The sequence below is a fragment of the Zingiber officinale genome, chromosome 1B, assembly GCF_018446385.1.
Source record: "Zingiber officinale cultivar Zhangliang chromosome 1B, Zo_v1.1, whole genome shotgun sequence".
Classification (NCBI taxonomy): domain Eukaryota; kingdom Viridiplantae; phylum Streptophyta; class Magnoliopsida; order Zingiberales; family Zingiberaceae; genus Zingiber; species Zingiber officinale.
The window spans coordinates 171,366,072-171,507,580 of record NC_055986.1 but is presented as its reverse complement, the minus strand read 5'-3'; the positions used below and the strand labels follow the sequence as shown (position 1 = coordinate 171,507,580).

Sequence of the window (141,509 nt, the reverse complement as noted above, 5' to 3'; positions counted from 1 at the left end):
AGACCACATACTAAGAATCATTGGTCATTCCTCTTATGAATGAGTGTAACTAATCTTTTAACTTAAGACCTTCATTTATTCTATGTGTGGAGTTATGTATTTTGACGCCATTAAAAATAGTCTTTAATCGGATTATGATTAATATGGTAGTTGAGTGTATAGCAAAACGTAGAAAGAAGTCAATAGAGGATTAATTCATCGCTTTCTTGGATTAGGAGTTGACATCCTGACTGCTTGATAGAGATATTAACTCTTCACAATGATAATTAATGAAGAATTCGAATAGTATCATCATGAAGGTTATAAATGAGGAATTTATGGAGGCTATAACTCTTCGTATTCCTAATCAATAGAGATCATAAATGAAGAATTAATTGAGACCTTAACTCTTCATATTCCTCGAAGACTATAAGTAGTTATCTTTGGAAATATTCAAGTGATGAATTTTTTCTCTCCAATTCTCCCTCGTTAACTTCTTCTTCACTTTCTTCCATTGGAAGAGATCGATAGTACTTCCAAGCATTTGTCAATCCAAGAGGCTAGCACCTAACGGATTGTGTCAAGTTCATGATCTAGTGCGCGTGGATACTTGTAGAGGAGTCACACGTGAGACTCTTATTTGTCTGTGATATCATTTAAGCTTATCGAAGACTCAAGGTATGTTTTTATGTTATTTTGTATAAAATTATATGTATCATGAAAAGATTCATGATTCAGTATATGTCTTCCGCTGTGCTCCAAACCCAACACTTGTTACCGCTGCACCTTCAATAAAAATATCTTCATCCTCTGAATTGTGAGGCTTTGCCTTATCAACTTCATATCGTAAAAGTAGAGAGCTTAGTCCACTATAAATCTGTCTGTCCACTAGAGTTCATTGTACAGTCCACTATAATTCTGCAAGTGTCTACAACTAAAAGTTTTTTAGTCCATTTTGTATCATCCATAAATTCCAACTTCCTTCCCAATATCAGTCATTTACTGCGTTGCTTTTTTAGGCTATATCATGTCATCGCTAATTAACCAATAGTCGACTGTCTAGAGGCTTATGGTCCCGCTCTCCACATACTCCAATTAGATATATATAGAGGTAAATACTTTGCGCGGATCCTCCAATTATATATGTAGTCACTTTTCCTTAATTTATTAGGTTGTCACTTTTTGACTTTGTGATCCTTTATTGATTCATGGTCACTTGGAATTAAGTAAGGGGGTGTTTAGTTCTCTCTTAGGAATCAGAATGGGAATGAGTATCATAGTATTATGAAATGTGAATGAGTATGAGCTTGAGTATCATTCTTAAAAATGATGTTTGGTTAGTTAAATATTTTCATTCGGAATGAACCTAAATTTCTTTTTTTATCCTTACAGGAAAATAAGAGAAAAAATTAGATGGGAGAAAAAGTTGAATGTGAGAGAAATATATGATGAGAGAAAATGATGAGAGAGAAAGTGTGATTAGAGAAAATAAAGAGAGAGAGTGTGATGAGAGAAAATGAAGAGAAAGAAAGTGTGATGAGAGAAAATGAGGAGAGAGAGTATGCTAAGAGAGATTGAGGAGAGAGAAAGTATGATGAAAAAATAAGGAGAAAGTGTGTAATGGGAGAGGAAGTGTGATGGAAAAGAATGAAGAGAGAGAAAATAAAGAGAGAGAGTGTATGATGGGAGAGAATATAGAGAGAAAATGGTAGAGAATGTTTGATGAAAGAGAATGGGAAGAGAGAAAGTATGTTGAGAGAGAAAGTGTGATGATAAAATAAGGAGAGAGAAAATATGACGAGAGAGAACAAGGAGAGAGAGTGTGAAATTAAAAAAAATGAATAAATATACTAAGAGTATTTTTGTCTAAAACTTAATATATTAGATTATTAAAATAGAATAAATATATTTTGTATGATTTATGTATGATAAAAAAAAAAGAGTTTTAGTTGAACAAACCGTAGAAAAAAATTAATCATCATGATCTAATGGATCCTGAGCCTCCTGTGAATCAAAATAAAATAGAACTGGTAGTGGAGGCATATTAGTTATTGTTGGGACAATTTCCCTAGGTCAAGTTTGACCAGTTTGACGGAGCTTGAGTTGAGTAAAGCTTGAGTCGGGATTTGAGTTTTGATGTTTGACAATATAAGGAGATTGCTGGAGCAATCGTCCGGTTATGGAGATGGTCAAAGGGTTGACCAGGTTGATGAGAATACAAGTCAAGTAAGACAAAGTTGACAGGAGACTTGACTGGGAAAGTCCTAACTAGATGATATACATTTAGAAAGTCCTAGTGAGTTGCATCATTGTGAATGAACTAACCCAAAATGTTAATTGGGTTAATGGTTTGGTTTTAGATTTAACTCCCCATCCGAATAACCCATCCGAAACCGAATAAGGAATTAATATATATATATATTTAAATTTTTTTAGTATAATCTTTGGAATGTGTAACTTTTTTTTTATATTGAATGAAACTATTTTATCAAATTTGGAGCTTATTTATTTATAAATGTAAATTATTAAGAGTTTATTTATTTGAAGAAGATTGAAAATTTGAAATGAAAAGAAAATTGGATTAATTGGTACCGAACCGAATAACCCGAATTAGTTTCGGGTAATTCAGTTTGATTTATAACTAATTCGGTTTGATTCTTGGTTGGATTCAGAAAATTATAAAATCTGAATAATCCGAATCGAATAATCCAAATAATTCGAACCAAATCAAATGAACACCCCTAACCATGTCTATACTAAAAAAGTAGATTCGTTACCGTAAAAGTCCCCTAGTGCCACCTCCATGAATTTGAAAGGAAGTAAATACAAATATATAGGTGTTAGGAGCATGATAAGATAAATTTCAAGTCGTCAATTCTTAAAAATTAATCTTTGTTATTCCTTGGACGACGCATCATGCCTATACTAAGATTATATTGCTCGGGGGCGAGACTTGCCTTAGAGGCGCAAAGCAAGGTCAATGAGGCCAACCTTGCAAACCATTTCTGAGACAGGCAAAACTTTAACTAATCTAGTAGTCGATTCCATATATAAGTAGATGTGATGTCTTCAGTTTCTGGTTCAAAATCTGATTAATGCTTCGCTTAATTCGCTGTGGTAATTGCAATAATTTGGGTCCAGCTGTACCATGTATGAACATATACACGAATATGCACAATTTATATAAGGTGCCAACTTTTTTATTTCGTGATTTAATGTTTTTATTTAATCATGCATGAAATAACCTTTCATCGCCATCTGTAGGCTGTAGCCTGGTGCCTTGGTCTTCTAATGTAGTTGGATGTACTTCGGAAGCTTTAGTTTTTTTTTTTTTTGTTTTTTCAAATTTTATTTTATTATTATGTATTAGCAAGCTACCGTCATGTTATAACATGTAGCAATTACAACCATAACTATATAATATATTGAATTAAATTAAATTATTTTTTAAAAAATAAATTAATAAAAATGATTAAATATAGAATATTATTATCTCAAAAACATCATTGCTAATTTGTTTAAAATTATTCAAAACATAACTACTGTATAATTGTACATTAATTATAAATAACTTGAACGGTTATAAGTTAAGAATATTAAATTAAAAAAAATAAATTAGTTGATAACAATATTACAATGTAATATTATTTCATGTGCACTATGTTAAAAATATTTTAATTCAAATAATATTGAAAATAAACATATTTTTAAAATGGATATATATATATATATATATATATATATCGGCCCTTTTAATTCAATCACGTGTACTTCATGTGAATTTGTAGAAAAGAGTCGTTTATATTTATCACCAAATCACTTGTTGAAAAGGCAAGTGCTACAGAATTATTGACGGATGACTTATATCTTAATGAAGATCAATGCGAAGAACGTTATAAAATAAAATTTTATTAAGATTTTTTCTAACAGAATTTTATTACAATTTTTCATAACAAAATTTTAGTACGATTTTATCAGACATGAGATTTAGGTACTATTTATAGGGATTATTATAAATTTTTTGTATAATGAGAATCATTGAATGTGATTCTCTTATATAAAGAAAATTTGAATAAGCATCGACCGTTTTTGTGGAATAGGCACGCCGCCGAACCATGTTAACTCTTCTTCTTCTTCTTCCTCATATTTGCTCTTTCTTGTATTTCTCTATCTCATTGCTTCATACAATCTCTTTCTCTCTTCCTTTTCTTTCGTGTTAGAGGTTGAGAGGTGTTGCCCTCCTCTTTGCGCAACAATTGGTATAAGAGCGAGGTGTTGGAGGATTTCTTCAATATGTTGGGAATGTCTTCTATGAAGTTTGATATGGTGAAATTTGACAAACCCGAAAACTTCATATTACAGCAGAGAAGAGTCAAGAGCTTGTCGGTGCAACAAAGCATGGTGAAGACGCTAGGAGAAAGAAAATCGGAAAGCATAGAGAGATCGAATTGGGAAGAACTTCAGGCGAAGGCAGTGACAACAATCAGACTTTATCTTACGGATGATGCGATGTACCATGTCATGGATAAGGAGTCGCCGGTGGTAGTTTGGCAAAGGCTGGAAAGTCAGTACATGTCAAATTCATTGACAAACAAACTTTATATTAAATAGAAATTATTTGGGCTAAAAATGATAGAGGAAACCGATCTAAGCTAGCATATCAATATATTCAACCAAATTATGAGTAATCTGAAGCAGGTTGATATGAAGATCGAAGACGAAGATAAGATGCTGATATTGCTAAAATTTCTACCTTCATCTCCTATATACAAGAATTTGATTAGCACTTTAATGTGGGATAGAGAAACTCTTAAATTGGAGGAGATCACAGGTACGTTGCTAGATTTTCATTAAAGGAAGAAAACAAGCGATAAAAATTTTCAGAGAGGACTTGTGGTGAATAGTAATCAAGAGGGTTGTAGGAGCAAAACTCGGTATGGATCGAGCAGCAATGACAAGACTTGTTCTAAGTTAAGAAGGAAGAAGATGATCACTTGCTACAAGTGTGAAGGTAAAGGTCATACGAAGAGAGAGTGTTCATAGATAAATAAACATGTTATAGAGAATAAAGTTAGTTCGGTAAAATCTACAAACATAGTTGAAGAAAAAAATTCAGAGAGCGATGATGAAAATATACTATCAGTTATGTCGAGTTTGAAGCAGTTGACGGATGCATGGATCGTAGACTCCGCGCATTCATATCGCATGATTCTAAACAAAAAGTGGTTTGACACCTATAGGACAGTAGATTCTAATTCAGTGTTGATGGGAAACGATGCATCTTACATAATCATCGATATAGGGAATATTAAAATTAAAATGTTAAATGATGTGATCAGAACTTTATATGATGTCAGACACATACTAAACCTAAGGAAGAATTTGATCTCACTAGAAATACTGAATGGTATTGGTTGTAATTACAAATTAGTGAGCGGGATGATAAAGGTCGGCAAGGGAGTTTTGACGGTAATGAAAGGATAAGAGTTAGCAAAGAAAATCTATAAGTTAATAGGGACTACAATTATAGGTACAGTCACCTCGGAAGATTCTGAATCAGACAGTACAATCTTGTGGCATATGCGGCTCGGACATATGGGTGAACATAGAATGTTGGAACTTCACAAGAAAGATTTGGTAAATGGCGTCAAGACATGCAAGCTTGAATTCTGCAAATTCTGTATTATTGGGAAACAAAACAAAGTGCAATTCAAGATGGCAACGCATAAGACGGAAGGATTCTGGACTATATACATGTGAATCTCTGGGGACCGACCAATGTAGCATCACAAGGATGACACTTGTATTTTGTAAGTTTTACTAATGATTATTCATAAAAGGTCTGGGTATAATTTATGCATCACAAGTTGAAAATTTTTGTAAAGTTTAAACTGTGGAAAACTAAAGTAAAGAACCATACCAGAAGGAGTATCAAATACCTTTGAGTACACGAATTCAAATTTTCAAAAATTTTGTAAGCAACATGAGATAAGGAGACATTTCTCAATTCCCAAGACATCTCAGTACAATGGTATGGCGGAAAGATTGAACAGGACAATCATTGAGAAGGTAAGAAGTATATGAAAGATCAACATCTTGTCCTTGATGTACTTGATTTTTGGTAGTGAAGTACTAGTTAGAGTTTTGCCTTTGTGTGATGATCTAGATTGCTTACCCTCTTGACATGCGTCATACATCTTGTCCTTGATGTACTTGATTTTTGGTAGTCCCTTCACTAGCTCCATCTTGGCTATTTTGGTTATGCTCTTCATGTTGATATGTCCAAGTCTTCTATGTCATAGTCATCCCTTCTCTTCTTTTGATATAAACACTTAATAGAGAGGTTAGAAGCATATGAAAGATCAACATAGTAAAGATTTATTTTTCTATATCATTCTAGCACAATATTTTCAAGACTCTTATGCTTAACTAAGTACTTATCGGAGTGAAACTCTATATTATATCCAGTATCACATAATTGACTAACACTAAGCAAATTAAACTCCATATTCCAGACCAATAGGGCTTTATGAATAATGATTATAGGTGATACCTCAATTGTACCTTTACCTATAATCTTGAACTTCTTACTATTCCCAAATGATATTGTTCCTTTCTTTATATAATTTATTGTGGAGAACTTACTCACATCATCGGTTATATGTCTTAAGCAACCGCTATCCACAATCCACATACTAGCATTCTTCTTCTTTTCTACCTAAACAACATAGAATACACAACTCTTTGGTATCTATGCACTTGATTTGAAAGTGTCATGCAAATATTTCTTAGGGGCCCAAGCTTATTTTACTTTTCCTATAAGATTCTTCTTAACTTTATTTCTAAATGTATCATATCTAGTACCATTGATTAGAGACATGTAGGTAACTTCCTTTTCATTAGGCCTATAGCTTATTCCGGCTTTGTTATCAATGACCCCTTTGGTATCTAATGATCATATCTAGGTATTTTGATCCATTTGTGATTTTTTTTCTAAACATGCACTTAGTTCAATCACTTCATTTTTCCAATTTTTCATTTTCTAGAGCATATTTGACTCACTAGATATACATACATTATTTCTAATAGACTTAAGTTCTCCCTTCAAAGTCTTAACTCTAGATTGTGATTTAACCAAAGCATTCTTGAGATGAGCAATAGTTTTATAAAGAAGTTCTACTTTGGGAGATTCTTTTACCTCATCGTCACTTGATGATGATTCATTACTCGATTGCTCTTCATTTGATGACTCATCTTCACTCGAGACTTCCTTTTGACTTGATGCTTCTTTGCAATCTTCAAAGGTCATAAATGTCATGTGTCGGGTGACATGACATAACTCATCCTCATCAGATGAATCAATTCTTGGAGTGTCCCATATAGATTGAGCCACCATGGCCTCCTTCTTCTCCTTTTCTTCTTTCTTTTTCAATTCCAGACAATTTGGCTTGATGTGCCCTTTCTTGTTGCACCTCTAACAAATGACATTAATATTAAAACTTCAACTTTGACTACTTTTACCTTTTGAAGATTGAAACATCTTCTTCACATCCTAGTGAATCTTCTGTATCTTCCCATCATCTTCTTAACATAATGAACTACTTCACTAGTTGACATTTCTTCATCGTTATCCGATTATTCTTGCTTAGATTCGGATGATGAGGATTCCTTCTTCTTTACTTTCTTTCTTCTTCTACTTCTTTTCTACAATGAGGGCTACGTTGTTCTCTTTTGAAGACACATTAGCTTATTCATGAAGTTCAAATTCGCAAAATAGTTTATCAAGCTTAACTAAAGATATCTCTAGAAACCTTATATCAATCAACAATTGATGCCCATAAGATTGTTCTAGGAAATGATTGAAGAACGTACCTTACTAGATCCTGGTTGTCAATTTTCTCATCTATTACATGAAGCTCATTTACTATCTCCTTGAATCTACTGTACATTTGACTCACAGTCTCATTTGTCTTATTGAACGTTTGAAGTTAACTCACCAAAAGATCCCTCTTGGCTCTTCTTGATTCACTTGATCCTTCATTCAACTCAATGGACTTCTTCCAAAGCATTTAGCGGAGTTGAATGGCCTTACTTTGTTTAGTTGCTCCTTAGATAATCTACATTGTAAGGTTGTTGTGACTTTTGCATTTGCTTGAGTCTTCTTCATTATTTCCTTTGTCCAATCCTTGGTTGGTAGAAGTGCTCCAAATTCATCCTTTGGTTTTTCGAACTCATTTACAACGAACGCTAAACCAATTTTCAATGTCATTCATTAGGTAATATTATTGGATCGAAAGCTCTAGAGGGGGGTGAATAGTGCTCATGACTTTCACTCGTTTCATATTCGAAAATTGTTTGAGAGTTTAAGCAGCGGAAATAAAACAATAGAAGAATAATCACACAGAACGACCCAAGGATTTACTTGGTTCAGAGCCTAGGGCGACTCCTACTCCAAGGCTCACGATCGTTGAACGCTTACTGTGGACAACAACTATATCGCGCAAAATGTTTACAAATGTTTATTACAATAAGTGCAATAATAAAACTTTATACCGACGACAATAATCGGAATCTCAGAGCTTCGGGTTGTCGGGGACTCGCAGCAGCACTTCTGGGCGTATTTTGGAGCAGCACGTTGATGTAAGATCACGTTTTTACTTGTTATTGAAGGAGCTGTTCGAAGTCCTCTTTTATACAGTGCTGGAGGTGCCTCTAATACCACCCAAGGCGCCTCCGAGTCCATCGCGTGGATCATTGCTGAACTCGCCGCACCTTATCGGCTTGAAGGCGCCTCCATGGCCGTCCAAGGCACCTCCAATCCTTGGTCCAAGGCGCCTTCAGTCCCAATGAAGGCGCCTCCAGCTCCTCTGGACAGCTGACTTCGGCTTGCACCCGAGACACCTACAAGCTCCATGGAGACGCCTCGTACACTGTTCATCCGAGATATAAGTTGCTTCTTTGTTTCTGCAAGACACGTTAGTCCCAAAACAATAACATACCCTGCAAGACAAAGTTAGAACAGATATAAATATGATAAATCAAGTAATTGACAGCCATCGGACTGTCCGAGTCTGACTTCAGATTTCCGACCGGAAACCCTAGGTCGACCCGACGCCTACTGTTCCCTCTATAGGGAACGCGCCCTCACCTACTAGTTACCTGATGCTAGTCCGGTCCTCCAGACCGACTGGACTTTCTGCCTAGGGTTACCGCCCCCTAGGACCTAGGGTTACCACCCCCTAGGGTTTTTCTCCACGTAGGGTTACCATCCCCTATGACCTAAGGTTGTCGCCCCTTAGGGTTTTCCTCCACCTAGGGTTATCACCCCCTAGGACCTAAGGTGGGTTTTCCTCCACCTAGGGTTACCACACCCTAGGACCTAAGGTTGCCGCCCCTTAGGGTTTTCCTCCACCTAGGGTTATCACCCCCTAGGACCTAAGGTTACCATCCCTTAGGATTTTCCACTAGCCTAACCGCAGTTAGAACTTTTCTGAAACCTCATTCAAGCATGTTAAAAAACAAGTAATTTTAACTTTGAATCCCTTTGCCATTATCAAAACTTGGGTTCGATCATCGGATTCTTCCCGCACCAACAAATATTTCATTCTACCTTTTCAATATATAAAATTGTTTCCGTCGAAGAATGGTGGTCTAGCAGTGCTATAACCCTCTTGAAGTGCCATCTTGATGCTTCGGTTGACGATAAGTTCTTTCGAGACTAATAAAACGTTAATACCACTTGTTGAGACCTTTGCGTCTGACTAAAGGGGTGAATAGCTTTTCTTAACTTCTACCTTCTTGAGATAACTAATCCAAGGCACACACACACACACACATAATCAAGTTTCACTATGATCTTCTCCTTCTCAAATCAAGAATGAAGGTGGAGAAACCTTTTATACGATAATCTCTTCTTCTTACAAGATGAAAGATGAGCTTAGGAATAAGAGATTGAGAGTTTGGAGGCTTGAAAATCACTTGGAGATCTTAACAGTATTTTTGCATCAGATCCCTTTCTCTCCAAGCCTCAAGCCTTTTATATTCTAGGCTAAAATCTTGATTACCAGTCTACTGATAAAAGCATCAGTCGACTGTTAGCAAGTAACGACTACTATGTTATGCGCATTTTGTGAGGATTCTCTGTGCCATCAGCCCAACGACTGTATTCCAATCGACTGATACTTGTGTCAGTCGACTAGTAGCCGGCCACAACTCTTTGTTTGTTTTGATATCGGGTATCAATCGACTGATATCTCTTAATACAGGACTTCAAACATGCTCTTTCATAGTTGAACCAAATCCTTAGCCTAGACTTATACCTTCAAGCATCTTCCATCGGCCTCACGCCCTTAGGATTCTTCCAAGCCCATGGCTCCTCATTCTTGCGCTTGCCTTCAAGTGCTTCCTTCGGCTTTGTCATGCTAAGTCTTCTTTTTCCAAGAGGCCGCACCTCCGGGACTTATCTGCCAAGAGTCATGCTCTGAGACTTTATCTGCCAAGATTATCTTCTTGGACTTTCCTTTGTACTTGCTTACTCAATATTTATGTTAGATCACCAACTTTTCCTAACTTAAACTTATTTGATCAAACATCAAAAGTAAATAATGGTTGGAGCAAGATTGCACCAACATACTGTTGGCATTCTCTGGTAGAATGAGTGTCTGACCGGTGAAAATCACAATAAGGCTCTCATATGAATTCTCGACTGAGCCCTCTAGTTAGGTTACTTTCTATTGTTTACACAATCCTTTCTTTTACATACTCCCTGTTTAATAAAGGTGGAGGAGGTGCCCATCGGTCCACCTGTACGGGTGTAGAGGCCGAACCTGACACCTCTTTTATCCTGACAAATTGGGCTTCTTCCACTTGAACATATTGATATCCCTTACTTGCAACCCATCGAAGTTGACCGGAGGTTTTTTCACTAGGGATCTAAAGAAATCCACATCGATCAACCCCTGTGAGAAGACATTGACTTGAACCTTTAGGGTATCCAAAGGTGCATCCATGGCTACCCCATTGAATCGTTACAAATAATCTTTTAAGAATTCTTTAGGTTTTTGTCGAAGGGCAAATATGTCATGAGAAGTCTTCTCATACTTTCGGCTTGTAGCAAAGTGCCTCAAGAACAACGTCTTGAACCTCTTGAAGGTCCGTATAGTGGATGCGGGAAGACAATTAACCATCTTTGTGCCGAGTCTGATAGAGTTGTCAAGAAAATTAAACATTTAACTCCATTCGTATACTGATTCAATAAGGCTATATTCTCGAATATACATAAGTGGTCTTAAGGATCCGTGGCCCCATTATACTCCCTAATCTGTAAGGCCCGGAAATGCCTTGGCAATTCATCTTTGAGGACTTCTGAGGAAAAAGAAGGACCCATGGAATCTAGGGCTTTATTCAGTAAGTGTAATTTTTTTCTTTTAGGAGGCTTCGATGGGGAATTTCCCAGGAAGACCCCCAAGGATTCCTTCTTCCTGGTCAAGATTTTGACCGGAGCTTGGAATGCGACTTTAGGGGTTTCCCCTAATTGGTTCGACCTTTGTTGTTGTGTAGGTGCTACCTTAAGAGGTTGAGACAGCTATTCATTAGGGAGCAGAGGACATGGGGGGCATCGATGGTTAAGTTGTCCCTTGTAGTACCGCCTGGATTGTGCTCGCCACAAGTTTGTTGAATTCTTCTATAGACATGGTGATAATATTTGACTTCTCGCTAGCCTCAGTACTAGATCTTCTAGTGGCATCCATCTCAATACATCTCAATGCAGTTCTTTAACTTAGAGTTCGTTCCTACGGACAATGTCAATTTGATCCTGGTTGAGGTCGCGGATAATACCTTTTCCTTGTTGTACCTCCTAATAGGAATATATCCTTCTTATCACGTCTCCATATTTTCCGCGGACGTTACCACATTCCCCATAATAAGTGGCCATTATTGACCATTAACTCCAAAATAACTCCCCGCGTTCTCTTGCTGCTCTGACAATAATCCAAGTGGGGTTAACAATTCCCCTTCTGTAATAGCTCACCTAAGTAGTCGATGGGAGTCGGGAGTCACACTTAGCCGGGAGTTGTAGCCATGTGTTAAAATTTTTCCTTGTTACCTTGATTGCTCTCCTGACATATTTATTTATTGACTTCACTTATCACGTATCACCTTAGCAGGTATCATTGTCTAAGACAAAGCATGCCTCCGGGGCTATAATGCAGCGGTAAAGACGTTCAATTGTTTACCAAGCACTTACTGTTCAATTCTCAACTATAACATATTTATAGAGTTTTTTTTTCCTTCAAATGAGACTTGCAACTAAGGGATGCTGGGTTTTTGAGGTGTCCAGTACTTCCTGATGTATCTTAATGACAAGCTTATTAAGTCATTATCCGACTTATTAATCACTGTGTAAGATAAAACTTGCAGTAGTGTATAAGAACTTAGATATGTATATCCATATTAATTTAAATCTAAATAAAGTTAAATCAATAATTCTTAATTAATAAATAAAAAACTATAACGGCTTAAATAATCATATTGTATGGGGGCAAATACAGTTCATCTGAAATCAACTTCACTTTTTTAAAAAAAAAAAAAAAAAAAGAAACAAATGACATAAGAAAAAATAGTTTATCATAATTATTTTATTTTATCATGGATAGAAAATCAGAAGGAATATTTATGGATGATTAAATCTAAAAAAATAAGAAGGATGGGAGATATACTATATATGTTTATTGTATTTAAATAAATTCAATCCAATAATATTTATTTCTTTTGTTGAATTTTTTTTTCTATTTAAAGCAATAATAATAATTAGCCATCGTGAACACATTTAAATAGGGGTGAGTATTCGGTTAAAACCGAACCAAACCGAATCGAACCGATTTTTTTTTAACAAACCGAATCGAACCGATTTTCAATAAAAACCAAACCAAACCGAATTTTTAATAAAACCGAACAAACCGAATAAATTGATTTTTTCTAAAAATTTGGATTGGCTTAATAAAAATTTGGTTCGGTCTAAAATTTATAGTCTAAAAAATCGATTTAGTTCAAAAATTCGATCTATTCGATTTAACCGAATAAAAAAATTCAAAACCAAATCCGAACCGAATTAACCGATTTTTTAGAAATAAAAAACTGAATTTTCGAATAAATCGAACCGAATTTTTAAATTCGATCGGTTTATTCGGTTTAACCGAACTTTTACTCACCCTAGATTTAAACTATATGCATTCAAAGTTCATAGGATTTATATATGTTATATAATTAATTGTATATATTTATATCCATATTAAATTATATGATCTATATCCTTATTAAGCTATGTATATCTATATCCATATTAAGTTATATCTATATCCTTATTAAGCTATATATATTTATATCCATATTAACTAATTGTCTATAAATACATAAGCTAATTAATAAGGTCTTACCTTGACATGGTTAAAGTGGTTTTCTCCTACCATATGTGCTTCAGTAGTTGGAGAATAAGACCCTTCAAGATGTTTTTCTTTTAAGTTCGAGAACAATAGATATGAAAGAATTAATGAAATGAAGAAGTTACGCGGTGGACATGGTCGAGACTAATATATAAATAATTAAATAGTTGCAACAATCTTCAATATAAATAACAGAAATTCAAGATTGTGTATCATTTATTAAACATTCATGATTCACGATAGTAAATTTGTTCAAACATATAGAGAATGTTGCATCAACATTTCTAATGAACTCTAGAAATTGTAGAAATAACCAACAAAACAAAAGGTAAACTAACGTGCTGTGCAAATTACAAATATGTAAGTGCACAGAACAACATAGTAAGATTAATGCACTTGAAGAAAACTCACAAAAAGAATAAGTTGCACAAGGTGAAGAAGTTATGCGGTGGACATGGTCGAGACTAATATATAAATAATTAAATCGTTGCAGCAATCTTCAATATAAATAACAGAAATTCAACATCGGGAGTTTTTGCATCTCTCAAATACTTTTTTTATAAGATAGATTGTGTATCATTTATTAAACAATCATGATTCACGATAGTAAATTTGTTCAAACATATAGAGAATGTTGCATCAACATTTCTAATGAACTCTAGGAAATGTAGAAATAACCAACAAAACAAAAGGTAAACTAACGTGCTGTGCAAATTACAAATATGTAAGTGCACAGAACAACATAGTAAGATTAATGCACTTGAAGAAAACTCACAAAAAGAATAAGTTGCACAAGGTGAAGAAGTTACGCGGTGGACATGGTCGAGACTAATATATAAATAATTAAATAGCTGCAACAATCTTCAATATAAATAACATAAATTCAACATCAAGAGTTTTTGCATCTCTCAGATACTTTTTTTATAAGATAGATTGTGTATCATTTATTAAACAATCATGATTCACGATAGTAAATTTGTTCAAACATATAGAGAATGTTGCATCAACATTTCTAATGAACTCTAGGAAATGTAGAAATAACCAACAAAACAAAAGGTAAATTAACGTGTTGTGCAAATTACAAATATGTAAGTGCACAGAACAACATAGTAAGATTAATGCACTTGAAGAAAACTCACAAAAAGAATAAGTTGCACAAGGTGAAGAAGTTACGCGGTGGACATGGTCGAGACTAATATATAAATAATTAAATAGTTGCAACAATCTTCAATATAAATAACAGAAATTCAACATCAGGAGTTTTTGCATCTCTCAGATACTTTTTTTATAAGATAGATTGTGTATCATTTATTAAACAATCATGATTCACGATAGTAAATTTGTTCAAACATATAGAGAATGTTGCATCAACATTTCTAATGAACTCTAGGAAATGTAGAAATAACCAACAAAACAAACGGTAAACTAACGTGCTGTGCAAATTACAAATATGTAAGTGCACAGAACAACATAGTAAGATTAATGCACTTGAAGAAAACTCACAAAAAGAATAAGTTGCACAAGGTCCAATCTTACGGTTCGACTCCGTAGCCTTTTGTGATAAGCATGCTACCATTTATCATCTCAGATGACCCATGGGATCTTTCTTGAGACGGGAATGAGTTTATGTAAAGAGAGGATGGAGAAAGAGATATTAATCAATAAGTTTAATGAGATTGATATGTAACAAATAATTGATGTATACAATCATATTTGTTAAAATTATAATCTAATATAATTTTTTATTTTTTAAAAAAAATTAAAATAAATATTATTATAAAATACTTATAATTATATTTAAAAATAAATATCTTTAATAAAATGTCATAATATTTATATATATTTTAATAATGATCCAGTATTTTAAATATCCTTCCATATTTAAAAAAATAAACAACAAAAATCAACAAATACCGAATCAACTAGGATTTTAAAACACCATCAGCATAGTAATATAAACTTATAAGACCATCTACATCAATTTCTTTATCAAAAATACATAATTTAGGGTAAAAAAATTACTTTATTAAATTTGAATATCCACTTTTCAACACATCATATATCAGCTTCCCTATTTCTTTTCTCTCCTCTATAATATTTAGGGAATGAAATTCATTCCCTAAATTTAGAGAAATATTGTTCATAAATACATAATTTAGGGAATCGATAGGGTAGCCGATGTAAAAAATTTTTAGCTACCCTATCCAAAATTTAAGGTAAAATTTTTGAATGGGGTATCTGATGTGGATGCTATAACAATCAATGTCAAAATTTTTAAAAGCAATTTGTCTGAAGGAATACGAACTTAAGCTGAATGAAGACTAAATTCTTGGTTTGATAGTTAGGGTGTGTTTAATTTAAATTATTTTGTATAATTTTAGTTATGTGATTATTAAATAATCACATAATCAAGGATATGGGGAATAAAACATAACCAAATGTCTTAACTATGGAGAATAAAATATAACCGAATGTTGTTTGATTCAACATAGGTAATACAATAAAAATTTGTTTGTTTGAAGATTTTAATGAATAACTTAATTTAATATTTTACTATATTAGTCTTAGTTATTCGGAAATCATCGATTAACTAAATCAAATAGGATTTTTGTTGATAATCTTAGATGGATAAATAAAATTATCAAGGATAACTTCCAACTAAGCATACCCTTAAAATTATGTTTCACGGAGCTTCAAATTTGACAAACATTACCGACAAGTTGAAATCTAATATTTGATTAACAAATCAAATGACATCATGGCATATGTTGACCACTTAAAAGTTTATCACAGAACCAACTTAATGCAGGAACATAATAAAGGTTTTAAATTTTCAACTCCACATTGTACTTAAATACCATTTCTGTTCATCACTTACAGAGAAGCATTACTAATGCTGCAGTTGATCATCTTACCCTAAGAATCGTGCTTTTAATTTTATCGGGGAGAGAGTCTGCACAGATGTACTATTGATAGAGAACTTTTTGGCATTTATAAATTTGACAGAATTATTTGGCATTTCTTGTAGGTCCCCCTCTTGAAATGATTTTTTCTGTTATGAAATTCCCACCGTCGTGGGTTTGAATTAAAAAAATAAATAAAAATTAAACTCTAAATCCTAAAATCTAAAACTTAAACTCTAAATCCTAAATCATAAAATTTTAAACCCTAAATCCTAAAATCTAAAACCTAAAATCTTAAATCCTAAACCCTAAATCATCCTAGAAGAGGGACATGTGATGATTTCTAGAATATATATCCTACGTGGGTGAAATCGCATTCAATCCATTTGATATTAATTTCTGACTATGATGAAGAGGGCAACTATCTGTTGGAAGGAAACACATTAAGGTTACTTGTAAAGAATGTTTTCCCGCCTGATAGCAGGGTGCCAAGGTAATTCCTGTATGTAGGATCGGTGCGGTTTTGAGAGGGTGAGTGAATCATATGGTTTTAAAAAATCTATCTTTTTCGATTTTGAAAACGAGTATGCAGTGGAATAAAATAAATCAAAATCGAAAAACATAAGTACACGAGAAGTTATTTAATTCGGAGGCTGAAACTACCGGAAAAGGGAATAAAATATTATAATAATAAATTGAGAACAAGTATAACAATTATTCCTTTATGCAATAATTGAACACTTAATTAAAAGTTTGAACATTTAATTTAAGTTAAAGTTATAATTTAAGTTTTAATTTAGTATTAATTTAAAGTTTAAATTCTAATTCTAATTTTAATTTAAGTTTTAATTTTAATTTAAATTTTAATATTAAATTTCAAATTTAATTTAAATTTTAATATTAAATTTCAATTTTAATATTAAATTTCAATTTTAATTTTAATTTATCATATCTTTATAAAACTATTTGCTTATTTTTTTGCTAATTCATTTTTATGAATATAAAAGTATACATTAAAAATAGTTTATGCCCATCATCGTGGAAGACATCAATCAATCAGGTCGGAACACTTTTTCAAATAAAAAATTAATCTAATCTAATTTTGAAATTAAACTCTTGAAGTTAAAATTCAAAAATGCATACACGAAGTAGTATTTAGCACATGGAGGTGTTATTAAGGTTTGAAGTATTCTCACACTATTTACAATCATTATTCACTATGCTATTAAGCTAGAATAATATTCTTTTACTTAGTTCCACTTGTTGATGCCCAAGTAAAATAGTGGATGTAATGACATCGATTGTCGTAACTAGGGTGACACAAGCTGGGAAGAAGGTATCTTGGGTCATGAGCAAACCAACAGTCAGCTCCATATCGACATTGCCTAGTCATCATGTTGAGTTAGCAAAGCTCTGTCAAACCGCGAACATGGTGGATGCGCCATTACTCCCTTTCCTCTGTCTATGCCTTCGCCACTATCTTCGGAGCTTGAAATAATCGGAAGAGAAAATAAAATATTATAATAATAAATTGAGGACAAATATAACAATTTACATATTCCTTTATGCAATAATTGAACACTTAATTAAAAGTTTCATTACCGAACATTTAATTTAAGTTAAAGTTATAATTTAAGTTTTAATTTAGTATTAATTTAAAGTTTAAATTCTAATTTAAATTTTAATTTAAGTTTTAATTTTAATTTCAATATAAAATTTTAATTTTAATTTTAATTTAACTACTTATCACATTTAAAGCAAATTAACAAATACAAATCATATCTTTATAAAACTATCTGCTTATTTTTTTGCTAATTCATTTTTATGAATATAAAAGTATATATATGAATGGACAGTTTACATATTAAAAATAGTCTATACCCATCATCGTGGAAGACATCGATCGATTAGGTCGAAACACTTTTTTCAAATAAAAAATTAACCTAATCCAATTTTAAAGTTGAACTCTTGAAGTTGAAATTCAAAAACTTGCATACTCAATGAAATTACATACATGAAGTAGTATTTAGCACATGGAGGTGCTATTAAGGTTTGAAGTATTCTTACACTACTTACAATAATTATTTATTATGCTATTAAGCTAGAATAATATTCTTCTACTTAGTTCCACTGGTTGATGCCCCAATAAAATAGTGGATGTAATGGTGCCGATCGATTGTCATAACTAGGGTGAAGCAAGCAGGGAAGAAGGTATCTTTGGTCATGAGCAAACCTGCTGTCAGCTCCATATCAGTATTGCCTAGTCATCATGTTAAAATGACAAAGCTTTGTCAGCCGTGAACCTGATGGATGCGTCATTACTCCCTTTCCTTTGTCTATACCTAAACCACTCTCTTCGAAGTCTGAAACCACCGAAAGAGAGAATAAAATATTATAATAATAAATTGAGGACAAGTATAACAATTTGCACATTCCTTTATGCAATAATTGAACACTTAATTAAAAGTTTCATTACCGAACATTTATTTTAAGTTAAAATTTTAATTTAGTATTAATTTAAATTTAAATTTCAATATTAAATTTAAGTTTTAATTTTAATTTAACAGCTTATCACACTTGAAGCAAATTAACAAATACAAATCATATCTTTATAAAACTATTTGCTTAATTTTTTGCTAATTCATTTTTATGAATATAAAAGTATAGATATGAATGGACAGTTCACAAATTAAAAATAGTCTATACCATCGATCCGGTCAGAACACTTTTTTCAAATAAAAAATTAATTTAATCCAATTTGGAAACTGAACTTTTGAAGTTGAAATTCAAAAACTTGCATACTCAATGAAATTGAATACATGAAGTAGTATTTAGCACATGGAGGTGTTATTAAGGTTTGAAGTATTCTCACACTACTTACCATCATTATCATTATGCTATTAAGCTAAAATAATATTCTTCTACTTAGTTCCACTGGTTGATGCCCCAGTAAAATAGTGGATGTAATGACATCGATTGTCGTAACTAGGGTGACATAAGCTGGAAAGAAGGTATCTTTGGTCATGAGCAAACCAGCAGTCAACTCCATATCGGCATTACCTAGTAACCATGTTAAATTAGCTAAGCTCTGTCAGCCGCGAACCTGGTGGATGCACCATTACTCCCTTTCCTTTGTCTATGCCTTCGCCACTCTCTTTGGAGCCCGAAACCACCAGAAGAGAGAATAAAATATTATAATAATAAATTGAGGACAAGTATAACAATTTACACATTCCTTTATACAATAATTGAACACTTAATTAAAAGTTTCATTACCGAACATTTATTTTAAGTTAAAGTTATAATTTAAGTTTTAATTTAGTATTAATTTAGTATTAATTTAAAGTTTAAATTCTAATTTAAATCTTAATTTAAGTTTTAATTTTAATTTCAATATAAAATTTAAGTTTTAATTTTATTTTAACGGCTTATCATACTAAAGCAAATTAACAAATACAAATCATATCTTTATAAAACTATCTGTTTATTTTTTTGCTATTACATTTTACGAATATAAAAGTATAGATATGAATGTACAGTTCACACATTAAAAATAGTCTATGCCCATCATTGTGGAAGACATCGATCAATCAGGTCAGAACACTTTTTTCAAATAAAAAATTAATCTAATCCAATTTTGAAATTGAACTATTGAAGTTGAAATTCAAAAACGTGCAAACTCAATGAAATTGCATACATGAAATAGTATTTAACATTTGGAGGTACTATTAAAGTTTGAAGTATTCTCACACTACTTACAATCATTATTCATTATGCTATTAAGCTGGAATAATATTCTTTTACTTAGTTCCACTGGTTGATGCCTCAGTAAAATAGTAGATGTAATGACATCGATTGTCGTAACTAGGGTGAAGCAAGCGGGGAAGAAGGTATCTTGGGTCATGAGCAAACCTACAGTCAGCTCCATATCGGCATTGCCCAGTCATCATGTTAAAATGGCAAAGCTTTGTTAGCTGTGAACCTGGTGGATGCGCCATTACTCCCTTCCCTCTGTCTATGCCTTCGCCACTCTCTTCGAAGCCCGAAACAACCGAAAGAGGGAATAAAATATTATAATAATAAATTGAGGACAATAATAACAATTAATTTAAGTTAAAGTTAGAATTTAAGTTTTAATTTAGTATTAATTTAAAGTTTAAATTTTAATTTAAGTTTTAATTTTAATTTATATTTCAATATTAAATTTATGTTTTAATTTTAATTTAATAGCTTATCACACTTAAAGTAAATTAACAAATACAAATCATATCTTTATAAAACTATTTGTTTATTTTTTTACCAATTCATTTTTATGAATATAAAAGTATAAATATGAATGGACAGTTCAAACGTTAAAAATAGTCTATGCTCATTATCGTGGAACATCGATTAAGTCGGAATACTTTTTTTCAAATAAAAAATTAATCTAATCTAATTTTGAAATTGAACAGTTGATGTTGAAATTCAAAAACTTGCATACTTAATGAAATTGCATAGATGAAGTAGTATTTAGTACATGGAGGTGATATTAAGGTTTGAAGTATTGTCATATTACTTACCATCATTATTCATTATGCTATTAAGTTGGAATAATATTTACTTAGTTCCACTGGTTGATGGCCTAGTAAAATAGTGAATGTAATGGCATTGATTATCGTAACTAGGGTGACGCAAGCGGGGAAGAAAGTAGCTTGGGTCATGAGCAAACTTGCAGTCTGCTCCATATCAGTATTGCCCAGTTATCATGTTAAAATGGCAAATTTTATTAGCCGCGAACATGATGAATGTGACATTACTCCCTTTTCTCTGTCTGTATCTTTGCCACTCTTGTCTCTGCCGCCACCATCACGGTTTACTACCGCTAGTTTTCTGCTGTGAACTTATTAAATAATTGAATAAACTCATTTTAAAAGAATGATCAATACTCATGCTCACTGAGGTATAGGTGGTCTAAATGGGGAAATGACGGGAATTGAGATTGATTTCCGCGGGCCATTATGCCGCCACGCTCTCCTTCGTCGCCACTGCCACGGTTTACATAGGAGTACAGATGGGCAGGTGCTGCTGTGAAAGTATGTGTTAGATATATCTATATGAAAGAATAACGATTAAGATGAGGGGAATCATTTACGTGATCTATCATTCCGCCGTGCTCTCCTCCGTCGCCACTGCCACGGTTCGCATTAAATTGGAAGATGACAGGTGCTGCTGTGACACCTGCTGTGAAAGTATGTATTAGATATACCTTTCTTAAAGAATAACGATTAAGATGACGGGAATCATTTACGTGATCCATCATTCTGCCACACTCTCCTCTACCACCTCTTTCCTCAGATGACCCCTGTTTCTGGGATCCACCAGTCCGCCATGCTCTCTTCTGCTGCCTCAGCCACAGTTTAGGGGTTGCTGTGATGCTGATGCATAGGCGTCCAGATCCAGATTGGAAGATGACGGAGTTTGACTTCTGTGATCCATCATCTTCAGCAACTCAAGACGCATGATTAGCCTTGAGTTGTCAATGTCGACCTCAACTTTCTTAATTCTAAGTTTTTGTAGCTCATCCATGCAATTATCATAAGCTTCCAGCAGTTGAATGTAGTTGGAATCAGCTACTTCAATGGCAATCTGAGAAGGGATTGGGAGAAGGAGGGGCAAAAGACCAAGAGAAAAAAACAAATCGAAATTCGATCTACATCCTCCAAAAAGATGCGACCGAAAAAATAATAATAACAATAAGAGAACGAAACTTGAAATTATAAAAAACTTCGGCAATTTATCAAAGGACGCATGTAGAATTCTAAATTTATCAAAAGACATACGTTACTTTAATATTTACCAAAGAACGTACTTTTTTAAGTGCATTTCATATTTAACTCTCCTGACAATTTGACTTTTTCTACCTTTTTTCTTTTTTCCACTATTTTTCTCTCTTTTTTTTTGTATCAGTATGCATAACATATGAATAACATTAGTCAATTTTTAATAACATTTTAATACATTTCAAGAATAAAAAATAAACAATGAATAACATATTTGAACTCCTTGCAATTTCAGAAATTCACTGGAACTAAAATGAGTGTAATCGGAACTCTCTAGGTCAATCAGTGAGTTTCGGTCAAAACTCATTGATGGATCTATAAAGCTCCGATCACACCATTTCAGTTTCTATGGACTTCTAAAATTGCAAGGATTTCAAATACGATGTCCATTATTTATTTTAGTTTTTCATAAATGTTAACATGCAAAATGAAAGAATCGTCAAAAACAATATGGAGGTTTGCAGCTTATTGCATCATCACCATGTGTCACTAACCATAAGCTTTATGATGAAAGACTCACTTAATAATATTGCTTTGTAGACCCTAATGTTATTGTCATGTAAAATTTAAATGATGTCGCTCTATAGAACTAAACATTATTGCTCGATAGGCCTTCAACATTATTGCTTTTCCATACTATTGCCTGGCAAACCTCCATATGATTGCTTTGAAGGAACTTAACATTATTTTTCGGTAGACCTTCAACTTTTTTGCTCTTTCATACTATTGACTTGCAAACCTCCATACGATCGCTCAATGGGAACTTAACATTATTGTTCGATTGACTTTCAGCATTATTGCCCTTCCATACTGTTTCCCTACGAACCTCCATACGATTACTTGGCGGAAACTTAACATTATTGTTCAGCGGACCTTCAGAATTATTACTCCATATTATTGTCTTGTGAACCTCTATACGATTGCTCTACAGGACTTTAGTTGTTTTGCCCATCAATATTTATTCAGCACACAAGGTATAGGTCATCTATATTGTCAGGATAATCTTACTATATTACTCAGAGTAAGCTCATATATCATAGATGTCTTTCCTTCAAGTCAGACTAAACAGTAAAGTCAAATAAAGTCTGATTAAATATATGTGTTTAAAAATAATATTATTCAGAAAAAATTATGATCTTGTCTGAATGCGTGAAGTTGGAAAGTCGGGGAGATGACAGTTTCGCTGACCGGATGAAGACCTCGGTCCTTTCTGCAAAATAAAACCAAACTAGGGAAGGGGTCCCTGATATTGACCTTCTAACGCTCAAGTTAGAAGCAGGAGAAAAAAGTGAGAGTACTAGGGACAGAAGTGAATATTGTCTTTATTCATACCTGACATACTCTTTTATACCTTTCTTAGTGACCCTCCATCTTTTCCAGTTTTAATGATATTAATTACCGATAAAAAGTATATTTGTCATAACTTCTTCTCATTTAATGGTAGATGAAGTGTTCTATTTTGTTTTCCCTTTTCCTTATTAATTATGTCTTTTCCTTTTTTATTATTTTATCGGATCATTATGTGTACTTATACCAACGCCATACCTCGAGTCGGATAGCTAGCTCGTTCGATTCAAGCTATTGGCTCGCTCAGCTTGCTCTTCTGTCGACCGAGTTGACTAGCTACTGGTTTACTCAGATGACCGATCGGACAATGATCCCTCTGATCGACCGATGAGCGGCTTCCTGCTCGGGTGTGGCTGAACCTTACTTAAGTCCTGATGCTGACCGTCTTAACTTTGATTTATATCGTAACTATTGACTCATGTCAGGTAAACTCCTTCTTATCATAGTATCAAAAATTGATTACCATCTAATGTCCTAGTCAGACAGAAAGGAATGTTCTGATTAAATATGTATTTAAAGATAATATTGTATTTAATTATTTATTAATATATCTTTTTTTTTACTAAAATAAAAGGAGATATGTTCTATATAAAAAATGGACGACCGTTTATATTTTTAATAAAAAGCTTTTTAATTATAATATAAAAAGGAGCGGTCGTTGACGATCTATCGTATGGCTCAAAGTGCCCATCAGGGTTTTCACGAATCATGAGTTCTTGTCGAGATTCGTGTCACTTCTCTAATTGCGCTATTTATTTCACGTGTAACTCATGCGCCAGCCTCGATTTTAAATCATTTCCTTCCGAGCTACGACTCGGAGTTGAGCCGAGTGGAGCCGAAACGAGCCGAGCGGAGACGTGGGAACTGGGCCGTCCGTTGATGGAAGAGCACGTGAGTAGGGCGTGTGGCGGGGAAAACAACGCGGAAAGGCCCGAAACCTTTATCTAATTTCTTTGTGGCCTTTTTATTTAATACAAATTTTAATAATTTTGTAATAAGATGATTAAAAGCCTGCTCGATTGACGTGCTAAATATCTATGGAAAATCTAAGAATGAACGGCGGTGATTTCTGATGCGACGAAAACTGATCTAAATCCTTTTGAAATATTTTTGATCGAAAATATAAATATAAATATAAATATAAATATAAATATATAAAATATAAAAGAAAAAATCATCATAATTTTTTTTTATCTAAAAATACTCTTTATTTTAAGGCTCCCGTAAAGTTTACCCTAATTTGAATCAACGAGAAATGGAGAAGACGATCGAGGTCCGAAGCCTCGATGGACGATCGGTCACTATCTCCATCTCCTGTGACCGCTCCATCGTCGACCTGAAGGCTAAGCTTATGGATTCATTCCTCCCAGCGAAGAACTCTCCTCATTTCCACCTTTTCTTCAAGGCAAGAACTTATTTCCGCTCTGCCCGGCCATCATATATTCTCTTGAACGTTTATTCGTAGTTCGAACTGTCGCTTGGGACAGTTCGAGTTTAGCCCTCATGTCTATTTTTCAACTAGAAAATCTGCACTATTAGATTGCATTTTCTTTTCCTCCGGAATTGATGCATTTGTTAATAAAAAAAAATGTTTTTAAGGGTTCAAAGTTGAGCTTAGATAGTCGTGTGGGGAGCCATTCCATTGAACACGGTGAATTCATGGTTCTCATTCCTTATATAAAGAAATCTCAGCAAAGCGCGGTGGAATATGGTCAATCAGGGAGTAGAACGCCAAATGTCTCCACTGATAGAGTAGCAGTATCTGCAGCCGACTCTACTTGGCACGATATCATGAACGATCTTTCTTCTTTTTCAGCCATGCAAGCTGAGATAACAAAAACTGATAACAGACACTCAAAGCGATTATATTGTGAGGAAGGGGGGACTTCATTGGGTGAAAGCCGCAGAAAGACTTACTCGGATAGAGCATGCAAGAGAAAATTGGATGACAATCATGCCCTTCACGAAGTGCTATGCTCTGATGCCCAAAATATATCCGACAAACAAGTCAGCAGCATAATTCGTGGTGTTTTAGAGTCGGTGAATTGTTTGTCCAAGGCTAATTCAAGCGGTTGCTTGTTGTTTGAAGAATATTATAAATCCACTGGTGTTGTACAGAGTTGTGTTTGCCCTTCTTGGCTGAAGAGAGTATTGAAAATTTTTATGTTTGTAAATATTATGTATGCTTTTGTTCAAAGGCAAAAGAAATGCTTCACTTGGGAGTGCATTGACAAAGCACTTATGCAATCAAATATATTTGGTCTGGAAAATGCTTGCATGACAGATGTTAAAAGCCTTCCACTTCTTTGTCCAAAGGTAATTACTGCAAATTACACTTTAAAAAAAAAATCTTGGTGGAATTTATGCATTCTTATACTCATGTTAAATGATCGTTAGAATGTGATGAAAGACAAGACCGTGTTTCAAAGCTAAAATTTTGGTATCATGTGCCTGATGTTCACATGCAGCTACTTTTTAATACTCAGTAACACTCACCATTCTAAAATTAAATGCATGTTGTACATGTGAAGGAATAATAATTACACAAAATCATAAACTGTGGCATCTCTATTTATCTAAAAAGGAGTTATGCATCTGTTTACTGGACAACTAATCCAATGTTCACTGGTTAGCAATGTGTTGTCCCCACGGTGTAGCCGAGTTGGTACTTGGGTGGCAGAGTTGCTTCATTGGGCAAGGGTCAATTTTTGCTCGCTTCATTCCCCGTAGGATTAAATGCTCTCCCACCTAGGAGGTCGCTTGGTATGTGATTTACCTTCCTTCGTCTCGATATGGGGCCAGCGATGAGGGGTGCTCAGGCTGACCAAAATAACCTTTTTGTTTCAATGGTTGGCAATGTGTTCAAATGCTTTAAGTATTTTTCTAAATAATTAATTCCCTCCATTTACTTAACTAGTTGGCTTCTGCTTTCCTAATAGATTACACCTGTTAGTCATGGAGAAGAGGACTGATTCAATACAATAGTTCATCCACTAAACTAGATTTTTTAATTTATCTACATTCCATATTGAGTTATTATTATATAATATTTAATAAAATATTCTACAATAACATTTCTATGTTCTTGCTTAGATGTTGAGTAAACATACCTAAATCATTATGTAATTATGCCTAGATGATAATATCTCTTTGTGAAGATGAAAGATTTCTGGACAAATTGGACACTGCCACTCTGATATGTATCTCCGCCAATGGTCAACATGCAGTAAGAAATACAGGCAGGATCATCGTGTTCTCACTCTTTCCTTTCTATTTGTGTTTCTTTTTACTAAATTGTAGCAAGTTTCATTTTTTAGATATATTTGCAGCAAACAAAAAAGCCCCAATTTCATCAATTGTTCGTGCATTTGGTCGAAGGAGTGTTATCTTCATGTCAGAGTTATGGAAAGCTATTAAATGTTGCATGGTATGCCAGTTTCATTTATCTATGATGCCTTTTATGCTATGAGTGTTGTTCTAGATTGATTTATTGGAAGCTATGGTATGCATTGTTGTATTTGAAGTTAAAAATTATAATCGCTTGTGATTCATCATATGGCTTCTTGCAAAGTATTGGAATTGAAAGAGTATTAGAGCTGAACAAATCATGGTTCCAATTTCCTATGGCACACTTACTTCTCTTATAAGAGATAAAGTTCTAATTTATCCATGTCTTACTTTACCTCTAACTAATTTCAATCTCTCTGCAAACTGATGAAGTTAATGAAGCTGATATATTAATTTTTGATATGTCAACGTTTGTCAAAATTGATGGTTAGCTTAACTTTGTTTGATTGCATGATACATGGAGTTATATTGTATACAATAGTGGATCTTAACCAGTACCGGTGATGTTTATTGTCATCAAACAATTAACCAGGTTGGTTTCTGCTCTGTTAATCAGAAGAAAATTTGTTGGGACTTTTTTTAACCATCATTTATGTTAGACAACTTTATTACTTAGACTTTGAACTTTTGGAAAAAAACTCCTTTTGGTTCAATCATGGACTGTTTTAGATGGAATACAGGAGATAAAACTGGCAAGTGGCATGTCACTGCTGTTGCCTCTAGAGGAAAGCGTTTTGATGCAGGATGTAATTGCTGCTGTTGTTTCAGAAGGAAGTGGATCTGTGACACTCAGGAAAATGTCATCATTGTGTCGTGTAGGTTTCTTACCATTTTATAAATATCACTTGTTTATGAAATTCCAAATCATTACTCTTGAGATTTACTCAATACTGCTACTTTCTTTTCTTGTCTTATCATGCTTTTTTTTTTGAGGACCATTATTCTATAATTGACAGAGTAGGCAACTCCTGGAACCTGCTGAGATGGTTGAACATCTCAGAAAAGGCATTGGTAAACAAGGACAGGTTTGATCCAGCAGACACATCATTTGTCCATATTGTTTGCAAAATAACATTGTGAAAAATTCAATGTTTAACCTTTTGTTTCACCAGCTTGTACATGTGGAATTTATAGATGCCAAAGAAGCTGTCTATGCCAAATTCCATACTGATCTATCAGAAGCACTAACATCGACACTCAAAGGGTTTGGAATAACCATGTTATACAGCCATCAGGTGCACATATTATTTTGTGTTTAACCTATGGAACCATATCTTTTGGTTCTTTTGACCATTTTGGTTCTTTTGACCATTTTTTTAGTTATTCAGGTTGAATCTCTACTTGCTTCCCTGTCAGGGAAGAATGTTGTAGTGGCCACATCTACTTCCAGTGGGAAATCTCTTTGCTACAATATTCCTGTTCTTGAAGCACTATCAAAGAATACAATGTCATGTGCACTATATATGTTCCCCACAAAGGTTTTACCCTAATGCTTATTGATTTCTTTTTTGCTTGATGCCACTTCTTTCGTTATTTCACAAGCCTTCCAAAGACGATGTCAAGCTTAGTTGGTTAATGCCATCTAATTTCATTGAAGTTGTGGTAACCTTTTTAGGCATTAGCTCAAGACCAGTTGAGAACTCTACTGAAAATGATAGATGGCTTGAATATAGGGCTAAATGTTGGTATTTATGATGGTGACACATCCCAAGAAAATCGTAAGCTGATAAGAGATGATGCTAGACTGGTAAGTGGGCATAAGGCTCGTCTTGCTGTATTTACCTATTATTCTGTCATTTAGTAGAGGCTTGACTATAATATCACTTTGCAGTTGATTACAAATCCAGATATGTTACACATGTCTATCTTGCCATTTCATGGGCAATTTAAGCGAATTTTATCAAATCTCAGGTATCTGAAGACTTCATCTGTTTCTTTTGATCAACTGCTTTTCATTTGCATGAATGTTTTATGTCACTACACTTTGGCTTTATGGTTCTTGTGATCTTGTTAGAGATTTTTTTTGTGTGTAACTATGATACCTTTTTGTTTAATCATTTTTGGCTTGTTAGGTATGTTGTGATTGATGAAACTCATACATATAAAGGAGCATTTGGTTGTCATACTGCTTTCATACTTAGGAGACTGCAGAGAATATGTTCTCATGGTACATAACATTAAAATTGGTTCAACCGTATAAGCTTTATTCATGATTATCTATCCTTACAGATGCTTCCTGACTTTTCACAGTATATGGTAGTGATCCGTCCTTCATATTTTGCACTGCAACCTCAGCAAATCCACGTGAGCATGCCATGGTAGCTACTAGTAACTAAAGAGTGTATTTTTTTAACCTTAATTACTCTATATTCATTTTTTTAAAATTTTTATTAACTTGATACTCATGAATATAGAAGATGCATTCACTATTCATTGTCTTTTTTTTTTCAGAGACTCAGAAGATACATTCACTATAATGATTGCCGTTTCTATGTTTTATATATATTTTATTTATGGCTCTTCAAATTTCAGCAATACTTGTTAAGTTAGAAATGTGAAAACCTTATTCCAAATTATGCCTTTTGCTTATTTTAATTTTGAAATTTTGGAGATGATGTTTGGATGCTAGCTAACTTTCTATGACCATCAACAACAAAAATCTGGCATCCAATTGCTGAGTCTTTATTCAAACATTTTGTTCCTTTGATTTAACAATGTTGGTGATGGCAACAATGTTTCTTTACTAATTATATAAGAAAATTTTATGTTCTGTATCAGGAGCTTGGCAACTTGCAGACACTAGAGCTGGTTCAAAATGATGGAAGTCCTCGCAGTCCAAAATATTTCATTTTATGGAACCCTCCATTATATTTGGTGAGCCTGCTTGTTTCATTGTTTTTAGCTTAAGACAAATAATCAGAAATGAAGCAATTAGCTCTGCTTCCTGAGAGTATGATATCATTTGATACTAAACAATTATGATGATGTAGTAATGTATTATTTCCTTATGATTAGGAACAAAAGGCATTCAGAGGCATGAAAAATAATAACCCTATGATGCCTGATAGAAAATCAAGACGTTCAAGGTATAACTACACTCTTATTTGTCTGCATATCTAAATTTCCTTTGTTCTATGGTGACTTTAAGATTTTACCTGTGTATGTTACAGTAGACAGCTTGAAAAATTACATTGCTAATATTTCTTTTTAAAAGCTCCAATCCAACTAAAATTGAAAAATAAAAAATTAAGCAAGCCTAGTAAGAACCCATTCACCTATAAGGATTCATGTAACTTGGGAAATAAATTGACTACAACTTGAAGATATAAAATCCTACCAACTAAAGTAGAAAAATAACTCAACCAAATTAAAATATACCAAGCTTTTGACACCTAGCATAGAACAATTACCAAAATCAACTAAAATTAAAATAATTCCTAATTTGCATCAATTTCTCATACAGGTACCTGAATATCTAAGATATGCCTTATTCCATATGTTCTATTCAAGTTGCTCACCCTTTTTAATTATTACATTTCTAGCCCAATTCTAGAGGTCTCTTATCTCCTGGCAGAAATGGTTCAACATGGACTTCGCTGCATTGCCTTTTGCAAGACTCGGAAATTATGTGAATTAACTCTCTGTTACACGTAAGTCATTTCCTTCATAGGTAATCTGCAATTGTATAATGATTAATGTGAATTTTGCCTTGATGGCCTCACTTTCTTTTTTTTTAGAAATTCCCACCTGTTGATCTGTACCTACTTTTGTTACTTGCACAGGCGTGAGATACTTAATTCAACTGCAAATGATCTGGTGAAAGCCATATGTGTTTATCGTGCTGGATATTCTCCGCAGGTATCTTATCCATTTCCTATATTACCATACCTTTGTGGAAAGGCGAGTTATAGTCTTATATCAAGCCTTCAAGAGGATCAATGATGTTGTCCTTTATTGTTTTTCTTTGTTTAACTCTGGAGAAGTTTTCTTTGTTTGTATAATCTTTCAAACTGTAAGCACTTTGTTTAGGGATATGCCCATTCCGAGTAGTCCTTATAGGTGTTTCTGCATGTAATTTTGAATTTTCTTGGGATTTGCATTCAGTTTTACATTTTACTGCAGTTCCTCTGATGCACATCATGATAGTTTAGGAAACTTCTTCTGGTGTCTGAATGTTTTGAATTTGATGTTGTTTTAACCTTTTCATTTTGGATATTGAAGGGTTAACTGATCTAGTAGGAATATATGTGACTGACCTTGTTATTGTCATTCAAGATGTATGATTGCAATACATACTTCATCTAGTTGTTGACTGTCTAGATATATTTATCAAAATCAAGAAAAGCTAAAGAAAGATACTCCTATCCAACTTGTGAGTTGAAACTTGAAAGAACAAATAATGTCACTGAAAATAAAGGTATTATAGTTGCAGAGGAAGTTTACAGGCACCATAATGCTAGTGAGATGATCCACTGGTTACATGAGGACGTTATCTCACTAAGTTCAAGAAAAAGTGTTGCTGTTTGATGATAGTTGAACAACAAAGATTATTATTTCTGGGTTTTGCAGGAGAGAAGGAGAATCGAGGCTGATATTTCTGAGGGCAGGATTCTGGGTGTTGCAGCAACCAATGCACTTGAGGTTGGAATCGATATAGGCCATATTGATGCTACCATACATCTTGGTTTTCCTGGTACTGTTGCAAGGTATAAATGCCCCATTTATTGGATGTAATTATGTATACTGCTTTTGTTCACGGATAGTAATCCATTATATATTTTTGTAGCTTATGGCAGCAAGCTGGGAGGTCTGGAAGAAGATCAAGACCATCACTAGCCGTATATGTTGCATTTGAAGGACCTTTGGATCAATATTTCATGAAATTCCCTAATAAGCTCTTTGGAAGGCCAATGGAGCTGTGCCAAGTCGACGCCCATAACCAGAAAGTATTAGTCTGTTTTTTTTGTTCTCTCTGATTTTCTTTTTCGTGTAAAACTTACCTATATTAGTTGTGTGAACTGCGTTTCTTTAGGTACTAGAGCAGCACATTGCTTGTGCTGCTTTTGAACTTCCTTTATGTTTGCAGTATGATGAAAAATATTTTGGTTCTGGTCTCAACTCTGCAATCATTTCCCTAAGGAACAAAGGGTATTTGTGTAATGATGCATATGATGTTTCTTCTCCAAACTCATGGAACTATATCGGACCTGATGTAAACTATGTTTCTTCTCCAAACTCATGTAATTATTTGCTTTAGCACTTGACATTTAATCTCCATTATCCAGGGTATGCCATCACGTGCTGTTACTATAAGGGCAGTTGAAACTATCAAATACAAAGTGGTGGAGTGTTTAAGCAATGAAGTGCTTGAAGAAATTGAAGAAAGCAAGGCCTTCTTCCAGGTAGTTGTTGCTCAATGTAAAGTTTGAGAACTGTTTGTTGAGTATTTATCCTGTTTTTCTTGTAGAGTACTGTATTCGGAACCTTAGGAAGTGGTTTTGATTTTTGACATTTGTCATATCAGTTCTGCAGGGACTACTGGTTATTTTTCTGTGTTAATAAAGTACCAAAGGATCCATCTTGTATTGATCAGTAACTTTTAGTCCTTTTCATGTGACTTTGATTGCATGGGAGTGGGGACACAAACTACTCATGTCTTGAATGACTCAACAAAATTTTTCAGTAATAGACTGCTTCATCTGTTACAGCCCAGATTTTTTGGTTCTTAATTGCTGGATTTTTGTGGTGATATGGATGTCTGGTTTGGACATCAAGTTCATTGGCTTATATAATTGCCTGTATGTTCTTATTGTGTTGAAAGAGGAGATTTCAAAGGAGGTAAAGAGCTTGAGATGAGAGGTGGAGTTTCTTAGTCCCACATTGCCAAGTTAGTCTTCTTAGGCATGCTCGAATATCCTGAGGTCCTCTACTTGGATTAACATTTTGAGTTGGATTGAGCTCCACCCTCTTGAACTTTAACATGGTACATTCAATGACTCTAGGGCCTATGGGCATATTGAAAGAACACTTTAAAAGAGATAAACAGGAGGGGATGAAAGGAGACCTCTTGAATTTTTCACACATACAAACTATATTCTTCTATTCGGAGCGTAGCTTCATTTTCTTATGCTAGCTAGAGATTTGATGTTAAATGTTAAATCAATCAATTTATAATATGATAACAGTTGCCCCTACCATCATTTGCATGTTGGATAATAAAAGGAACACACAGTATCCAAGATTGCTGGATCTCTACCTTCATGATTTGTCCTTTTGTGGCCCAAACTCTTTATTGATGGTTATTTTTCAATCTAGATATACGATGGTGCTGTTTACATGCATCAAGGTGATACATATCTCGTTAATTATTTGGATCTATCAACAAAAGTTGCCTTCTGTCAAAGGGCTGATTTGAAATACTACACCAAGACCAGAGATTACACAGATGTGCATGTGGCTGGAGGTGAACTTGTAAGCTGCTCTTTTGATTTCAAGTATTCTCTGCTCTTTTTATTACTTCAAGCCTTGAATATTTCCCCTTCTATTGCAATGCAATTATATTTTCAAAATTTTGCAACTCAAACTGTTAAACTTTTATTTGCTCATACCAATTATACCATGTGCAAGCATGTGGAATAAATATTGGTATTTGAGTGAGGAAATATATTCTCTCTGATCCATGCCAACTCATAGAACAATAGGTGCATCATAATAATGATTCTAGATGTATTTTTCTTTCATAGGCCTATCTGCCAGTAAAGGCATCCTGTTATGTAAAGACTACTGCCCAAACACGTCCTTGCACAGTTACCACTAAATGGTTTGGTTTTTATCGCATATGGCGATCAAATAACCAGATTTTCGATAAAGATGAGCTTAGTCTACCAGAATTTTCATTTGAATCAGAGGTTTGTTTTTGATGCTTTCATTGTCTCTTTCACTCATTTAATCTCTTTAATATTCTTATGGTTCATATATTCCCAATCAAAGCAGGCAGTTTGGATATGTGTTTCTCAATCAATAAAGTCTTCTTTGGAGAAACAACAACTCCCATTCCGGCCAGGCTTGCACGCAGCCTCCCATGCTCTTCTTAATGTGGTGCCCTTGTAAGTTTTTTATATTCATGGTCCTATTTATTGCTGCAGAAATTTCTGCTTTCTGCCTGCCTATGTGATGATTATTGTTCCTGGCCAAGTCATTTGAATCAGTAATCTTCCTTGTTGTCTAACTGTCGTTATGGTTATGAATCACCAATTTTTATTTGAGGCATACTTTAATTAATTAAATGATTGTCAATCTATCTTCTAGGTATATCATGTGCAATGCGACCGACTTGGCTACAGAATGTGTTAACCCTCATGAAAAGAGAGCTTTTTCTGAAAGATTATTGCTGTATGATCGACATCCTGGCGGTATTGGTATCACAAAAAAGGTAGTGTCTCTAATTTTGTAACTTCAACTGGGATTGCCTGTGCAGACTTAAATGTGCTTGTGTTTCTCTGCATTCAAGATCTCTCTTTTCAGGTTTATAGAATTGGCAATCTCATATACGTTTATAGAAAATCATAAATGCATGCATACCCTTTCAGGTTCAGTTGCTTTTTAGGGAACTCCTTACAGCAGCATTGGAACTAGTCTCAACTTGCAATTGCCTGTCTAGTTCTGGTTGTCCGAATTGTATTCAGGTCAGCACAGTATTTGTGCATTAATTAAGTCCCCTTTCATATCAAAAGATGATTTATTTGCCAAGACGAGATGTTTCAGGCACTTTCCTGTAGTGAATACAATGAAGTTCTACACAAGGATGCTGCAATTTTGATTCTTAAGGTACCTACTTTGAGATTACACTTAAATTTGTCATGCAGAGGGATTAAACGATGTTCACATGCAGAGTGTCATTCAAGCTGAAATGTCTTACTTTGAAGGGAGAGAAGATTCTTCTAACAACTTCACTGCCGTTTAGTTGAGTCTCCACTACTCTTGTTGCAATCGCTACAATGCATGATGAGAGCAAAACTAGCAGGAATTTGCACGACACAGCGCTTCAAATAAGTGCCTTCTGCAGCAACTGCTTGCTCAATCAAATCATCATCGAATGACATCAAAAGAGCCAACTGATCTTGTCAAGGACTTCTCAGTCCTTCGACAACATGGCGTCTTTAGGATGAGCAAAAGCTTCAAGATGCTTCTTCGCCTGTGTTACTTTACTCGAGACTCTAGTGTTCAGAACTTGTATATTGTACTATCTTGGATTTCAATCAAAAGATTTTTGCACTAAAAATAAATGTCTGCCTTGGCTGATTGTCTTGCGGGTCATTCCTAATCACAATTGTTTGAGCCATTAAACTAATTCATCATTACTATTTTAAATTTTAATTTCAGTTATATCTAAAGTTTAGTTATAGCTGTTAGGACTGAGCAATTGATTAATAACCAAATCTATTAAATTCATATTGAATATTTTTTTTAACAAACAGAATCAATTGAATCAAATCGATCAAAAATTGATTAATTTGGTTTAAAATTGAAATAACTAAATTTTTAGATAATCTAGTTGATTGATCAACTATTCTCCGTGTTTGAATCTCGGTAAAATTGAGGTAAATATCTTTCTTATGTGTTAGTCACTATTCCAAAGGTTAGTAGTCGTCCGTAATTTACCTACTCTGTGTTGATCTTGGGACGAATTGACGGGGATGCTGAGGACGAGCGTATTCGCCTTTTGCCAGCATGAGTCATAAATTAGAAATTTTAAACTTCAGTTCAAGCATATCAGTCAATTGTTATGGTATTTATAAATTAGATAAGTACGTTTAACCTCAATATGACACCTAATGCTATGCAGGCAGGACATTAGTTACTCATGGTTATATGAGCGCGGATCTTTTGGTCCGTAAAACACAGATCAAAGGATGGGCTACTATCCATCATTGGTGGAGAGTGATGATTCCCACTTATTTTACACGTGGAGCCATCACTCTCCATCAATAATAAAAAGTGATTCATTTTCTAATCCGCGTGACGTTGGACGATAGTTTACTTTGAAAATATTTCACAACGGCTTTCTAAAATCCGAAAAAAGTGCCCTTCGAAAAATATCGCAGAAAGATATCTCTTTATAATGTATCGGTTGATTTGGTTCATGTATGGCGCAATGTAATTTCCAATGATCAACCTATTCCACCGACGAGACTCGAAAGTCTTTTGTCAGTTTGACCAATTCCAACTCGCCTTCCTTTCTTTGTCTGTGACTGTGAATGAAACTTCTCAGCCTCTCCCTTTCATTTCACCGGTTGACTTGACCCATAAATCCTATAAACTGACATCTCATCCCACTGTTCTCCGAAAGAGACTTCGACAGCGTCATGGATTCAGTGATCTCCAAGAAAATCCTCCTCCCTGTTTCCGTCCTCTTCCTTTTCCTCTCCTGCCACGTCTACTTCCCTTCCATCGATAGGAAGGCCTTGTTCTTCTTCTGCAACGTGATCTTGCTCTTCATCACGACACACAGCATTGTGGAAGTCGATGAAACAACAAAGACCCATGCAAGTCCCAATTACAGCAAGATCGAAGTCATCGAAATCGAACCATGTCTTGTCGAGGAGACTGCTGCTGCCGCAACGACTGCAGCAGAATGCTCCATAAATCGAACTGAACCAGAGCAAGTGGTTCAGTTGGAAAAACCAGAATCCGGTGACGCTGGGTCACCCTGTGATGCCTCAGTAGAAGACGGAGAGGACGACGACGAAAGCATGAGACTCAAGATTAGTGACCACGAGGGAGAAGTGGAGGAGGACCAGCAGAGAGATGAGCTGCAGGAAAAGATTGAGGCGTTTATAGAGAAAGTGAAGAGACAGAGGAGGATGGAAGTTCTTCAACACAATGTGAAGGAGGTTTTCACGAGATCAGAATGAAAGTGGAAAATATGTTCAATAGTTTTCTGTTGTGTTCTCTTTTTCAGAGACTACTAAATTTTGAATGAGAAAAAGATGATAGCGATGGTGTTAGGCTGTGAATGTTTCTCAATCTAATGCTCTATAATTTTCCATAAAAGGGGAGACTGATCATTTATTAATGGTTGAAAGTTCATTTTTCAAATGCTGATCTGGATAGCGATGTGATCCTTCAGTTATTTTATTTTTCTTATAGCTATTTTTTTGTAGTTTAAACATCTTTTGAATTCATGATCATTTTGTTTTTTTTTTTGGACTTCATGAATTGAACTAGGGGGCTGATGAGACTGCAATATAATAGTAGGAGATTTTTCTAGGATTGCCTTCTTTATCTAAAAATAAATAAATGATAAAAGAAGATAATAAACTTGTGGGTTGATGACTATAACATCTCTACTTGTAACTCTGAGATAAGAGTAGGTTATGTTTAACTAGGTATTAACATAATCTAGATGGAGTTTTGAAGTCAAAGTCAATAGACAGTCGATTGAAGTTCTCTTTCAAGCTACTTGTTTATAATGTTTGGAACGATCGCTAGAGGTGAATAGCAATTTTCAAAGATGGAGAAACCTCTTATAAGAACTTGTTCTTATAAGCAACATGGACCAAATATAAAGATAAAGATGAAAATGAATACAATGTAAATATATCATTTACACAAGAGATCTTTGCTTTACTCGTTGAGTCGTCGTTTATTAATTTTGGATTGTTCCTTGAATGTCTAGAATGCAACAACACTAGCCCTCAACCCTTTCAAGAAGTGGCTATTGAAATCTTTAGTCATGGTTGGAATATGCATATCAATCAACTGATTGAGCACCACCAATTGACTGTCGATTGTTCTATTGTAATTTAAATGTTGATATGCTCTGTCAATCCAATTGACTTCATCCAACTCAGTATTAGTCTACAAATAACTCCCATCAATTGATTGATGATACTACAAACCCCTCAAACTCGAATTCATGATTTAGAGTTCATCAATACTCTCATTTGTCTAGTGTTTGGTAAACTCCAATTTATTAGGACTTCTTTTGTCTATCATTCAGTCAACTTTGACATGGTAGGATTTTATCGGGACCGGATCCTCTGATTCCCTTATCCTGATCCGCTCTTGGACCGGGATAAGGAAATTGGTGGAGGACAATGCCCCCTCATCTGTTAACAGGTGAGGGGCCATTGCCCTCCACCATTGTAAATGCTAGACCAATTCATGGTCCAGCCTTTACGGACACACCTATGGGTTCCATATTGCGAGTCAATCCTACTCCACTAGTACTTTGGGTATCCGTCCCGACTTCACCACTATCAAACATCTTGTTCTCCTATTTGGATTTATTATCTCATGTCTCATCATCGTCAAACATCTTATCCTCCTTACTTGTTTGGACTTCCCTTCTCATGCCTAACATAATATTAATCACTTTGATTTATTTGACGTGTTCAACCATGATTTCACCAACATATAACCAATAACATATAAGTGAGTTGCTCCACAGGATTTGCCTTGATTCAAAAGGTATTGTTGTTCTAGACTTTAGACTTAGGTTTTAGATCTGATATCAATTGAAAAATATTTCATTTGTTGAAACACTTCCAAACAATGAAAATAAAAAAATTTTCTATTGTACTAAGCTAAAGACAGAAAGGAAGAAAGCAAGTGAATGCGATAATTCCACATCTTCAAATCAACCCTTCTTAGGTATTGTCTCAATAAATAAGTAAATTTTTTAGTAACTGTTAATATAATTCTGAGAAGCAAAGGAAAATTCCAAGTTAAGAGTTAATAAGAAAAAAATCTCTTAGAGACTTTTTTTTTTTTTTTTTATATATTTTAAGGATTAAAAAAAGGATTTGTAAATAAAAATGCTAATGCCACAACCAGTCTTACAACAAATTTTATACTTTTGCAGGACTAATTCACATGTAATTGGAAAATCTCATTTTTGAGGTGATTGGAAGATTTTTCTGTCAATCGCAGTTCTAAGCGACTGCAATATAGCTTCGTTTGAGAGTTTAGATTTAAAGCCTTTCTTTTACCCAAAATTATAGATGTGGGATTAAAATTCTTTATGCTATGCTGACTTTTTTGGAAAATAGTTTACTCTGAAAATATTCCACAATAGCTTTCTAAAGTCCAAAAGTGCCCTTCGAAAAATATCGCAGAAAGATGTCTCCTTTTAATGTATCGGTTGATTTGGTTCATATAGGTTGCAATGTAATTTCCAATGATTAACTTATTCACTTCTCGATCACCAACTTTTTAAAGATCCCACAAGCTTCGCCAACAAGACTCCGAAATCCCACCGGTTGACTTGACCCGCCAAGCCTATAAACTGACAGCTCATCCCACTCTTCTCCGAAAGAGACTTCGACAGCGTCATGGATTCGGTAATCTCCAAGAAAATCCTCCTCCCTGTTTCCGTCCTCTTACTTTTCCTCTCCTGCCACGTCTACTTCCCTTCCATCGATAGGAAGGCCTTGTTCTTCTTCTGCAACGTGATCTTGCTCTTCATCACGACACACAGCATTGTGGAAGTCGATGAAACAGCAAAGACCCATGCAAGTCCCAATTACAGCAAGATCGAAGTCATCGAAATCGAACCATGTCATGTCGAAGAGACTGCAGCTGTCGCAACGACTGCAGCAGAATGCTCCATCAATCGAACTGAACCAGAGCAAGTGGTTCAGTTGGAAAAACCAGAATCCGATGACGCTGGGTCACCCTATGATGCCTCAGTAGAAGACGGAGAGGACGATGATGAAAGCATGATATTTAAGATAAGTGAAGTAGAGGAGGACCAGCAGAGAGATGGGCTGCATGAAAAGATTGAGGCGTTTATAGAGGAAGTGAAGAGACAGAGGAGAATGGAAGTTCTTCAACACAATGTGAAGGAGGTTTTCATGAGATAAGAATGAAAGCGGAAAACATGTTCAATAGTTTTCTGTTGCCTTCTCTTTTTCAGAGCTAAATAAATTTTGAATGAGAAAAAGATGATAGCGATAATGCTCTATAATTTTCCATAAAAGGGGAGACTAGCCAACCAAAGAATGCCCAACCTCTATTAAATCCAATTCTAAAGATTGACGAGCTAATTATGGCAGATAATTCCCTAGTCAGAATATAGATATTTTCAAGACTGACTAACCTAATTGCAGAAGACTCTGATAACCAAATACAAGTCCTCAGATGTTAGATTTTGGTTTTCTAAGAACATCTAAAGCAAAGAAAAACCCACAGGAGCACCAAATTAGTATGCTGCAGAAGTAAGATAGAGATTTGTTTTTCACCAAATAGGCACTTCACAAAGAAACATAGAATGGAAACCACCCACCAAGGTGCTACGAAATACAACAGATTTTAGCTTCTACTATTCTCTATTTAAGTAGAGAGCATGTTGCCTAGGTTTAAAGGTTGAGTTGAATCCTATACTTGAGCCAAGATAGTCAAACTCATTCCTGAAAATAGTTGAGATCGTAAAAGGTGGATCTTGGTGGGTGTATAATCAGAAGTGGAGTGGCTTGAGTGCACTACCTGTTGCAAAGGGGAAACGGAAAACAAATTTCACTTTAGATCCACTTTAGATCACAACAAGGGTTGAGTATGGTATCTTCTGCAACCAATAACAGTTCCATAAATAGATGGCAAGGGATCACACACACCTACTGTCCGGCGTCCTCAGAAAACCTGGCATCAAATGGGGCGGAGGCATGGGGATGTGCTGCGGCGGAGGCGGCGGCGCCCGAGCCATGCTGGAGCTCAATAACGAGCCATCGGACGGCCTTGCTCATCTGCTCGAGTCGGACGGCGCTAATCGGTGGGATCCCGGGGGCGGCGCCGAGGCTCCCGGGCTTGGAAGGAGCGGCTCCCGTGGCCTCGTCTACGAGGCACTCGGATCCGATCCGCTGCTTCATTGACTCGACGAACTCCTCCGCCTGGTCACAGGCGACGCGGAATAGCTCCCACCGCTGTTTGAAGGCCTCGAGGGCGGCGTCGGTAGCTGGGGTTTTCTGGCCCGAGGATTGGTCCTTCGCCTCCAACACGGAGGCAGCGGCTGCGACGAACTCGTCGTAGGCGGCGCTGAGCTCCTCCACGGTTTTCTCCATCGGCTTCGGAGGAGGGGTCAAATGTCACCGTGGGGGGCGGCGCAAAAGAGGGGAGATCGAGCAGCCACGGATCTCAAAGCATTTAATAGCTGGCGAAAAATATCATCGCAATATTATGTCTTGTGCATGATTATAAATCTAATCATATTTTTAATGCTAGTTTTTAATTAGAATTTATTTTTTATATTATATATCATTAATTAATGTGTTTTTCTGTTTTGTCGTCAATTAATCTCTTAGAAGGTGTTTGGCTGAGCTTATAAGCTCTCTAAAATAGCTTATAAGATATTTTGGAGTTTATAAGCTCTTCAAATTTGTTTGGTAAATTTTTTTTCAAACAGCTTATAAGTTGTCAAAATAAGCTGTTTTAGAGCTTATAAGCTGTTTTTAAAAAAGTATGAAAGACCCTACTTTTTTAAAAAAGATCTTATTTTAATAATTTGTTTCTCTAAAATATCCTTATATAATTTCATAAATCCCCATCTTATCCTCCATAAATTTTTATAAGCCTAATATTTTTTAATCTCCTCCGACTTTTCTTCCAACATTGTGTCATCTTCTCCGCCAACGCTTCTTTCTAATTTTCTCTCCCCCGGTGCAGAAATTCACCCAAAATTCTCTATTAATAAAAATTTCAAAACCCTTTATTAATAGTATTATACATTTTTTGATATTTTATTAATAAAAAGATCTTATAATACCAAACACATCAATATCTTTAAGTTGATTGTAATAAGTTCACCCAAACACTTTAACAACTTATTTTTAAAATAAGACCTAACAACTTATAAGCTCCTAAAACAACTTATAAGTTGTACGAACTTATAAGCTGTTTTTAATAAGTTTAGCCAAACACTCTTTTAGTAGAATTTTAACTGGGTGTATAAATATTAAGGATCGCAAATAAGATAAATATTTAATTTAATTTTAATAAAAATTATTTTATACAATTTAAAAAAAATAGAAATAAGAGGGCGAAAAATAACTTTTTTTTTCTTCTGGAGAATAATTTAGAATTGAGATTTTTTAGGCAAATGCCTTTTGAAAAAAAGGCATGAATGAAAATCATTCCCATTAATAAATGAGCATTTTTTTATTCGTTCTGACGAAGAGGACATTCTCGTAAATACGCCAGTTTTTGTTGCCCTCGCACGTGGTCGTTTTCCCGCCGAAACCTCGCCTCTCTGAAGCTTGCCCTACTCTCGCAATCGCATCGCCAATTGAGAACAAGCGACCTCTCTTTTCCTCACCTCTCTCCCACACTCTCGCCGACTCGTCCCTGTTTGATTCCAGTTCCGTTTCGAGCATCGATCAGGGGAACGAACGCGACAACGATTTCGGTCCCCTTCTCCTGGTTTCTCGGAGTTGCCATTGGATTTGTATGATCGCTAACATTGGATTTGTTCTTCATTTTTGTGGATTCTATGAGTCCGTTTAATGAATTAAAAGTTCATTTTGGAGTAGATAATATCTTAGGAAGAGCGAAATGGAGGGGGAGATGGAAAATAGGATCAAGGAGGAGACCGCCGATTCTCCAAAATCTGTATTGGAAGAGGAGGTCTGTTTTTTTTTCTTTCTCTCACGCCTCCATTTTTTTTAGTGAAGATACGGTTCCTTGTTATTTTCCTGTTCATTTACGTGTCCCATCTCTACGAATGTTAGGGTTTTTGGTGGTTTGTCTAGTAGTTTGTTCTATCATTGTAACGAAGATCTTTTTGGCACATTTGAGAACTTTTTAATTTTCTGTGATTTTTTTATTTAATTATTTCAAATTTATTTCGCTTGTGGCAGGGGATTTGTAACGTTAAAAGTGAGCTAGCTGTCAGTGAAGAGAATGAAACCCCCCAGATCAATGTTGAAGACGATACTTGTCTGCCGCTAGAGCTTGAGGCCAAGAATGGGGATACTTTTCTTATTACCGAAACCATGGAAAAGGAGGAGAATTTACTACGTGCTAGGATAAAGGAAGAAAACTTGGAGCAGGAAGTGGCAGAGAATGCTTGGGGCTCCGAGCTGCGTTTTAGCAAGTTGGATGAACTGCTAACACAGACTCAGCTTTACTCACAGTTTCTTCTTGAGAAGATGGATGCCATCACATTTGTAATGCCTACCTTGCGATTTGTGTTGATGTTTACTTCCAATGGCCCACTGACTGTTCAACTTGTTGTCTTGATTAGCAGAATAATTCTGAGAACACTCCTGAAGTAGAAAATGAGGCCAAAGGGACGAAAGGAAATCGTGCACGAAAGAGGAAGGCAACCACTCATTACAATAATGTGAGCTAAATTTACATATGTTCTGTTCATTTTTTCTTTTAATTGATATTTAATTTAAATATTAATACATGATTGCTTGTAGGGATGACACTGACGATAAACCTTTAGAGTGAATCTTTCTATCTCAAGATCCTCTAATGATGAACTTTCATAAACTATATGACATTTTTGACAAAACTTTTGTTCTTTCAATCTTTCTGGTCTGATTTCATCTGTTCATTTTCATGCCTTACTTTTTATGTACTTAAATTTATTCCTAGCACTATTTTTTTTTTGTTTTCCAGAGTTATGCTTTAGCACATCTATGCCTTTTGGTTTACCTAATTTAGTTAGCAAACTTTTGCTGGATAGAATATTTCATACACTTCTTAAACATGTAGTCTCTGAGCCTGTTCCTCTGCATAAATAGATTTTATTCATGGAGGTAATATTGATTTATAATGAAATCACAGAAAACATCATCCTAGTTTGTGGAACCAGCTTTTTATCTAGAATGATTCATAAATATACCACTACTTCCACACATGTTTTCCTTTTTTTTTTTTTGGAAAGAAGATGCTTTTCTATTTATCTTCATATTTCATGCTGTTTGTCTATGTGATTCATTGCTGTTTAATCTATTTTCTAAGTTATATTCTATTTTGTTTATGCTGATTGTCAGAGAAAAGCCAAAACTGCAGTTCGAGCTATGCTAACAAGATCCCAGGAAGCTGTTACTCCTGAAGATACCAGCCTCACAGATGAGCAGAGGGCTGAGAAAGAGCAAGCTGAGCTTGTTCCCCTGGTGACTGGGGGAAAACTGAAGCATTATCAAATTAAGGGCGTTAAGTGGTTAATCTCATTGTGGCAAAATGGTCTAAATGGAATACTAGCTGATCAAATGGGTCTTGGTAAAACCATTCAGACCATTGGCTTTCTTTCTCACCTTAAAGGAAAAGGTTTGGATGGACCATATATGGTCATTGCTCCTCTTTCTACTCTTTCAAATTGGGTGAATGAGGTCTCTAGGTAAGACTACTTTTCTCTTCTCTATAATATTTCTGTCTCTCAGCTAAATTTACATGTCAGGTTTGTTCCTTCCATGACTGCTATCATATATCATGGATCAAAGAAAGAAAGGATGGATATAAGAAGAAAACAGATGCCCAAAGATATTGGCCCTAAGTTCCCTCTGATAATTACTTCATATGAGATTGCACTATTTGATGCAAAGATTTTAGCTAAATATAATTGGAAATATGTTGTTGTGGATGAGGTGAATTGAGAATAAAAATTCATTCTCTTTCATAATTTGATTTATTTATGTTCTTATGAACTTAATAATTCAATGCCTTCTTTCTTTCTTTATTTTTTTACAGGGACATCGGTTAAAGAACAATAAGTGCCTCTTGTTGCGAGAATTGAGGCGATTGCCAATGGAAAATAAGCTTCTTCTGACAGGGACACCTCTGCAGAATAATTTGGCTGAACTATGGTCATTATTAAACTTCATCCTACCTGATATTTTTTCATCCCACAAGGAGTTTGAGTCATGGTAAGAATGCATTTTTAATTGTGTTATTGCTAAAAAAATGGATTGACAGTGCAGGATACTATGTACACCAAGTTGCTATAAATATGGCTTGACTTGCATCACAATTTTAAAAATTTATGCATAATAAATTTGTTAAATAATTTATATGGATAGATCAACAAGGAGCTATAGATTATTAGCGGTTTTCTGCTAGGTGCATTCTACATTTCAGGGCATTTTATTCTATTTCATTGTCTTATGTTTCTTTCAATTTTTAGTAAATTCTTACTAATTTTCAGCTAATTTATTTGAATCCTTAGATTTTTAAAATTTCTCCAATCTTTATAAGATATCCTATTTCTAGGGAAATATCAGATTGATCTCTGCTGATACCAACCCAACTTGTACAATTCTTAGTTAGTGATTTTGTCAACTATGTGCTAATGAGTTCAGTAAGCTCTCTTATTTAAGTGGATTGTTAAAAGTCATGTGAGAGTGATTATAATCTTAAGCATCATTAGTTGTTTGAAGAAGACTACATGAGTGATGGCATAACCAACTTTTGCTCTCACATGCTCAGATCAAAGATGATTGTTAGTTATGAATTGTGCCTTTGGTTTTAGCAAGAATATAATTGTGATATCTTGCTTTAGTTCCATGGGAAGTTGTGGGCTAAGAAAGGGAATTCACATATTCTTACTTGAGTTAGCTACTAATAACTTTGGCTCAAGCATAAGTTCATCTAATATGCAGTTACATCATTAGAGCTATGGAGAACTTCCATACATAAAGTTGTCATCTACCCTGCTCATACATGTCAGATAAAGACTCAGACACTGGCACAGAAAATCAACAAACGACACTGCGATCAGTAATTAGATGAAAAAATTTAGAAACAAATGTATCTGATATTTGGATCCACACTAATTATGTAACTGCATAATCATTTATGTTTTATTATCACATTAATATAATACTAGATATTCCTTCTCAAAAGTCCAGATACATGTCTTTTCTATGAAACTAAAAAGGAAAAATATCATCACTTATTGCTTTTATTTTTACATGGTAAAAATAATTAGTAAATTGAGCACATAAGGGAGACATTTACCTCAGCTTTGCCGAGATTCGAATCCCAGACCTCATGGTGGCAACACCTCATGCGCTAGCTACTAGACTGTTCCGAGGGGACCCTTGTACATTTCATTATGATCAATCATGCAATGGTTGGTGCTGTACATGTACTGTTGCTATGCTTGAAGCACTAAAAGTAATTAGTGCAAGAAGAGTATAGATCTAGAATTTGTCTATCACATTTTCATCATCTGCTGCAAATTTTCTTCAAAAATTTGATGTCCCTAAGCTTCTATTGGTTATATAGCTAGTGTTATTCTAAGATAAATTTTGTTACAAATTAAAGTTTTGTGTCATACATGTCTCCCACAAAGTTGTCTATAGCTTTGAATATTCCTAAAATTTTGACCTGTCATCCTATTGGAGGTTTGATTTTTCTGGGAAGGGCAATAGTGAGAGCCAGTCAGAAGAAACCGAAGAAAAGAGGAAGGTTCAGGTAAATTGTTAGTTGCTTTAGATATTCTTTATTTATCTTCTGCAGTTACTTCTAATCAGCTTTTATGCTTTTAGGTGATCACTAAGCTCCACAGCATACTACGCCCTTTCCTCTTGCGAAGAATGAAAGAAGATGTAGAGCAGATGCTTCCCCGCAAGAAGGAGATAATCTTGTATGCCAACATGACTGAACATCAAAAGAAAATCCAAGGTCACTTAGTGAATAAAACTATTGAAGAGTTTTTGGAAAAGGAATCAGAGAATGGTAAGTTTATTTCACATATCAAGTTTGTTAGTTTCACTTAATGGAACTGAAGTGGAAGCATTGAATAGATACATATAGAGGTCATGGAGATATTACCTTTTGTTCCTTGCTTCACTCTTTTAGTTTGGTTTCCTTATGAAGTCCAAATGTACATTACAGTGATTTGGAGGTCTGGAATGAAAGGAAAACTGAACAATTTACTTGTTCAACTAAGGAAGAATTGCAACCACCCAGATATTTTGGAATCTCCATTTGATGGGTCTTGTAAGTATTATAAACTCTTGTTTTATTTGTGGCAATTGCTGATTGAGTAATTATCTTTTTCTGCCTTGCTGATTAGATTTCTATCCACCGGTTGAGAAACTATTAGAACAGTGTGGAAAATTCCAGTTGTTCGACAGATTATTGGCTTTGCTACTTGCTCAGAAGCACAAAGTATGCTTGGCTGCATTTCATTTCTTGCTGGTTCTTGCCTGCATGTTTCTCCTCTTTAACTAAATGGAGATGGATGTTGCTTCTAGGTTCTTATTTTTTCTCAGTGGACAAAAGTTTTGGACATCATTGAATATTACTTAGGTGAGAAAGGGCTTGAGGTTTGCAGAATTGATGGCCATGTTAAACTGGATGAAAGGAGAATTATGGTGAGTATCATTCTGCTACATGACATAATCTCTAGTATCTTACATATTCCTTTAAATTCTTAACATGGGAGTTTTCTTTCTGATCATCTTTGTTCTAGGAAAGATTCTGTACAGTTTTAAGTTTTAAAAATTACTTGGTTCTTTGATCGTCAGCATCTATTTTATTCTTATAGATGAGAAGTAAATATATATATCATCAAAATGCACATCCATACAAAAGTGATCTTGGAATCCCTTATGTCATATCTGACGAAGTGTCAGATCTGGAAGGGGAGCCATGATCGTGTACATGTACCAACTCGTGTACCATCTATCATTGTCTCCTCTGCACATGCTGGCCGTAAGCTCATCCTTAGTATTAGGGACTAAAGCTGAGGTATCATCTAGCACTTCTTGCAATCTCTGTCCATGCTGCTCATGTGCCCGTATCATCAGTGTCCGCACTGTCCTTGTGTCCTCTGCAAGTAGGCGCCCCGCACCTCTTCCATGTCTCTCGCATCTTCAATGTGTCCGTGAGTCTCCAGTGACTCCACACCATCTCGATCCATCTCCTCTCATGTCATGGGCTAAGGCCCATGAAGTCACTTTGAGCAAGTGACCAGCTATCAATAGATCTAGCGTGCCTTTACCGCGAGCCGTTTGTTGCGGGCTAGATAAGTCTTTATGGTGGACCTATGCACCTTCCTGGGCTTTTTGGCAAAGCCCCAGCCATAAACGAATTTAATGTTGCCCTTTCCGTAAGTTGTTTACTGCGGACTAGATAGGCCTTTATGGTGGACCTATTCATCCTCTTGGGCTTTTTGACAAAGCCCCCGTCATAAACGGATTTGACATGTCTTTACTGTTAGTCGTTTGCTATGGACTAGATAGATCTTTATAAGGTGGATCTATTTACCCATACATCACCCTCATTCCCTACATGCTCTTCCACATACAGTGCTCATGCTCTGCTACACGACTCCACCTGCTATGGTCTATATCTCCCTCATCCTATAAGGCGACCCACATGTAGTCCTCATGCCCTACCGCATGACTCCATTTGCTGTGGTCTCACTTCTTTCCTCCCCTCATCTCACACTCAGACCGTGGTATCATCTGTAGCTCTATCCATGGCATTCGTGTGCTCTTGTAGTGCCCAACATCTCATCAGCATCCTGCTCTTAGTCGTCAATGTATCCCTCTAGTCAGTTGCTAGAGGGTGTCTCTATATCTTGGCCATCCGCTAGTAGGTGTATCTGAATAGTGATATCAGCCGCCATTGTGGTGTCGTGAAGTGCCGATACTTGTGGTTCTCAATGTGTGGTCTCGGTCATTGTTAGTTCCTTATCATGTACTTTTTTATAATTCTATTTTATTCTTATAGCTTTAGACACATTTGGGAGATATAATTAGCTCAAGGACATATTGATACAAAAATAGAAAATATGATATGTATTTGAGGATTTCCTCCAAAATGCTACTAGTGTAAGTATTCCGTGTTGGTTTTGATGTGGTCAACTAAGTCAAGTTAGGTCCTGTGTGTTTGATCTTTGTGTTAAGTGTGTAGGAGTTTAGGATCACAAGAAGTCGAGCGGAAGACGTAACGGATGAGAATGATGGCACGAGAATTGAGTCGACGGGCTCGGTGTATCCGAGGGATGAGAAACTATGGAAGAGTATACCGGTGGAGCAAGAAGGATGCACGCGACGTTTCCAAGAGACGAGAAGTCGGAGCGGAAGATTGCTCAAGGAGAAGGTCAAAATTGGATTCGGTGAGCTCAACTATGGAAGGCCGGAGCATCACCCAAGTGACCGGAGACGAAGCTAGCGACTCGAGACGATGCTAGCAACCGGAGAATGCGCTGGATGATCAGTATGAAGCTGATTGATTCGGACGCTCAGACCACCATGGTGCTCAAAGGACGCCTAGTCACAGTCGATCACTCTTTAGGTCTACGTCAGCAATGGTTCATGCGTTTGGAGATGGTCTAGGCGCTCGGACATGAAAAAACTCTATTTTCTAGCCATTGCGTGAAGATAAAGTTTGCCTCGCTGACTCGCAAGCTTTTCGAGCCGGCTCGAAAAATATTTGATTCGTATTTGAATTTATCAAATTCGAGCCGAACTCGAACATGTTCAAACTTTTTTTCGAGCTGAACTCGAGTCCAAATTATATTGTTCGATAGTCGTGAGCCTTAATATTTTATTAATATAAGTTAAATATATATTAAATAAATAAATTTCGAGCCTTTCGAGTATTAATTTTTGAGCAATAATTTGAATAGTTCGTGAACATGTTCGAATCTTTCGAACCGAACTCGAACCCGAGCTCTAATTTGAACCGAACTTGAACAAAAAATCTTGAATTTTTCGAGCTTCGAATCAAGCTTGACTTGAATATACCTATTTCGAGTCTTAGATTTTTTAGCATATTCGGCTTGATTCGATTCGTTTACATCCCTAGTCCGGGTGTCGGGACCGTGTCACGTCAGCAAACGGTTACTTCGACTAGTGAGCCTATAAAAGGAGGCCTGGTGCTCGACATTCCATACAACACTTTCTGTATTCGAAATTCTTATTCTGTTCTAAAATTTTTGTGTTGTCAACGTCTTGTACGAGGCTTCTCCGCCTCGAACTTGTGTCGAAGGCGTCTTCTAGTTGAGCTACATTTGCCTTGGATTAGCAACCTCCCTAGTTGCAAACCAAGTAAATCCTTTTGTCTCGTATTTCTTTTATGCATTTTTGTTTCTTTTATTAAAGTGTTTGTCTTAATAAAAATCATAAGTTTCAAAAAGGGTATACTTGTCTTTTCAGTGCAATTCACTCTCCTCTTCGGCTGCATGAGACTTACTATTGGTATCAGAACAAGGACGCTTCAGAATGACTAATCGCCGATCGAAGCACACAAAAAATGGCTGGACCAAGCATCTACTCACCTAACTTCGAGGGAGAGTTCGCGACTTGAAAAAAGAAGATGGAGGTATTCTTTAAAACTGATTTCGAATTATTATTAATAATGAAATATGATTTTGTAGTACCTAAGGATGATTAGCAAGGAGCCGAAAAAGAAGAATATCAGTGGACTAAGGAGAAAGTCGATTTCGTGGCAAATAACAAGGTAGAATTCCATCTGCTGAGCGGTTTACCTTCACAAGAAGTTAACCGGATCGGAGTCTATGAGTTAGGCAAAGAGCTCTAGGAGAAATTCTTAGAACTGTATGAAGGGACCTCGGATGCGAAACTCGTAAGACGGGACCTGCTCCGGAACTAAATCAGCAACTTTCGGATTGAAGAAGGTGAAACAGTTGCACATCTACACTCGAGGATCAAAGAACTGATCACTAGACTCACGAATTTTGGAAAAAGGTAATAAATCGAGATTCGTTAAGATATACTTTAAATGCATTTTCGAGAACATTCGAGTGGACTTTGATAGCCAACTTGTTCTACATCTCTAAGGATCTCGAGGTGAGTAATTTAGAAAATTTGTTTTCTATGTTGGAACTTAACGAATCTAGATGTGCAGGCTTAAAGAATAAAGAAGAAAAGACGGCTCATAACCTAGCACTGAAGGCTAATTAGAAAAGCGAACCAGATTCAAACATGTCATTTGACAAAGACGAAGTCGTGTTTATAGTAAGAAAATTTAGTAAACTCCTTAAAACTAACAAATTTAACAAGTCGCAACTAAGAAATATTCACGAAGCAAACGAAAGGTGTGATGTTATAATTGCCAAGAAGGGCATATAAAGGATCATTGCTCAAAACTAAAGGACAAGGAAAAGAATAAAAGACTGATTCAGACAAAGCACAAAAATATAAAGGCGACATGAGACGAAATGTCATCATCAGAATTGGAAATTGAAGGCTATGTCGAACTTGCACTGATGGCAAGTCGCCAAGAAGACGACGAAGCGAGCTCATCCGAAATGAGCATCGAGAGTATCGACGAAAGGGGAGTCACTTCATAAGGAAGTATCAATACAGGAGGAGCATCGGATAATAAGATCGACAAGGTAAGTCAGGTATTGTCTCTATTTTCTGATAAATTATTTAAATTTATAAAAATGCTTTCTAAAAATTCCTGTCAGTTAGAAATTGAAAATAAAAAATTTAAAAAGAAAAATGTAGAATTAAAAAATAACATTAGCAAAATCTTGTTGATTAGAAGATTTCAACAAGTTAAAAATTGAAAATGAAAAGTTAAGGGATCAAATAGAAAAATTTGAAAAGAATCAGTTATGCACATATGTTCAAAATTCTAAGAACTATCCCCGGGCTAAATTGGTATTTCAAATATTATAAGGGCTAAATTTAAAAAAAAAGAAGAAAATGTAGGAACCTATTTTGTGTTTTAAAATCATGCTTATGTTAAATCTTCATACATGTGTTAATTTTAATTAAAATGAATATTTTATTTGTATGCTTAAAATTGTCTAATTTTTTATTTAAAATTGTTTTGTATCATTTCTTTTCGAAATTAATTAGATCTTAATTTTTTTGTGAAAAAATATTTTATTACTTATTTATAGGAAAAGTTTTGAAATTTTTTGACTGTTAAATAATTTTTTATGAATTTTTTACCAAAATATTAATTTTTAATATTCAAAATTTTTAAAAAGTCCATCTTTAAAAGTTTAAATTTTTTTAAAGATATAATTTCTGTTTTGCATACTGAGAAAATGTTCCAAATATTTTTGAGCTCAAAATTTATTTATTAAGCATTTTTTTTACAAATACATCTCTCTGTATAAAATAATTTATTACTGCTTATATTAATTTTGTTTATTCGTGAAAATTTTATCATTGTTTTGGATAAGTATGTTTAATCGTTATAAAATTTTTCAGAATTTTTCAACGATTAAAAATAATTTTAAAATTATTTCTTCTAAAACTGATTTTTAAATCATTAAAATTCAATTTTTTGAAAAATAATTCCCAAAATTTTTTCTAAGTGTCAGTTATTATTTGTGTAATCCTTAGAATTTGCCCCCCTACTTTTAATGTAATCAAAGGGGGAGAATTATAGATTAAGTCTAGGGGGAGGTACATTTTACTTTGCATATCAAGTGTTTTAATTTTGCATATTTATTAATTGCATAGCATGATTATTAATTGTAATTATTTTATTGTTTTTTTTTTGTTTTTTAACCCTAACTTAACTTGGGTTGAATACATCAAAAAAGGAGAGATTGTACCTCGTGTTACTTTTGATGTCGTCAATCAAGTCAAGTTCGGTCCTTTGTATTTGATCCTTGTGTCTAAGTGTGCAGGAACTTAGGATCACAAGAAGTCAAGCGGAAGATGCAATGGACGAGAAGGGTGGCACGTGAATCGAGTTGACGGGCTCGGTGCATCCGGGGGACGAGAAGCTGCGAAAAGTACGTCAGTGGAGCGAGAAGGACGTGCTCGGATGAGAAGTCGGACCAGAAGGTTGCTCGAGGAGGTCGGAGTTGTATTTAGATAAGCTCAACTCTGGAAGGTCGGAGCATCACCCAAGCTATCGAAAACAAAGTCAGTGACCGGAGAAGGCGCTAGATGGTCAACATGAAGCTGATTGATCCGGGCGCTCAGACAAGATGGTCCGGGCGCCCGGAACACCAGTGTACCCAAAGGGTGCCTAGTCGTAGTGGATCACTCTTCAGGTCCACGTCAGCAACGGTTTGGGTGGCCGACAATGGTCCAAGTGCTCGGACATGAGAAAATTTTATTTTCCAGCCAAATCGTGGAGATAGAGTTTGCCTGGATGGGTGCCCGGACCACGCCACGTCAGCAAATGATCATTTCGACCAGTGAGCCTATAAAAGGAAGCCTGGTGCTTGACATTACATACAACACTTTCTGTATTCGAAGTTGTTATTCTGTTCTCAAGTTTCTGAGCCTTTAATGTCATGTACGAGGCTTCTTCGCCTCTGACTTGTGTCGAAGGAGTTTTCTAGTTAAGCTACATTTGCCTTTAATTACCAACCTCTCCTGTTGCAAACCAAGTAAATCCTTTTGTCTCGTACTTCTTTATGCATTTTAGTTTCTTTTATTAAAGTATTTATCCTAATCAAATCGTAAGTTTCGAGAAGGGTATATTTATTTTTTCAAAATAATTCACCATCCTTTTGCCAGCTGAACGGGACCTACAACTAACGTGGTGTTTATATCTTTTTTTTAAAAAACTTTTTATTTCAATGTCTATTAAGTTTCCTGTGTGTGGCTCATTATCAAAACCATCAAGCCTCTGTTATTATTAAGGGAATCAAATCCCTAAAACTTGTGTATATAATTCTTTTAGATTTATAGCTTGGGTCTTCTTGGTTTCGGTTAGTATTGTAAAATTAGTCATCTTAACTAGTTGACCCAACATATATAGTTCCACATCGATAACATTCTGAGTTTTCTATCTCCAGTGGCAGTTGAAAAGTAAGTAAATTAAGGTAGTGTTAGGACAAAACATAAACAGGCATCAATTTAAGTTGTATATTATTCATTAAATGTTATTTCTTGAGATGAGTATTTTCATATGCTACGGTTTGTGTTATTAACAATTTTGATTATGGTGCTTTGATTATTCTGTTTTTGTTCATCGTGTTTCATTACATATAGATCCTTGATTGTATTCTTATTCTCGTCTTTTCAATCACAGATAGAGACTTTCAATAACGAGAACAGCAATATGAGTATTTTTCTTCTCAGCACACGAGCTGGAGGATTGGGCATAAACTTAACTGCTGCTGATACTTGTATCTTATACGATAGTGATTGGGTAACTTGCTTATTCTCTAATTTTTCCATTATAGTTTCTACAATGTTGATTATTGACTTTGGTTAACTGACTTTGCATGGAACCCAGAATCCTCAAATGGATCTGCAGGCTATGGATAGATGTCATAGGATTGGACAAACACGACCTGTGCATGTTTATAGGTTGGCAACATCTCATTCTGTAGAGGTAGGAAAAGCATGAACCATCATCCTTCTCCTGTATATCCTACATAAGATAGCTTATATTTTTGTGCTTGCAGGGTCGGATTATCAAGAAGGCTTTTGGAAAGTTGAAGTTAGAGCATGTAGTTATTTCTCAAGGACAATTTCAGCAAGAGAGGATCAAACCTAATACATTAGAGGTATAGCTTATTCTATTATTGTTCTAGTCTTTGATCAGTGGATCCACTTTGGTATTACAATGTCCCAATGCAATTGAGTAATTGTGGCTTGTTGCCTTTGTTTGCACTAGAACTTTACTTGGACCTGCAACTCTTCATGAAATTCCTTAGTATCACACTGAGAGCTATTGAGTTTGCAGTTCCATTTCCATGCAGCAGAATATTCTAAAAGTTTAGAATGCTAACTGCTTTCTAGATTTACACAACTAATGAAAAACTATTTTGCTTAGTGACTCAAGAACCTTAAAAGCTGACTGTTTAGTCTGTTTGCACTAATCTAGTTCACCATATGTTTAGGAATCAGAACTACTGGCACTGCTTCGAGATGAAGAAGATCCTGAAGATAAGCTGGTTCAAACTGACATCAGCGACGATGATCTATTGAGAGTCATGGATCGCAGCGATTTAGTAGATCCAAAGGATGCCAATGGGGCATCTGGTACCCCTCTTCCTCTCAGAGGACCTGGTTGGGAGGTGGTATTAACTGCCAAAAGTGGAGGTGTGTTGTCGGCACTCGGGAGCTGATTGCCAATTGGAGTGTGGTTACATCTGTTTTTTGTTTGGCTGTCAACCTTCAAACTTTGTCCAGCCAATTCTGAGCCTTTCCGTTGGGATGCATCGTTCTCTAGTAGAGATGTGTTCGTGCGTTGCAATTTTGGCAGTCAAAGTGGCATGTGCAACACCCATCGATATTTATGTAGTGCGCATTACTCCTGTGCTTACGAGCCTCCACTGGCTGACTTGCATGTTTCATAAAAACGGAAACTTACGTCTGAGTTCCACGTCAGTGTCTCTTATGAATTGGTGCTGTCGTCAATTCTGATTTAAGATGTGGTCTTTGAAGATGGTGATTTAATTTTGAAGGTGTGGTCTTTGGATTTAAATGCACTCATTTTAGTGGAGCTTGAATTTGACCTTGAAATATTCAACATTATCATTTTCATTTAAATTTATTCTTAATTTAAAGGAAATTAAAATTAAAGAGCTAATTCGCTATATTACTAAATGTCAGAACTTAACAAGGATAAACATTATATTTATTCAACTAATACTTATTAAATCAGTCAATTGAACTTGCAATGAGATGCAAATCAATACAAGTTCACAATGTTAAGAGGGTTGACAGTCGGCTATAACAAAATTCACTAGTCCATAAGATTGGTACAAAACCAATAATCTCCCAAGAAAAGTGGAGTGAGACTTGAATTCATATTCAATTAATATCATTACATTTTAATAGTTTTAAGATTTATCTATCATTTCCCTCTAATTTTATGATTTATAGAATCATCAAATATGTACTTAACAACATGGAGCAAAAGCTATAAATATATTTAGTCCCTTTAAGTGGTTAGTTGTATCATGCCATTGCGATTTGAAATTGATAGCGTAAGAGGAATTAAGGGTGATTTTCCAATTGCTGGAAACAATTCATAATGAAATGATCGTCCTATTATCCTATTGCAGCTGAATTTATTAACCATGAATCAGATACAAAATTTCATTTATATACTTTGTATACGTGAGTACTCCATTTAGCCAGTCTGAGATTATCATGTTATCACTTTGCATCATGAAAAAAAAAAACTACATTACCAAGTGATGCTTGAGTATATACTTTGCAGTGCTTCCATTATCATTAGCAAGAAGAAGGCCAAGTATCTGTACGCAAGAGAAACAACATGAAAGATATGTATATTGCACAGCTCAGTTGACTATGTTAAACTCTATACAATGCATGTGCAAAAAAACAAAACCTGCATTGCATGTCGATGAAGTTGAATTGTATGCAGAGGAACAAGCCCGTCCCTGAATTGGGCAAATACATTCAATGAACCATTTGCAACCATATGAAAGAGAAGTTGAAGTGGAGTGGCTTGAGTGCACTACCTGTTGCAAAGGGGAAACGGAAAACAAATTTCACTTTAGATTCACTTTAGATCACAACAGGGGTTGAGTATGGTATCTTCTGCAACCAATAACAGTTCCATAAATAGATGACAAGGGATCACACACACCTATTGTCCGGCGTCCTCAGAAAACCTGGCATCAAATGGGGCGGAGGCATGGGGATGTGCTGCGGCGGAGGCGGCGGCGCCCGAGCCATGCTGGAGCTCAATAACGAGCCATCGGACAGCCTTGCTCTTCTGCTCGAGTCGGACGGCGCTAATCGGTGGGATCCCAGGGGTCAGAGGAGCAAGATGTGGGCAGGCACACGAACAAGCAATGGCATAGTGCGAATGCCCTTTAGTCCCACATCGGGTGCTTCTACGGCCAATGGGATGGAGGTGCTTTATAAATATGCGTCTAGGTTATAGAGTCGTCTTTAACCCGTCCTGTCAGGGTTGAGGATCGACTGGTCTATGATCGTTTAGAGACGGCCGGTCGTGCCGACGCCACGATAGCGAACACTAATCTCAAAGGCGAACGGGGCGCATCCTACTTATGGTGTTACTTCGTTCGTCAATTTTTGGATGGGCTGCCTTTCGTAGGCGCCCTTTAATGATTCAAAATATAAATATCTTAGTCAGTTTTTGTTTCATAGTGCAGGTTCATTATTGTTTTGATTTAAAATATTGTATTAATCATTTATTTAAATTATAAATTGAAGGTTGATAATTTATCATTATAAAACCGTGAGCTTGATTAATCATTTATTTAAATTATAAATTGAAAGGTTGTTCATTTATCTTTATTAATTTAATTAAATTAATTTTTGTTAAGTTTTAGACAGGCCATCTACCATATGGGCCATGTAATTTAAAAATAAATAAATGTTTTAATCAATTCCTTTTTTTGAAACGCTGTGTCATTATTTGTTCTTATTCAAAATATTGCTGAACGATTTTGCGTCGTCAAATTTGGCGTCTCGAAAAAAAAGTAAAAATTTAATTGATTGGTTGATAAATTTGTCTTAATTAATTTAAATTAATTATTTTTTATTTTCAATTGTGTTCATTATTTGTAGGACTGATGAAGCAGAGTTAAGTTTTGGAGTAAGTTTGTTTGAAGTTTTAGAGTGTTTAACTTTGTGTGATAATATAGATTGTGTTCAATTCATTTACAATTCTAAGTACTAGTCTCAAGATATATATTGAAAAGTTTAATTCATTTACAATCCTAATTATTTGATTAATCATCCTTTTATTGGTGCAGTCTTTATCTATTTGGATTATTATTTTAATAAATTTTGAGGTTAATTTTTAATAGTGTAAAATGTAGTGAATGCCCCTCTTGATTTGCCCCATTCTTTCTATTGTTATATCTAATTCAAAATATTGTTGTAAATAGATGTGATTTAGTATTGATGAGTTTATATATATATATATATATAATTTATATTTATATTTTAAATATAATTCATAATTTCCTATATTTTAGCTTGTATATCAATAAAATATATTTAATTCATTATTCTTTTTGTTTTTTAGTTTTTTACACCGCGTTTTAATGTCATCCTCCATAGTTTTTTTTATTAAGGCATGCATAGTCATTATTCTAAAAATTAGTCATTTGTGATTTAGTTATAGGTGACATTCTTTCGAAAAAAACAGACTATTACGTTTAGGAAGTAAGGAAGCATTTGTGTGAAAAATACTACTATAATAACCATATTTTGTGTTACCGACACCTAAAATTATTATTAAAATAAATTAAAAAATAATCACTTTTAACATAATTATTTATATTTAAATAAATTTAATATTAATATTTTTTTTATTCTTCCTCAGTTGATATATAATTATTATAATTTCATATCACCAAATTAAATTATTTATTAGTTGTTTAAACAAATACTTCTTTTTCTATTGCATGTTTGCCTATTATCTAAATCATGCAAAGGGACTTTAAAAATGGTCAAATCAGGTTCCTCATACCCATTTTGTCCCTTTACATATTTCCGAATGCATTGCTACATTAAGACATTTTTTTTAATGTTCAAAAAATTACTGTTATTAATATCTTATATAAAATTATAGTTGAGGACATGAATATAATAAGAGAATTGAATATAGATAGGATTTAGTTTTATTTCATTTTGAGTTTTTTAGATTTATCAATTGATATTGACTTAAATCGAAATCTGATTAATTTAAATAAATTATTGTTCTCAATATATTGTGTCAAATTGAAGTTTGAGGTCGTAGACATAATTAGGAGAAATAGATGAATATATAGGACTTAGTTTCATTTCATTTTGAATTCTTTATATTCATTAGTCGATTTTAAATGAAATGAAATGGATGAAGTTTTGAATGAAATGGAACAAAATTTTATGTGTTTATCTAATTATTCTAAGTATATCTATGCTCTCAAATTTTAATTTAATACAATACATTCATAGTAGCCAATTAATTTTTTTAAAATTAATCAATTATTATATTGTAGTAATCCATTCAGCAAGGAAGTCGGAAGAAGACCTTCTAACAAAAAGGCTATGATCAACTCTTAATTTTGGGATGAAGGTAGTGTAGGATACTTAAGGGTGCAAGAGGGAGGTGAAACACACTGTTTTTTTTTCTAAATAAAAATATATATTTTAAAAGTACCTTGTTAAATATGCAATGAAAAAATCATTATTGATTTTAATTAATCTAATTTACAACAATGAATTTAAGTAGTAATATTTAAGTACTAGGCGACAGTATATTTAAATAGTTCTATAACTGTTAGGTTAGAAATGAGTAGCAAAAAAACCAACTATATTTTTTCCTTTTTGATTTGCTATAGCTGTTGATTTCTTGATTGATATAATGTCTCATTCGAAGCCTTTTATATAGGTGTTCTTTTGGGGCAGGGATCCTCTGGTCCCGGATCCTCGGATCAATCCTGGTCCCTTATTTCTTCATTGGTTGGATGAGTTGGATCCCACCTGTTTAACAGGTGAGGTCCAGTCCACCTGTTCTAGCCAAAAAATCACTTATATGATTTAGCCTTGTTCTGGACCAGAGGATCTAACCTTGTTCTTTTGCGGATGCTTGGATATTCTTTTGCGGTTACCTACATATAGATAAGATGGATAATTCTAATGAATTCTATGTTACCTACATTTAGTTATTCGATTGATTGAATCTATATTGCAGTCGCTTAGAACTGAGATTGACCGAAAAATCTTTCAATCACCCCAAAAATGAGAATTTCCAATTACATGTGAATTAGTCTGCAAATGTATAAAATTTGTTGCGAGCGAACAACAATGCCTTTTGAATCAAGGCAAATTCTATCGAGCAACTCACTTATATGTCGGTATAATCAACGTTGAGTCAAGGTTAATTAAGATTGAGTTGGATTTGAATTTCAATGTTGGATCAATATATTTGATGGTGAACGAGACATCAAATAGGTCATGATTGACCGAACACTTGATAGTTGAAAATCTAATACGGAATTAGCAAAAGTAAAGTCCAAGAAGGTTATTATTGACCAGACACTTAATAACGATGAAAATTATAATATATTAAAGAGGATCAAATGTTTGATAATGATGAAGTCATGATAGGTCAAAATTAATCGTATGTTAGGCATGAGAAGCGAAGTCCAAACAAGTCAAGGAGGATCGGATGGTTGACGATGATGAATCCTAATAGGGAACGTGAGACATGAGATAATAAATCCAAATAGGTCAGGAGAATAAGATGTTTGGTAATGATGAAATCCTACCATGTCAAAATTGACTGAATGATAGGCAAAAAAAAAAAAAAAAAAAAAAAGTCCTAATAGGTTGGAGTTTACCTGACATTTTGCTCCTTTTTCCGGTTCTTGCAAAATTCAAATCCCTCAAATCAACAGACACCCGCCTCAGGGGGATTAGGTTCGTTGCCGCCCAACATCGTACACTAGCCCACCTTTTACGATCTCAACTGTTTTCAGGAATGAGTTTGACTATCTTGGCTCAAGTATAGGATTCAACTCAACCTTTAAACCTAGGCAACATGCTCTCTACTTAAATAGAGAACAGTAGAAGCTAAAATCTGTTGTATTTCGTAGCACCTTGGTGGGTGGTTTCCCTTCTATGTTTCTTTGTGAAGTGCCTATTTGGTGAAAAACAAATCTCTATCTTACTTCTGCAGCATACTGATTTGGTGCTCTTGTGGGTTTTTCTTTGCTTTAGATGTTCTTAGAAAACCAAAATCTAACATCTCTGACTTGTATTTGGTTATCAGTCTCTTCTGCAATTAGGTTAGTCAGTCTTGAAAATATCTATATTCTGACTAGGGAATTATCTGCCATAATTACCTCAAACCAGTGATCATTCAGTTAGCTCGTCAATCTTTAGAATTGGATCTAATAGAGGTTGGACATTCTTTGGTTGGCTAGTCTCCCCTTTTATGGAAAATTATAGAGCATTATCGCTATCATCTTTTTCTCATTCAAAATTTATTTAGCTCTGAAAAAGAGAAGGCAACAGAAAATTATTGAACCTGTTTTCCGAGTCTTGTTGGCGAAGCTTGTGGGATCTTTAAAAAGTTGGTGGATCGAGAAGTGAATAAGTTAATCATTGGAAATTACATTGCAACCTACATGAACCAAATCAACCGAAACATTAAAAGGAGACATCTTTCTGCGATATTTTTCGAAGGGCACTTTTGGACTTTAGAAAGTTATTATGAAATATTTTCAAAAGTAAACTATTTTCCAACAATGTGCATAAAGAATTTTAATCCCACATCTATAATTTTGAGTAAAAATAAAGGCTTTAAATCTAAACTCTCAAACAAAATTATATTATATAAAATAATAGAACAATGATATATTCAAGGAAAAGTTCAAAGATAGACATATAAAGTCTATTATTTTATTTTTTTGTGGATTTCATCACTTTATGTGCCTATTCTTGAATTTTTCTTTGATTTTTTTTCTTTAAACATTTCATTTTTTCAAAATAATAGTAAAAACATCCTATGTCTTTTTTAAATTATTGTCTTAAAATAGACCGGTTAAATTGAATGATCATCACTATTATATTTGAATTGGACAATAACCTATACTGAATCATCACTACTATTATATTTGAATGATTTAATATATGTTAGATTTGTTTGATTTTGATGACAAGATTTGATCGATTTGTCTAAAAAAAAAATCGGTATAATACTATGAGTCACGTTGAGACCCATGATCAAAATCACATTACAATATTTCAAACTTTTGTTCTTTCATATTGAGACTCAGAACAAAAGTCTCAATAAAGGAAATTTACTCATTTTAGTGGAGCTTGAATTTGACCTTAAAATATTCAACATTATCATTTTCAATTAAATTTATTCTTAATTTAAAGGAAATTAAAATTAAAGAGCTAATTCGCTATATTACTAAATGTCAGAACTTAGCAAGGATAAACATTATATAAATTAAATTAGTAGTCAACTAATACTATTAAATCAGTCATGTGAACTTGCAATGAGATGCAAATCAATACAAATTCAATGTTAAGAGGGTTGACAGTCGGCTATAACAAAATTCACTAGTCCATAAAATTGGTACAAAACCAATAATCTCCCAAGAAAAATGGAGTGAGACTTGAATTCATATTAAATAAATATCATTACATTTTAATAGTTTTAAGATTTATCTATCATTTCCCTCTAATTTTATGATTTATAAAATCATCAAATATGTACTTTACAACTTTAAAGTTTTAGATCGAATGAGCATCATTACATCTACAGTTGCGTCTTTAATTATTTTTTTAAAAAAAATATATTTGAAATACACTTCTATATATATATAAGTTAATTTTTGAGGGGCCCAGAACGCGTCTCGAAATGAACTTTCTACCGGGGACCACACATCATTGTTCCTCTAACCAACCTTTACCCACGGGGAATATGCTGATATCCTTCCAATAACGTTGCTGGTGTACCAGTCGGTGGCGATCGGCAAGTCGAAATGGCTTTCGTATTTTTCGTCCTCGAGTCGTCCCTGCTCCTTCGAGTGAGACTCACTCCATAAGCCGACTCCCAGATTAATAAATTCGTTGGTCCGAAATCTGGATTACTTATTTTTGGAAAATTAACCAATAAATTTAGTTTATCTCAAACTGGCCCTCAATGCAAGCAAGTGTTCGTAAATTATTGCTGTCCGTATTCAAGCCGCCGGTAATTTTAATTGCATCATAATAATAATACTACTGTTATTCAATTGTATAAACTAAGATTTGTAAGTTGATTATAAAAATTATGAAGATGGAGGCTTCTTGTATAATATTTCTGCCGGCCAGGATCACTCATCACCTTCCGTGACCGTGGGGGCCTCCCTGCTCACAAGAAAGTGGTTGCTTACAGCTTTTGCTTACCGCCAGGTGGGGGAGACGCGGGGCCCGCCCGCGTCCTCTCTCAGCCACGAACAGGGAGGGCCCTACCCGGCCATATTCCTTTTGCTGAGCTGTCCAGCCCTTTCCTTTGCATAGAAACAAATCGCCTGTGGGCCCGTTTTAATCGGGATTAAAGAGCGATTCCGTATCTTTTTCTCTTTTCGTTTTCTTTCCTTTTCTAAGGGTGCACTCGCACTTGCTCTGAGTAGCGTAAAGTGTAAACCAGCCAAGTGACGAGAGGAAGGGGGCGCTTAATAAAGAAGTGAGAGGGGAGTAGGGCTGACGATGACCTTTCCCGGACAGCAAAGGGCGGAGACGGAGTCGGTGGCAGCGGCTTGCGGGGATGCGTTACTGGCGCCGCCTCAGAAGGTCTCGCGGCGGGTGCTGCTCCGGGTGGCATCGGTGGCGTGCGGCGTGCAGTTCGGATGGGCGCTCCAGCTTTCGCTTCTCACTCCCTACGTGCAGGAATTGGGGATCCCCCACCAGTTCGCAAGTCTCGTGTGGCTCTGCGGCCCTCTCTCCGGCCTCCTGGTGCAGCCCTTCGTCGGCCACATGAGCGATCGTTGCGCTAGCTCGCTTGGCCGCCGCCGGCCCTTTATAATCGGCGGAGCCTTTTCCATTGCTTTATCTGTGCTCTTGATCGGCTACTCCGCAGATATCGGCCGCATTCTCGGCGATACTGGCGGAGGGGAGACGAAGTACGGGGCGATCGCCGTGTATCTAGTTGGGTTTTGGCTGCTCGACGTGGGGAATAACACTACACAGGGCCCGTGCAGGGCTCTTCTTGCAGATCTCACAGGTTCATCAATGTTTATCCCTCTCGTTTGATCCTTCTTTAGTTTACTAATTTTTTTTTTCTTTCAACTTTTTCGAAGGTGGCTTTCCGATTCCCGGAAATCCTCCTTTGTGACCTTGGTTGTCCGTACGCCCTAATTTCGCCTAGATTAAGACTAAGTAAAAATGTCGACTGACTTCCGTGGTTGCTATTGACATATCCTTCAGAAAGCAGTTCTAGTTTGGAAGCAGAGAAAATTTTCTTGATTTGGTGCAACCTCAAGAGCCGCTCGTGGATGGCTGTAGCAGACACTGAAGTGGGTGCTTTAGTCTGTTGGATTGTGATTCGTAAGATATAGGAATAGCCATGTTAAGGACCGCTTATATACCTCCTTCGATCCCTTTTGTTCCTTTTCCCTCCTCCCAAGTTCCGAGAAACATAACATAACAGAATTCTAAGTTCTTGTAAAACTTCAACTCGATTTTTTAGTTTTTAAAATTACTATTTTGTCAAAATAAACTACAAGATTGTAGCACAACCATGATTATATAGTCAAGCATATAAGTTAGCTTTGTGCATGGTTGATTATAGTAGGATTGATGTATTGGTTGTTGGGAGTTGAACAGCCTCATACACGACAAGAAATAAGAATCTATTTTAACTCGAACATGGAGCAGCAAAGCATAAGATAGAGAACAAAATAAAAGACAATAAGATGACAATATTTTTATATGGGTTGACATGATTGCCGATATCAATGACACAACAATAGAAATCTCATTAGGTATCACCAATCTTAAATGCTGCACCCACCCACATCACATTGATGCATACATAAGAGAAGGTCACATACATAAATGCATGCATAAATGAGATTGTGTCCAAGAGTGCACATGACGATTGGGAAAGGGAACATGTCTCCAATTTGATGTGTGACTGGAAGGACCGGTTAGCACTATCACTAGTGAGTCATGTTGACCAAATCTGGAACATCAGTTGGGTTGAAACAACAAGGAGATAGGTTATGAAAACCATAGCCATGCTAGGGTGTATTGGTCTTGCTTCATGTTATTTTCTACAAATCCCATGATGGCTGTTGGCTCTATAATCATGGTTAGGGAACTACCCCCTCACCCCATTGGGTCAGCGTGGCTCTTACAGGCCTTAGAGCAAGATCACTGAGGACCCCTGAAATATTAGCTGATCGTTTGTGTTATTTAGTCTTGTATCCTTCAGTGAGCAAGCCTAAAATTAAAATTCATATTTAATTCAATTAACTACTGACCCACGATCAAATGAACTTTGCCCTTTGAACTGCTCATGAGTGTTTGTCATGTTTGCTTCCCAACCACTTTTTCACTATCTAATTTTAGTTAGTCCATAATTCTCTAACTGTTGTACCATGGTCCAACCACTGCTATGATGCAGTAGTTGAGATAACCTCTAATGAAGAAATTGGTTACAAAGTCCAAATTGCACAGTAGCATCATTTATGCAATTAACTACCTATGTCTGATCCTTTGGCAAAGAAAAATATGAATCCATAAAGCTCAATAAGCTAATTAATCTCAAACTTTTCATGTTGTTCCTGCAATTTCAGGGAAAGATCATAGGCGAACTCGTGTAGCTAATGCTTACTTTTCTCTCTTCATGGCACTGGGCAACATACTTGGCTTTGCTACTGGTTCTTTTAGTCATTGGTATAGCATACTTCCCTTCAACGTCACTTCAGCATGCAGCATAAGTTGTGCCAACCTCAAATCTGCTTTTCTTCTCGATGTTGTTCTTCTTTTGATCACTACTTGTATTAGCGTGTCATCAGCCAAGGAAATTCCTCTTTCTTCTGCTAACAGAGTTACGACTTCTGTTGGAGATTCATTAGTGCAGTCAGATAATGGACATGAGGCTTTTCTATGGGAGTTAATTGGCTCTTGCAGGTATCTTACGCTGCCTATTTGGATGGTTCTCATTGCAACTGCACTTACTTGGATAGGTTGGTTTCCCTTCACCCTTTTTGATACTGATTGGATGGGTCGGGAGATTTACAAGGGAAACCCAGATGAAGGGCAAATGTATCAAACTGGAGTGAGAATGGGGGCTACTGGCCTCATGTTAAATTCTATCGTTCTAGGTTTTACTTCAGTGGTTTTGGAAAAGCTCTGCAGGAAATTTGGTGCTGGCTTAATTTGGGGAATTTCCAACATTGTCATGTTCTTTTGTTTTCTTGGAATCCTTATATTATCTTCTCTGGCAAAGAATACTGATTACCCACCAAATGGACTTCCTCCGGGTGGTTTTGTTATTGCTTCACTTGTTATTTTTACAATCCTCGGGGCACCTTTGGCTGTAAGTCATTTTTGTGACTGTTCTTGGTGTCAGTGGAATTCCATTGCTACTTGTTTAACTATTATTTTGCAGGTCACCTACACTATTCCTTATGCAATGATTTCTGCACGTATAGAGCCTTTGGGGCTTGGCCAGGGTGGATGACTCATCACTTCTTTCTCATGCAGTTTTCTTGTTATGTAATTGTTTGGCATTAACACCTTTTATTGCTATAGGGTTGTCGATGGGCATCTTGAATCTGGCAATTGTTGTACCTCAGGTAGACATTTCCATCTGCATTCTTCTTTTATTCATGGAATAATGATTAAATTATGATTGTTGTTGTAAACTTGCAGTTTTTACTGTGTGATATTCTCTCATCCTTCATTTTATTTAGAATTTAAGGAAATCAAGACATACAGTTATTTGACTTTAATAAGAGATGCAAAACATTTATAGAGGATAATCAATTAGGTGATAACATAAATTGGCTCTTCACGTGCTTCATCATGGTGGCGTTGTGATCCATGAGGAATATATTGGAAATTTTTCTTTCTGTTAGGGGGTTGTCCTAGTGGCCCATAAAATGAATATGCTTCATCAAGGGTTTCAAAATTCTATTGCTATCTTTAAATCTGACATCAAGAGTCGGATTGAGCTCCCTCTTGGATTTTAATAACCTCATCCTGAAAAGCTCAATTATTTGTTTTTAAGAAAATCTACAAGTAATTGATTATTTTGGTTGATCTTAGTTGAAAATTGTTATATCAACAAGATAATGGGTAAAACTAGAAGTATATCTTCTTATGCTCATCTCTTATCACTTTTATTAATACAATACTTTTTTTGAAAGGCAAGAAATTAATTAATTAATGTACCACAATTTTTACACCTTGTTTTAAATGTAGGTGACTTTTAAAAAATTTCATATGTAGCACAACGTACTTTAAAGACACTTTTTTTTCTTTAAATAAAACATTTAAATTTCTATCAACAGACAATTAAAACAATGACATGGCACTGATATGATATTAGAACAGGTCATCATGCATATCAAAAATCAAATATGGCTATTTAAAAGTGGATTTGTTTGGTAATGCTATGAGAATTTTTTATGTTTCCCGGATCCTATATTGATGTGTGCAATTTGTTGACATCACTTCATTTTAACCATTAGAAGATGGAAACTCAGCGTTCTGTATTTAGAAAATAGTACATTGTAGTAGATATGAAAATTTTTAAAGGTTGTGATTATATTTTGGAACAAAGTGTAAATATTGTGCTAGATTAATTAATTAATCATATATCAAAATTTATTTTTATGTTTGATGTGTACTTACAAATTGTCCTATATCAGATGGTTGTGTCTGTGGGAAGTGGGCCTTTGGATCAGTTATTTGGAGGCAGCAATTCACCAGCTTTTGCTGTAGGAGCAATTGCAGCTTTTGCTAGTGGACTTGTGGCAATTGTTGGTCTACCTCCTCGATCCATCACTACTCGTACCACTACTCTTCGAAGAGTTCAGAGATAAGTATTTCTATTTTTAACAGCTCCATCTAAATTGCAAAGTGATAGCTGCTGCACACAGAATTTACCTGCATATATGCTGTTTCTCCAACTTAATGTGATCTTTTCTAGTTTTCTATTTAAAGTTGTTTATTGCAGTTAACTCGTTTGAAAGAACAGAAACTAAAAGTAAGATGATTAATTATTGGATAGAGAAACTAATAAAAAAATTTCTTGCTTAAAAGCAATTTAAATGACCTAAGTGTTACCAATAGTCTCGGGTAGAGATCAAAGGAAGAAATCCATATCGTCAACCTTCATTCATGTCAAATGTATGTTGCGCTAAGTTACATTCTCATCCCCAAGGAATTAGTCCATGTGAAATATATATTATGTAGTGCTGTTTCAGGTTCAAACACTGAATGTCTTATAACGCTAGTCTTGTTTTCTGAATCCAGAAATATATGTTTTGTTCTTACTATTCATGAAAAGGCTTATGTTAATAATGAGTCCATATATTTTTATGGTCAAAAAAGAGGACTGAGAAGGTTAGATAACAAGACAATTAGGTCACATCACAAGAAATGGTGCACTTGGTCCTACTTCGAGTTTAAGATGAACCCATTCTGTCCAAAATTACCTTTTCTTTTCCATGTTTTGTCCTGAGATTTTTAGCAATTGAAGTCATCTGGAAAAATCTATGGTAAAATCAAGAATGATGGATTTTACACCAAACTAAATGTTCCAGTATGCTCAACCATACATCCAAAAAATCCTTTCTAAAATCAAATATCCATCTGCTGGATTTTGCATGCATGATTGCATGTGATTTCTTCAAGTAATGATCTTTATTCCCAACAAGATAAGACTAGTGTTTTCTTTGATCTGGTCATTTGATTCGTTTGCTTTGTTTTCGTTGATTATGACAACTGATAAACGTTTGGTAATTTACAGGAATGTGAACACATGATTGGCGTTTCTGTGATTTATTGTTCTTCATTGTCTCATTTATATAGAGATGGCAAGGCACTTCGTGGAAGCCCTGTTGTATCTGGAGATTGTTACATATCATTCAAGAACATCGAAGTTGGTGATTTGGTCAATTTTGGTCAGATGTGATGACCTCCAGCCCCAGATTGTTGTTAATTTCCCTTATGCAATAAGAAGCATTATATGCTAGTAAATTTTCGTGCAAATTGCTTGTATCCAATAATTATTTTCTGGTTCAAATAAAAAAGGAATTCCTTTTTATTCTTTATCCATCTTATTCTAAATTACGTGTTCTTGTTTTGTTATATGAATAGTTCAGCTTGCTGCAAGTTCTCAGCAGCTTGGCGTGTGGAAAATAACACTCTAATCACTCAGTCTGTTTGTTTGAAACTTGTCTTGCCTAATTATATTAAGCCAGTGCTTTTTAGCTTCGCGGATAATCCAGTGTCTCCCAATGCTTAGTTTCTGAGTGAATTGAGTCTGATCTGATTCAACCCAGTTTCTTAATTATAGATTGATTCTGTACTATTTTGGCAGTTGGTTTCTGTGTTTTGAAAAAAGTGATCTACTGCCTATTGAGCATTAAATCTAGCTGTCAATAGTCTCATCATCAAGTTAACATGCATGACGACAGAAGCTAGGTCATGACCAGAAAACATCCATCTGCTTGAAGTTGCTCATCAAAATGGCTGGAGGTGATCCGAAGTGGGTTGAGAGAGGAGGGTTAATTCCCTGGCTGGTTCTGCTCGTGGGAAGTAAGCTAATTCTAATTGTTAAAGGCAAAACATATCATATTTACACTGCTCTAGCCTGTTATCACAATTAGCTAAGGCTAATCATAAATGGTTCATTAACAAGGAAAAAAAAAGAAACATGGTTTGATTTTTTTCTTGAATAGGAAAAACTCCCTATATGTCCCAGCTGCCATCAGCTCCAAATGATATCTACTGAGAACAACATTGAGCCAATCGATGGAGTTATTGAGTAATTTTTAAAAGGCCAGATTGTCCCATGCACCAATATTATTTGACCAATATCACAAACTCTGCTTGGTCTTGCATCGAGAATACTAACAAGAATGATCTCCACTTCTTGGAAATTAAATTAACCGAGCATTGCAAGGGACTCGAACAATTGAGTGGCCAATGCCCTTTTTCTGTCTTTAAATCAAGATCCCACTACAGAACAGGTGGTGACAATACTGAGGAAATTCTGAAGCATTGAGACTCAGATATACTGATCCACAATTTGAGAATGCCGGAAGCATATAACTTATTCGCCTTCCAACTTCATTGAAGGGGAGAAGACCACCATGGTGTTAAGCAGGACACAATGTGTGCCCGATGAAGGCGGCTAGAAACTATGAAAATGACATGAAATCCAAGAGGACAATAGTAATTCTGCAAGCAAAAATCCAGTAGCAATTATATTTGAGACTCTTTTGGATCAAGGAATATAGGTTTCTTCATCGAAAGGATCTACTTGATTAGAAGGATTCCTAGAGTGTTGGTGATTGAATCTTCGTCTATGACTCTTCTCCTTTTTCCTTTTTCTCTTTGCCTTAGCCTGTGCTTTTGCCTTCTCTTCAAGGTCTCTCACCCCTCGTCTCTTATACATTTTGAAAGTAATGTGCATTTCCTCAGCCATTTTCCTCACTCTCTCTGTTATCTCAGCTGCAATCAACCTATTGTATAGCTTTTTCAAACCTTTCATGAGCTTTGCAAATGTGCTTGGTTGTGGCATCAACCCGGCATCAAGCATATTCAAACAGTAAAGGCTTGCCTCTTTTACATGCTTTCTTGAGAGCAAAGCATGAATCCATATAGTCCAAGCATAAACATTTAACTCGCAACCATTGTTCAATATGCAACTCCAAACCTCCTTAGCTAATTCAAGCTTCTCATCTCTTAATAGCGCATTCAACAAGTCTTTTAAGATGCCATACTGAGGTGTGGTAAAGAGACCTCGTCCGACCATATCTTTGAAGTATGTGCATGCCTCAATTAACGATCCTTGCTCGACAAAACCATGTACCATTATCACAAATGTATCAAGTCCAGGACTGAGCCCACTAGCTTCCATTTCGTTCCAGATAGTTATGGCTTGTTTGAGCTCCCCAAGCTTGCAGATCAATCTTATAACAATGTTATAGATGGATAGATCAGGAAGACAGCCACTTTTTGACATTTTGCTCATGAGCTCCAAACACTCCTCCAATTTGTCCTTCTTCTCATATGAAGCAAAAAAGTGGAAGTAAGCACTTGGATCAGGCCTCAATCCTTGCTCAACCATTGCATCGAGGAACTCATAACCTCGATCAACTTTTCCTGACTTACAAAATCCACTGATGAGAGTTGAATATGTCACGGCATCAGCAGCACAACCATTACGCCTCATTTCCACAAACATTAGCATAGCCTCGTCCATTCTGTCTCTTGAGCAAAGCGCCTGGATCAAGGTGGTGTATGAAACAACAGTTGGTTCACACCCTCTACGCCTCATCTCTTTCAGAAGCTCATAGCCATCCTCCATCTTACCCGCAGCAGCAAAGCCACCGAGCAAAGTGTTGAAAACAACGACATCGGGCTCGAATCCAGCATCTTTCATCTGAACCAACACAAATTTAGCCTCCATGAGCTTCCCCAGCTTGCACCAACCGTAGAGGAGCGAGGTGAAGTGCTTCAGGTTGGGAGGGAACTGCTCCTTCATGTCTTGGAAGAGCGAAGCAGCTTCTTTGACACTGCCTTTCTTGCAGAGGGCGTCCAAGAGGCAGCCAAATACATGCTCATCGGCCTCGCAACCGTACTTGGGCATTTCATCAAGCACCTCGACGGCCTTGGCCACCATGCGGGCGGCAGCGAAGCGGCGGATGAGACCAATGAAGAGGTCGGGAGTAAGAAGGTCGGGGGTCTCGCGCCGTATCTCATCGACGAGGGCCCAGGCGGGGCCGAAATGGCGCATCTTGGAGAGGACGCGGACCATGGCGCGGTGAGCGCCGGGGGACGGTTGGTGATCCGGGTGACGGGAGGCCCAGGAGAAGTATCGGAAGGCGAGGGTACCAGCGTCGCCACATCGGGAGATGACGCGCTCAACTAGGCCCGGGCGGAGTTCAACGCCGGAGTCACGGAGGGCGAGGGCAAGCTTGGGCGGCCGCGAATGGAACTTGCGGAGGATGCGGTAGGTCCTCTCGACGTCCGCAGAGAAGCTGTCGACGCCGCCCTCTGCTGAGGCGCTGACGTCGCGCCGGAAGATGAGGCGATGCGTCGAAGAGAGGGTTCTGGGGAAATTTCTCCGGCGACACCTCGACAAGATCCTCTGCATTATTTTTTTTCGCAACTTTCCCGGAAAAATCCCACTTAAATCCTCAGCGTCCAAAATCGAATGAAAATGATGTCAATTTCAAAAATACGATAAATTTAGAAACATTTTCCTCTAATTTGAATTCGTTATAATTCTTGTGCTGTTGACTCTAGTCTCCTACGGAGATATGATGGTTAAAATATAAAGTGTTATCATATAATGTCTTAGAGATGAAATTTAGTATGTTTAAGTATGTCTTTCTCTTATATTTTGTCACCTACACTAATAACTAATAGTTAGTAGTCATCTGTGATTTACTTTTTCCGTATTAGATAAGGATAGATTGACTAGAGCGTTGAAACGAGCGAATTATCTTTGACATACATATTATTAACCCTAAATTTATTATGACAACTATGTTAATTTATAGAAACTATAATTATACTATTATTTTTTAGTTGACATGTATATCCAAAATTAATGATCAGAAGATAAATCAAGTGCTCATCTATATTCAATCTAGACGATCAATATTTTTAGGCTTAATTATTCTTATTGATAAATAAATTAGCAGAGTTGGAGCCATGGTATCCTCATTATTAAGGGTGTTCTTTTTGAAAATGAAAAGAGAAAGGTGTTGTATGTAAAAACTCTTTATTACTATTTACCTCACCCGTCCAAAAAGAAAACCACTCTGGTTTCCTCGACTCCATTCCTCCTCTCCCCTCAAAACCACCTTCCACCTCGCTACATTGAAACTGCTCAGAATCCCAGATATGATACATCTGTGTAGAGCATAAATCTGTCTATACGAAAAGATAAAACTAACACAGGTGCAATAACTGCAATTGGTCTCGCAAGCATCTGTCTATACCCTTCCTAGACAGTCCAGTCAACGACATAACAATGCTGGAGAAACCCTCAACTAATCTCCAATAATATCCAGCCAGACCAAGATAGTTGCGAGTCCCTTGTACAGACTTCAACTACTCCTAACTGGTAACAGCTTCTATCTACTGTGGATCCATAGGTGTACCCCTACCGGTGACCATGTGTTCCAGAAATCTCATAGAAGACAATCAAAATACGCACTACTGAACTTCGCATATAGATGTTCCCGTTGAAACATCTCCAAGACTATGCGAAGATGGTGTATGTGATCTACCTCGGTCAGGAATAGATCATAATATCGTCAATGAAGACAATGAAAACTTATCCAAACACCCTAGGAATAACAAATATATCGAATCCATGAAAACATCTAGGGTACTGTAAGCTTAAATGGTAAAACCAAAGACTCATAACGTCCGTACAACATGTATTCTCAACCGTAAGATCCTCGACAACAAATCTAAAATCAGATCACCAACTACAAATCACCACATCCATAGATATCACATACATGCTACTCTCTATATATGTCGCTATCAACATCAAACACCAAATAATAGATCGTCAAGTCAAATATTCTCTATTAGATCATCTGAAAGCAACATATCATAATATCTAATCTAACAATATCCATCATCCTACCAATGGTGTATCACAACTGAAATCCAAGGGCGTCCCTTGATTTCCTGATCAATGACCAACAACTCTCCAAATGGTAGAGATACGGTTAATCCATGAGATATGAGTATACAAAACTCTACTAATCATATCCAAAAATATCCAAAGAGTATGTCTAATCTCATCCATTCAAATACCCAAAAATCCACCGTAAGGGAATGATAAACCAAAATCCATAGGGTCACTCAACTTCCTGGCTAAAAGTCTACCCATTAAGTGAGTATCTCCACAACTCTTATAGTCGTTCCATAAATATCCTCTGTCCAGCGCTTCTCCAAAAATGCTTCTTTACCCCTTCTCCTCCTCCTCCTCTGCCTCCTCTCGTGAGCACATGGCCTCTCCTTTCATCTAGTTGCAGGCTTAGGTAGTCACGGAAGGGACAATGGACTTTAACGAGGCTATTGGCATGGGTGTCTCTTCTGAAACTGTTGTTGGTGGCCTCCTATCCTGCTCATCCTTGCTTCCGGGCATCGAAGTCAGCAGCCCAAGTGTTCCCTTTGGATCCGTTCTGCAGAAGCACGAGAGACTCATGGAACACGACGACTATGATCGGAGATCGGTCAAGGGCAGGCCTGAGGCATTGGCCGCCGTACCCCCAAAGGTGGCTCCTTTCCTCCTTAAAACCAACTCCTGCCCCCTATTTCCCTATGGAGATCAAATGCTCAGTTTCTCGTCGAGGTCCAAGAGTGAGATGGTGGTTGGTGCTGATGGAACTTTGCCTTACTACGACCAACCCTCATCGACTTCTTCTGCGCAATGCTACATCCCTAGGAACGCAGGTAACTCATGCTAGTACGGTAACGGCCGTGGTGGTTTTTGTTTCGGAGGTTTTACTATATCAGGGGTTGATAATTGATTGGGGGGGGGGGGGGGGGGTCTTGTCCTAAGATCCTTTTATTTCGAGTCTTGTCAAGGAAAAAGTTGGCTCCTCTATAAAGAAAGTTGCAAGGCGAAATGAAGTGTATCGAGGAGAAAGGCCAATAATTCTTTCCCATTTACCTTGCTACTTCCCTCTGCTCACACATCTAAAACGATCGGTAAAGAAAGTGGAAAAGAATGATATTTTGTGATCTATTTTTTCCAACTTGGTGTCTATTCGTCTGTTAATTCCTTCGCTCTTCTCGTTATCTTTCCCCTATCTCATTTGATATGCTTCATCTTGAGGATGCTTTTTTCCTCATATTTATTTTCTTCCTACTTCAGGTATAAGCTCACATGCGAACATGCAAGGCGTTCTGGCGAGGGTCAGAGGACCCTTCACTCCTTATCAGTGGCTGGAGTTAGAACACCAGGCCTTGATCTACAAGTACCTACTTGCAAATGTACCCATACCAGCTACTCTGCTTGTTCCCTTAATGAGAAACCCGAGTGCTTCCGGGTTCCCCCTGTCAGCTGGGTCTTTTGCTTCAGGTGGTTATTGGACTTTCAATTTAGCAAAAAGAACGGTTATCTACTTATCTTGCGAAAATTTTGTTGCCAACACATATAATGATGCATGCATTTTCTAGCTTCAAGGAAATATTATAGTTTTAGGATCTTCATTAGCTCTCTGACATTTTTAGTTATGGCAAATGAGTTGCAGGTGCTCATTTTGATACACATCACAATCCTTTTTGGTTATCTATGCCTTTGAAACCTCTTCTTAGTACATGAAAACTTTCAAATTCATAAATGTACTTTGTGAAGATCTTTCGTGCTTCTTTTTCTTCACAATACTTTATGAATTGCTTGCTATGGATAAAAATGAATAAAAAAGAAATTGGAAGTATATGTAGGTTTATCTTTCTACTCTAGCATGTTGCAAATTCAGTTCTAATAAACATTAGATAGTAAATTGGTGTTAATTTTGTAAATGCCCCAAGATGAATCTGTTCAATCTAAAATGGCAAGACCATAAGTAGCATGCCCATGATTGCCTCACTTAACAATGCGAGACTAAAGGGTGGAGTTTCATCCTCTCCTCACTTTGTCTTTTCTCTCTTTAACATTTTCCTTTGTCTCTCACATTTCACTAAGGTGAGAAGCAAAAGGTCGGGAAGTGGCATTGATACCATGTGAAGTCCATTTCAATCTGAAGTATCAAGATGCTTAGATGGAGATCTCTTTGATTTTATGCATGTCTATGATGGCCTGAAGTCTTTGTAACTATAATGCCTGAAGTCTTTGTTCCCACTCCTTCCTTTTTACTCCCTTTTAAAACAATTTTTGGTTGCATTTTCTTTCTGATTGTTGCAAGTGGTTGGGGGTCTCTCCATCTAGGTTATTCAAGAAATGCTGATCTAGAGCCTGGTAGATGCTGTCGGACCGACGGGAAGAAATGGCGATGCTCTAGGAATGCAGTTGCTGACCAAAAGTACTGTGAGCGACACATGAACCGGAGCCGCCATCGTTCAAGAAAGCATGTGGAAGGCCAGAGTTGCCATACTGCCAAAGTGATGCCTGACGTCACATCTTCTCAACTGACCTCAGCTGTTCCTGGTGCTACTTCTAGTACTCCCACAGTTTCACAGCAGCAGAGGAAAACCTTGCAGTCAAACATCACAGATCCACCCCCTGTGCAAGTAAAGGAGTAAGTAGCCTTAGAGATTAGTTTGGTTTGAGCTTTCAATCTATAGCATAGAGATCTTGTTGAGCCAAAATATTTGTTGGGAGAATTTGTGAATTAATGGGTTCAATAAGGAATTAATATAACAGTTAACTTTCATAATATGTTCTAATTATCGGGCTGATCGATTTTATCTGAAAGATGGATATATGAAAGCATCAATGACACTTACAAAAAAGTATTTCTAGTACTATACAGGAAAATTGAACTTTCACTTGAAATTTTCACCATTCCATCAGTTTAGCCTGCTTTGTTTTGTTGAATTTTGCTTACAAGTTCATGAGCTTGGGAAGCCTGTGATATTCATTGATTACAACATATTTACTGTTGAATACATTACTGTAGATCAATCAAAAGGACAACATGAAGTTGCACCAAACTAATAGCAATCCTTGGCTAGAAATACTAGCTTGCATGCCTTTTCTTGGTAGAAAGAAATTATGAAATGTCAAAAGGAAAAAAAATAAGTAAACTCTTTCAAAGGAATGCTAGAAATCATTCGAGTTCTTGAGTGTAAACTTCAAAAGTTACAGGCTAAGTACTATAAAGACAGTTGTTGTGGAATTTGAAAGAACTGCTGTTTTGATTGTGCTTTATACACTGTTGAGTAAGCTTATATTGATATACATCATGATCCAAATTGATCATGAGTCAGGATTCTGTAGGTTGTACTAAATAGACTTCCTTCACACCCAGCATTGAGCTTAAGATATCTCTCCCCCCTAGATATGGTTGTAATTTTATCGCCTTGTCTATTAAATTCCAGAAGCAATTATTTGTAGATCTCTGAAATTCATAATGTGGTTGTCTTAATTCTATATAATGCTTAATGTGCTTCCTGAAAACGGCCTTTAAATCGTTCTTTTGAATATGCAGTTCTGTTGAGATCTGCAGGATGCTGAATAACAAAGAAGTTCAAGATGATTATGCCCAGAATCCAAAAAGCATCTCCATGCCGAGTCCTGTTGAGCAAAGGCCTGTTAGTAATTTATATCCTTTCGCAAAGCAACACACTCTACTTGAGGGAACCTCCCATGGAAGAGCATTTGGTCTCAATTCCAATGATTCACTTTTGAATACTATGAGGAACTCATTTTCTGTTAACATTAGTTTTACTTCTGTTTCAATGTTCAATGACCAGCATCTCCAGTCCAGTCCCCATCGGCACATCATTGATGACTGGTCCAAAACCCAGTCTGAAGTCTTGCCTGCATCTTGCCCTGAGGTTGAAGAAACACTGTGTGATAGAACCAAACACGCCGTCTCTATTCCAAAATCTGGCTCTGGTTTTTCATCTTCCTCCTTCAACCATGACAAGCAAGCACTTTCACCACCAAAGTTATCAAGAGAATACAACCTTGGACATGCGGGTCTAAGTGTAGGGGTTCTAAATGACGCGTGCCAAATTCAACCAAATTGTAGACCAATCTCCTGGGAGGCTTCCATGGCTGGACCTTTAGGGGAGGTGCTGAAATGCACTAGTTGCAATCCGAAGGATCAAGGAAAGAACTCTTCGTCCCTGCATCTAATGGCAGATGACTTGGATTCGAATACACGAATGGATTCCTCACCAACAGGTGTCCTTCAGAAAACTTCATTTGCTTCACTGTCTAGCAGCACAGGAGGTAGCCCCATGGCTGACAACTGCATGCTTCATGAGGGCACAAGTAGCTTGTTCAATGACCTCCTTGGTTCAACTCTTCTAACTTAATGCCCCTAGCTATCCCCTCATTCTGAGATGGCAGAATGGAAACTAGAATGCCTGATCAGAATGAAAGCTGTAGACCTAATGGAAACAGTGTTGACTTAGCATTCCAGTTTGTTTATTTGTTTCTTGCTTGTGTACAATTAAGTTATATGCATCTATAGTTTACTGAATCCCCAATCTGTTTGAGTTTGATGATTTGGAGGCATTTGGATTGATACTGATCTGATGCACTTTGTATTTACTTTGTGATGGCTGTTAATCTTCCTCTTCTGCAGTCAGTCAATTGGAAAATGGTTTTAGCTTTTAGTAATTTGCAATTGTTATTGAGTAGCATTTCTGAACTGAGTGTGTTGCTTGGTAATGTCTGAAGTTTGAGAATATTACTTGAATCATTTTGTGCATAGCTCCACCCTTCATATGTTTCTTATATATATGGATGTTTTAATTTGAGAATGTTACAATCCTGACTAATATATAGCGTAAAGTTAGAAAACTTCCTAATCTTATAACTAAGCATATTTTTATGCAAATCACACCACTGCATTGGAAAACATAGATATGGTACCATAAGATTTGCAATGCACGTTTCTAACAAAATTTTCTAGAAAATATTGAAGGGTATCATTGTTGAAAATTGATTTTGGTAATTAAGGTAATTAAATTTATGTATGAATAAAATTCAATGCTTGCAAAATATATAAGTCTGGGTGGTGTAGTTGGTTATCACGTTAGTCTCACACACTAAAGGTCCCCGGTTCGAACCCGGGCTCAGACAAATCTCTTTGTTGAATTTTTATGGCAATATTTTTGATCTTTCTGTTTGTTTTATTTTTATATAATGTTGGATTGGAAAAGAACAATACGGCTACTACTGGAGGTGTTGGGTGTTGCACTTTGTGCTTATAAATCTTCGGTCTTCTATGAACTTTCCTTTTTAAAAATCTTTTTTGTTATTTCCACAATGACATTGTCCTTATTGGAAAAATGAACATGATCAAATAAACTTACAATATCTAATACTTGATAACAATACCAGAAATACCTCTTTTTTTATATAACAAAATTTGAATCAACGAAACAGGAGTAGAAGCCTTATACGAAATTACAATTGATCTGCAACTCGAGTGAACCTCTAAATTGTTCGCTGCGCATAACACTTTGCTGGAATAAGTGTAACACTGAAGTATCTGTCTATAACAATTTTAGCATCGATAAGGAATCCACAAGGATTTGTACAGTCTATTGCAGCCACAATTACTGAAACCGAAGGAGGTTCGCCAATCCGTTTACGCGAATTCTCCGATTATCTTCAGGTTCGGTGGACAGAAATGGTAGCTAGATTATTTCACATGCATTGCTGCAATCTAACTCCAGCCACAGTTTCTCAATCCCTGCTTTCTAGGCTGATTCAAAAGAGGGTTGGGTTAATGCCATGGACGAAACCTTCCATGGATCTTCCTGAGTGGTTCCTGATAACTCCTGGACCTTGATTATGTTCATCTACTTGAGAAGCAAATTTGCATTCTTGCAAGAAGGAACTTGTGGATTCCGTGCTGACATGGCGACTCTGATCCCTGGTTGGCATGGCTGAAGAACTCCTTATTGAAGAGTTTCATTTCTCCATATCCACATCATCCAACATGCCATGTTGGGACATTTGTGCAAAAAATAATGGCAAAACTGAAAACAAATTCCCACAATTAACCAAAGAATAGGAACTCTCCAAAGAATAAAAACACCTAACTGTTCAGTTTGAACTACCAACGGAAAAAGGAATATATTGTCTCAGTAAAGAGACTCATACCTGACTTCGAAGAATTAAGATATCTGAGGAGGGTCCAGCCACAGGATGTAGTAGTTTCTCCAATGTTTATCAATGTATCTGTAGTTTCAAAAAAGAAGCGCCAGCACAATGAGTTGTTTGTCCAACTGTTATGTTATGATTAGAAATTCTGATAATCTATGCATATCAGCATTACATCATAACTTGCAGGTGTCATATTGCTGACCATTTCTATTAACTATAAACCTTTTCATCAATCTAAAATCTAAATCATGCCTCTTTCAGATTCACGAGAAACCAGCTGTTACATTCTTCATAAAACATGATGATAATCCTTAATTGATAACTTGCAGGTGGCTATCACATATCCTTTCTACCAATTATAAATGTTCGCTTCAACCAAATCATGCTCTTCAGATTTACAAGGAACCAGGTGTTTGCTGGTCATGTGTTAGGATGCCTAATCTGGAACAAAGATAAGGAGATGATATTAGCAGAAAGAAGTACCTCAGATTGCCATCTAACAGAATGGTAAATTTGTCAAAAGGGAGGGCAAGAAAGGAGAAGAGACGACAAGAATTGAATCAATAGACTGTTAGGGTTAGAGGATGGTGATAAGTGTCATGTACATGTCATGATCATGTCAACAGCATGTTAGAGGGTTAATGAATGGTGATAATTGTAGTGTGCATGTTACAATCACAAGATCAGATGACCAAGATGAACAACTAACAGCATCCTTTGGGAGGAGATACCACAATCTCCTCTAACGAATGGGTGCACAAATTTGTTGAGAGAGAAACTTGTCGTTTTGTGTAAGGCAGTTTTAATAGGAGATTGATAATTATTTTGTTATAATGACATGCTTACTAATTTATATAGAGCATCAATAACTTCTCTCTCTCTCTCTCTCTCTCTCTTATTTGAATATGACAATGCCTATAATAACTCCTACCAACTTAGTTAGAGAATAAACTTCATCTCGAGAATTGCCTACTTGATCTCAAAAAACTGATCCATGATGGAATGACACATTTCACAAAATTATAAATACAAACTGTTGGAATTAATCAACAAATACAAGCATACTTCCACAATATGAAAATAAAATTTCACTACTTGAATGAATAAAAAGACTCGGACATGACTTAGTTAACAAATGTTACTTGTTCCTTTGTCATGCTTATAGACCAGGCCCTCCTGGACCAGTCCCTGCCTTGAGAAGAAGTGCCACCCATTATTGTCACCTCCTGCAGCTAAGTGGGCCACTAACCTGGGAGGGAAGGTGAAGCGCATAAAAAAATGCACCTTTTAATTGAACATTTCAGCATGATAGGTTGTTTGACTAGATAAAGCAAACTCCTTTTTTTTCTGTTTATTTTCTTATGTGTTTTACCTTGAACTGTCTGCTCTATTTTTGTGTGTGTGAAGATGAAAACTACACTAGCCTCTAAAGGAAGATCCACAAAGAAAACAACAGAATTGGTCAATTTTTTTATAATGAAATTCAAATACATTGAATCAATTTTCCCCCTAAACCACAAATGCACAGGTGGTGTCATCCACAGCATTATTTTTACCAATAAATAAATCTATAATAAAACAGAATTAGAGTACCATGCTAGATAGCACAAGAATAAAATGAATCCATGATGACGTAAAGATAATCTCAGTAAAGTACCTCATGGTTTCAGAACAAGAATACCCAGCATAATGTGGTTGCATGTGCATCTTCACAAAGTCAATGTGGATCTCCTGAACCACAAAGGTAAAGTGAGCTAATGTGAATGACTTTGGAGAAGATACCAGGATAAAACTGATAATGATTGTGTACCTTACCCTAATAAATTCATGGAATGAAATCAGTATGTTTGAAGAATATGAAATAATTGTGAATTTTATGGAGAATTACTAAATTGTTCCTGTTGAAATTGTAATCTGGACTTTCGAATCAGCATGAAGCAGGATAAGGATTGTTTTAGTGCCTTTAAGAGTTGCAATATGAAAGATCAACAATCTAGAGCAGAATTTCCAACAAAGAAGCTACCCTTCAGAATGTATTGATACATCTAATTGTTCAGCACTATTTATCTGCCTTGTTTTTATAGTTACAGGTGTTGGACTCATGTTTCCTCTGAAATTAGACACTGGCAAAAGCCCACGTATATGCATTTCTTCGTATAGTTTTGGTATCTCATGCATTTCTCCAGATTTGATATAACCGTGGATCAACGTGCTATACGTAACATAATTAGGATCCACGCCACTACTAATCATTTGATCCAGGAGTTTGATGGATGCTTCCATTTCCCCTTGGCAACAAAGGCCATTAATTAGTGTAGAATACGTAACAACATTGGGATAAATTCCTGCCTCTATCATCTTATATTTCAGCTTGAATGCTTCTGTTAGATTGCCAACTCTGCAGAATCCATCAATCAATGTGTTGAATGTAATAACATTCGGTGCTAAACCTTTTGACTGCAGCTTGTTGAATAGATTGACAGCTCTATCTAAATTTCCAGATATGCAGAGACCATTGATGAGAGAATTGTATGTTATAATATTGGGAAAGAGGCCCTTTTTAATCATTTCATCCCTTAATTGAAAAGCCTGATCTATATTGCCAGCTGCTGAATAGCCATGAATAAGATTACTGTAAGTAAAATTGTCTGGAACAAAACCCCTCTGCAACAAGTCTGCAAAAAATTGTTTTGCATCCAAAATCCTTCCAGATTTGCAAAGACCGCAAATAATAACATTATAGATAATGTTGTTAGGCAGGAGATTCTCATTTTTAGACTGAGCGAGCAGATTTGTGATTTCGTGATGGTAGATATTATTCGTAACACACTTAAGGTACTTATCAGAATTTTCATACTTTGGAAGCATGCTAGCATCCACAATTTTTGCCATTATAGCATTTGCCTCGTCAATCTTACCCTGTCTATAAAGACCACTAACAAGGGCAGTGCATATGTATGTATTTGGAGTTAAGCCTTTACCAACCATTTCAAAATATATATCAAAAGCCCTATCCAACATTCCTTCTCTGCACCATCCAGCAATCAGAATTCCATAAGTAACTATGTTGGGAGTCAGTCCACTCTTGTGCATATTAGTTAGAAGGCCATCAATCCTATCAGAACCGTTAGCTATGAAGTGCCCAGAAATAAGAGAATTGAACATTTCGATTGAAGGAGAAAACCCAGAAGGTTCCATCTCATTCCATAACTTAAGAGCTTGCTCCACATCACCAAGTTTACAATAACCGTCAATCACTGTCCTGTAAGTAATGCTATCAGGAGGACATCCCCAGGCCTTCATCTTTTCCATAATATTCACCGCCTCAGATATTTTCCCTGCTTTACAAAAACCATTTATCACTGTATTGAATGTTATTTGGTTCTTTGTGAATCCCCTAGCTAGTATCTCATTCCAAAATTTCAAGGCTTGTTCATAATTCCTTGATTTGAAGAACCCATCCAACAATGTGGAACAGCTAATCTCATTTGGAGCAACAGCTCTTTTCAGCATCAAAAACCACAAGTTCAGGGCATGATCTATTGCACCTGACAGACAAAAGCCTTTAAATAGTGCATTATAAGTTATAACTGTAACTTCGACTCCATTCCTTATCATCCTGTCACATATTCCAAAAGCATCTCTCATAAGACCCTTCTTGCAATACCCATCTAATAGAGAATTGTAACTGTAGGAGTCTGGTTTTAGATGACCCTTCTCCATATCGAAAAGCAAAATCTCTGCTTCCTCAATTCTTCCGGACTTGCAATACCCATTGATCATTGCATTACAAATAAATATGTTTTCCTTCATCCCTTCACTCAACATTTTATCCCGGATTCTCATTGCATCATCCATTCCCCCCATTTGGCAATGAATGTTAATTAGCACACCATAAGCAACTTCGTCAGGACTCAAACCATGGAGCTGTTTCATGTCAACAAGGGCTTTCTCGGCTTCCTTAACCTTGCCTTCTTTGCAGTAACCCTTAATCAACAAAGTAAAAGAGACAACATTTGGCAAAATCCCTCTTTTAGTCATCATGTCGAACACCTTGAGTGCTGCTTCTGTCTGGCCCAAACTACAGTACCCATTGATCAGAGAATGGAAAGTCACAATATTAACATCAAACCCCTTCCTTTCCATCTCTGCCACAAAGCTCAAGGCTTTCTCTAGATTTCCACCCTTACAATAGGCATTAACTATTATAGACGTTGTGAAAACATCAGGTAATATCCCAGCTTTGCACATCTGTTCATAAACTAGAATTGCCGCGTTAATATCCCCTCCTTTAACCAAACTACTCAAAAGGCTGTTGCAGGACTTCAAACTAGGCTGACATCCGCATTTCCCCATATTATCAAACACAAAAAGAGCCTCCTTTCGCAATCCACCCTCAGCATAAGCCTTCAGGAGCATGTCAAACACCGTAGGAGAGAAAGTGAACTCCTTGTACACCTTAACCATCCGATCAAAAACAAAAGAGACAGACGGCTCCGGGCTAGCCGAGCTCATCATCGCCACCAATTCCCTCAACAACCCTCTCGCATCGTCGAACATGCGTGCTCGAGACAAAATGTGGACAATTCTGCAATAAGATTCCGCGTTGGGCCTGAAGTACTGCTGCCTCAGTGCGATCCGGAAGAAGCCCAGGCAGGCGTCGGCGTCGAGTCGCAGCCTGACGAGGACGGCGTCGAGGAGATCGTCGGAGAAGCGGAAGGGAAGCTTGGGAATGGCGTGGAAGCGCTCGAGGGTGAGGATGCGGCATATCCGGTCGACGAGCTCAGATCTGGTGATGCGGGGGTGGGCAGCGCCGGAGTGGATGAGCCGGCAGAGAGTGGGCAGGTGCGAGGGGAGGAAGAAACGCGAATGAGGGAAGAATCTAGTTGTGATCATGGGTTTAAGGTAGGGTTATGGGGTTTGGAGATCTCGGCCTTTGTTTTGTGTTGTTCGCTGGCTTTGCATCTTTCTCCGTTCTCGTTCAGACACCGTCCAGGCTGCTCTCCGTATAATAACTCGAACAAGCAGGTTTCTGGGCCGGAATAATCAGACAAAAGAATCCTGTACGTTGTCTCTCGCTCTCTTGTTGTTTTTTTAAAAAATAAATCAATATTTTCATTATTTTTAAATCTAAAATAATTATTTAATTTAAATAATATTTTATGGCTCTTACAAAATAATTTAAAAAATCGAGAAGCTCTCCATCGTGTGTTATCTTATACTGCTAACGTTAAGCAAATGGAGATAGATTGTAAATGAATCAAGCGTTCGTGAATAAGTTTGGTGTTCGACTTGATAAGAACTTGTTTATGTTCGTTCAATATACATAAGATTAATTAAACAAACAAGTTTGAACAGCTCGTTAAGCTAAATAAACAAGCTTAAACACATGTGTTCAGCTCGTTAATGTACGTGAACAACGTTCATGAGCAATGTTCATGAACCATATTCATTGATAAAACTTTTTTCAATATGATAAATAAATAATAAAATAAAATAAATAAATTTAAATTATCAAGTTCAATAACCAATCAAATAACTAAAAATTTTAAACAATCAAACAATCTTGAATTCAGAGCTTGATAACATCTAAATGAACCAAGCTTGAATTGAAAGTTTGATAACATCTAAACGAACCAAGCTCAAGCTCATAAAAAATAAACCAAGCCAAACTTGAACACTTATTTTAAAAGTTTGGTTTATTTTAATCTCGACTATCTTATCAAACAAGTTTAAACACCTCAAAGCTCAACTCAGCTTGTTTACCGTCCTAAATGGAGAGTTGAAAAAAATAAAATAAAATAAAATTATTTATTTCATTGTTGTTATATATAGTCAATGAGTAACATAATTGTTGTTATACTTATATGTGGCTCTTAGGTTTCACCAGTTATAATTAAGCTAGCATAATTCAAATTATCATAATGTTTTTTTTTTTAAATGTATTTAATGCAATATCTCTTTATTTTAAATATAACACACTTTATTTTTTTTTTACTGTTAAAATGATAATATCATAACAAGGATGCTGCTGGAATCCGGATAATTAAACCGCAAAACAATATCATAACTTTATCAGACCTTTTTGTTTGAATAGACGAGTAAAATGGATTGGGTGAGAGAACTCGCTGGGCTCAACCAGACGAGCATACATAAATTAATGTCACAACACAAAAACAAAACAAAATAAAATAATAATGGCAGGATAGATTTTGGACTGCAGCATTTCCTGTCGATAAGGGAGTACTCTTATGCAATCCCATTTCTAGTACCGTACAAGTTAAGCGATAGTGATACTTCAGCTCAAAACACTGCTCAAGTCCTCTCAATTTATGCCGCTTGCAGAGCTTCTTGGCTTTTAATGTCAAAGACCTTGCCCAATGCTTCCTCCACGACCTGCATAAGCCATGTGGAAATTGTTAATAAGATGAAGGAGATCCCGCGACTTGATACTTTAACCAAGGGATTTTTCAACTCTTGAATTAATATATATACCTTGTCAGGAGTAGAAGCCCCTGAGGTGACACCAATAGTGATTGGTCCAGCAGGAAGCCAATTTTCTTTATCGACCAGCTCTCCATGCTGTTTGTACAAACAGATAAGATGATAATTAAAACCATCAAGTTCGCAATATAAATAATTATACAAACTGCGCGTGTACAACATACATTTAACTTATAGGTGATCTTGTTTCCTGGTCCAATTCTCTGTTCATTGTCAATCCAGTAGGACGGGATTCCCTTGAGCTCTGCGATCTCTTGGAGATGTGAAGTATTACTGGAGTTCCACCCACCAACGACCAGAATAAGATCGAGTTTCTCTTCCACCAGCTTGAACATAGCATCTTGCCTTTCCTGAAGTAGTGCAAGAGAATGTGATATGGGGAAACTAAACCAGCAATTGAATAGATTAATACAAAAGGGACTATAAAATTCACTTCCACAGAAATTACAGTGCTCTAATTTGCAAATCTAAAGAGTAAGTAGATGGTATGATAAATGAGGTTTAAAAGGTTATGAACAAGTGGGAATGAGTGAATTGCATGGATTTAACAAAATGTAAAGGAGAAAAACAATACCTTAGCAGTTTAAATTTTGAATTGAATATTCCAATTAGAAAAACGAAAAAGGAAAAAGAATAATCAGTAAGCCTACCTGGGTAGCATCACATATGGTGTTGAAGCTGACAAAATGATCATTAGCATTCTCTACACCGTGTTTGCGCATCATGGTCTTCTCGACCAATTTACCTGAAATTTCAGTGTTTACTTGAACACTATATTTAGAATTGGATAGAAACAGTAAGCATTGCAAACATTAAACTTACCTATCTCCTCTGTTTCACCCTTGAGCATCGTGGTTTGATTTGCAATGCCAACTTTAGCTAAGTCAACATCTGGATCAAATCCCGCAGAAATAGCGTTTTTGAATTTCTGCAACACATGGACACATTGTTAAATCTTATTTTCTTTTGTGCAAATATTATGGAAGAAAATAATCAATATACCTCAAGAAATGCTTCTCTTGTAGAGCTAGACCCATCTAATTCCCCACCAAGAATGTAATCACATACATACATTGCCTGTTTTTTTAACAGAAAATGATAGTAAAAAACGTTTATTTGTAAATATGATTCACAATAAAATGATTATTAATTAACAAATCGTTACCTCAGTCATGTTCTTTACGACAATATATCTTCCTGCAAATGAGGCTGTTGCAATAGTCTCTTCATGTGAATATTTACCATGTATGATTGAAGTGTAATCACCCTTCTTGTGCTTCTCAACAGAGTTCCAGACCTTTAGTGGAAATTAACACATTATTTATGAAAAAGATATTCAAGGGAAATCCAAGACCTTATTCTCTACTCTGATAGAAAAGGGGGAAACAAATACCTTTGAAACCCATGGGCAAGTAGTATCAACTATTTGGACCTGTTTTTCACTCAAGGTAAACATCTCATCAATAGCAGCTCCAAAAGCCGGCAAAATCACAACATCACCCTTGTCAACTACATCAAATCTTTTATTGCCCTCCTCAACAGGAATATTTTTGACGTTCATCTCTTCCAATCTCTGCAGCGTTACACCATATAAGCTAACCAAAAATTATCAATGCACAAGCAAGCTAAGTTAGAAACAAAAGAACAACCAAGTATCCATCTAGTGAAATAAAATTAGGTTTACCCTGTCAAAATTCTCTAAGATTACATGAATAGCAATCTTAAAATGAATCACAATTTCTATTTGCAACTAGACATAGAAATTCCTAGTAAAAGTTACAGTGGGTGTTAAACTCGAGATAGTATGTCCACGCATCAAGCAAAATTGTATGTTAATTTGACCTAGTAGATCTTGACTTACGAACTCGTCGAAATGAATAGGAAATTGTAAGAGAAACAACCTACTCTTTTTTTTCCCCCTTTTTTTAAAAATGTTGCACTAAATTAACTAGCTATTATTCCCCAAAAAAGGTTTGCAGTCTTACATGGCGATGACTAATTCCAGAGACTCGAGCTATTACTAAGAAATAAAAGTAACATCTTTGACAGCGAATTTTTTCTTCAGCAATATTATCCGATTCGATAACATTACACAGGAACTACAAAAAAGGAAATAACTTACTAATCGGAGACGAAACGTTGGTATCATACCTTGCAGGGGACGACACGGGCGATCCATACACAGACGCGGGGGCGGACTCAGTGGTGCCAGCTCCACCATATTCGACAGCAGGGGAGAAAGAAGGCGATGGGTAGGCGGACTGCGCTTGCGGCTGCGACCCAGAGAGCCCGACCTTCTCCCTGAGATCTTTAAGTAATGAGGACCATTTCATTGTTTTCCTCGACGACTGGAACAAGGGCGGTCCTCATCCGACGCACGGACCACCCGCGTCCCTCCTTCCTCCGCCGAACGAGACCCTAGATCCAATCCCAGCTAGATCCAGACCAACCCTTCCGGCCACGGCCTCAACGGATCCAACCGCAGCGTGAGCGTGGGAAAGAAGAACAGGCGGAGCGCGGAGAACAAGGCTTCAGTTGGGCCAGCAGGATCTATCCACTTCCTTGGCGGAATCGATGGGAATCAGGTGAATAGCTCTGGATCTTTAGGAGGACAAGGATTGGGTGGGGCGGCTTCTTTTGAGGAATGAGGTCATTTGGACGCAGGGATGCAGGAACGCCGTGTCCAAAATGGGAGAGCTTTCTCCTCTCTCTCTCGCGAATAGCGATCTGTGGATCGATCGATTTCGTCTTCGTCTTCTCTCCTTCTCTAGCTTTTGCGCTCCCCCCGGCCCTATTCTATTCTTCCTCCTCTCTCCCCTCGCTAAATTTGAGGGTGTTCCATAATCGCCGTCCACCGAGGCGCCACGTAGGATACGATGCGCCGCCATGTGGCAACGCGGAAACTCCCAGTCGCGACGCGACACGACTCGAGTCCCGACCCAAACCCTTTCACGACGGCCAATCGGATCACACATGCTAATTTCATCCGAACCTGATATTAAATATCAAACCAGAATAGAAGAGGATATGAAAGAACTATCAATATTCGATACTCAATTTGAATATCTAATTAAATAATATATATATATATAAATTTTTTTTTTAAAAATCAATTTACTATTTTTATTGATATTAAAAGGAGGGTATATAGATTTAATCTATTTTTTAAAATTATATATATATTTTTTAATAGGATGTTAATTTTAATATATTTTTATTAAATGATAATAATTGGATAAAAATAAAAAAAAAATTATAATTATAAAAGATATTTGATCTTTTAATAGATATGGATATATTCATTGGAAATTTTATATCCAATGGATATGAGTACGGAAGATAAAGAATCTGATATCCCAATCCGACATATTATCATGGTCACACCATGATATATTGAACTATCGTATCTTAACTCGTGACCTAAGTCGACGCTGGGACAGGAATCAGCTATGCTCGGAGGAGGGGACGTGCAAGAAGTCTCCTACGCCGTGAGTCCACATTGCAACTTGCAATTCCTACAGCCGCGTCGCACGTAAGCCTGACGATCCACTAAACGTGATATTGTCCGACGGTGCTTGGACCGGATCCGTAAGCTTTGTCTAGTGGCGTAACGAGAAAGGCAGGCTTAGCTTGGAAGCGGAAGCTTGGTCTTTTCGTATTAGTTTACTTGCGTTCGTGGCGTGGCGGAAGTTGCGTTTACTGCCGGTGAGAATAAGAAGAGCAAGAGAATAACGGAATTTCCCAGAACGGAATTTCTGGCCTCTGGACGTTGATAGCCTAGCCGTTTCATTAAATGTGCAGTTGATGAAGTTGGTGGCATGCAAATATTGCCGAGATTTGGATTGTGATCTAGCTCGTCGTTTTGCTGATTATTTGCAAACATTCAGCTCCTAAGCATAATTACCCAGCGCTCTCGTCAATTCATCCCGACCAACACGGAGGAGGAAAAAGAAACAACAACTCCTGAGCACAAGCAATCTGATGAGGATTACTTAACCGATCGAGACTACCTTGGTCATCTGAAGTCTTTGTTCAGCATGCAGTAGCTGTAAATCATGGGTAGGGGACGGTATCCGGATCCTTTGTCAACGCAGCACGAGGTCAATGAAGAAGACATGCATGCATTTATACCCAACAAATACAATTGATTATGAATTTTATAATCCAATTTGGAAGAAAATTGATTGAATCATTCAGAGGACAGGCAATTTGGAAGAGCAAACTAACTAAAGAAAAGGCCGTGAAATCTTATCCTACCTGCTCCATTAGTTTGACTTGCTCCCACCTCCTCGTGCCTGAAACCAAGTCAAACTAATTAAGTTACTTGTTTAACAAGTTTCTAACTCGATCTAGTCAGATTTTGCTTACGAATTATGATGATAGACAGATTAAGTTTGGGAGGTGATTTGGTTGATCGAGCCTAATTTACTTAAGTAAAGGTTAGTGAGCCAAGATTTGTACCTGAATTGGGAGGATGAGTACGTTAATGCTTGCTAATATTAAGGGCAGTCGAAATTGCATGCGCATCATAACTATTTACCATTTCAAATTTTGATTTTGGATCTTGCATGTATAAATCTCTAATTTTAAAAAATAACAAAGTCATTATATATAATTGAGAATAATACTTTGAACGTTACGAATACCGAATACGTACATGAAGTGTCTTCCAAAATATTCTATAGCTTGATATAGTATTTTTAGGGCAGATATTTAATAAATATTTTAGGAGGGGCATTTAAGTGTATTACAATGATATTTGATTGTTAAACAATGATTAAAATGAAATTAAATGGCAGAGTAAAAAAGAGGGGAGGGTGGAAATGAAATAATTATCAAAATAATAATATTGAAATTTGTGGGTATGTTTTTTTAAGTAAAATCATTTTTTTTATTTAGTTGACTACAAATCCTTATCTAGTTAACTAACTTTATCTGGATAAGTACTTATAACCTATAGTAAAGTATGAGAGTTGACTCAATTGATTAATCTAAATCTCATATCTACTACTATAATACCCTGTTGGAATCATTTGATTAGTTATTTATCTCAAAAACTTAGATTAGGAAATCATTTTATATTTATATAATGATAAATTTCGTTAGTCTCATTAATTAGTTCGAAGGTGATCGATCTGACCCTATAAAAATTTTTTATTAGCCATCAAGATAAATCGGGAAGTACTCACAATGGACGGTCGAAAAACCTAACATCCTTTAATTGTGTATCTTATTTGAAAGAAAAATTCTTGTAAATTTATAGAGATTAAATCATGGATACTTAGATGCTGCACCATAGCCCAAGGATTATATTTATATAATTTATCATAGGATAGGCATGCAATATTTTAATTAGCAGTTGGGGCAATAGACATAATATAATTTAAACATATTTAATGAAATTAAAGATTAAGACTCATCATACTATATAATATATAATTTTAACAACACAACAATTATTAGTATACAATAATAATTTAAATATTTCAAATAAAATAACATTTATATATATATATTTTCTACTTGTGAGTATTTGTGTGGATACCCAAACTTGTTCACTTACTCATAAATATATCTCGAGATTTCATATGATAATATCTTATATCTTAATTATCACATCATCTTATGCACTAACAAGAAGACGCTCCTTCTCCCATGAAAATACAATTAGATACTATTTACCCATTTACCTTCACTAATGTATTGAAGTGGTAAAGCACTTTACAAAACGACTAAATGATCGAAAGTTAAAATCAAATTAGAGATAAATATTCTATAAGTCAACTTTTGAATATGCATAGACACCATTTTTTTACATATGAAAATCAACATGCATGTCTTGATTAATTTTAAGGATTCATATGTAAATTTAAAAAAGAATTAAGTTGATTTACTTTTCGTATGAACTTGATCTCCTAATCTTTCCATTGCAGCTCTATTGTGTTCTCAAGAAGTCTATGAATCTTATGCATCTCGAAGATTATTTTCATATAACAACTCCATTTCATTTTTTTCTTGCATGTGCATGCTAGCTCATGGGTGATTCATCATATCATATACTCATTCAAAGGGGGAAAAACAAAGAGGAGATATCATTTTTTATTTATTTATTTTTATGAAATACATACATAATTAATAAATTTTGACAATCTAAAATGATAATTATAACCCACAATGGCCCATTGTTTAAATGCGCAAGCCCATTAGAGTTTAGAGTTTTTTGGGCTTATAAGCGTGATCCAACCCAACAAAACGATGAACCGTAATCAGTTCCTTGTGTGGATAGAGTTCAGCAGAAGCGGAAAACGGCGACCAGCGGCCGGCGGCAGAAGTTCTTCCTTCTTCATCCCCTTGCACAATGCGGAATCCATCGATCGGATCAGGTGATCAATGCAGGTAGATTGATCTCGCTCTCATCTGAACTAATCTAGTTTAGTTGGTCATTCTCTATAATTAGTGATTTCACCGTTCTTTTTTTGCCACAATGCTTTCGTGCCCCACAAACCCTACACTCAATCACGATGATTCCATGATGGATGGTCTCACAGACTGCATTTGATTTAATACCGCGAAATAGAATTCACTTAATTAGACCATTGATTTCAATTTGATAAATTGCATTGGTGGGACTCTGTTGTTGCTAAGAACTTTAGAATCCAGAGAACGATCCTTAGTGGGCGTTGGCTCCCACTCCATCCTTTTTCATCGATCATCTCCCAAGCTGTCCATTGTTTTACTCGGATCTCAAAACGAGCACCTTTGTTTAGTGGAAAATTGTGAGCTTTGGACCACTTCCATTATGTAGTACGAGGCATTAGTTTCAGATTCCATCAATGATGATATGATACCTTCTTTAAACGATTTTGGAGGCACCGACGAATCACTGAGCTCTGAATTTTTAGGCTAATCTTACTCATTGAGAACAATGAATGCTATCCATCTCTTAGACTATTGTCTTAATTCACCAGGAGTCACCTGTGTCGTTCCCTTGGTGCGATGCGATAGCAGTACGATGTTTTCGTAACAGTGTCAAGTCAACAAGATTGGAGTGGCTAGTCTTTGGATCGTTAGCTTTTTGAAAAAAAAAGGAGAAAAAGAGAAAAGTAGATGTGCCTGGGGATGGGGATGATCCAAAGCAATGAGAAGAACAAGGGGACTAATAATTAGGCCATGGAAGATGGGGAGATTCCAGAGTTGGAAGCCCAAGGGAGAGAAGGGACTGGCAAGAGAGCCTTTTTTGTTTGTCTACTTGTGAAAAAGCAAAGGAATAAAGAAAAGGATGACCAGAGCAGGCTTTTTTAGTAGGCAAAATGGCATGTATTGTACTCTTAACCGGCAACTCACATGCATCTGTTTTCCTTCCCAAAAAATCTTTTGAAAAGTTTGTAAGGGATAGCTCTACTCATGCAAATACACAATCCCTAGCTAGCTAGACTGGTCTCCATGCATATTCTTCAGTGTTACATAAAAAAGATATTATTTTTCTTTGTTTTCATAAAAGAAGTTAATAGAACCACCAATATGGTCATGTTCTAATTCAATCAACCTGCTATGTTTTCAAACATGGCCGAAGATGTAAATTTTATCCTAGTTAAAGATCTTTAAAATTTTGCTCATTTCATATGTGAGGAAGCAATGAAGATTAAACCTATGTGGATGATATGGGGCCTTAATTTGCTGCTGAATGATCACATAACCAAGATTGATTAAAGGGTGGCTTGCAATTTCCTTTTCACAAAGAGTCTACTATTTCGTGCAACTTGATGACGCACAATATACATGTTTGAAAAGGAGGAATAATCTTAGCATGCAGTTGCGATGGTCAAGTTTATTCTTCGATGTATCCCGGTCTAAAATATCTGGTCATTCCTGCAGTGCCAACATTCCTGAAACGTCTGAAATATAAGAGCCGACAAACTGGCGTCGTAGCTCAAGTGTTGAAAATATTTGAATCGCCAAAGCGATGTTTCTGCTTAGTTAATCTTGATTTCCATCTTCCCTTTTTTATTTATTAATTGTTATTTTGCACACAAAAACATCCTGATTAATGATTATAATGGTGCACATTTTCTCCAGCTAGAAAGCTGTCTTGGTTGGTCTCCTCCAATCCCAATGAGAGCTCAAACCGATAAAGTAGAGTGATCAAAAAGACCGGAGGATTCAGTTGGCCGAGGTATGCATCCGTGAACATCTTTTTACTCACGCGTTGACATTTTCTGTCCGCTTTTCTTCTGGTACTCTTACATCTTTTCTCTTAGGCATTTGCCACTATTTTTCATGCTACCAACCGATTGGACGATTCAAGAGTCCTTTGGCCCTCCTTGCCACCTGGCTCTTTCAAATCATAAATAATGAATTTCAAACATATTAAACTCCACCTTTCTTACTTTTTGAGCAAAAGCCGTTCGGTTTCTTGACTCCTGAGCAAGCTTTTACCTTCATGTTTGCAATTATGTGGTTCAGTAGTACTGTTTGTGGGATACTCCAGATTATATTTGTTGCCAATAATATAAGATAATTCAAGCTAACAACTATGTAGCCGGGATGTGTAATAAGTTGAAATTTCAAATTAACTGGCTTCAGTGCACACTCAGTCGCTTGAATTCAGGTAAACATCTACAAGAATACTCTTAATTCTATTTGTTTGAAGACCTAATTAATTAACGAAGAGTGTATATGATATAAGTTTGGTCGATGCCAACGTTACGCATTCATGATGATAGTGAGATAAAGAGCTTAACAGTAGGGGCAAGGCAGCAACATTTGTAAGGACAATTAATAAATACTAGCTAGCTGCCGCATGATAGTAATTAAAATTCAAAGTGAACTAAACTCGAGCAGTTTGCGTGCTGTCTCAGTTCCACGTTCCACTGACCGGAGGGAACTCGGCGATCTGCTTGTTTGGGTGACCAACAGGGGCGCATGGAGAGGCAGTCACCAGATCCAGAAGTAGCTCATCGCCCCCATCCCCTCCGGCTGCTACGCCGAGGAAGTCCCTAGTCCAGCAGTCGCCGGCCTCCTGCCACATCATAAGGTCTTGGACGCCGGACTCAGAATTGACGGCGATAGTATTTCCAGCAGTTGCACTAGTATAACCTAGGCCACTTAAGGCGTTCGTGATGCTCATAGGGCCCATAGCTGAGGCCCTCTGGAGCAGCGCAGTGGCTGAGAGATGAGGTGAAGTAGTAGGGTTGGTAGGAAGGTGGTGAAGGAGAGAAGAAAAGTTGTCTTCAGGCTTTTTTACCAGCTCAATGTCTCCTAGATTAATATTGCAGTCGTCAGGGCTAGGGTTAAGAATCAAATTAGCGTTAGCAGAGGCAAAGGGGTCCCAGGGTGAGGACGATGAGGGGAGGAAGAGAGGCTGATGCAATGGTGGGAATGCACTGGTGGCGCCGCCCCCGGCCATCACTCGTGCACTTTCTTCTGCCAAGGCGTCACAGAATGCTCTGTGGGTGATGAAGCTATCCTTTCTGCATGCGCCAAATAAATGAAGTTAGAATAAACAGTTAAACACCATGCATGGTTATCACCGTGAACTGTATATTATATTTGCATGTTAATTCATTAATCACTAGCTTGGTTGTTTGTTTTATTCTACAATTTGCATAATCAAGACAGATGTTGATATAATTTCTTGAATCTATAAGCAAATAATTATGCATGGCAAGGAAACAGGATATTGACTACTGAGATATTATTTTTCTCCTTTGTGATTGTATGCGCTGATCTGTCTTTAGCAGTTCAGTTGAAAAATCATAGAGAAGAGAAGAGTATACAGATACATAGATAGGAAATTAGTATATAATGAGTGTCTATCATCTACAAGATTTAAAGATATATGCAGAGCTATATATTATTATGGAGTTGCAACACAATATACAGTTTTATCTATTGGGTGTATTAGTGGAGTTATATATGATAAGATTTTCCCGGATAGATATAAGCTAGCTTATCAGTTATATATATTGGCAATATCTAGATTTGCTAATATTTCTGTAATAGATTTTATCGTAATTTATTATAGTTATGTTGATTTTTCACCTTTTTAGACCAATTATGATTTATGAGTACTTGATTAGCCTAGCTAGCTTGTTTTTAGCTAGGTTTACTAAAAAATATACGGAAAAATTCGAAATTCATATAATACGTGTACAGCTAGCTAGGTTTCCTCATCATTTTCCTTTCATTAATTTGTAAAAATCATGGACAGATGCGAGAACAAAATCTCATGGCTAATCCACGATGCCAAAGTTGCTAATTCTCTCTCTCAGTTGTTAACGTACAGAGGGTGTAAAATGTATTTTTAAATTACTATCTATGGATGCCATCATGAACTGACATGTACTCAAATAGTTTCATAATTTTGGAGATATTCTTATATATAAATTATATCACAAAAGAGTCACGCATTTCACCTTGTTGAGTCATGGGCATCGAATATCGAGCAGCTGACCATTCAGAAATCATAATTTGATTGTTTATCAGCCTTACAGAAACTTTACCAGTGAAATCAAAAAGATTTATGCAAGTAAACACGTGGTAGGAAAATGACTATCATACTGCGTATGGTTGTCAGCCAAAGCCATGCATTGCCTCTCTCTAACACTGAAACATGCAGCAATAAGACCTCCGCTAGTGCTATCTCCTATCTATATGACAAGATCCAGTATAGTGGATGATAAGTGCAGGTCTGCAAATGTGCATGTTGATCTTAGTTTGAAGAAATCACGAGTGTAGTTTCCTTGTGTGCATTATATATGACTCAGATAAGAAGAAGATTTAGCACAGGAATAATTCTCTTAAAACATAAGAACTATGATTTATTGTGTTAACAGTAATAATAAACCGGATTTTTTGCCTTCTTTATAGCTTTATTTTATTAGATCCTGTGGGTTAATTTTTCTATCTTTCCTTACAGGTAGCGATAGCTAGAAAAATTCATTATTCTTAGAAAACATGCAGTATATATAGATCGTAGTTCTTGCCTTAAAACTGATTGGGATAACGTACGATGTTAGATTAATTTTGCAGGAGAAAGAAGGAAGGCGAGGTTGAGAGAGGATTAGAATGATGATATGTGGTGATGAAAAAAAACTGAGAGTTGTGAAACATACATAATTAATAAATAAATCACAAACCTGGAGAAAAGGGTGCCGCAGTCACATCTATACTCCCTTGTTCCGCAGGTCTTAACATGAGCTTTCCAATCAGAGTGCACAGCGTATCTCTTAGAGCACTTGTCACATTTCCACTTCTTCTCTCCATGCTTCCTAGAGAAGTGTTTCTTGATCCCTGTCAGATCTCCAAGAGCCCTGGAAGGATGGTGATGCACACAAGATGGCTCTGGGCAAACGTACACCCTCTTCCTTGTAGCTCCTTCTTTGTTGCTTCTCTGCCTCAGCTTCCATGGTAAGTTGTGCCCTCTCCTATGCAGCTGCAGGTTCTGATCCCTTTGGAAGCCCTTGCTACATATCTCACAAACGAACCTATTGGTGGCCATCAGCGTATTAGGTGACAAAGCCACAACTTCAGCTTCTGGGTCTTTAATTAGAACAAAAAATAAAATTAAAAAAAAAAATTGATCAGAAGACTAAGAACAGTATAATATATGTCAAGGCCTGAACCTGGATGCCCTGCTTGGTTTCTCTTCTTCTTGGTCTTGGGTAGTGGCTGTTGGTGAGGTGATATGGAAGTAAGCAAAGAGTTCAAACTGAAGTGGTCTTGAGCTCTTGTCTCCGAGGAAACACTAGCTTCTTCAGAGATGGAGTTGGAATTTGACATCGTTTCTAACAAAAATACCAAGGAAGGAGATCTTCTTTGTTTGTTTTCTTTCAGCAATGGTGGGAATGAAAAGGGGCCATATAGTGGTGTGGTGGTATATAGTCACTATTCTGTTCTTATCTTAAGAACAAAGCTTCCAGCTGCGTACAAGAAAGAAAAAGAGGCGCAGATAGCGAAGAGAGCTGAAGAGAATAAACCCACCAAACTTTATTAATTAGGACGTGCTGCGCTGGATAGAGTACTGGTCATAGGTGGCACTAAGTTCATTATACTACCGGCCGGAAATTAAGTCAACATTTACATTATATTGGAAGGGTAGTAATTAATATCATAAGAACAAAAAAACATATATAATTTATATTAGCCTCTTCATTTTTTTATTCTCATCTAAAAAAAGGTTTTTGTTATTTTTAAAATATATGTTCATTTTGATTACAAATTCATGGTAACACACTCAAAGGAGTTGCCAGTGTTGGAGATATCAAAGACTTCACGATGAAGAGGATTTACCTTGAGAAAGAGAGGATTAGGAACCAAATAGTACCTTAAGGAAAAGAAGGCTTCAACCAGTTGGCTTTGCACCAGGGAGCAATTGAGCTACAAAGGAATTGGTGCAAAATCGTAGGGATGGGCATTCTAATTTTACCTGAAACCGCAAGGTCATACGAACTAAAAAAAACAGTTTACTAATTTACTGATTTGATTTCAGTTGGTAAAATAGACAAAACTATCATTTTCATTTGCAGATGAAGGAATTGTAAAACCAAACAAATCGATAAATATCCAATAAGTATGAAATATGGCCAACTTTGGAATGAGGTTTTTGTTTGTGCTTCATCTTATTTCTCAAAGGGGCAGATTTTATTGCTACTTTAACAAGTTTATTATTGCTTATAATATAGAGCATATTTAGCTGACATTTTACTATTATTTTACAGCTTTGTTCTCCTATATAAACAATAAAATTCACTATTTTTAGTAGACATTTTTATAAAATTATCAGTTTAAATTGAACTAATTAAATTACAATTGATCTGAGATTTTTTATTCTATTTAAGATAAAAATATTTTGTTTCATTTCAGTTTGAAATTTTCAAATAAAAAAATCACTTTAGTTTTTAAATTTTGCTCTTAAAATTTTTATGTCTAAAGTTAAATGCCAGCCAACCCCTTGTTTCCGCCCCTGGTGCCCACCCTAGCAAACTCGTTAAAGAAAAACATAGTGGCTAGGTAGATAGCCATAAATAAGATTCATTCCAGTTTTGTTTTATTTTTGATATATATATTTTTTTTTTTGGCAAAAAGATGCGTCTTTAATGATAATGATAAATATGGATACCATTGTGATTTTTGCCATGACATAATTAATCTCGCAAAGTGAGATTTTTTGAAACTGCCTGCAGCAGCTCTGCAGCCTATCTGAAAATTTTCATCTATGTTCCGAATTCAAGGTGTGTCATGAGTACTTTCCAATTATTCATCTTTCTCTCGTGTCAAGAAAAGACTGTGCTCTCAAGTGCACAGTGTTCTTTTTCTAATACGAGCCTAGGGATATAATTATATTGTTGTTGAAGGCTGATCAGAAAATTAGAGGAATTAAGACTCAGAATGACAAAGCAGTTACAGGACTCACAAAAGATGTGAGAGGGGATTCATGGCTACACCATAAAGTGATGAAGATTATACAGGTTTAACCCCCCACAAAGCACATGGAATATCCATCTCTTTGATTCAGTTTTTGCTTTTTTTTCTCTTTTGTTTGTTTGTTTGTTTGTTTGTTTGGGGGTCCATGAATGGAGGACCTTTTGATTTATGTCTTGATTATCAGATATCGATCATCTAAACACCAAAGATGGTTTAATTGTTATTAATAAAACAAGGATGAGAACAGATATTTTGCTTAAGTTGAACCTTGTAGGAAAGCAAATAAACTTTAAAATTTAGTGCCAGTTGATTGTGATCCTCGTATTTCCTTTTTTATTAACCCCTCATCTTTTGCCTCAACTAGGATTTAGTGCCAATTGCTTGATTGATTGGATCTCTCTTTCCATCCACTGGATTTCATTTTTTTAATCATTCATGCATGTATGCATGCTTCTTTAATTTGTTCCCTTTTTCTTTGGAATATATACTTTGTATCTTAGCTTTACGCTCGCTGATTAATGATTCTTACCCAGGCATGGGAATATGGGATGTTTGAATTGTATTTAATGATCATAATTAATTAGTTGTTTAATTAATACTGGTCTCAAAAACAAGTACATAGGAATGAATTCAAGTTGGTGGTGTTAAATAACATTGCATTGCTGGCTAGCTCGTATACGTACATATATAGCAAATTGGCCATCATGATTGTCTGAATTATATATATAACATGCATTCATGGTTCTGTATGATCGAAATGTAAGTGGATAGTGGTCCATCGCTCCACAGTAGTGTACAGTTTCTTTCAGGAAAAATGGGTTTATATCTTTTTTAAATATAGATATAAATTACATATAGAGTTGCAAACAGACAGTGGAACATGCACACCATGCAGGTACTTTTGAGAGGTACCGTATATATAGCCTCTGGAAAAGCTTCGAGTAGAAATTTTATACTGAAATTAACAAGGATGGAGAAGCAACTTCAATAGCTAGCAGTCAACACTCCATTGATGTTTTTTCTTCTCCGTGAAAAAATAAATCAGAATTAATTAACAGCTTGGTTATTTGTCTATATATCATCTGGAATTAGTATGAATTAGAGTGGCTTGCACTCTATCTTAAACTCATGCTTAAGCACGTAAGTTTTTTTGGTGTAAGTAAATCATATCTGAAGCTAATTAATACTAGTTAGCAGCTTGGTAATTACTTTAATTTTCTGTCAGCTTAAACCTTATGTTTAAGCATGCATGTCATTGGCATCAAAAACAAAGTCCAAAGCAAACCCAATCAAATCCGAACAAAAAATGAAGATCCGACTGAATTGAAAAGCTTGTGGTCCAATTCAACCAGAGAAATTCAGAACAAGTGCGGGAGAGTATATATATTGTTGAAAATAAAAATTGATTACGTTGAGAAAGTCGAAGAGTCATCTAAGAATGTCCAAGAGCCAGGAAGTCCAAGAGTCGCATGAGGAAATCCAAGAATCACCCAGAAATCTTTTATCCTTCTATAAATAGTGTAGTTGTATGAAAAGAAAATAAGATAGACAGAGCGAGTGCTCACCAATATTTCCAACAAACTGATATCATACCCGAGGATGTCTTTAAGCTTCCAGTATCTGCGTCTTACGAAGGACAACTATGATAGTCAGTCTATTCGAGTAAAGGCGATACTCTGTTCCCAAGGTGCATGGGAAATTGTCAGTGATGGGTTTGTCGAACCTGACGAGGATGCGGAGTTGATCCCGATTCAAAAGTTCGAGAAAAACAAAAGAAGGACCAGCATGCTCTATCTATCATCCACCAGTGTTTGGACAATGCGGTTTTTGAGAAAGTAGCAAATGCCTAAACTTCAAAGGAGGCATGGGGAATTCTCGAAAATTCTCACAAAGGAGTTGATAGGGTAAAGAAGGTGCGGCTTCAGATTTTACGGGGAGAATTCGAAGCTCTTCGTCAGGAAGCGTCGGAGTCTATTTTAGTCTATTTCACGCGGGTCTTCTCCATCATCAACCAGATGAAGAGAAACGGTGAAAGTATAGAAGGCGTTCGCGTGATCGAGAAAATTTTATGTTCTCTACATAAGAGATTTGATCATGTTGTGGTTGCAATCGAGGAGAATAGAGATTTGGAGAATATGTCCATTGACGAATTAAATGGATCGCTACGGGTGCACGAGGAGCGAATGAACAAGCACAAGAAAGAGACATCGGAGCAAGTCTTACTAGTCAAGCATTTGTTTGCCGAAAGGGGAAGTGCAGTTTTATGAGGCCACGGTCGCGGTCAAGGTCGTGGTTATTCTCATGGTGGTAGTCGAGGTCATGGCAGAAATCAAGAAGATGAGAGAGTGAACGATGAAAAGCCACGAGGAAATCCAAGAGGTCGTGGTAGAGGAAGAGAAAGAGGACGAGGACGAGGAAGTGACGGATACAAGTCACGTGTTGAGTGCTACAATTGTCACAAAATGGGTCACTATGCCTGTAACTGCTGGTACGCCGAGGATGCAAAAGAAAAATTAAGTTAATTTGGTCGAGGAGAAAGAAGTGGAAGAGTCAACGTTGTTGTTAGCACTCAACCAAGAATCTGTTGGAGGAGGAAGCGAATGGTATCTGGACAACGGTGCGAGTAACCACATGTGTGGCAACAAGTCGAAATTTGTTGAACTTGAGGAAAAGGCAACTGGGAATGTCACGTTTGGTGATGCTTCGAAAATCCAGATTCAAGGCAAAGGTACCATTTTGATTCGGTTGAAGGATGGTACTCACAGGTTTATTTCCGATGTGTATTATGTCCCTAGATTAAAGAACAATATTTTGGGTTTGGGGCAACTCATGGAGAGGGGCTACCAGATTCAAATGAATGATCGTAATCTTTGGCTACGAGACGGGAGCACTAACCTAATTGCGAAGGTGACGATGTCGAAGAATAGGATGGTTTCGATTCCTATTCAAATCGGAGAGCCGAATTGCTTGCAAGTGTCTGTAAAGGATCCAGCGTGGTGTTGGCACATGAGGATGGGACATTTCAATTTCAACGGCCTGAAAATGATATTCGAAAAGAAGATGGTAAAGGGTGTGCCTTTGATCAACCATCCGGATCAACTTTGTGAAGCGTGTTTTCTAGGCAAACACGCAAGAAGAAGTTTTCCAAAGGAAGCAACATCAAAAGTGACAAAGCCGCTTGAATTAATTCATGCCGATGTTTGTGGACCGATCAAGCCGTCATCTTATGGTAAAAGTAATTATTTCTTACTTTTCATCGATGATTTTAGCCGGAAGACTTGGGTTTATTTCTTGAAAGAAAATTTTGAGAGTTTTAATGCTTTCACGAATTTTAAGGCTTTGGTGGAGAGAGAGAGTGGCTATATAATTCGAGCGTTGAGAACCGATAGAGGAGGAGAGTTTACTTCTAGTGTTTTTAACTGTTTTTGTGAAGAAAATGACATTAGGCACTTCCTCACAGTTCCAAGATCACCGCAAAAAAATGGAGTGGCTGAAAGAAAGAACCAGCCCATCCTCAACATGGCGCGAAGCATCAAGAAAAATAAGAAGATGCCAAAGGAATTTTGGGCAGAAGCAGTGGCTTGTGCGGTGTATCTCCTCAATCGTTGTCCGACCAAAAGCGTGAAAGACCAGACACCAATTGAAGCTTGGAGCGGAAAGAAGCCAGATGTATCTCACTTAAGGATTTTTGGGAGTATTGCTTACAAGCATGTGCCGAAGCAAGAGAGAACAAAACTTGATGATAGAAGCGAGAAGTTTGTGTTCATCGGCTATGACGGAAAATCGAAGGGGTACAAGCTCTACAATCCTATCAACGGGAAGATTGTTGTGAGTCGTGATGTGGAGTTTGATGAAGATGCTTCTTGGAATTGGGAAGTACATGAAGATTCCATCGATAAATTCTTCCCATTCTTCAATGAGGACAATCAAGGAGAAGAAACATGTCAGCCCGCAGTTCCTACGATAACACCGAACACACCTTCTAGTACATCTTCATCAAGTGAAAGCTCTAATGAAGGATCACGAAGGATGAGAACTATCCAAGATCTTTACAGGAATATGGAGGTAATCGATGATGTCTCTATGTCTGTCTGTTAGCCGAAACAACGCCTTTGAGTTTTAAAGAAGCTAGTAAGGAGGAGAAATGAAGACAAGCCATGGACGAGGAGATTCGAGCCATTGAAAGAAACGACACCTGGGAACTCACTTCTCTTCCAGTGGGTCAAAAGTCGATTGGTGTCAAGTGGATATTCAAAGAGAAAAAGAATGCCAAAGGTGTCGTGGAAAAATATAAAGCGAGATTAGTCATCAAGGGGTATGCACAACGACACGAGTGGACTATGAGGAGGTATTTGCTCCTAGTTGCTCATTTAGAAACAATCAGATTTTTTGTTTCATTTGCGGCACAAAGAAATTGGAAAATATTTCAATTAGACGTGAAGTCGGCATTTCTTAACGGTTTCCTTGAGGAGGATGTTTTTGTGGAGCAACCAAAAGGCTATGTGGTGAAAGGACAAGAAGGAAAGATATTGAAGTTGAAGAGGGCGTTGTACGGTCTCAAGCAAGTGCCTCAAGTATGGTATAGTCGGATTGATGCCTATTTTCGAGAGAAAGGATTTGCAAGATGTCCACATGAGTATGCGCTTTATGTGAAGATGGATAAAAATGGAGATTGTTTGTTCGTTTGCCTTTACGCGGGCGATCTTATTTTTTTAGGAAATAATCCGAGTCTCTTTGAAGATTTCAAGAATGATATGGCCCGAGAATTTGAGATGGCAGATATTGGCTTAATGTCATTTTACCTCGGATTAGAAGTGCGTCAATCGGATGATGGAATTTTTGTTGGGCAACAAGCATATGTGAAGGAAGTTCTGGATAAATTTAATATGTCAAATAGCAAATCGGTGGCTACTCCTATGGAGGCTAGAGCTAAATTGAGCAAGGACGAAAAGGGAGAAAAGGTGGATCCCCCACTGTTCAAAAGTCTTATGGGATGCCTAAGGTATTTGACATGTACTCGGTCGGATATTCTTTTTAGCGTGGGGATAATTAGTCGATTCATGGAAGTGCCAACAATAAATCACATGAAGGTGGCAAAGAGGATTTTGAGATATTTGAAAGGTACTATTGATTTTGGACTATTTTATTCGTCGTCCAAGGAATTCCAACTTATTGGATATTGCGACAGTGATTTTGTCGGAGATATAGATGATTGGAAAAGCACAACTGGATTTGTGTTTTTTATGGGGTCTAATGCAATTTCGTGGAGATCAAAGAAACAGGCAATCATCGCGCTATCTTCCTGTGAAGCTGAATATGTCGCGATTACGGCATGCGCTTGTCACGCAATCTGGCTAAGAAGAATGTTGAAGGAGATAGGCTTGTCGGAGAATGAAGCGACCACAATTTTTGTTGATAATAAGTCTGCTCAAGCTCTGGCGAGAAATCCTGTTTTTCATGATCAAAGTAAACACATCGATACACGCTATTATTTCATCCAAGAGAGTATTACGAAAAAGGAGATCAAACTTGAATATGTGAAATCTACTGATCAAGTTGCGGATATTTTTAAAAAGCCTCTTAGAGTGGATGTTTTCAGCAAGATGAGGAGTATGTTTGGAGTCATGAAGAAAATCAATTTTAAGGGGGAGTGTTGAAAATAAAAATTAATTACGTTGAGAAAGTCGAAGAGTCGTCTGAGAATGTCCAAGAGTCATGAAGTCCAAGAGTCACATGAGGAAATCCAAGAGTCGTCCAGAAGTCTTTTATCCTTTTATAAATAATGTAGTTGCATGAAAAGAAAATAAGATAGACAGAGCGAGTGCTCACCAACGTTTCCAACACATATATCATTCTATTACACAGGCTTATGGTAGGAGATTGGAATTAAATATGAATGACTATTCTTCTTAGAACTAGCAAATTGGTTATTAGATATGAAAGGTTGTCGAGTTGTGTTGTTCTGAAGTGCTGGTCGAGACCTCCTTATAAAGCCCATTGAGGGCACCTTCAACCTCCTTGAGGGCGCCCTCAACTCCACCATTTCTGCAGCGAAGATGAGCTTTGACTCCTTCATAGCTTACCCACCTGAGGGCGCCTTCAACCTCCTTGATGGCGCCTTCAATGCCGTCCGAGGCGCCTCAACTCTTCATGAGGGCGCCTCTAGCTTCGCTGTGCGCACTTCTCAACCTTTGCACGCGAGCGCCTCTAAGCTCCATGAGGGGCGCCTCGGGTACTGTCCATCCGAGGCAAGGCTTGCTCCTTTGTCCCTGCAAGATATGTTAGTCCCAAAAATACCCTGCAAAACAAAGTTAGTATATAATAATAATACGAATGTGAAAGTCTGACAGCCACCGGACTGTCCCGTTTTGACTTCGAATTTTCGACTGAAAACTCTAGGTCGAATCGACGCCTACTGTTCCCTCAACGGGGAACGTGTTTTCACCTACTCCTCTCAGGAGAGCATGCCTGTTTCCAAACTGGTCCTCCAGACCGACTGGACTTTCTGCTTAGGGTTACCACCCCCTAGGACCTAGGATTACCACCCCCTAGGATTTTCCATCACCTAGGATTACCACCCCCTAGGATTTTCCATCACCTAGGGTTACCACCCCCTAGGACCTAAGGTTACCACCCCTTAGGGTTTTCCTCCACCTGGGGTTATCACCTCTAGGACCTAAGGTTACCATCCCCTAGGGTTTTCTACCTGCCTAACTGCAGTTATGACTTTTTCCTAAGTACACTTAGGACTTTCCTGCAAAGCTCATTCAAACATATCAGATAGTAAAACAACTTAACTTTGAACCCTTTGACATAATCAAAACATAGGTTCGATCATCGGATGTTTCCCGCACCAACACTTTCTACTTCAACAGTACCCATCAGCGACACCTCCTTCTCTCAGCCATGCCTCCGAAAACTAAGTAACCTCTAAACCCTAGAACTCGATTTTCAATGTTTTTGTTGCTCTATGCCCATTGCTAATCAGTTGCTTCTGATGTCTTCATGCATGATGCATTTCATTCATGTTTTGTGTTTACTCTGCATTATTGGTGCATCATTAACATATTGCAATCTTCTTGCATTTCATTCTCATAATAGACAAAAATCGGTTGAGGGTGAGGGCTCTTCCAAATCCCCTCAGCCACCTACAAATTCATGGTTTCCCAATGCATCATTACAATACAAATTTCACACCCATATGTTCAAACTTATTTCTCTTCGCTCCATAGATCAGAAGTTCTTTCATGATCATTACTCCAATGTAATGAGCGTTCTACGCCACTATCAATTGGAAAATTTAGTATATCTTGAGTGTGGGATCCATGAGGATTATGTATCTCAATTTTATAACAATCTCCATCCTCATGGTGATGAATACCACTATCGAACTCGCGTTGCTAAACGTACTTTGAAATTTTCTCCTTCTATATTACGATCGTTCTTAGAGTGTCGGTCATCCACAGATACGTTTATTTTCTACCCTACAGTGCTAGAGCTTCTACTTACACCGTTTGATCACATTTCTCTTGATAGCATGCATCAAGATTTTTATGGTTGGCCACGTCTCGATGGACCCCTAGCTTCCATCACCACATACTCTACTATGGAGCTCTCTCCCGCTGACTATGCCTTGTTTAAGGTTATAGTCAACTGCATTTTACCCATTATCACTTGGGCCCTTGCAGCTTTCAGACCTATGCACGTGTTCATTATATATGCTCTTAGTCAGTCTCTTGATGTCAACATTGCATTGAATATGTTCCAATGCATCATTCATTTCACTCGGCCAGCTCATGGGATGATACACATGTCGTTTGACCATGTCATTACTGAGTGGTTGGAGTCTATGGGGGGCGATGTGACATATGGTCTTCAACTTCCGATGTCGTGGAAATATTCGCAGACCTCTGTGCGCTCCTTCTACTTGGCTCACATTGTGCTCGAGGTTGATCATCTCCATTGGGACGCGCAGCGGCCGAGGGTGTAGGAGCTGATGCTGAGGTAGAGGCTGGATCTGACACATCTGAGTCTGAGGATGACGTCCGAGCTCAGCTTCTTCGGTTTGATGAGACCATGGACACTAGATTTGAGGAGTTACAGCTAGAGCGTGATTTGGAGATGGTGCAGATCCGTGGGCAACTCACTACTCTTGCGCGGGGGTAGGCTGCTACGCAGATGAGTCTGGCCAATATTCGATCTGATATTGCCTCACTCCATGAGTTGGTCTGTACCTGGACTGTCGGGCCATCATTTCCACCTCCTCCTCCTGCTGGTGGTGGCGGCACTACGATGTTGGCACCTCTGGAGCGGCCATTCCTCCTGTAGCTAGCGATGATGCTACTGGTGCTGATGACATGATAGAGTTTTATATACCCTTCCCCAGGGACTAGAGGATATCTTCATTATACTTAGATATTCTCTTTTGAGTCATGACTATGTGTATGAACCTTTTGATTTATCTATGAATTTTTGGAAAGGGGTGCCACTATTCTATCTATCTGTTTATATGTTTCTGTTTTTTCCTATATTGCATATGCTTAGGGGGAGTGACTCTACTATGTTTATATTCCTTGTATTTATTTAAACGAAGCACACATACTTTTGTGATATGAATTATATGCATAGCTTAAGGGGGAGTTTCACTTCTTTAGTTTCTATTCTTGTATATCATTCTTTTTTATATTTGTCAAGGGGGAGAAAATATTGCATTTAAATTTTATGCTATTGCATAACATTTTTTACTAGTTTGCAAATATAGTTTACATAATTTTATGCTATTGCAAAAGTTTATTATCTTACATGATATTGTTTGTGCTTATGTTATGCTATAAATTAGTCTAAAATTAAATACATTGTCAAATATAAAAAAAAGGAGAGATTGTTGGTGCAATCATGCTCTAAGGAAGAAATTTTGATGATTGACAATTATTTAAGTTTAAGATAATACATTGGATCTAATATGAGTTTGCGTTTTCAGGACCAAGAAGGTTGAGGACCGAATTCCTAGCAAGAGAAGCTCTTGTAGGTCGGAAGACTGGATGCAAGGCAAGAGACGTCCAAAGAGGTCAGGGACCAGATCTTTGGCACAAAGAGTCCTTGCTGGTCGGAAGACCGGATGTAAGGAAAAAGAAGCCCAGGGAGGTCGAGAACAAGATTCTTAGCAAGACAATTGATAACTAGTTGAAGCAAAGTGTGTTAATCGATTAAGAGAAATGCTTAATCGATTAAGAGGATGTTAACCGATTAAGTCAATCGCTTAACAAACATTCTGTTTGAAACAGAAGGTTTCTTAATCGATTACAGTAATCAATTATGAAGCTGTAATCGATTGAATCAATCGCTTACGGTGTCGTTTTGCTTTGAATAGAATGCTTCTGTTCGAAGCTTAAGTGATTGGCTTAGTTGATTAAAATACACTCCTCGAAGACAGAATAATTCCTAATTGCTTAAGCTAGTCGATTGCCCTTATCTTAATCGATTAGGGTAGGCGATTTAGAGGAGTCACGTAAATGAAACACACGGTAAATCGACTACTTTAATCGATTAATGCCTGGTAATCGACTAAGATTACTTCTTAATCAATTAAGACTCACAAAATGACAAGAAAAAGGACTCCTTCTCTACGGTTTAAGAAGATCCGAAGTCTCCTGTTTGAAGGCAACTGTTCCATTGCGATCAAGTGTTCTCCATTGCTCTCTAGTGCTCCAGATTAGGCTCAAGTTCAATCTCAAGTGCTCAAGCTCTCACTAGTACTGCAATCTTAAGTCACTCAAAGAAGAAGTAGTTGTACTCAAAACCCTAATCTCTTAATTTCTTCTTCCTTGTGAGGTATTCTGTTGAGAGGGAGAGTATACAGATCATTGTTTAAGGTTTCTCCACCTTCGGTGTTGATCCGAGAAGGAGAATTGGAGAAGTTTCATAGTGCAAAGTGTGACCGTGGTGTGGAACCTTAGATTAGTCACCTTAAGGAGGTGGATACCAAGTAAATACAAGGAGTACTTAGCATTGTTTTTAAGTTTTTGCTGCGTAAAGTCAAGTTAATCAAGAAATCAAAGTGAGTCATATATTCACGGCCCCCCCTCCTCTAGCTCAACCGGACCTAACAGTCACTAGAAGACGCACTCTCTAATTAGCGACAGAAATGATAGTCCGTCGCTAACATCGCGATTTAGGGCACAGGAGCGCATCTTCTCGCCCTCTCCTCATATCTAATTAGCGATGGGATATTAGTTTCATCTCTAATTAGCGCCGAAAAAAGTATTTTTGTCTCTATTATTAAAATATATTACCACGATTTTAACGACAATATTTTTTCCGTCTCTAATTAGAGATGGAACAAATATTCCATCTCTAGTTAGAGACGCCGGAATTAAAATGTCCGTCTCTATTTAGAGACAAATAATTAATTTCCGTGACTAGCTTTTACTGATTAAATCATTTTGTTATTATAAACTGCCAAAATAGAGCCGAAAATATAACTCATCTCTAATTAGAGACGAATTATAATTTTGTCGTTATATTAGAGATGGAATTATATTTCCATCTCAAATTTCGTCACTAAACTTCCGCTATTTTTTTTTAGTGAACAACTGCTGGATGATTTTGGATCATATGAGAAAGGATTGATAACACTAATAGAACAAGAAAACTAAATAATATTGTAATATCTAGTATCCTATTAACTCATTTAAGTAAAATTTAAAATTATTTTCCCTCATATTTAATGTTATTTTATTTCATTTACTTCCTTGTTTAAAATGTATAATTGATGGTCTCAACCATTTTTGCATTATTTTATACCATAAATTATAATTTTATACCTCGTAATTATGGAAACACAATATTTGATTTCCATACAAGCACTGAAAATTGATTAAAAAAATAATCAACAATTATACACGTGGCATCTTTCTCAGGCTCAATTTTGTGAAAATATGGCATGATTTTCATCACATTAATTTGAATACTTAAAAAGTCTCCAATTCCAATTAATATCTGACCAAAAATCTAGAAATTTCTCTTTTTCAGTTTCTTTCGTCTATATATTTTTGAAGCAATTGTAATTACTTATTGTTAATTTTCGGTGCAATGAACAGAATGACAGCGGCGTTGGCCGTCGGGCTGATGGTGGCGGCTTGCGTCGTGGCGGCGGAGGACTGTTCGAACGTGCTGACTGATCTGCTGGATTGCCTGCCCTACGTGAGCAACGGCAGCAACACGAGCAGCCCCAGCGCGGGCTGCTGCATCGGGGTCACCGACGTCGTCATCGGCTCGCCCGCCTGCATCTGCGACGCTCTGAAGCAGGCCCGCGAGCTCGGCGTCGAGCTTAACACCAGCCGCGTGCTTGCCCTCCCGGCTGCCTGCGACGTGAAGGAGCCGGAAATTCGTTGCGGCGGTGGTTCCTCTCTCTCTTACTCTGCTCTCATTAATTTCTCTCTCTCTCTCTCTCTCTCTCTCTCGATTCAATTAATTTCTGTTTCCTTTTCACGTTTTCAGGTGAAATTCCTCCTGCTTCTTCTCCATGTGAGTCATTTCTCATTTGTGTAATTTTTCTTCTATTTTATTTTGTTTATTATTTATTTTGGTCAATCTGCACGCACAGTGCCGTCAAGAGCGCCATCTCCGGCGCCACAGTCATCAGAGGCACCTTCTTCGCCACCGCCGTCGCCAATCTCCGCTCCGACTCTGACACCTACCGGCTCTCCGCCTCCACCTCCGCCACCACCCCCAGCCCCGTCAACTGAAGGACCATCACTGTCGCCAGCCGAAGCACCGGCAAGCGACGACCCATTGCCGTCTGATGCGCCACAGCTTGCTGCTTCCTTCCTGCTCCTGCTCGCTGCTTTCGCTGTCACTTCTGCTCTTAATGAATTATGTATGAAGATTTGAGCTCGTTAGGTTCCTGAAATGTTTTAGGGTAACTAAAAAACTATTGTTCAATACATAATAATGATAAATAATCATGCATTAAGATCTATAAAATTATAGAAGTCAAGGAAGAACTATCCATCTCGATTATAAATCATCTTAATCATCTTTAACTCAAAGAGAACTCCAATCCTACAAGTACATTATGCAAAGCAAAACTAATAACAACAACAACAATCAAGCATTTTACCACTAGGTGGGGCGGCTGATGCAAAGCAAAACTAAGTATTAGAATAATCCAAATAATAGAGTTGATCCGATAATAATGAGCGGGGCTCCACCAAGGATAGGTCAAAGTAAGGAAGATCGGTTCACGTGGAAGACAGAGTCAAACGAAGCATCCAAGTCGACTAAGCGGACCATGCACGATTGAGCGGATGAGATATGGCCAAGTGGGCCAGTTATGGCTGAGCGGATGATAATGGTTGCGTAGACAAGTAAGTCGTGCACTCCTCCAACCAAGTAAAATGACCCCTTGATAACAAGAAGAAATAAGTAGCAGTTGGTCTCATTGACTGGGCTTTGTGACCAGCCAGAGCGGATATCCATGGACAATCGGGAAATAAGGAAAGAGACAAGTCGACAGACCTTAAGAACACTGTAGAGTTGAGGCAGCCCAGCCGAACAGACCCCGATTGGCTGCCATGGACCCATCACGTATTTTGTCATATCCTTTTGAAAGTTTGTGTCGCTGACAGTAAAGCATGCCTAGTAAGCAATCATACTTTAAAATCTTTCAGACTGTCACATCAGATGATTACATAGCTGCTTAAGAAATATTGTCAGGAACACTTTTTAGCATGTCTCTTCCTAGGATACCTAGGAAGATATGCCTACACCTTGAGATGTGTGCACGAGCACCATGTTGACACTATAAAAGGGGGTTCCTAGCTATAGGGAAATGTATGTGCAACTTCATCTTCCACATTTACTTGCTGCAGTTCTTCATTTCTTAAGATCACTGGATACTGACTTGAGCATCGGAAGGCCAACGCCGGGAACCTCTTCCCGACCCGACACTGACATTTTTGTCTTGCAGAGTATTGTGGAGTCTTTATCGGGTTAACTACACAGCCACATCCCCAGCTCGCCATCTTTGTCGGTTTTGGACAGGATCATATTTAACATCGTATGTGGGAACATTACCTGATTCCAAAATGATGAGATGGAGGGAGCTAGATGACTTACCATGGTGATGTGATGCAAAAGGAGTTCGACATGCTGGTGCATCCGCAAGCGATAAAGATGTTGGAGTAGCAGCGGGCGATAGTCGGCCATCAAGCAAATGAACCCGTGGCATTTGCGACCGGCCAACAGGGCAATCATAGAGGCCAAGCGGAAGACAACGTCGCTCGTCTCCTGAACAACAAGCCGATCGACACATTCAGAGAAGCACCAGATGCGCTAATCCCCTATTATCAGGCGTTGTTCTACACTCCTTTAGAGGAACAGGGCCAAGCGGATAGGGCCCAAGGATCCTCATCAAAGGAAGCACTTCCTCAAGATGAGCTCAAGGGTAAAGCCCCAAGGCTCGATGACTCACCCGAACGGATAAACAGACAATTCTCTTAGGAGATACTGGACAATCGACTCCCACGACACTACGCGTTGCCAACCATCGGAGAATACACAGGGGCAATTGACCCCGAGGATCACCTCATCAAATTTGATGACATGGTCACACTCCATCAATATTCCGATGGGGTCAAATGTCGAGTGTTTATCACTACACTCTCCGGATCGGCTCAAGGGTGGTTCAGGCAATTACTGATCGACTCTATATGTAGTTTTAAAGACTTCTGAGTGGCGTTCCTACAGCACTCCGCAAGAAGCCGTTGCCATCAGCAGATGAACGTCAATATATTCGCGGTCAAGCAGGGCCCGAGGAGGCATTGTGGTCCTACATCATGAGATTTAACCAGATAGCAATGAAAGTCCCTTTGGCTACGCTGAAGATCCTTGTGAGTGCATTCTCACAAGTGCTATTAGAGATCGAGTTCTTCCACTCACTCATCCGAAGGCCCGCTAAGAACTTCGGTCATCTGCTTATAAAATCTACAACAAAAAATATTTTTGTCGCAAAGATACAGTAAATTTTGCAACAAAATCTTTGGATTTGTTGTCAATTTGTGACAAATCCAAGTTTGTTCCAAATTGGCGACGAATAAGATCGTCCCAAATTTGGGACGACTTCAGTTTTATTGCAAATCTAGGACGAATTTATGTTCGTCCCATATTTACAACGAATTTTCAAAATTCGTCCCAAATTCCTGAGTTTTTTAAAAATAAGAATAAATGCGTCTGAAATGCAGAAGATAGACCTAAAGACCTTATAATAACACGAAACAAGTTTCTATACGTTCGTATTGATCTCCCAATCACATTGATGGCTTCAAACAAAAAAAAAATACCAAATATATTGAGGTCCATAAATTTTTCAAAATAAAATGACTTTAATCTTTTTCAAAACCAACTGTTTTTTACTAAGTTTTAAGATTGATTAAGTTGATCTAATTAAATTAATTAAGAAAAAATTATATTTGATATTTGTGGCCATATCAATGTGATCAGGAGTTCGATACTAATGCATAGGATCTTGTTTCGTGTTATTTTGAGGTATCTAGGTCCATCTTTTACAATTTAGACATATTTATTCTTATATTCTAAAAAATCAGGAATCTGGGACGAATTTGGAAATTCGTCTCAGATTTGTGACGAATTTCCAAATTCGTCCTAGATTTCTAATTTTTTAAAAAATAAGAATAAATACGTCTAAAATGTAGAAGATAGACTTAGAGATCTCGAAATGACACGAAACAAGTTTCTATGCGTTCGTATCGATCTCCTGATCACATTGATAGCTTCAAACATTTTTTCCACCAAATATATTGAGGTCCATAAACTTTTCAAGACGGAATAACTTTAATCTTTTTCAAACCGTAACAATTTTTTACGTTTTAAGATTGATTAAGTCGATCTAATTAAATTAATTAAGAAATAATTATATTTGATATTTGTGGCTATCAATGAGATTAGAAGTTCGATACGAATGCATACAATCTTGTTTTGTGTCATTTTAGGGTCTCAAAGTTCATCTTTTACATTTTAGATGCATTTATTCTTATTTTTTAAAAAAACCAGAAATCTGGGACGAATTTGAAAATTCATCCTAGATTTACGACGAATTTCCAAATTTGTCCCAGATTCTTGATTTTTTTTAAAAAATAAGAATAAATATGTCTAAAATGTGGAAGATTGACTTAAAGATCTCGGAATGACACGAAACAAGTTTCTATGCGTTTGTATCGATCTCCTGATCACATTGATGACTTCAAACATTTTCACCAAATATATTGAGGTCCATAAATTTTTCAAGACCGAATAACTGTTTTTTTACTAAGTCTTAAGATTGATTAAGTCGATCTAATTAAATTAATTAAGAAAAAATATATTTGATATTTGTGGACATCAATGTGATCAGGAGTTCTAATGAATGCATGCATAGGATCTTGTTTCGTGTCATTCTGAGGTCTCTAAGGTCATCTTTTACATTTTTGACACATTTATTCTTATTCTTTTTTTAAAAAATAAGGAATCTGGGATGAAATTGGAAATTCATCCCAGATTTGCGATGAATTTCCAAATTCGTCCCAGATTCCTAATTTTTTTAAAAAATAAGAATAAATTCATCTAAAATGCGAAAAATGGACATAGAGATCTCGGAGTGACGCGAAAAAAGTTTGTATGCGTTTGTATAGATCTCCTGATTATATTGATGACTTCAAATATTTTTTAACCTAATATATTGAGATTTTAATCTTTTTCAAACTCTAACTGTTTTTTACTAATTCTTAAAATTTATTAAGTCGATATGATTAAATTATTTTAAAAAAATTATATTTGATATTTGAGGCCATCAATGTGATTAGGAGATTGAAACGAACGCATAGAAACTTGTTTCGTGTAATTCGGAGGTCTCTAGGCTCATCTTCCGTATTTTAGACGCATTTATTCTTATATTTTTAAAAAATCAGGAATCTGGGATGAATTTGGAAATTCTTTCCAGATTTGCGACGAATTTCGAAATTCGTCCCAGATTCCTGATTTTTTAAAAAATAAGAATATATGCGTCTAAAATACGAAAAATGGACCTAGAAAGCTCAGAATAACACGAAACTGTTTTTTACTAAGTCTTAAGATTAATTAAGTCGATCTAATTAAATTAATTAAGAAAAAAAATATATTTGATATTTGAGGCTATCAATGTGATCAGGAAATCGATACGAACACATAAAAACTTGTTTCGTATAATTTGGAGATCTCTAGGTCAATCTTTCACATTCTAGAAGCATTTATTCTTATTTTTTAAAAATCATGAATCTGGGATGAATTTGGAAATTCGTCGCAAATCCGGGACGAATTTCCAAATTCATCCCAGATTCCTTATATTTTTTTTAAATAAGAATAAATGCGTGTAAAATGCGGAAGATTGACCTAGAGATCTCGGAATGACATAAAACAAGTTTCTATATGTTCGAATCAATCTCCTGATCACATTGATGGTGCATGGAAGAGGCTCTATCTCATGCATGAGTGCGTATGGGGGGGGGGGGGGGGGGGGGCAAATCAAGGGCTTGGATTGCACTGAACCATGTTGACTTGTGTGCCGGCATGACCTACGTGGGCAGAATGTCGGACCGGTCAGGGCAAAATTTGGCCAAGTAGAACAACTAATAGTTTGTCATGTAAACTTTTTGCTGCTGTGTAATGGATGCATTAAATTCGAGATTAATGCAGAATCAAAACGGTCAAGTGATAATGAGTGAAACGGTGAGCGTTTCACTGCTCGGAGAGTAATAGTCATTAATCGACCATTAATGCTGCCGTTGATCTGAGCTCATATATAAGGAGGGCGATCACCGACAGAGGACGCACACAGCAACATACGCAGAAGCTCTCCACCTTTATTTCCCTCCTCCTCTGTTGTGCAACTCCTACTCGGCAGAGTGCTCGTGATAGCAATCGGGTGCCACTTAGTTCGCCGTGACCACCAGTGCTTGGTGGGAATCACGATCAATCGTTGTATCTTGGGAAACAGACGACCCTAGTAAGCCTCGAAGCACAGCCGAAGGTGGGCAAATCTGTTTCAAGGAAATTGCGTCAATCGCAGGCGTCGGTCTGCTACTTAAAGCCCGACTAACCACTTGCCCAGTCAGCCTCTCCACTTGGCATATTTGCCCTACCTGTTTGTTCGCCCGACCAGGACCATCTTGACTTGCCTGTCTGTCCGCCCGACCGACACCATCTCGACCTGCCTGTCTGTTTGCCCGACCGACACCATCTCGATCTGCCTGTCTTTTCGCCCGACCAGCCTAGCTCGGTCTGCCTACTCGCCCGGTCGGCTCTTTATTTGGTCGAACTTGCTCGACCTTACTGCCCTGTCGACCTCTCTCTCTTAGTCCGCCTGGTCGGCCATTCTACTTCCTCCATCGTACTGCTTGGTCGGCCTATTTGATCAGACAGCTGCTCGACCTGAGCGGACTCTGTGGTCTGCTGCTGGACCGATCTGCCCTCTCGACAACACAGACCTGCTGCTCGGCGACTCAGTCTACTCTTCGACTCGTAGCAAAAATCAGTCTCTGCTGGCAACCTGAGATTATCCGCTTAGGTCATCTCGACTGTAAATTGAATTTAATTCAGTGTAGTTTAAATTCAGCTAATAATTCATAAATCTCCGACAACATATTATTCCAACAATTGTTTCTGAAAACCTAGATGAAACCGTTATAAGAAGCATATATAATAACACCTTGATGTTGTTATATAATTGGGTTAGAGGAGGACCCATGAATCTGGCTGTATAAAATGTTAGTCAAAACATAATTTACATTTTGGGAGCGGGAGGAAATGCATTTAAGATACATTAATTAGTGGGTATTAGAAGATTAAAATCAGATCTCCAAGGATAAATAATTAATTTATTCATTCAAAACAATTTTCTTGAAGAATTTTCTTTGACAGAATATATAATTTCTTACTATGGAGCTCAGAAAGGTGTTGTTGATATTGTTATACGAACATAAGATAATGGATACCTCACACGTAAATTTATTAAAGTGGTTCAACACAATACTATACGTGACCCCTTAAAATGATGTGATAAATTAAAAAAAAAAAATGATATAAGGAAAAATTCTCAGGAAAAGCTCAGAGATAGATATAAAATGATAGGCCTAAAAAAAATAAAAATGATAGACCATAAATTTATATGTTATCCCCTAGTTTTTTTTAATCCAAATACTAATTGGTCGTGGGATTTTGGCGATTATACTATGTAATGCCGTTTCCACTATTTTGGATTTCTCATCTTTCTATCGAATCATACAATCTTGTAAAGAAACCTGAAGTTTTATTTCTTCCAATGTAATTTAACTTCCCTAGTTTTGGAGAATCACATTAAAATCACCTCTTATTACCAAAGGTACTAATGAAACTCAGATATAATAATTAATAAAAAATTTGTCTTAAATAAACACCTATATCTGGCCCATATATATTCGTGATCTCCACATTTTTATTATGAATAAATTAATTTTAAAAAAAAACTAGTTTGAGTGTAGCTGCCATTCTCCATTAGATATAAATAGATAAATTATGTGGGGGTATTTTATCCTAACACATTAATACTTTGTATGAGGAGGTTAGACACCCCATGAAATATTTACACCCATTGACAATTGACTCTAAAACCTATTAGAATAACCACTACTTATGTAGTTACTAACTCTGTCAATTCGTGAGGGCTACTCGTTCCATTTCATGGTGACAAAAACGATTCGCTTGCTCAATATTTCTGTCAGCCCGTCTTCAAGCCAATACGGAATAGGTAAATCATGGATAACTACTAGAGTTGGATAATTAAATAGCATATGAAAGATAGCGGACATCCGATTACTAATGAAAATTTAACCCCAAAATTTTATGATAAAAAAACCACCATACGCTAACAAAGTATTCATCCCATTTCATATTTTTACAAAGGGAGATTTCATTTTGGCTCTAATTGGACTGAGTGAACTGGTGGCCAAATGACAAATCAAGTTGGGCAGGTGCCAGTTGGATTGGCTGGGTCGAGTTTTTTTTTTAAAAGCATTTTAAAACTAAGATTAGTGGATGAGATTGAGCAACATTTTATTAGATGGGCCTTGGAGCCCAATGAAGGAGTGACCTGAGAATAAAAGCCTGGTCAAATGAACGAACTGGTTTAGCCGGAAACAATTCGCTCGTATAAAAGCCTAAGAAAGCGGAGGCCAGCGCAGTTCACAAAAACAAGGGAAGGAGGGTATGGGGGTGTTATTGGAGCTGGAAAAAACCCTACGATCGAAGTCCAATGGGGTAAGGATCTCTCTCTTCTACCCAGAACAGTTGGTCCATTGATTTTCGTTCTTAATGTTTTCAATTTTGTGTTTTCTTTTTTATCATCGACCAACCGCTAATCGAGGGGTACTTGGATCTTTTTTTTTTCCCTCGGTGTTTGTTTTAGATGGATCTTAAGAGATTTTTTTTTTTTTTTGTGTGTGGCTTTTCTGATCGATTGTTACTTTCTTGTTTGTCATTTCGATATGGATCGTCGATCGTCCACTGCTGGGAAGTTTACGGTGTTTCTTTTATCGATGCCGCAATCCGAAAATTGCAGGAGAAGATTACGCCAAGGGAGGAGCTGGTTCTTGATGCCTGCAAATCGAAGTCGATCCGGGATTTCACAGTTGGTTTTTGCGCTTCTTCGGCTGCTGTATGGGCTGGTAAATTTCGTTGCTAGCTGTTGCCACACTTCCCTCTCTTTCGTTCTTCTTTCTGGTAATTTGTTTGAACTCACTACAAGCACTACTAGTCCCGTTAAATTAGTTGATTTGAAAGATGTCGGTGCTATTATCTAATTATTTACAGCGACCGGAGGTGAAATTATATATCTGCAGTTGTCTTAATGATGACTTCCAAGCCCTTTGTGTAGATTTGTGCGATTGTTGATGATGACTTGGTGTTTCATCGGAGCATTGTGCTTCTTGTTTGTCTAGCATTTTGTGGGCATGTTAGTGTAGGATGCAGGTCAAATATTGAGGTGGTGAACTGGATGGTATTTTGGAACTAAAACAAAGTAACTTCAAAGATTGAAGCAAAAAGGATATTTGTTTTTGTATAAATTGGAGCTCAATTGCATAAGCATGTGTAGTTGTCACAAGCTTTAAAGCATGAGATGTTTTGTGCTAATCAAGGATGGTAAGTAAAATGCTTGTTAGATGTTCATCTTATTAATGATTGATCAAAAACTTGTGGATGTAGGTCGGGTATGGTGAGAGTGAACTAGAGGTATTTGGAGTCAAAAAAAAGGAGCTGAAAAGATGGAAGCAACCAAAAAATATATGATATTTGTTTTTAGAAATTGGAAGTCAATTGCACAAGCTAGTGCAGTTGTCACAACCCCTAAAGCATGAGTTGCTTTACTACAATGGTCAAGTGTAGTACGTAAGAAACTTGTTAGGTGTAGATCCTAGAAATGTCTAAGAAAAAGTTGTTTTAATATTTGAACAAAAAAAAACTCATTTTTTTTTTAATTCTCAGTTATGATGTTAATACTTTTTAAAATCAAGATACACTGAGAATGTGATCAATAGCAAACAATGTCTAGACAAGTTTTACAAGGAGCATTCGTAAAGCTATGGCTTTATTTCCTCAAGCAAAGAAGGAATTTGATAAGAGGCATGAACTTTGTGAAATGTTGAATAGCACAAGCTGAGTAGCAGGAATTCTTGATCATTAAAATATTCCTTTTTTTTTTCAGAATTATGACCTATGAGGGTGCCAGAATGTCAATGATGCAGGATTACTTCAAGTGTATGCTCTTGCATCAAGGAGCTAACATTCGACTATGCATGTAAACTTCCAATAAAAGTAATGATGGAGAAATAAGGAAGAAGGGATACAAGGAAGATGAAGTTTTGAACTTGGACAGACTAAGATTATATAAGAAGCTCTATTTTCTTATATAGCTTTGACATAAATGTAAAATTATGACTTGTGACAAGGAGGTGAAAGAAAGGAGAAATAATGTTGAAAAGAAGACATGAGTATAGTGGATCATATTCATAAGGACATTGGCTTAAAACTTAATTGGATCTTGCATTGAGGAATGTTTCCTTGTTGACAGAAAAGGAACAAAATGGAAAAATAATTCTCCATTAGTGACTTGACTCTCACCCATGCATTATCAACCTGCTACATTTGCATGCATTTGATTTGATGTATGCTCCATGTTATACGCCTCAGCCACTGATGCTTCTGTTAGGCTGGTGGCTATTGACATGATGTAAGTAGCATGGTTGATCCTGGTGGTAGCCACCTTCCGATACCATATAGGTTTATGATGCCCCCTCTCCCTCATATGAGTGCAATATCTTCTTGGGTATTGCTAACCACCGTCTTGGATTCTTTTCAAATGTTTCAATTTATTATTCAATGATATCTGAAAACTGCTTTTGTAACCTGACTTTCACTGTCATTACACTTGAATATTATAATGTTAAAAATGTTTTTTTTGGTATGCGCAGCAAGTAGGAGACTTCAACAAGCACAGAGGTTCAACTTGTCCATAAGTAAGTCAATGATGTCATTTCTCCCCAGATATTACTTCACCTTTTATACCAGTAAAGATGTATTCTTTTGGTGAAAGCATCTGATTGTAATCATGCATATTCATCAATATTTTAATCATATAGCCTTAGCAAACAGAAAGAATGAAAAAGGTTCAACATTATGATTAATTTTCTGTTATTTTTGTGTTCTGCTTGTTAATTTTGATGCCCTAATTTTAGTAGGGCCAGCATAACTACACACTGTTCGATACATCACTTCCTGTCACTACAATGAAAATGCTTTTCCTTAATACTTATAGGAAAGTACAAATACACATATATAAATCCTTGAATATCTATAGATTTGATACTTTGTCAGACATGAACATTTGTTTAATGACTCACATTTACCATTTTCATAAAAAAAAAAAAAAATGATTTTCCTTTGGTTTCTATATTCGTCCTATACTCTAGAATATTTCAAAATTGTGTTGTGATGTTCAATTCAAGCTTGGAACTGGCCATGCATTTACGGGCGTTAGTTAATTTTTCATGTCCAAACTAAATGTCTAAGCCTAACCTTGAAGTGAACAATGAGTCTCCAAGCGAGTCCATTAACTTCAACTTTCTTAAGTTTATCCTATAACAAAAAAGATAAACTCATTTAGAATTACTACTAATACCCCTTTATATTGATCCTGCTCTAGGTCAGCGGGTCATGTCTTTATGGCTCAATTCCAGATCAACACTCCTGCTTATGTATACAGAGATGTAGGATGAGAAGATCAACCTCTCCTAAGAGGTCGGTAGGTCATCCACCTCTTCCTTTAGGTCTGTAGGTTGACACTTATGGAGATTTGCATGAAGTCTCTGATCTCGGGGAAAGAATCACAATGCCACGTCTAAATAACAAGCACGAAGGAGATTTTGAATAAAGAAGGTCTCGTGGGTGCCAGTCTAAAGGCCTTAGGTCCAAATTCCCAGCCTAGAGGTCTCGATCGTAAGGGTCCCGGTCTAGAGGTCTTGACCCTAAGGGTCCTAGCCTAAAGGCCTCGACTCCAAGGGTCCCAGCCTAGAGATCTCGGCTCCAAGGGTCCCAGCCTAGAGGTTTCGGCTTTGGCCTAAGGTCTCAACTTCAAGGGTCTCAACCTAGAGATCTCGGCATAATGGTCTTGGCTTCTAAGGTCACGGTTGCATAGATCTTAGAGGTCTCTGTAGCACAGGTCTCGACGGTAATAACCTCTGCCCTTGATGGCCTAAATAAGTCAAGCCCACTACACCACTCAAGCTCGATTAGGAGGCCCAGTCACTGTCCGGATCAGGCCCAACCGTGAGCTTGAGACCAGGTCTCTTGACTATATCCCAATTCCGTCAAAAGGGGAGGTAAAGTTTCCCTGTGAGATATGGCATAACCTGAAGCTCCGTCTTCTATGGCGAAGGACCGAATCCTCCTATTAGATAGGACCCGGGGCACTTTAAATAGAAAAGGGAACACCCCTGCAAGAGGGAGACTACTGGATTCGTGACCCGCTAAACTTCGTCCCTTGGTTCTGCAAACTTGAAGTTGCTAAACTTTTTGTCAACATTGGTCTCCAATTATGTTAAGGACCAGCTCAATTCCCCACTTAGAGTTTGACTTTAAGTTATTCATATAAATCAATGCACCGAGCTCTCCCTCTAGCTCGATCTCCCAAGTGTTCCATCTAGCTTTGTTTCTTGAGCTTCCCTCCAGCGTAGTCTCCCAAGCTCCCCCTCCTACTTGGTTTCCCAAACTTTCCATCCAACTTGGTCTCTTAAGCTCCCATTTCAGCTTGGTTTCTCGAGTTCTCTGCTTAGTAATGCCCACGGTCTTAGCAATAGTCCCTCCACTATTTGCCATCTCTAGCCAATAACAACCGAATAGTTGAAGTCATCATAATTAATTGGCAATTAAATTAGGATGAGCAACAGAAACAGCTGAAATGATCGAAGTCATTATCAGTGTTTATCTCCTCTCACCTATAAATTACCCAAATACGGACATCATTTATAGTTTGGAATCTCTACTTCTCACTTTCTCTGCTTTGCTTTCGCTTCCACTACATCCTAGTGACTTGAGCATCATAGGGGTCTCGTCGTAAACAACTCTCTTTGATGTGTGCCTTTGTGTGTGCAAGTCAGATCCAATCTCCACCTCAGCGCTCGACCTGCTGATAGACCTCCTGTCCAGGTCAGCTGTCAACCCTCACCTCAGCATCCACCTTGACAACTTATTTCCGCAGCATGAATTGCATTTCAGGATGAAATAAAGAATACTTTCAAATTCCAATTTGTGCCCATATGCAAGTTTTTATGCTAGTCTGTCCAAGTTCACCTCAAAAGTCATTTCAAGTCTTAAATTTTGTAGAAGCCCTGTTTGAGCTTTAATTATTATCTACTCCCTTGGAAGTTTATAATGGGTCTCAGCAATCCCATCAGGCTAATGAGCAACGCAAGAATGTGCATCCAAAACTGAAATGTAAAAACTAAATTGGATAAAACCAAACTGAAAATATTGGTTCTTTTGGTTCGTGAAATTGATTTAGTTTATCTTTAGACTGGGAATATGGTATGCCTATCTATATATGTTCATGTTAAAATAAAACCAATTGTTTTTTTTTTGTTTGAAACCATATCAGTTTTGGGTCCAGTTTGTAAATTTTCAATTTTAAAATTTTGATTTGGTTTGGAATTTTCCTACCGAACTGATTAACCTATGTCCATCCTTAATCAGCTATAAGATATACATTCAGTACAATGTAATTCTTTGTAGCATAAGTCATTGTTTTATTGAATCCCTCAATGGCGCCCAAGTACAATATTGATTTCTCATCTAACCTAATACCATAATCTTTTCTGTGCAACTTATTGTAGCAGAATGAAGGTATAGTAGTTAGATTGGTGATCCTTCCACAGTTAAAATTATTCACTCCTTGAGTATGTAGATGCCAAATGTTCAACTAGGAATTTTGACTATTATTTTACCCTAACATTGATTTGTTGTTTGAACAATTAAATTCGTGTTGCAGGTTCAGCTATTTTTTGTGGTATGTGGAGGTTTAACAACTCTCTAAATGTGTGCGTTGACCAATTATTAGCATTGGAAGGCAGTCGGATTCAGAGAGAGTTGGCAAATGTGTAAGTTCTTTCTGACACGATGGTAGTATGCATGGTATGGAGCCTTTTCTACCATTTTGTTTTCAGTATGTATTAATAATAACTAACTTTTAATTTATCTGATCATTGCATGAGATAACCTAAAGTTACCACTAAATCTGAATCTTTGCTCCCCTCCAGTGGTGTAATTCCCATTTGATAGCTTGACTGCACTTGCTGTCAGTTGTTCTAACAAATGCAATATCAATATTCTGAATGATACAGAATCTTGACTAAGCATGCAAACAGCCCCGAAAAAGTGAAACTTGTGAGAAAACACTATTACCCTGAACAAGTGTTCAGCGACTTGAATCCAGATAAAACTACTTTTAGGTGGCGGTTACGTAATGTGTACATGGATGGCACTTCTCACCGGACTGATAGTGTTGAAGATAACGACAATCATGATAAACAAGATCTGCAGCCTGACCAGTTTTCCGTAAGTTCATATTATTGCTTATACAAGGTTCTCTTTTAATTTTTAGAGTTCCACACTAAAGCTACAATGATGATTATTTGCCCTTGGTTGCATTCTCATAGTATCAGGGTGCTCCAGGAGGAGATATGATTGTTGATCGGTATCAGGGTGCTCCAGTAGGAGATATGATTGTTGACCCTCTAGACTTCATTTTTGGTTATTCTGAAAGCAATAAGGAGATCAAGCAATCGGACAACACTGTAGTACCTTCCAAGAGACGGTTGCGGGCCTACAAGAGACGGTTGCGTCGCCATCAAGCGCACCATGAATCCACTGATAGTAACACAAGTTAAACAAGAATTGTAGATGAGCAACTAACGTTGAAGACTTTTTAAAATGACAAAAATGCAAGATTCTCGCCTAGTTCGAAAAATGCCCTGGTGATACTTTGCCACGAGAATCAACAAGATGCCTGGTTTCATATCAGTAGAATGGATGGTTTCATGGTCAACCAATCATTGTGGAGGATCTATGCAGCTTCTATGTTATTTCAGGAGCAACTCTTTAATTGGGTTGGGTCGCCACTCTGTTTCCTTGTGTGCACACTTGTTTATCGGTGTCATATCCGATTATGTTTTAAAATGCTCGAGAACTTCAATTCATTCTATGACCGACATCTGGGTTAAGTCGATAGCATTTGAACAACTGTCATTACTTTAACGAAGCAATATCAAGCATTCGCTCCTGATTATGTTGGAGATTGAGCTCATTGGTGTTGTCTTGGTGCTAGTCATGTCCTCCGCGTTCGCTTAAAACCAAGCATTCAACGGTGGAAGTGCGTCGTATCTTGCGATAAATTGACATAACAATTATTAATATTTGTAAATGTATTGTCTTTATAAATAGTTAATTTATGACATTATATATATTTTAATTGTTTCGAATTAGATTAAGTTATTGGGTTTAATATTACCAGAGCAAATATGATAGACTACTCCCCATTGATTTGTAATGGCACAAGTGAATAACAATTGAAGCGACAAGATGTATCTACGTAGGAGTGTAAACGAATTGAGTTGAATATGTTGAAAAATTTAAGGCTCGAATTCGGTTCAAAATAAGTAAGTTCAAGCTTGATTCGAATCTCGAGAATTTTAAAATTTTATGTTCAAGTTCAGTTCAAATTAGAGCTTAAGTTTGGTTCAAAAGATTCAAATATGTTCACGAACTATTCGAATTATTACTCGAAAATAAATACTCAAAAAATTAAAAATTTATTTATTTAATATATATTTAACTTATATTAATAAAATATTAAAACTCACGAGCAGGTTATGAATTATGGCTCGAAAAAATGTTCAAACATATTTGAATTGGACTAAGAATCAAATATTTTTCGAACCTACTCGAGCTCGCCAGCCAGCAAACCACCAAACCGAATTAATTAATTCCGACACAACTCGATGATGAGTATCCTACCTACGCAACTACGCCTACAGAAGCAAAATTCCATCCACCGCCGCCAGAATCCCCGCAGCCATCCATCAACTACTCTGCTGCAGTAAATAGGCGGCCGAGGGCCATCCGACTATCTGCACCGTAGAACTTCTCCGCCAGGGTCGCGTTAGCATTCGTGTCGCCTTCGGTGGGCCAACCGATCGCCCCGACCACGATCGGCAAGTTGCCGAAGCCGACCTTGTCAAGGCGGCCACCAGCGTGTCGAAGTTGGCGTCTGATAACACTCAAATGAAGAAGAGTCAAAGAAAACACCTGATAGCACTTAGATGAATAAGAGAAAGATAGCAGAGAATTAATGTACTATTGGTTTCTCATTAAAAGTTCATACAAAACATAGGCTATACATATGTTTTTATATAGCAGTAAGAAAAAATAATCCGATCCTAAAATTATGCATCTAGATCTAGCCTTAGCCTTTCATTTATTCAAAGCATATCCATTAAATACGGATATATTCTATCTTAATTATGACTTGATTTAAATAATACAACATAGCCTCCCTTAAACCAAGTCACAAATGTTAGCCATCCCAATTGCCTTCTTCAACTTGAGAAAAATCTCTGTCTTCATTGGTTTTGTAAAGATATCTGCAACTTGACATTCACTAGGACAATACTCGATGTTGATTTGTTTTTCCGCAACCCATTCTCTGATTTTATGATACTTGATATCTATATGCTTGCTGCGGCCATGAAATACTGGATTCTTAGATAATGCAATTGTTGACTTGTTATCACAAAAAATTGTCGTAGGACCATCTTGTTTGTGTTGTAGAAAATCTAAAATCTTTCTTAGCCAAATTGCTTGCATAGCACAATTTGTTGCCGCTATATATTCTGCTTCTGTTGTTGAAAGTGCTACCACCGGTTGCTTTTTAGAAGACCAAGAAAATATAGCTGAACCAAGATGAAAAGCATATCCCGATGTACTCTTTCTAGTCTCAACATCTCCAGCCCAATCACTATCTGTATATCCAATAAGTCCCACAGTTTTATTAGTAGAATACAAAATTCCATTATTAATTGTACCTTTGACATATCTAAGAATTCGCTTTGCTGCGGCCCAATGCGAATCCTTTGGTTTCTCCATAAACCTGCTAAGTACTCCAACTCCAAAAGAAATATCTGGCCTTGTAGCAACCAAATATCTTAGACTCCCAATCAAACTTTTATAAGCAGTAATATCCACACTCTTACCAGTTTCATCTTTAGACAACTTTATCTTTTCAATCACTGGAGTAGGAACTGGTTTGGAGCATTCCATCCTAAACCTTTTCAAAATATCAGAAGCATATTTCTTTTGTGAGACAAAAAACCCATCATCCATCTGAATAACTTCAAGCCCTAGGAAATAACTCATTAGACCCATATCTGTCATTTCAAATTTACTAACCAAGGCTTCCCTGAATTCTATGATTAACTTTAAGTTATTTCCGGTAAAAATCAAGTCATCAACATAAAGACAGACTATGAGTGTATCACCAGATTCAGTATGCTTAACATACAAAGTATGCTCATAAGGACATCTCAAAAAACCATTTTCAATAAAATAAGAATCAATACAACTATACCATGCCCTTGGTGCTTGTTTTAAACCATATAGAGCTTTCTTCAACCTATACACCTTATTCTCTTCCCCTTTCTTCACATATCCTGCAGGTTGTTCGACATATATTTCTTCTTCCAAGAAGCCATTCAGAAAAGCAGATTTTACATCCATTTGATACAGTTTCCAATTATTTTGAGCAGAAAGTGAAATAAGCATGCGTACTGTATCAAGTCTACTTACAGGAGCAAAGACCTCAAAATAATCAATACCTGCTTTTTGCTTGTAACCTTTTGCAACCAACCTCGCTTTAAAACGATCAATTTCACCATTTGGCTTATACTTTGTCTTGTATACCCACTTTACTCCAACTGGTTCTTTTCTTGGAGGTAATTCAGTCAATTCCCAAGTACCATTAGTTTCAATGGCTTGAATTTCCTCGTCCATTGCCTTCAACCAATGAGTCTTTTTAGCAGCATCTTCAAAAAATATAGGATCACAATCTGAAAAAAGAGCAAACTGAACAATTTCTTCATCAGACAGATCATTATCATTACTTAACACATAATCTTGCAAGCGAGCTGGTAATCGGCACTCGCGTTGTGATCTTCTAGTTGGTGCTTCAGATTGTACAGAAACTTGAACATTATCTTGAGTAGGCTGTTCATCCAGAAAGTCGTCAGGAATATCAGGAACAATAATAGACTTTTCTTTTTCTATACACCAATTCCAACTACCATGTTCATCAAAGACCACATCACGACTAATAATAACTTTCTTAGTTTCAGGGTTATATAGCTTATAAGCCTTTGATGTATCACTGTAACCAATAAAAATACACTTCTCGCCTTTATCATCAAGTTTCTTCCTCAACTTATCTGGTACATGTGCATATGCCAAACAACCAAAGATCTTGAGATGTTTGACAGTCGGCTTTCTTCCACTCCAAGCTTCCTCAGGTGTCTTATCATGAACACTTCTTGTTGGACACCTGTTCAACACATAAATAGCACAAGATACAGCTTCTGCCCAGAAATGCTTAGGCAGATTTTTTGATTTCAACATACATCTTACCATATCCATAATAGTTCTATTTTTTCTCTCAGCCACTCCATTTTGTTGTGGAGTATATCTAGCTGTCATTTGATGTTGAATACCATGCTTCTTTAAAAAATCATCACACACAATATATTCTGTACCTCTATCAGTTCTTAAGATTTTGATTTCAAGTCCACTTTGTTTTTCAACAAATAATTTAAATTGCTTGAAAATATCACATGCTTCTGACTTTTGATGTAGAGGATAAACCCAAGTTTTTCGACTCAAATCATCGATAAAAGTAATAAAATACTTATTACCTCCAAGTGATGGTACTTCCACTGTGCACAAATCTGAATGTATAAGTTCTAACTGTTTTGTGGCTCTCCATGACTTGCCTACAGGAAAAGGTTCTCTATGCTTCTTGCCAATTAAACAAGTCTCACAAACATGATTAGACTTCACAATATCAGGCAACTCAAAAACAAGCTTCTTTCTTGCTAAATAATTTAATCCAGAAAAATGAAAATGCCCAAAGCGCATATGCCACAACCAATTATCATCCAAAATCTCAGAATTAAAGCAAGAAAGAAATTTATGCTGAATTTTCAAAGGAAATAATCTATTCTGAGACATTTTTACCTTTGCTATCAACTTCCCATTTCCATCTGTTATGATGCAATACCCCTGAATAATGCATATTTTATAACCCTTTTCTGATAATTGTCCCATACTTAATAAGTTTTGGTGAAGTTCTGGAACATAAAAGACATCAGATATAAAATTTTGAGAACCATCCTTCAACTGGATATAAATTTTACCTTTTCCCAATATTGGTACTTTTGTCTTATTTCCAAAAGTAACCTCTGATTGAATTGATTCATCTAATTCCGAGAATAACTCTCTTCTTCCACACATATGGTTACTACATCCAGTATCCAAAAACCATACGTTCTCATTTGCAGGTAAACTATTACTAGCCAAAAGTAAAGTCTCAGATTCATTAGAGTCCTCACCATAATTTCCAGCAATGTTTGCCTGGTTGCCATGATTGTTGAATTTCTTGTATCTACAATCTGCAATTTTGTGCCCATATTTTCCACAATTATAGCAGTGAGCCGAAAACCTCTCTTGCATGGCATTATCTCCACTTCTTCCTTGATTTGAGTAGTTACCTCGACCTCTTCCTCTATATCCTCTTCTTGCTCTTCCTCGACCTCTATTGAATCCTCCTCCTCTTTGACTAGAGTCAGTCGTGTTAAGAGTAACCTGACTCTTTAAAGCTTCTTCATTTGCTGGTGTTTCCGTCTTTGCTTCGATCCTGTCAATATGGCTTTCTATCATACCTTTTAATTCTGCAATTGTCAGCAGTTCAATGTCATGTGATTCTTGAATTGAGGCCACCACATGATCATACTTCAATGGTATGGTTCGAAGAATCTTCTCAACAACAGCATCATCTCCAATTTTATCACCATATAATCTCATTTTATTGACAAGATCAGTAAGACGTGAAAAATAATGCTCAACTGTTTCTGTAGATGACATCTCGCATCGATCGTATAACCTTCGTAGCGACTGCAACTTGGATTTTTGTGCTCGATCAACTCCTTTGTATGACAATTTTAAGGTGTCCCACGCCTCCTTTGCCGTCTTGGCATTTGCAATCAAACCAAAAATTGAATAATCAACTCCTTGATGAATTTGTCCCAACGCAAGTTGATCTCGACGTTGAGAGTTTGCATCGGCTCCTTCTGAAAGACCTGAATCAATAGAGCTCCAAAGATTTTGAGCTTTTAAATGTGTAGACATCATTATCTGCCAATAATTATAATCGAGCTTCCCATCTAATTTTGGACCAGACCAAACAACATTAAAATTGTTTGTCATATTTTACTACAAAAAAAAACGAGCTAGAAGGTTACCGGCTCTGATACCACTTTGATAACACTCAAATGAAGAAGAGTCAAAGAAAACACCTGATAGCACTTAGATGAATAAGAGAAAGATAGCAGAGAATTAATGTACTATTGGTTTCTCATTAAAAGTTCATACAAAACATAGGCTATACATATGTTTTTATATAGCAGTAAGAAAAAACAATCCGATCCTAAAATTATGCATCTAGATCTAGCCTTAGCCTTTCATTTATTCAAAGCATATCCATTAAATACGGATATATTCTATCTTAATTATGACTTGATTTAAATAATACAACAGCGTCGAAGACGTTGGTGTACGCGGTGCCGTTGTCGATGACCGGCGTGACAGTGCCTTCGAAAAAGCCTACTTGATGTTTACTCCACCATGGAAGTTTCACTGGCTGACGTTCTGCTTTACCCAGTTCCTCGCATTCTCGTAATCGTTCATGGCGGCGAGCATTTCGTTGGGAATGGCGATCTTAACTTCGACCCCTGTTCCAGCCAACGCCCTCATCGAATGCTGATCGGCATCAAAAATCTTTACTTTTTTTTATTTCATTATTCTGCAGGAGCTGCAGGAATCAGGATCGTGTTCGGCGGTAACCGGTGGGAGGCGACCGTCCCCCAATTGACGCCGAGGGCCGCGTCGGCCGGCGAAGCAGAGAGGCCAGTGGCGAGGAGCAGGCAATCGGAAGAGCCAGCAAAAAGGCATCTTTAATAAAAAAAATGTCGAAATTTACAGATCGCGAGTCGGAAAATAATCTAAAACGTTGGTTTTGTAGTCAAATTAAAGACGTATGAATTGAAGATTATCCGGGGGATTCAGAGACTCGGCGAGGGCGCTTTGGTAATCACCCCCAACGGAATCAAAGAATGCCCCGGTATTCCCAATGGGGCGGGGATCGAATTAATTAATAACCAACTCCAGCGTGAGAATCGGAACAGAGACGTGAGTGATTTCGACTTTAAAATTGGTGAAAAATGTAAAGATTTTTTAGGAATTTGATCGGTAGACTGATGGGAAGGCAAGAATAGGAGCGGACGAGAGCGTAGAACTTGTACGTCTTGCGGTTTGTGCTTTACTCTACAAGACCAGATTCTTTGGTCGTAATTCCGTAATTTGTGTGGTTGGAATCAAATCAAAATTGATTGATTGGAGTCCGATCAAAATTGATTACGATCTATGCCGAGCAGGGGCGATCTATCCATCATCGGCCATATGATTCAATACAAAATTATAATCTAAATCAAAATGGTGCCGAGCTTTCATAGGGAAGGGAATTGAAGGGGTGGCTTCGTGGACAGCGAGGGCGTTCATGTAGTTAAGTTGGCGAGGTGACGTGGGACACGTTGCGGGCCCACGTCCACTTGGTGGGGGTTGTCAAAAGCAAGTTAACTGTCAATTTAGTTACGTGGGTGGCCGTTTTAAGCACGTAACTGTCGATTAGTTCTGTTGGGGGAAGTTCATCTGCCAGGCAACAATGACTTTTTACATAATAGAAAAATGAGTGATAATGGGCATCTTAATTGGTCAATGAACAAGAAAAGTCTTGTCATGCAAGTACGTTTGTATATCAGTATATGGTGGAGTAAACAATTGTTAGTAAAATTACGTGGCACAACGATAAAAAAATTATCTAATTATTTTGCTTTTTGAAAAATAAAAAAAATTAAGATGTACAAAGGTTCGTCTTGTTGGTACAATCGACCTCTAAAATTTTAATGTCAGACAAATATATTTAAGTATGTTTAAATATGAAGCTTGACCTAGGGAAGTCCTAGTTGTAGGCTAGGCAAGGGAAGTCCTAGTTGGAGGCTAGGCAAGGAGAGAAATCTCGGTATATCGTGGAAGCCAGGTGGATAGGTCTGGAGGACTTGATCCCTGAATAGCCGAATACTGAGTCCTAGTTGTAAGCTAGAACTGAATCCTAGTTGTAGGCTAGGTAAGGGAAATCTCAGTATATCGTGGAAGCCAGGTGAATAGGTCTAGAGGACTTGATCCCTGGATAGCCGAATACTGAGTCTTGGTGAGTGAAGCCAAATGGAGAAAATCTTAGGAGGTGGTAACCTTAGGTAACGAGAAGTCTTGGAGGAGTGAACTCCAAGCAAGGTTGATCGGATGGTTTCCGGTCGACCGCACGCGGTCGACCGGACCAACGGATCTCGGTAAATCTAGGTTTAGGTTTATCATTGTATTCTATATTACTATTATTATTGTTGGCTAATGTAGTATTGCAGGAAAAGTCTTAGTGGATCGGGCGATCAGACACTGAGTAGGCAAAAGTCCAAACAGGTCTGGAGGACCAATGTTTGGCAGGTAAGTTGAGGTATGCAACTGGAGGAGTGATAGTGAGGTCGGGTTCCTAAAGGGAACAACCTTAGGTCGCTGATCCAATTGAAGAAACCGGGAAGGTTTCCAAGTTGAGATCAAGACAGTTCTACTGTATGTATTACTCATGCCTTATATTACTGTGCTAACCTTTGTTTTGCAGGAATATTGTTTAACTCTGTTTTACAGATTCGGCCTGATCGGTCGACCGAATAGGAGGATCAGTCGACCGAACCAGCTTGACTCAGACCAGAGATCAGTTCAGACCAAAGCGAAGCACAATCCGATCGAAGCTTGATCGGTCGACCGAACCAGGGATCGGTCGACCGATCCAATCAGCATTAAACAGCATTAAAAGAAGATCTCTTGTAGATTTCGACGAACAAGGAAAAGGCTTGTTCGGTCGACCGAAAAGATGGTTCGGTCGACCGAACTATTAAAGACCAGTAAATGCAAAAGATCGAGCCAGCTTCGGACTTCAGCCAGGAAGGAAGGGAGCGGGTTCGGTCGACCGAACAGTGGGATCGGTCGATCGAACCTCCAGTACACCTATAAAATGTAACGCCCCAAATTTCCTCAATTAGAGTCCTAAAAGTAATTTAAAAATATTTAAAAATGCTATATAAATATTCTATGGATTTATAAAAATTTTTAGAGTATTTTTATGTAATTTTTGGAGGTCGTTTGGTATTTTTACAAAACGAAGGAAGTTTCGACAAAAAAATGTCCAAGCCGAGAATTGAACCCATGACCTTTGACTCGGTCAAAACCCGGCTGACCAAGTGTGCAAACAGATTTTTCTGTTTAGAAAAGGTAGCAAATTTATTTAAGATAGTTAACAGAATATTGGATTATAAAAGGGATAAGTTGATCTTGGATTTGTTTGTTTAGAAAAAGTAGCGAATTTATTTAAGATAGTTAACATAATATTGTAAAAGGGATAAGTTATGTTGGATTTGTTTGTTTAGAAAAAAATAGCGAATTTATTAAAGATAATTAACAGAATATTGGATTATAAAAGGGATAAGTTGATGTTGGATTTGTCTGTTTAGAAAAGATAGCGAATTTATTTAAGGAATTAACAGAAATATTAAGTTATAAAAAGGGATAAGTTGATGCTCTGTTTTCTCGTGACTTAAACCATTCTCTCCTTCTCTTCTGCGTACGATGGCGGAGCTCGGGCAGAAAACGAAAGGGAGTTAGGGCATCATCTCCGGCGGCCGGCCAAGGTCCTAGAAGCCCTTTTTGTTCGGTTGTGAGTCCAAGAAGCAAGGTAAGTGCTTCTCACCTGCAGTAGGAGTAGTTTCGGACCTTTGTTCTTCTTGAATTCGAAGCATGAGAAGCGCTTATAGTGTAGATTTTTAATTAAGCATATAGTGCAGATTTTAATTAAGCTTATAGTGCAGATTTTTATGTAAGCTTATAGTGCAGATTTTAATTAAGCTCATAGTGCAGATTTTGATTTAGGCTTATAGTGCAGATTTTAATTAAGCCTATAGTGCAGATTTTAATTAAGCTCATAGTGCAGATTTTTATTTAGGCTTATAGTGCAGATTTTAATTAAACATATAGTGCAGATTTTAATTAAGCTTATAGTGCAGATTTTTATTTAAGCTTATACTGCAGATTTTAATTAAGCCTATAGTGCAGATTTTAATTAAGCTTATAACTGCAGATTTTTATGTAAGCTTATAATGCAGATTTTAATTAAGCATTGCAGTGTAGATTTTTCATTAAGCATTTCAATTACAAAATTTGAGTTCCCTATCAGTATTTTGAGTTTAAGAGAAGTATAAGAAAGATAAAGAAAAGTATAAGAAAGATAAAGAAAAGAAAGAAAAGGCCGAGGCCTTAAGTAGATCCCAAAGTCAAGACTTTAGGGATTTTGGCACACAAAGTGTCTATTAAAATGCCGAGGCATTTAAAGAAAAAGTAATTAAGATTATAAGTATTTTACTTTAAGTAAGAGGCTAGTACCCGACTTCTGAGGTTGTCGTTAAACAAATCCAGGTGTCCAATTCCGAGGTCTTGGCCCTGGTAGACCGAGGTCTGCTCTTTTAGGATTGGTGGCTCGCTACCCCAACCTATTAGGGAACGCGCATAAGATGGTACTACGCCTGGGCCCAAGAAGAAGTTGATTATTATTTTGAAGTATTATAAGTATAAGTTTTTGAACAAGTAAAACGAGTTTTACATAAACATAAAGTATTAAAGATTAAGTTAGAACAAATGAAATAAGTTTCATATAGTTCTGAAAATCAGTAAGTTTAGTTCTTTATTCTACCATGTTTATCTAGTAGACGAGTAGTTTTTCATGTTTACCTATTAGATGAGTAGCATGATTAGCTATTAGAATTACATGAGTAGATTCCTTAGCTTTTCTTTGCTATTAGTTTGACATGAGCAGTTATGTTTATGCTTTATTTCTTTTTAGAGCATATAGTTTTTAGTTCTTTTCGTATACATGCACATTCGTGTTTTTGTGAGTTAGATAGCGCTTACTAAGCAAATTTTGCTTATAGATGCATTTTCCTCTTACTGCAGATAAAGGAAAGGAAAAGTTATAGCAAAGGAAGGCGACAAGGAGGTGCGGATGGATGTGTGATGCCTGGACTATAGAAGCCTTGGGATTTAGCATAAGAATTTATTAACAAAGAGTTGAGTAGAATGTATTAGATGAGTCATTTAGTCTTCCGCTGTTAGTTAATTGTAAGTTTTGAGTTCTCCGAGAGTTTTAGGAATTTCTATCAACATGTGAACAAGGATAGTTAAGTAAAGTTAGTAGTCCAGTAGCGCTCCGCCCTCACAGACCAGTAGTGAGGAGGGTGGTCGTTACAGTTGGTATCAGAGCAGTTCCTATTCTCTAGCATCACACATCTGCACCAACCTTGCCGTCTTCAAGTATGAAAGTATTTAAGTTTTCCTTTTATGCTTACTTTATTATTTGCAGTATGGAGTAATTGCTTAAATGCGCTTTAGTAAGATTGAAGTTTTGTCTCTCTTATATTCATATACATAAGTATGTTTAGAAAGGATAGAGAAGATATCAAGCCTTCCAAGGACCCCTAATGGGTACGATGCGATATGAATAATAGAGGACCGAGAAGTTAAGAGACTAAGGAACAAAGAGTACCATTAGTGAAAGTCATTTAGAACCAGAAGCACGAGGAAGTTACTTAGGAGCGTGAGGACAGTATGAGACAGAGATATCCAGAATTATTCTAAGTTCGAGGACGAACTTTTTATAAGGTAGGGAGAATTGTAACGCCCCAAATTTCCTCAATTAGAGTCCTAAAAGTAATTTAAAAATATTTAAAAATGCTATAGAAATATTCTAGGGATTTTTAGAAATTTTTAGAGTATTTTTATGTAATTTTTGGAGGTCGTTTGGTATTTTTACAAAACGAAGGAAGTTTCGACAAAAAAATGTCCAAGCCGAGAATTGAACCCATGACCTTTGACTCGGTCAAAACCCGGCTGACCAAGTGTGCAAACAGATTTTTCTGTTTAGAAAAGGTAGCAAATTTATTTAAGATAGTTAACAGAATATTGGATTATAAAAGGGATAAGTTGATCTTGGATTTGTTTGTTTAGAAAAAGTAGCGAATTTATTTAAGATAGTTAACATAATATTGTAAAAGGGATAAGTTATGTTGGATTTGTTTGTTTAGAAAAAAATAGCGAATTTATTTAAGATAATTAACAGAATATTGGATTATAAAAGGGATAAGTTGATGTTGGATTTGTCTGTTTAGAAAAGATAGCGAATTTATTTAAGGAATTAACAGAAATATTAAGTTATAAAAAGGGATAAGTTGATGCTCTGTTTTCCCGTGACTTAAACCATTCTCTCCTTCTCTTCTGCGTACGATGGCGGAGCTCGGGCAGAAAACGAAAGGGAGTTAGGGCATCATCTCCGGCGGCCGGCCAAGGTCCTAGAAGCCCTTTTTGTTCGGTTGTGAGTCCAAGAAGCAAGGTAAGTGCTTCTCACCTGCAGTAGGAGTAGTTTCGGACCTTTGTTCTTCTTGAATTCGAAGCATGAGAAGCGCTTATAGTGCAGATTTTTAATTAAGCATATAGTGCAGATTTTAATTAAGCTTATAGTGCAGATTTTTATGTAAGCTTATAGTGCAGATTTTAATTAAGCTCATAGTGCAGATTTTGATTTAGGCTTATAGTGCAGATTTTAATTAAGCCTATAGTGCAGATTTTAATTAAGCTCATAGTGCAGATTTTTATTTAGGCTTATAGTGCAGATTTTAATTAAGCATATAGTGCAGATTTTAATTAAGCTTATAGTGCAGATTTTTATTTAAGCTTATACTGCAGATTTTAATTAAGCCTATAGTGCAGATTTTAATTAAGCTTATAACTGCATATTTTTATGTAAGCTTATAATGCAGATTTTAATTAAGCATTGCAGTGTAGATTTTTCATTTAGCATTTCAATTACAAAATTTGAGTTCCCTATCAGTATTTTGAGTTTAAGAGAAGTATAAGGAAGATAAAGAAAAGTATAAGAAAGATAAAGAAAAGAAAGAAAAGGCCGAGGCCTTAAGTAGATCCCAAAGTCAAGACTTTAGGGATTTTGGCACACAAAGTGTCTATTAAAATGCCGAGGCATTTAAAGAAAAAGTAATTAAGATTATAAGTATTTTACTTTTAAGAAGAGGCTAGTACCCGACTTCTGAGGTTGTCGTTAAACAAATCCAGGTGTCCAATTCCGAGGTCTTGGCCCTGGTAGACCGAGGTCTGCTCTTTTAGGATTGGTGGCTCGCTACCCCAACCTATTAGGGAACGCGCATAAGATGGTACTACGCCTGGGCCCAAGAAGAAGTTGATTATTATTTTGAAGTATTATAAGTATAAGTTTTTGAACAAGTAAAACGAGTTTTACATAAACATAAAGTATTAAAGATTAAGTTAGAACAAATGAAATAAGTTTCATATAGTTCTGAAAATCAGTAAGTTTAGTTCTTTATTCTACCATGTTTATCTAGTGGATGAGTAGTTTTTCATGTTTACCTATTAGATGAGTAGCATGATTAGCTATTAGAATTACATGAGTAGATTCCTTAGCTTTTCTTTGCTATTAGTTTGACATGAGCAGTTATGTTTATGCTTTATTTCTTTTAGAGCATATAGTTTTAGTTCTTTCAGTATACATGCACATTCGTGTTTTGTGAGTTAGATAGCGCTTACTAAGCAATTTTGCTTATAGTTGCATTTTCCTCTTACTGCAGATAAAGGAAAGGAAAAGTTATAGCAAAGGAAGGCGACAAGGAGGTGCGGATGGATGTGTGATGCCTGGACTATAGAAGCCTTGGGATTTAGCATAAGAATTTATTAACAAAGAGTTGAGTAGAATGTATTAGATGAGTCATTTAGTCTTCCGCTGTTAGTTAATTGTAAGTTTTGAGTTCTCCGAGAGTTTTAGGAATTACTATCAACATATGAACAAGGATAGTTAAGTAAAGTTAGTAGTCCAGTAGCCCTCCACCCTCACAGACCAGTAGTGAGGAGGGTGGGGTGTTACAGTTGGTATCAGAGCAGTTCCTATTCTCCAGCATCACACATCAGCACCAACCTTGTCGTCTTCAAGTATGAAAGTATTTAAGTTTTCCTTTTATGCTTTCTTTATTATTTGCAGTATGGAGTAATTGCTTAAATGCGCTTTAGTAAGATAGAAGTTTTGTCTCTCTTATATTCATATACATAAGTATGTTTAGAAAGGATAGAGAAGATATCAAGCCTTCCAAGGACCCCTAATGGATACGATGCGATATGAATAATAGAGGACCGAGAAGTTAAGAGACTAAGGAACAAAGAGTACCATTAGTGAAAGTCATTTAGAACCAGAAGCACGAGGAAGTTACTTAGGAGCGTGAGGACAGTATGAGACAGAGATATCCAGAATTATTCTAAGTTCGAGGACGAACTTTTTATAAGGTAGGGAGAATTGTAACGCCCCAAATTTCCTCAATTAGAGTCCTAAAAGTAATTTAAAAATATTTAAAAATGCTATATAAATATTCTATGGATTTTTAGAAATTTTTAGAGTATTTTTATGTAATTTTTGGAGGTCGTTTGGTATTTTTACAAAACGAAGGAAGTTTCGACAAAAAAATGTCCAAGCCGAGAATTGAACCCATGACCTTTGACTCGGTCAAAACCCGGCTGACCAAGTGTGCAAACAGATTTTTCTGTTTAGAAAAGGTAGCAAATTTATTTAAGATAGTTAACAGAATATTGGATTATAAAAGGGATAAGTTGATCTTGGATTTGTTTGTTTAGAAAAAGTAGCGAATTTATTTAAGATAGTTAACATAATATTGTAAAAGGGATAAGTTATGTTGGATTTGTTTGTTTAGAAAAAAATAGCGAATTTATTTAAGATAATTAACAGAATATTGGATTATAAAAGGGATAAGTTGATGTTGGATTTGTCTGTTTAGAAAAGATAGCGAATTTATTTAAGGAATTAACAGAAATATTAAGTTATAAAAAGGGATAAGTTGATGCTCTGTTTTCCCGTGACTTAAACCATTCTCTCCTTCTCTTCTGCGTACGATGGCGGAGCTCGGGCAGAAAACGAAAGGGAGTTAGGGCATCATCTCCGGCGGCCGGCCAAGGTCCTAGAAGCCCTTTTTGTTCGGTTGTGAGTCCAAGAAGCAAGGTAAGTGCTTCTCACCTGCAGTAGGAGTAGTTTCGGACCTTTGTTCTTCTTGAATTCGAAGCATGAGAAGCGCTTATAGTGCAGATTTTTAATTAAGCATATAGTGCAGATTTTAATTAAGCTTATAGTGCAGATTTTTATGTAAGCTTATAGTGCAGATTTTAATTAAGCTCATAGTGCAGATTTTGATTTAGGCTTATAGTGCAGATTTTAATTAAGCCTATAGTGCAGATTTTAATTAAGCTCATAGTGCAGATTTTTATTTAGGCTTATAGTGCAGATTTTAATTAAGCCTATAGTGCAGATTTTAATTAAGCTTATAGTGCAGATTTTTATTTAAGCTTATACTGCAGATTTTAATTAAGCCTATAGTGCAGATTTTAATTAAGCTTATAACTGCAGATTTTTATGTAAGCTTATAATGCAGATTTTAATTAAGCATTGCAGTGTAGATTTTTCATTAAGCATTTCAATTACAAAATTTGAGTTCCCTATCAGTATTTTGAGTTTAAGAGAAGTATAAGAAAGATAAAGAAAAGTATAAGAAAGATAAAGAAAAGAAAGAAAAGGCCGAGGCCTTAAGTAGATCCCAAAGTCAAGACTTTAGGGATTTTGGCACACAAAGTGTCTATTAAAATGCCGAGGCATTTAAAGAAAAAGTAATTAAGATTATAAGTATTTTACTTTTAAGAAGAGGCTAGTACCCGACTTCCGAGGTTGTCGTTAAACAAATCTAGGTGTCCAATTCCGAGGTCTTGGACCTGGTAGACCGAGTTCTGCTCTTTTAGGATTGGTGGCTCGCTACCCCAACCTATTAGGGAACGCGCATAAGATGGTACTACGCCTGGGCCCAAGAAGAAGTTGATTATTATTTTGAAGTATTATAAGTATAAGTTTTTGAACAAGTAAAACGAGTTTTACATAAACATAAAGTATTAAAGATTAAGTTAGAACAAATGAAATAAGTTTCATATAGTTCTGAAAATCAGTAAGTTTAGTTCTTTATTCTACCATGTTTATCTAGTAGACGAGTAGTTTTTCATGTTTACCTATTAGATGAGTAGCATGATTAGCTATTAGAATTACATGAGTAGATTCCTTAGCTTTTCTTTGCTATTAGTTTGACATGAGCAGTTATGTTTATGCTTTATTTCTTTTTAGAGCATATAGTTTTTAGTTCTTTTCGTATACATGCACATTCGTGTTTTTGTGAGTTAGATAGCGCTTACTAAGCAAATTTTGCTTATAGATGCATTTTCCTCTTACTGCAGATAAAGGAAAGGAAAAGTTATAGCAAAGGAAGGCGACAAGGAGGTGCGGATGGATGTGTGATGCCTGGACTATAGAAGCCTTGGGATTTAGCATAAGAATTTATTAACAAAGAGTTGAGTAGAATGTATTAGATGAGTCATTTAGTCTTCCGCTGTTAGTTAATTGTAAGTTTTGAGTTCTCCGAGAGTTTTAGGAATTACTATCAACATATGAACAAGGATAGTTAAGTAAAGTTAGTAGTCCAGTAGCCCTCCACCCTCACAGACCAGTAGTGAGGAGGGTGGGGTGTTACAGTTGGTATCAGAGCAGTTCCTATTCTCCAGCATCACACATCAGCACCAACCTTGTCGTCTTCAAGTATGAAAGTATTTAAGTTTTCCTTTTATGCTTTCTTTATTATTTGCAGTATGGAGTAATTGCTTAAATGCGCTTTAGTAAGATAGAAGTTTTGTCTCTCTTATATTCATATACATAAGTATGTTTAGAAAGGATAGAGAAGATATCAAGCCTTCCAAGGACCCCTAATGGATACGATGCGATATGAATAATAGAGGACCGAGAAGTTAAGAGACTAAGGAACAAAGAGTACCATTAGTGAAAGTCATTTAGAACCAGAAGCACGAGGAAGTTACTTAGGAGCGTGAGGACAGTATGAGACAGAGATATCCAGAATTATTCTAAGTTCGAGGACGAACTTTTTATAAGGTAGGGAGAATTGTAACGCCCCAAATTTCCTCAATTAGAGTCCTAAAAGTAATTTAAAAATATTTAAAAATGCTATATAAATATTCTATGGATTTTTAGAAATTTTTAGAGTATTTTTATGTAATTTTTGGAGGTCGTTTGGTATTTTTACAAAACGAAGGAAGTTTCGACAAAAAAATGTCCAAGCCGAGAATTGAACCCATGACCTTTGACTCGGTCAAAACTCGGC

The 141,509-nt window shown here is 36.7% G+C and overlaps 12 protein-coding genes, 1 long non-coding RNA gene and 1 other non-coding gene across 32 annotated transcripts; 8 read left to right on the top strand and 6 right to left on the bottom strand.

Moving 5' to 3' along the window:
• Nucleotides 1–24,728: 24,728 nt before the first annotated feature.
• Nucleotides 24,729–35,119, top strand: LOC121992494 (uncharacterized ATP-dependent helicase YprA-like). 8 transcript variants are annotated; one of them, XM_042546951.1, is made up of 27 exons: nt 24,729–24,895; nt 25,090–25,806; nt 26,627–26,729; nt 26,820–26,917; nt 27,519–27,653; nt 27,795–27,863; nt 27,951–28,073; nt 28,167–28,316; nt 28,454–28,585; nt 28,670–28,749; nt 28,911–29,005; nt 29,089–29,156; nt 29,617–29,712; nt 29,854–29,924; nt 30,381–30,488; nt 30,621–30,696; nt 31,408–31,544; nt 31,625–31,784; nt 31,871–32,050; nt 32,124–32,240; nt 33,154–33,309; nt 33,582–33,746; nt 33,829–33,944; nt 34,147–34,270; nt 34,428–34,523; nt 34,603–34,665; nt 34,730–35,119. In XM_042546951.1, the coding sequence occupies exons 1-27, from the start codon at nt 24,746–24,748 to the stop codon at nt 34,799–34,801; spliced, it is 3,657 nt and encodes a 1,218-aa protein (XP_042402885.1). In that variant the 5' UTR covers nt 24,729–24,745; the 3' UTR covers nt 34,802–35,119. The 8 variants fall into 8 exon arrangements, 6 of the variants coding, with proteins under 6 accessions (XP_042402885.1, XP_042402893.1, XP_042402878.1 ...); XM_042546959.1 differs by having other exon boundaries at nt 26,808–26,917; nt 31,925–32,050; XM_042546944.1 differs by having other exon boundaries at nt 26,808–26,917; nt 33,832–33,944.
• A 4,912-nt stretch (nt 35,120–40,031) lies between these two features.
• Nucleotides 40,032–40,968, bottom strand: LOC121992488 (mediator of RNA polymerase II transcription subunit 32-like). Its single transcript, XM_042546911.1, has 2 exons — nt 40,455–40,968; nt 40,032–40,326 (listed from the first exon to the last, which is right to left on the bottom strand). Exon 1 carries the CDS (start codon nt 40,896–40,898, stop codon nt 40,455–40,457), a length of 444 nt encoding a protein of 147 aa, XP_042402845.1. The 5' UTR covers nt 40,899–40,968; the 3' UTR covers nt 40,032–40,326.
• A 1,089-nt stretch (nt 40,969–42,057) lies between these two features.
• Nucleotides 42,058–55,179, top strand: LOC121992476 (ATP-dependent DNA helicase DDM1-like). Its single transcript, XM_042546895.1, has 16 exons — nt 42,058–42,277; nt 42,363–42,456; nt 42,690–42,998; nt 43,076–43,174; nt 43,836–44,182; nt 44,243–44,429; nt 44,533–44,708; nt 46,188–46,257; nt 46,332–46,521; nt 46,681–46,785; nt 46,862–46,956; nt 47,043–47,162; nt 53,776–53,895; nt 53,983–54,081; nt 54,155–54,256; nt 54,593–55,179. The coding sequence occupies exons 2-16, from the start codon at nt 42,385–42,387 to the stop codon at nt 54,818–54,820; spliced, it is 2,319 nt and encodes a 772-aa protein (XP_042402829.1). The 5' UTR covers nt 42,058–42,277; nt 42,363–42,384; the 3' UTR covers nt 54,821–55,179.
• Nucleotides 55,180–55,505: 326 nt separating this feature from the next.
• LOC121992491 lies at nt 55,506–56,544 on the bottom strand. Its single transcript, XR_006114925.1, has 3 exons — nt 56,314–56,544; nt 56,053–56,185; nt 55,506–55,957 (listed from the first exon to the last, which is right to left on the bottom strand). It is a non-coding gene; the product is annotated as an uncharacterized LOC121992491 (long non-coding RNA).
• A 6,235-nt stretch (nt 56,545–62,779) lies between these two features.
• On the top strand, nt 62,780–68,473 carry LOC121992480 (sucrose transport protein SUT2-like). Its single transcript, XM_042546899.1, has 6 exons — nt 62,780–63,408; nt 64,985–65,730; nt 65,803–65,866; nt 65,946–65,989; nt 67,067–67,236; nt 68,170–68,473. The coding sequence occupies exons 1-6, from the start codon at nt 62,895–62,897 to the stop codon at nt 68,183–68,185; spliced, it is 1,554 nt and encodes a 517-aa protein (XP_042402833.1). The 5' UTR covers nt 62,780–62,894; the 3' UTR covers nt 68,186–68,473.
• A 488-nt stretch (nt 68,474–68,961) lies between these two features.
• LOC121992467 (pentatricopeptide repeat-containing protein At3g49730-like) lies at nt 68,962–71,560 on the bottom strand. Its single transcript, XM_042546883.1, has one exon. The coding sequence runs from the start codon at nt 71,524–71,526 to the stop codon at nt 69,652–69,654; it is 1,875 nt and encodes a 624-aa protein (XP_042402817.1). The 5' UTR covers nt 71,527–71,560; the 3' UTR covers nt 68,962–69,651.
• Nucleotides 71,561–73,315: 1,755 nt separating this feature from the next.
• Nucleotides 73,316–77,564, top strand: LOC121992462 (growth-regulating factor 6-like). Its single transcript, XM_042546869.1, has 4 exons — nt 73,316–73,853; nt 74,278–74,484; nt 75,334–75,643; nt 76,556–77,564. Exons 1-4 carry the CDS (start codon nt 73,457–73,459, stop codon nt 77,388–77,390), a joined length of 1,749 nt encoding a protein of 582 aa, XP_042402803.1. The 5' UTR covers nt 73,316–73,456; the 3' UTR covers nt 77,391–77,564.
• A 524-nt stretch (nt 77,565–78,088) lies between these two features.
• Nucleotides 78,089–78,162, top strand: TRNAV-CAC. Its single transcript has one exon. It is a non-coding gene; the product is annotated as a tRNA-Val (tRNA).
• Nucleotides 78,163–78,417: 255 nt separating this feature from the next.
• On the bottom strand, nt 78,418–84,193 carry LOC121992422 (putative pentatricopeptide repeat-containing protein At1g19290). 10 transcript variants are annotated; one of them, XM_042546810.1, is made up of 5 exons: nt 81,010–84,193; nt 80,852–80,925; nt 80,314–80,443; nt 79,192–79,269; nt 78,418–79,067 (listed from the first exon to the last, which is right to left on the bottom strand). In XM_042546810.1, the coding sequence occupies exon 1, from the start codon at nt 84,088–84,090 to the stop codon at nt 81,214–81,216; it is 2,877 nt and encodes a 958-aa protein (XP_042402744.1). In that variant the 5' UTR covers nt 84,091–84,193; the 3' UTR covers nt 78,418–79,067; nt 79,192–79,269; nt 80,314–80,443; nt 80,852–80,925; nt 81,010–81,213. The 10 variants fall into 10 exon arrangements, with proteins under 10 accessions (XP_042402744.1, XP_042402739.1, XP_042402733.1 ...); XM_042546805.1 differs by having other exon boundaries at nt 80,319–80,443; XM_042546799.1 differs by having other exon boundaries at nt 79,192–79,635; nt 80,337–80,443.
• A 1,047-nt stretch (nt 84,194–85,240) lies between these two features.
• On the bottom strand, nt 85,241–87,301 carry LOC121992415 (4-hydroxy-3-methylbut-2-enyl diphosphate reductase, chloroplastic-like). Its single transcript, XM_042546771.1, has 8 exons — nt 87,092–87,301; nt 86,864–86,995; nt 86,701–86,775; nt 86,521–86,626; nt 86,349–86,443; nt 85,863–86,048; nt 85,690–85,776; nt 85,241–85,590 (listed from the first exon to the last, which is right to left on the bottom strand). Exons 1-8 carry the CDS (start codon nt 87,257–87,259, stop codon nt 85,525–85,527), a joined length of 915 nt encoding a protein of 304 aa, XP_042402705.1. The 5' UTR covers nt 87,260–87,301; the 3' UTR covers nt 85,241–85,524.
• Nucleotides 87,302–94,354: 7,053 nt separating this feature from the next.
• Nucleotides 94,355–97,657, bottom strand: LOC121992414 (protein indeterminate-domain 7-like). The gene is made up of 3 exons (XM_042546757.1): nt 97,323–97,657; nt 96,837–97,239; nt 94,355–95,168 (listed from the first exon to the last, which is right to left on the bottom strand). Exons 1-3 carry the CDS (start codon nt 97,477–97,479, stop codon nt 94,553–94,555), a joined length of 1,176 nt encoding a protein of 391 aa, XP_042402691.1. The 5' UTR covers nt 97,480–97,657; the 3' UTR covers nt 94,355–94,552.
• Nucleotides 97,658–100,722: 3,065 nt separating this feature from the next.
• LOC122045240 lies at nt 100,723–101,390 on the top strand. The gene is made up of 2 exons (XM_042605380.1): nt 100,723–100,932; nt 100,983–101,390. Exons 1-2 carry the CDS (start codon nt 100,723–100,725, stop codon nt 101,388–101,390), a joined length of 618 nt encoding a protein of 205 aa, XP_042461314.1.
• An 8,846-nt stretch (nt 101,391–110,236) lies between these two features.
• LOC122021523 (non-specific lipid transfer protein GPI-anchored 23-like) lies at nt 110,237–111,034 on the top strand. The gene is made up of 3 exons (XM_042579674.1): nt 110,237–110,521; nt 110,623–110,649; nt 110,729–111,034. Exons 1-3 carry the CDS (start codon nt 110,251–110,253, stop codon nt 111,013–111,015), a joined length of 585 nt encoding a protein of 194 aa, XP_042435608.1. The 5' UTR covers nt 110,237–110,250; the 3' UTR covers nt 111,016–111,034.
• Nucleotides 111,035–118,320: 7,286 nt separating this feature from the next.
• Nucleotides 118,321–125,044, top strand: LOC121992398. 3 transcript variants are annotated; one of them, XM_042546741.1, is made up of 6 exons: nt 118,321–118,449; nt 118,751–118,856; nt 120,660–120,687; nt 123,800–123,839; nt 124,083–124,296; nt 124,398–125,044. In XM_042546741.1, the coding sequence occupies exons 1-6, from the start codon at nt 118,445–118,447 to the stop codon at nt 124,626–124,628; spliced, it is 624 nt and encodes a 207-aa protein (XP_042402675.1). In that variant the 5' UTR covers nt 118,321–118,444; the 3' UTR covers nt 124,629–125,044. The 3 variants fall into 3 exon arrangements, with proteins under 3 accessions (XP_042402675.1, XP_042402667.1, XP_042402662.1); XM_042546733.1 differs by having other exon boundaries at nt 120,660–120,704; nt 123,731–123,839; nt 124,404–125,044; XM_042546728.1 differs by having other exon boundaries at nt 120,660–120,704; nt 123,731–123,839.
• Nucleotides 125,045–141,509: the final 16,465 nt, after the last annotated feature.

What these genes read in the sequence shown, in the direction of transcription:
- LOC121992480 (XM_042546899.1), top strand. Translation starts at nt 62,895, where the DNA reads ATGACCTTTCCCGGACAGCAAAGGGCGGAGACGGAGTCGGTGGCAGCG. An exon ending in TCCTCGGGGCACCTTTGGCT is followed by an intron (nt 65,731 to 65,802) that starts GTAAGTCATTTT and finishes ATTATTTTGCAG; the next exon opens with GTCACCTACACTATTCCTTA. An exon ending in TGGCAATTGTTGTACCTCAG is followed by an intron (nt 65,990 to 67,066) that starts GTAGACATTTCC and finishes GTCCTATATCAG; the next exon opens with ATGGTTGTGTCTGTGGGAAG.
- LOC121992467 (XM_042546883.1), bottom strand. Translation starts at nt 71,526, where the DNA reads ATGCAGAGGATCTTGTCGAGGTGTCGCCGGAGAAATTTCCCCAGAACC.
- LOC121992476 (XM_042546895.1), top strand. Translation starts at nt 42,385, where the DNA reads ATGGAGGGGGAGATGGAAAATAGGATCAAGGAGGAGACCGCCGATTCT. An exon ending in CAACCACTCATTACAATAAT is followed by an intron (nt 43,175 to 43,835) that starts GTGAGCTAAATT and finishes GCTGATTGTCAG; the next exon opens with AGAAAAGCCAAAACTGCAGT. An exon ending in GGAAAAGGAATCAGAGAATG is followed by an intron (nt 46,522 to 46,680) that starts GTAAGTTTATTT and finishes TGTACATTACAG; the next exon opens with TGATTTGGAGGTCTGGAATG.
- LOC122045240 (XM_042605380.1), top strand. Translation starts at nt 100,723, where the DNA reads ATGTCTTTAAGCTTCCAGTATCTGCGTCTTACGAAGGACAACTATGAT. An exon ending in TCTATCTATCATCCACCAGT is followed by an intron (nt 100,933 to 100,982) that starts GTTTGGACAATG and finishes TAAACTTCAAAG; the next exon opens with GAGGCATGGGGAATTCTCGA.
- LOC121992462 (XM_042546869.1), top strand. Translation starts at nt 73,457, where the DNA reads ATGGACTTTAACGAGGCTATTGGCATGGGTGTCTCTTCTGAAACTGTT. An exon ending in CTACATCCCTAGGAACGCAG is followed by an intron (nt 73,854 to 74,277) that starts GTAACTCATGCT and finishes TTCCTACTTCAG; the next exon opens with GTATAAGCTCACATGCGAAC. An exon ending in CCCCCTGTGCAAGTAAAGGA is followed by an intron (nt 75,644 to 76,555) that starts GTAAGTAGCCTT and finishes TTGAATATGCAG; the next exon opens with TTCTGTTGAGATCTGCAGGA.
- LOC121992488 (XM_042546911.1), bottom strand. Translation starts at nt 40,898, where the DNA reads ATGGAGAAAACCGTGGAGGAGCTCAGCGCCGCCTACGACGAGTTCGTC.
- LOC121992414 (XM_042546757.1), bottom strand. Translation starts at nt 97,479, where the DNA reads ATGTCAAATTCCAACTCCATCTCTGAAGAAGCTAGTGTTTCCTCGGAG. An exon ending in AAACCAAGCAGGGCATCCAG is followed by an intron (nt 97,240 to 97,322) that starts GTTCAGGCCTTG and finishes TTCTAATTAAAG; the next exon opens with ACCCAGAAGCTGAAGTTGTG. An exon ending in TGCGGCACCCTTTTCTCCAG is followed by an intron (nt 95,169 to 96,836) that starts GTTTGTGATTTA and finishes TGGCGCATGCAG; the next exon opens with AAAGGATAGCTTCATCACCC.
- LOC121992415 (XM_042546771.1), bottom strand. Translation starts at nt 87,259, where the DNA reads ATGAACGTCAAAAATATTCCTGTTGAGGAGGGCAATAAAAGATTTGAT. An exon ending in CAAGAGAAGCATTTCTTGAG is followed by an intron (nt 86,627 to 86,700) that starts GTATATTGATTA and finishes CATGTGTTGCAG; the next exon opens with AAATTCAAAAACGCTATTTC. An exon ending in AGATCACCTATAAGTTAAAT is followed by an intron (nt 85,777 to 85,862) that starts GTATGTTGTACA and finishes TTGTACAAACAG; the next exon opens with CATGGAGAGCTGGTCGATAA.
- LOC121992494 (XM_042546935.1), top strand. Translation starts at nt 24,746, where the DNA reads ATGGAGAAGACGATCGAGGTCCGAAGCCTCGATGGACGATCGGTCACT. An exon ending in ATTTCCACCTTTTCTTCAAG is followed by an intron (nt 24,896 to 25,089) that starts GCAAGAACTTAT and finishes AATGTTTTTAAG; the next exon opens with GGTTCAAAGTTGAGCTTAGA. An exon ending in ATCCACGTGAGCATGCCATG is followed by an intron (nt 29,157 to 29,616) that starts GTAGCTACTAGT and finishes GTTCTGTATCAG; the next exon opens with GAGCTTGGCAACTTGCAGAC.
- LOC121992398 (XM_042546728.1), top strand. Translation starts at nt 118,399, where the DNA reads ATGGGGGTGTTATTGGAGCTGGAAAAAACCCTACGATCGAAGTCCAAT. An exon ending in CAGAGAGAGTTGGCAAATGT is followed by an intron (nt 123,840 to 124,082) that starts GTAAGTTCTTTC and finishes TGAATGATACAG; the next exon opens with AATCTTGACTAAGCATGCAA. An exon ending in TGCAGCCTGACCAGTTTTCC is followed by an intron (nt 124,297 to 124,397) that starts GTAAGTTCATAT and finishes GCATTCTCATAG; the next exon opens with TATCAGGGTGCTCCAGGAGG.
- LOC121992422 (XM_042546783.1), bottom strand. Translation starts at nt 84,090, where the DNA reads ATGATCACAACTAGATTCTTCCCTCATTCGCGTTTCTTCCTCCCCTCG.
- LOC122021523 (XM_042579674.1), top strand. Translation starts at nt 110,251, where the DNA reads ATGGTGGCGGCTTGCGTCGTGGCGGCGGAGGACTGTTCGAACGTGCTG. An exon ending in GCCGGAAATTCGTTGCGGCG is followed by an intron (nt 110,522 to 110,622) that starts GTGGTTCCTCTC and finishes TCACGTTTTCAG; the next exon opens with GTGAAATTCCTCCTGCTTCT. An exon ending in TCCTCCTGCTTCTTCTCCAT is followed by an intron (nt 110,650 to 110,728) that starts GTGAGTCATTTC and finishes CTGCACGCACAG; the next exon opens with TGCCGTCAAGAGCGCCATCT.